The sequence below is a fragment of the Pleuronectes platessa genome, chromosome 6, assembly GCF_947347685.1.
Source record: "Pleuronectes platessa chromosome 6, fPlePla1.1, whole genome shotgun sequence".
Taxonomy (NCBI): Eukaryota; Metazoa; Chordata; class Actinopteri; order Pleuronectiformes; family Pleuronectidae; genus Pleuronectes; species Pleuronectes platessa.
Window position 1 is genome coordinate 18,316,521 of NC_070631.1, and position 144,179 is coordinate 18,460,699.

General features: G+C 41.1%; 1 protein-coding gene across 2 annotated transcripts; it reads right to left on the reverse strand.

The window, feature by feature from the left end:
• Window positions 1–5,398: 5,398 nt before the first annotated feature.
• sema3b (sema domain, immunoglobulin domain (Ig), short basic domain, secreted, (semaphorin) 3B) lies at window positions 5,399–82,134 on the reverse strand. 2 transcript variants are annotated; one of them, XM_053425355.1, is made up of 18 exons: window positions 81,580–82,134; window positions 30,815–31,341; window positions 27,001–27,158; window positions 25,794–25,856; window positions 17,572–17,691; window positions 16,796–16,889; window positions 16,502–16,621; window positions 16,213–16,355; window positions 15,856–15,970; window positions 14,785–14,854; window positions 14,507–14,651; window positions 12,175–12,394; window positions 11,991–12,082; window positions 11,803–11,844; window positions 11,458–11,615; window positions 11,277–11,332; window positions 9,568–9,707; window positions 5,399–9,125 (listed from the first exon to the last, which is right to left on the reverse strand). In XM_053425355.1, exons 2-18 carry the CDS (start codon window positions 30,999–31,001, stop codon window positions 8,625–8,627), a joined length of 2,424 nt encoding a protein of 807 aa, XP_053281330.1. In that variant the 5' UTR covers window positions 31,002–31,341; window positions 81,580–82,134; the 3' UTR covers window positions 5,399–8,624. The 2 variants fall into 2 exon arrangements, with proteins under 2 accessions (XP_053281330.1, XP_053281331.1); XM_053425356.1 differs by lacking the exon at window positions 81,580–82,134 and adding an exon at window positions 38,432–39,228.
• Between the last annotated feature and the right edge of the window lie 62,045 nt (window positions 82,135–144,179).

The window sequence follows — 144,179 nt, forward strand, 5'->3', positions numbered from 1 at the left end:
TCACGATACGTGCCAACACCTGACATAAGAGAGACATGGAGGCGCTGGCATTAGACCAGTCATTTCATTACATTCTACTTCACAGGTACAACTCTACTTAAAATAGTTTAGCCCTTTTCAGACCTGAACTCCGGAGAATGTTTGCAAATTTGGGAGACCTTCTCCCGAGACTCACAACAACACAGAACCATCCATAGCTTTCAGGTGAGAGGTGTGCAAGAGGCAGGAAGTCACTTTTCAAATCCAGTGTGCAGATCACTTGTTTTTGTTTACAGCACACACTCTCTGTTGACATCTTTCTCAGTGTCTTCTGGATGTATTGCACCTTTTTATCATTTTTATTCGGTCTGGTTTTTTCAGTTTAGCTTCCGTCGCATTTTAGAAACGTCATCAACCCACCCACTCGCTCGCAGTGAATCCCCAGGAGAGTCTCCTGCTGTTTTCTCACATGGCCTAACTCTGACAATATCTGGAGATTGGAAGCTGGCAGAAGAAATGCTGGAGAATGTCACTTAGTGGTGGATTCAAGGGAGGGACCAGGGGGCGCTGGCCTCTGCTAAAATCTGATTGCCCCCTGTCCTCTAAGTAATATATATTTTTTCAGTTGGTCCCTTACTAGCAATAATAACAATAATAAAGAATACATGTTTATTTTCTAAGCTTTTGTAAAGTGGACAAAGACCGTGAACAAGAAGCAATTATCAGAATATATTCAATGAAGTGTGGCTTTGCTCAATTCTGTAGAACTAAATCCATATGTGCACCTGAATCACATTTGGATGTTAGACATAAAAATTGGCCACTCTGTGTAAATGATGGCTCCTTTACAGCCCCTGATTTAGAAACATCGTAAAGATCCACCGCATAATTTTCTTCTTTTTTTCCTTTTGATTATTCTTTTTCATGTCTAAAACTCTTGTTTTCATAAGAAACACGTTTCTGTGGGAGAGTGGTAGGCTTCCATCACTGAGGTGCGTGTGTGTGTGTGTGTGTGTGTGTGTGTGTGTGTGTGTGTGTGTGTGTATGTGTGTGTGTGTGTGTGTGTGTGAGAGTGACTAAGGTTAGTTAGTGGGAGCCTTGTCTCCATTGAGTCAACAGACTTTCTAACTCACTCAGGCTAATCACTGAGGTAATTACTGTTAATTTGGATCATTAATCATTAGACCTGTCACACTGTTTAACTTCCTGGTAGTGTGTGTGTGTGTGTGTGTGTAAGTTGCTGAAAGGCAGACGTTGGGGATACTTTTCTTTCAAACAGTTTTTTCAAAAGAAATTACATTAAAAAAAAAATTTGAAGTTTTGTTTTCAGGGGTTAAGTTTCATATATTATTTCACCAGCTCACTTTGATTGAGTCAGAAAAATTAAACCTTGTATCCAACTTTTTCAGTCACTGTCACATTCAGAAAACTCCTAATGGGCCCATAAACAAAACTGTAACAGATGGTGTCATGCGTTTTTTCCAACCATCTAAAAATGTCAAATCATCTGTTGAATAGGGCAGTTTATTTATTCTATAAACCTGTATTTGTTTTATATATATATCTGTGTATTTTAGGTTCAGATTCAGTCCCTTCTGAAGAAACGCCCCAAGAGTGTTGTTCAAAATCGATTCATCAAGTGGCTATGAGAGTGAGTCAAACAGTTGTGTAACTGTAAATGAGTGGTTCACAATTTGTTTTGAAAAATGGCAGCTTCAATGTGACTTCACTTCCCTGACAAGTAACACAAGGGGCCGACCGGAGGAATAAAATATTTCTGTTTATTCAGAAAGGATTTATATACACTATAGAGCTAAATGAGTCGAATCACTGTCGTAGCTGTAAAATCAGTGTGTTAGCAGTTATATATTCTAATGGTCCATTGAAACTGCTTCACTGTGTTTAATGTACAAGGCAGTGATGAAGTCACAGGGATACACATTCTCCTTTTTCTCATTTAACGGTCCAGTGTAGAAAGAATGGTGTTTATTCATCCAGCAAATCCAGTTGAAGTTTATATCTGCAGCTCAGACTCTACAAATTATTACATCAACAGGTGAGTTACAGTCACGGTGCTAAAGAGACTAATAATACATTTAGAAACTTTATCTGTCAACCCTTCCTCATTACATATTGCCTTCTAATGCTGCCATGCCATAACAATCTAATGTTGACGTAAATATTTGAATGCAAACCAAATATTTTGGTTTGGCTACATAGTCAGAATTAGGGGCATTTGGCAGACCACCCCCCATAAGAAAAATGGAACCTTTTTAGTAACTCTGGACTTTTCTATTGTTTTGCTCTCCTCCAAGAAAAAATGAGGAGAAAAGGTTTCTAAAAGTTTCATAAATCCATCCATCCATCATCCACACTGCTTATCCTTTGAGGGTCAGGGAAATGAGGTGGGCAATGAAATTCTTTTCACTTTCTTTTATAACTATATACTATAAAGGGATTCATTCTTGAATCTTGATGAAAGAAATCAGACGTATAAAGTGGACTGATATTCATGACTATGTCCACTTTGGTGCAGCCTGATTGAATTTAGGGGGGCTGTTGGGCCGTGTTGGAGGAATGGGCTCATTGTAGCTGTTGTTTTTAACACTGTATGAAGTTCTGCTGATGACCACAAAATGATCTGAGGTCTGGTTGCACTATAGTACACCACTTGAAGAAACATTTCAAAATGTCTCTGTTTGCATTTGACCAAAACATATTATAAGTTTAATTTAGTGGAATTGTTTTAAGGTCAAAATGTCATCTTTGTAATCTGACTTCTTTTATGAGGTCACTGTGACGCACTGAGTTTGACTGGCTCCTTATAAGTCTACGTCTAACATTGTATTGAATGGCATGGGAATGACTTAAAAATGCCCTCTCTTTTTTTTCATTTACTGGTGCGACAAATTCTATATAAACATACCGGTGTATATATAAAGGGCATTAGAGGGAGAGTGTGTGTATATGTGTGTGTGTGTGTGTGTGTGTGTTAGTGTGTGCGCAGGCAGTGGTCTCAGTGATATCATGTTTCATACAGGGGCCACTTCGCGCCAAAGTTACATTCACCCTGTTCTGATACATCTAACTATATATGGAAATATCTTTGCTTTAACTCAGCAAGGCACAGAGGCACCTGCTTGACATAAAAAGTGATCAAACACACACAAACACACACAGATGAGAACACACAAAAGGAAAGACAGATCCAGGCTGATTTAGTTTCCAGAATAGTCCTGTACAATAACAGCGAGAATCACTAAACTGCTCACGTTAATATACGGAAATCCTGAAGAACAAAATCTGCTCTGTGGAGGGGTGGGGTTACAAGCAGAGGAAGAACCCAGGATGCAGGATTATTTATCTTTAACGTTGTGTAACATTTTTGGAAATTTCTCAAAAAACAATGCAGAGGTCTTTGAAATGAGGGTTTAACAATTTGGTGCGGCTGTTTGAAAAACGATTCTCAGAATCATGGACAGCTTTTCATGAGTGCAGGATTTACCCTGACACTTCTCAAAGTCACTGACTCATCTTGGTGGACATGAACCAGCAGGGGGTTTTTTTTGTCTTCCATCTCAAAAATGTTCCTGGGACACACAAACAAAATGTATAACGTCAACTCAAGGACCCCTAATTACTTAACCATCAATTTTCCCTTTGAGGAGGCAAGAACAACTGTCTTAACTCTCAAGATCTAAGACTCAGTCTTCAGAAAGACAGAAGTACACGAACACATAAACACACAAAGAGAATGGCAAGTGGTACCCAGTTAAACCAGCATACGGAAATGAGCCCTCACTTTACCCCCCACGGACCACTGCAGACCCACTTAAACACACATGCAGAATACTGAGGGCCATTGAAAACACGGGCGAACTAATGGGTTGCCAGTTTGAGTAATATGGACCCAATTTCATTTCCTATGTGTTTATGGCTGGTGACCACATACTGCATTCACATGTGTGTCTGAGTGAGTGAATGTGTATGCGTCATTGAATGCTTACACATATGTGAATGTTTTTCATGTATAAAGGGACACAAGTGGTCTCAAGTTTGTGCATGTGTGTGTTTGTGTGTGTGTGCGTATCTGTGTTCCCAGTGCTGACAGGCAGGTCATGATGATAGGAGTATGAAGAATGTTGGTCTCGATGTCAAAGATGGAGTCACTGATATACAGATGGAACAAGGGGACTGGTCAAGGGAGGTAAGAGCCACAGTGGGGGCGGGGGCCTAAGATCTAAATCAGGTTTCTGTAAGAAACTTGCATTTCTTCTCTCTCTGTTCCTTATTACACGTATTAGCCGCTTCATGCCGAGAAGTTATTTGTTCTCCAACAATCAAACCCTGTCTTTGTTCACTTCAGGAGGAGACTAGGGAAACGCTCGTGTTCTTTTGCTCAAGCTTCAGTCATCCGTCAAATGATGCTTTGGGAACTGTTGACCAAACCAAATGTTTGAGTGTTTAACGTGACTGTGTGAATAGAGAATCTACCTCTGACATTTTGAAATGAAACCAAATTAAGTAAGATAATGTTGCTTTATTTCCTTTTCTCTGACCCTCTAGCATTCCTAGCATTTTTATATAAAAATCATTCATTTTATTCTCAGATTTTTTAATTCATTAATGGTGCCGTAATGGAAACAACAAAACACTAGTTTATTGATGGCGATGGTGAAAAACAAGTGCTCAGCCCCCTTCTAATATAAGTGGAGGGTGTGTGTGTATGTCTGTTAACATGGCTGGCTTCTGTAGGAGGATTAGCATTAGCATTGACCTTTGACATCTGTGTTTCTTATTCTTATTTTCTTATTTCATTTTTAAAGTTGGATGTATACCCATCTGTTCTACCTCTTACTTTACTTTCCAAACCTTAATTTGTCAAATCCTACCTTTAACTGTGAAAACCGAAATTATCATGTATGGTGCATGCAGAAGAGGTGTCGCCCAGCCAGCAGCACACTGTCAGGGGAAGAAAATGGAGAACAGCTTTAGATGACCTGATGCATCACAGTGACAACACTGTAAAGCCTATCACGGGTCTTCACAGCATTACTGCCATCATGTGGTCAAAATGCAAACGATGTAATTTAGAATCTAGACCTACAGCTAGATATAGATATAAATATAGATATAAAACCTTTAATTAAACGATATGATTTTAATAAATCAGCTGTACTATGTTTCCAGCCTTCCTCCATGAAATATGGTATTAACAAATATTAAATATAGAAATGCGGAATATTCCCGAACAGTGTTGACCATCGTTCTCTTTAATAAAACCAAAACTGTCATGACTCAGAAGATGTGACTTATTATAATAATATAACAGTAATATAGTAATGAATAACATGCTGGATTGATTATTCTTTTAACAATTTCCCTCCCTAATTTTATTAGTGAAGCGATCAGACATATAGATTTTTAAGTAACTGCATATTTTTATTGTGTTAATCAAAAACATGACATTTCACAAAGACCTCTGGGAGAATTACAGTGCACCATGTTAACTTTGGCCTTGACCTTTGAACCTTCAGACCGCTCTACAGATGCACACTGCTGTTCCTTTGCCATTATATACAGAGCTCTGCTTTCCCCCATAATGCTCGCTCACACACACAAAACACACACACACACACATACACACAAACACACTTCTCTCTCGCTCACATACATTCACACATACACATACACAAGCCTCTCCTTGTGCTGTCAGACAGGGGTGCGTCACATGGCATGGGATATACAACAGGAGTGTTGATTGGAGGGCCGTGTGAACAACGAAGACTCTAATTGGACACTGTTCAGGAAGAGGTTCCCCATTGGCCATCATGTACAAAAAATGTTGAGGATGAGTCCTATTTCAGCAGAACATGAACGATACAGATGTAAATCTACATTTATAAGAAAAATAAAAATCCACCACAACACATCAGCTTATCTTTGCACATAAATACATAGGAATAATAATAATATTCAACATTGTGCTTTCTTTCTTTCTTTTGCTCTTTCTTGCCACCACACCATTGTCAAACGCGATTAGCCACTAACATTGGTCATGCAATTTTAAAAGAGGACAAAACATCAGCTGGTTTAAAAGGGAGATAGCGTCAAGTCTGACATGACGACTGGTGTAAATAATGTTTTGTTATAAAACAAAACAAATATGTGACTAATTATATTTAATCTCTCGAACGTAATAGGGATGAAACGCAGATGGACCAACAAAATCTGCCTTCGATTAAACACAGTTTTGTTTTTTTGTCTCCTTTTTGCATTTAATCCTTTTCCTGAATGTAGTGTCAAAATGCAGAGTGTCCCTTTCACAGGTGTCAGTCAGTCAGTTCAGATCAGTTTAATGAGTTAGTTACATCTCTCTAAAGAAGATATTTAATTAACGACGACTCAGGTGCATCTCAAATCCACTCTTAGGCCCAGATTGTGCTGCCACCTTTGATCCAAAGGACATTATCATGTGAATTCATGGACAAAGCCTAATGTGGAAATAAGGACACTATTACAAAATACATTTAGCCTGCGCATACTGGAAATTATTTTAAGCCATTACTCTTGTGAGAAATGACAGCAGCAGCACAAATAAGACCATTTATCCGTCTTTAAAATCATAGTGAGATTTCAAGAGTGAAAAGCTTATATGAATGTTCTATCTTACAAGGCCAGTTGCTTTCTCTCATTTCGATAGACTATGATATAATAAAGACTTGTACCACAGGTAAGCTCTTCATCTGAGCCTGTACACACAATGGACACTAGGGGGCAGGCTACAACACACCATGTTAGCACAGACAACTAACAAACAAGGTTTCTTTACAGATCATACACAGAGAGATCAGACTACAGACAGAGAGAAGGAAGACCTTATTGTACTAATTGTCCATTAAGACGAGATGATATTTTTAAGCAGCAAAAGTCAATAATCATGACTGTACACTAGTGACCACAACAGTGAATGAAGTCAAATGGGAGGTGAAGGTGAAATGCATTGTGGGCAGCACAGAAACAGCTTCCTGTGCCGAGTGAGGAGTTTACAAATCTGTCATTTTCATAATATTTGCATAAATGTCTTTATCACAAACAAACATATGCAAGAACAGTGAAAAGGAGCTAGGAGTAGAAGTACCACTTAGTATACAAAGAAAAGAACAAATCATATTTTCACTCATAAATATCATGCAAATATATATATACTGTACTGAAGCCCAGAAAATAGGTTGTCAAACCTGGAGTCCACTATGACCTTTCCTCCTCCGCCTCACTTTTAATGGTGTCCATCCAAACCACTGTGCTCGTCAGTCTCAATATCAACACACTAAATGTTGAACACAGTTTAATAAAAGCAATAAATATTGAAGTTTATCGTGAAGATTTGGATCCTGGCAAAACTCTTTATTTATATGGACTTTCATCGCTAATTGTAATATCTATGTATGTTAGAGATGCTACATTAAACACGATTCATTTTTTGTTTTAGATGTAATCCAGTTTGTGTAAGGATTTTTGGGCCTTTGAAGACTGACTTCTGTACTGAACTGTAAACATCTCATTTTTCGCTCACATCATGGAATGCCAGTAGTTTTTCCACCCCTCAATTTCTAGTGGTTTGGACCGGTGAAGTAATATAATCCTATCTGGCCACTTGCGTCTGCTCTCGAACCGTAACTGCTTTGTGTTGCGAGATTTATTCTCCTGCAACAAAGCCTCAGTGTGCCTAAGGAAAACCGCTAAGAAAGAAAGTAACGAAACAGTCTACACCACGCTGCTCCATTCCACAGGCTGCCCCACGCATCTCTCCCCCATCGGTGACCCGCAATTGTACACCGTGCACACAATTTGCACACAAAACCATGTGAAGGCTGAGTTTAGTGGAAATATGTGCACCGGGAGGACCACAGGAAGTCGATCGATTCAGTGATCTACGTAGAAATAATATTTTATAGTGTTTTATCTGCATGCAAGCGTCATTGTGTGTTTCCAGTTAGATGCTTCACTCTGTCGTGTATTCCAGTTGACACGTTTCTCCATTCTATTCCATTAGTCACAACACTCAAAAGTCCACCATTTTTCTGCATTGGTATTAAATGTTCGAGTAAGAAAGGGAGATTGGTTTCATGTGAAACGTTGGGGCTGGTGGTTTTTCCAAGTGGTGTCGTCCAGAGAGGAAGTGTTCATGCTTTCACTATTGATGTGTCGAGACAGACTTCTGAGCTGGGTCATCCTCCTGCGCTCCATGTACAGTCAGTGGTAGAGGAGATGACAGGCGGGTGTCAGTTCATTGCCCACAGATACAGACGTGTCGACTTCCTGCTTCAACACTCAGCTATGCTTGTGAACAGTGTAAAGGGATCGTGCAGAATCGATTTGGGCAGTTAAGGCAGCAACATGCAGGGGCTGGCCAGAGGGACGAGGACTCAGGGATGGGTGTACAATATAGTGGGGGCATCCATGGATAAATATACACAATACAGGAGGTGCTGTGTGTGTGTGTGTGTCTGTGAGAGTGTGTGTGTGTGTGTGTTTGTCTGTATGTGTGACCCCTCCAGAAGTTCTTGGTCTCTCAGTCTCTATCGTCTACTCCTCCTTTCTCAGTCATTCTTTTCTCCCTCCGTCTTTTCCTCTCTACTCTGTTACTCCCCTGCGCTGCGGGGTACACGAGGGTTTGGTTTCCCATCGTGGGTCCGGCGGTTCCTCCCCTTCCGGATCTCCTGAAGGTGCTTCCACTTCTTGTTGGCCGGACGCACGGCGGGGCCCGCGGACAGGACCTCCTTGACGGCCGCGGGAAAGACCTTGTCCACCTGGTCACCGCCGGCGTTCTTGCGCGCCCAAACCTGCTCGCAAATCTGGTCGACGGTGCTCAGGTTCGGGTGGTCCACCAGCTGCATGAAGTCCCGGTACCAGAGCTTCTGATTGGTCACGGCCGCCCCACCTCCGCTGCGCACAGGGGCGTCGGAAGGACGACTGGAGGCCGGGGAGGATATGGAGGGAACGACCTCCAAGGTGATGCCCAGTAAAGTTTGGGTGAAGCCGTACTCCATGGCGTGGCACTGGTAGACGCCGACGTCTCTCTTCAGGACGCGGCGAATCAGGAGGCCCCTGTCTGTCTGGAGGATGCGGTCATCGAGACGCACCTGGAAAAGAGACAGACGATTTAACAAGATGAAGGAGCTGATGAATAAATATGGATAGGATTAAAAGTTTTATTAAAAATAATTAGTAAGAACCTAAATGTTTATCAGCATCATAATACAAGTTTATATTAAATGCACAAAAAAAGAGAATTGGTTTCCAATTTGATGATATACACTGGGCCACGAGGGATCTTAAGCGGGGGAAGCACCCCCAAGCTTACAGATGTTTTCAAAATCAACATTTTTGGAGGGCTGTAGATAAATTGGACAGTAATCTCTGATTAAGTAGTATATGTTTATTGTTTCAGTTATTTTTTAAGATTGTCAGTATCAGTTAGGAGCGTTTCTACTCTCAGTCGTCCCCTCAGTCACTCCCCCTGGCGTCAGGCCTCGTATACACACTGCTGTAAAGCCTTAGAACAGAACTGTGACCCCCCCTCACCTCTTCTCTGGGGTTCTGCAGATGTTTCTGGAAGGTCCAGGTCACTTTGGCCTGAAGGGACTTGGGGATGCACTCCAAGAAAGTGCTGCTTCCCTCTACGCCATACAACTTCTTCTCTGCCACGCGGTGCTTGTGGTGGTCTGCAGGGGGCAGCAGAGACAAAGACATTATGGGTCTGCTGCTACTCGGGACATGTGCTCACAGGACAGTGAGCTCAAAAATTTAAAAAAAAGGAAAAGTGAAGGATATGGAAGACAGGACAGGACAATCAGGATGGACAAAAAATAAAGACAGAATGGTGCATAAACAAACTGAGGTGATAATGTGGGATATCAAAGGAAGCCCTAATTAGTAAGTCCTAAAGGCAAATCTATGATGCCAATTATGATCTTGAATCAAGACAAAACACATATTGTTTGTCAGTTTGGAGTGTTAGTCAGCACTGATGATAATGACGGGCTCTGTGAGGTTACTGACAGCAAAGTTCAGCTCACTCACACATAACGACAGCATCCTGCACCGATGGGGGTTCATTTGTATCAAATGCCTGATGTGTGATATCAAACAAGGACTTTTATTGTGCTGACCTCGGTTTGTCACTAAAACCCGCAACAGTCAAATTGACAGCAGCCACTGTATTCAAAATCTGATTAGTATTCATTAAAGTAGGAGCGCGTGCGTTCTCACATTTCAGGACCAGAAGTGGATCAGAGAGAATAAAGCAAAGTGTCTGTGAAAAGTGCCAAACCGAGTCCTGACCGGCGCTTTGGGGCAATGCCACACTCATCAGAGGCATTACTCCGACCTTCATTAGCTTTACACAACGTGGCCTCGCATGCCACATGATGTAATCTTATTACCCAGGAGCTCCGTCGGTTTGAGCGATTAGCCTGATTCAGTTATGTGGCAGAAAGACAGATAGCTGCAGAATGCCGCTATTGTGGTCTGGGAGGACAGGGGGTCAGCGGAGGTGGAGGGACGAGGGATTTTTTGGGGGATTTATTGGCACAGGGACAGTGAAACGTCAGACACCAAGAGTCTCAGTGAGTCAGAGCAGGAGCTGAGTGAGGCTTTTTCATATTTATTGAACAAACCTCTGCTGCAATTCAACACTGGTCAAATGAGGGAGGAATCAAACCTTCCACAGCTTTTCATTTGAATAAGTAATAATAGACTAATAGTAAAAGCATATACAAATTACAAAAACGGGATGATGGCATGTGTTTGATCTTCTAAGAGATAAGATAAAACTTTACTGATCACATCTTGGGGAAATTCAGTCATTACAACATTTTCAGAATGAGGTAGACAAGAGAACAAAAAAGGCAATAAAATAAAGAAAATGCTATCTATATCTCTAAATATATATGTGTGTGTGTGTGTGGGGGGGGGGGGGGAGTGTGTTTGTCTGTATATGTGTGTGTGTGTGTTTGCAGGCCAGATTTATTTGTCTGTTCAGCTATTACTATTTATTACATTAATACAGTCCATCATCTCTTTATTCCAAACGATACTGTGGATGCTGAGGGAAACGTAGAATTACTAGTGTTCTCTTAAAATGTTACCCCGAACAAGCACTTTATATAAATTTAATAGATTTAAAGTTTCATTTTAAAGATATTTCACATCTTGAATATTTGAACATATTAACCTTGACAACATCGGAGCTGTTAATCAGCACATTAGTAATAATGAGCTGTAAACCTCACCTCCAGAGCAGAGAGTGTTGGGGTCTCCATTCCTCACGTCCTGGCGGCGGAAACGTCTGTAAATTGTTGTAAGAAAAGAGTTTCACAATCTACTTCAGGATCAGGAGTAGAAAAAGGGTTTTCACAGTTTTTGTTCTCAAAGTAACAAATGGTGTGTCATCAGTGTATGCATGTCACCGACCTCTTGGTGTTTGGCAGATAGCGAGTACAGGAAGTCCCATCCCAGGCGCAGTAAGGGTCTCTGGCCAGGCAGCACTCAGCGCAGGCCTTCCCGTACACGCTGCAGCGGTGAAGGGGGACCTGGGCGATGCCTGTGTCCGAGCCCACATACAGCTGTTGCTGTGAAGGGACAGAGGAGGGACACTTTTTAAAATTCTGTTTGAATCCAACAATCCAGCTCTCGGTGCATCGGACATTAGTTTGCTAAATGGTGACTGTATGTGCAGGAAAAGAAATACCATATACACCATTTCCCTTCAGTAAGATCACAATGAGTTGCTGTTGAATTTATATCTAACAAACTTACCCGTTTTGAGGAGATCTGCATGTTGATGATAGATGAAGCATCCTGAAGAGCGGAGGAGACAAATGAATTACCGCTATACGTTGTATATGTATTATTTGTTATTACTTAAGGCAAATTATTTTTAACTTGCACATCATCATGTGACAATAAACTGCCAGCGAAAAAAAAGATTATTCTCCTTTTCTTACCTTGAATACCTCCAGCTCTTCCAGCAGAAGCTCCTCCATATTGTTCCAGCTTTCCTTGGGGACATTGATGACCTTTAGGACGGTCCCTTTGTCTGGAATCACACATGCAGAGGGTTTTACTGTGTTGTCTCATTATTTACATGTTGGAATGTTCAAATCAAGACCCCGAAAACAAGTCACTCACCTGTGCCAATAAACATGACATCATACTGTCCGTCGGCGGCGCTGACTCTGTCCACAGCAATCTGCGTGAAGCTGTAGTCCACGTTGGTCCTGACGAAGACGGGCCGGCGGCTCATAGGGTAGACGGGGTTGTACATCAGCGGGTGGTGACGGGCAAACTGGATCACATCATCCGGGAAACCCTTGGTGGATTCAAAGCTTCCGAAGGTCTTGCTAGGACACTAAAGAGGAGATAAAGTAGAACTTAATTTGTAAGGTGAATGGATAAATGATCTGATTAAATCATCTCTTCTCATCTCATCTCATTATTATATACCAACCCACTGTCCATCCCTTTACTGGCTATACTAGCCCCATGCACAGACTTTATCACTACATATTCCTATATATTTATATATATTTTTTTTTTTTTTTCTGCTGTTTTTATAGATATATATTTTATTATACTATCCACTCCAGCAGCACAAGAACACTTTCCTACTGGACACTGACACAATCACATCATTGCATTCCATTCCTGTATCTGTAAGTATGTTCTCTGTATGTGATTTATGTATGTATGTCAGTGATGTGTTCAGTGTACAAGCTACTGGATGATCTAAATTTCCCACGGGATTAATAAAGTATCCATCTATCTATCTATCTAAATGTGAAATTACAGTCGTTTGCATTTATTTTGCTGTTGCATTTTCGGCTCCACTGTGGTACATATGGAGCTGATTTGCAATGGGGACTTTGGCCTGGCACTCTGTGAATGTGTGAACGTTCATTTATATTTATAGAAGGATTTAGCTGCTGTACAGATTTTTAATAGCTCTAAAGGAATTGTTTTGGCTCTGCAGAACAGGACCGACTGTGGGAGTCAAATATTCCATAATGACACTTATCTGAGGAAATTTGTTTCATGCAACAAAATGCCAGTTGGCCCGGAGAACACAAAGCCGCGGTTCAGCAGGCCACAGAGAGGTGATTATGGCGTGATGGGTCACAGGGACGTGAGAGAGATTTTCTCCAGGTCAGAGTCCAACTTCACCCTCTAATTAAAATTCCTGTCCTGCACTTTCATTCCAGGGAACCAGGATTTGACTGCAATATTCTGCAGCAAGTTTAATTGTGATATTTCCCTTTTTTCATTTTAACATAATTATGTTAAATGATGTGGGTTTTTGTCCTGCAGTTATCATGAATTATTTAATTTTGGGGGTTTATGCATTTTAAACACCGACTCTGCTTAAAGGCAGTTTGGGATAATTCCCCTGTAAGCAGGATGGTTTTTCTTTTAATTTCGTTTGTTCTGCTGATTTTACAACCCGATGAGGTGATGGTGGCGTGAGCGAGGGTTTACTGTAGGCCAAGTACAATTACTATTCTGCAGTCATACAATGGGGATTGTTCTGCTGTGGCAGTAACAGCTGAAGCGCTGCATAACAAATCCTGCTGACGCTATGCTTGTGTGCTTAACAGAATGTAAGGGCCCTAATAAGCACTTATTGATCGGGAAGATTGCGGAGGGCTTGTGGAGGACTAATGCAGAGAATAGCAACTGTATGAAGCGTCACAATTATACATCACAAAGACATAGGGATTCATGAATTCATAATATAACTTTGTATTTTCAATCAGGACAGAGTGTGCTCCCCACTGAGATGTGAATATAAAGTGGTTCAGCGTCCCAGAGGGAAATATTAGAAAAATGAGGTGCAGAAGTATTCACATCCGTTCTGTAAGACTCACAGAAAAGTATCATTACCATAAAATGACTTAAAATGATTAAATGTGAAGACTTTACATTATTAATTTGAATTAGAACATCATGCATACAAGACTTGACTCTCTCTGTAAAAGCACAGAAAACAAACAAAACAATTATCATAGTTGTGTTTGTAGATTTAAACAAGTCGTCATTATGCAGAGGAATAATAAATGGTCTGTATTTATATAAAGCTTTTCTGGTCTTGATGACCACTCAAAAGGCTTGACAGTACATTTCTGTCATCCACATCTTTCATTCAACGTCGGCACAGCCATTATCCGCAATTTGGGGTTCAGTAACTTGTCCAAGGACACTTCGGCATGCGCAGTGGGGGGGGACAGCGGTCAAACCGCAAAACTTCTGGTCAGAGGACGAGGACAAGGGTAACGAGTTAACTATAGCTGTCCAATGTAATCTAAAAGGGTAATAAGGACAATGTTTCCCCCTTCATCTGGTATCATGAAAGTGAAATATCCATGAAAGCACAGCTACTAAAAGTACTAAAACCTCTGTCCATGTACTTTCATCATGAATAAAAAACTCCTGGCTTTTATCTATTGATGGGTCGTTATTGACATACCATTCCTGGGCGGGGATAGGGGACTTTTCCCTGGAAGGGGACCCACTGGTAGTTAGGCCCCTCTTTGTGAGCAAAGGGCCCCAGGAAGGCCCTCCGGATGTCATTCATGGAGTAGACGCACACTGCTGAGCCTTTAAATACACTGCTGCTGGGGGACAGGGGGAGCTGGGTTAGATACATCAAAACACACACACACACACACACACAGTATGACTTTTCCTCCGTTCTCCTTCTCTTTTGTACCCGCACACAAATGCACAATATGAAAGGACTCTGACCTGGAAGTAGAGAAGACAGTGTACACCAGAGGATTCTTTCTGTCCCTCGTCTGCAACAGGAACACATCGCCTGTGGACGGACACACACACACACAAACACACACACACAGGTCAGGTTGTGGGAGTCCAGAGGTCAAAGGTTGAGAGAAAGAAAAACAAAGCCCTGTGGCCATGTCTAACTATTTAAAAAAGACAATTCACTGATAACACAGGGAACAAACTCCACGAGCGCTTTGTGCAGTGGTATGAAAAACAAATTCTAACGAGATTTAGACCCATTGAAATATGTTTTTTCTTTCTGGGCTCTGCCACAAAGACGACATATTTTCTGAGTCTGAGACCTAAAATGAACAAAACACTGCAGTTTGGAATCATTACACAGTAACATGATTGAGTGTTTCTGTAATGGTTCAGGTCAACACACATATTTTCACAGGGAAAATGGATCTGGCCTCAGGTGTGGTCAGAAACCTCCTGGTCAAGATAATAGACTCATTGTTCATGTGAGGGGCTGTGATGGACACATGTAGCCTGAGGTAGGGGGAGAGTCAGGACTACTTTTCCCACTTAGTTCACCTTTCACTGCGTCATGAGATAATGCACCAAGAATCACAGATCAATCAAAAACATGTTAAAGCTATGTATTTCAAATTTGGTCATCAATTCTTTTCTTTTTTAAATTCATACAAAATCCACAAATAAATTGGCACCAGATATTTGTAGAACAATCACTGTGAGTTAAGAGTAAAAAGGTAAGTTTTTTGTTTATCATAACCTAAAATCCAGACTTAAGAATTATGAAGAAAGAAAATAAGAAACACGTTATTTATCTTTGTCATATGACGACTCAGCAGAGACGAACCTGCACCTTACTTTGAATCCAGAGCAGAAATGAACGAGAACAGAATCTATTACCAACTGCTGAGGCCTGAGTGAGCCCAAAATCAGGCAGCGTTCAAGATCAAAAATACACCAGCTTTTACTTGATGTCCCAACATACTTACAGCCTGACATCATTACAGTCATGAATAAGTCTATACTTGCAATTATCTTTGTTCACAGTAAACTTACGCAGCTCGTCAAAGTACGTGTCGCTGCCATCGGCTCCTGGCACCGAGCAGATCAGACGGGTCTTGAGGAATGTCGTCCACTTGTTCACCAGACTCCGCTGACCGCCCATGTCGTTCTGAAACCGTCAAGACAATTCAAAATATTACATTTAATTTAGTTGTAGTGTGAAGTATGATGGTAAAGGCTTTTGCAGCAGTCATTAATCAGGCACCAGCTACTTCTACTAGTATAAGTTTAAGGCCAAAGAGCATTAGTATCATTTTGTTAGGGCATCTGTAAAAGAGCCAGGTTTAATGGACCTGGAGAACTTTGCTGCCATTTGTCTTTTCCATGCCCAGATCATTCATAACCTCTCACCCTGCAGAGTTGTCCGATGCGGGAGTAGGTGGATTTTCCAAGTCCCTGGGCCTCAACCGCCGTCTCACGGAAGAAGAAGAACACCTTGTCATCATCAGGGTTTTCACTCTCCGGGACCCAAAAGGAACCGATAAACTTTGGTTCTGTTACAAAGAAAAAGAGAGGAACAATGTCATCCACTGTTATACAGGTATTTTCTCTGAAAAGCAATCACCACATCCAGTGGAAACAAGTGAACTGAAGTGTGACACTGGATGGCTTTTTTCACCCAAAGCACACAAACACATACCGTTGAGCCAGCGTGAGTCATGCTGCTCTGTGCGGATGGAGGGGCGTCTCCCCAGGCTTCTGAAGATGGTGAAGTCGCGCCCCATTAAGTCTGTGGCCACGCCAGCATATAGCTCATCGCCTATAGGAGACAATCAATAACTCATTGATTGGTCATCAGAGCTTTGATGGTGACTGGAGTTGCTTAAGCCCATTTTTGGAATGGGCTGGCAAGGAACCAGCTATGATACATTTGAATTAAAAACCTGTAATTAAATGGAAATTAGCTCATATGGATGCACATGGGTTTAGTTACCAATGAGCACAGAGGCAGCGTTGTGGCGAGGATCATACGGACTCTTCCCTTTCCCGTCCTCCACCTTAGAGGGGTCGATCCTGAACACATGGTCCTGATGGAGAGAGAGGAGAAAAGGTTTGAGTTAAGATGTCAGGCCCTTGATCTACGTAAGTGTGATTTGTGTCCCCTCTTTGTCATGACTTTGCCAAAGACTCCAGCTTTAATCAGTTTTGTTATGTAAACGTTTCCGAGCATGAGTAATGTCAACATTCATCACTTTATACACACAAACAATGTGTGTGGAGATGGTTCAGATTATGTTCTCATTTATAAAAAACTGAAAGTTTGGACAGTTGGACTTGAGCATCACATTTTCCTGCATCTGAATGCACTGTGTGTGTGTGTGTGTGGGTGTGTTATTGTTGAGTGTAATAAAGGAAGTAGTCATATACATATATGTATTGACATTTCACCTTGACCTTCAATCAAATCTACCCTTCATGTAGGTTTCAATATTCCGTTTTTTAATCTGTGATAAAGAGGGCTGCTGTATTCTATCACATTATTTTGAATTTTATCCATGTCCCTAATAAACTGGTGGATCATAGCTCTGTGTAAATATAACCACATTATGAATAACAAAGGCTAGTTGAGATATTTAAGGCGTCTCTAATTGTCTCTGTATTTTGACAAAGAATAAGAATGGAAGACCGCAGTCAGGAGTATATGTGTGTGTGTGTGTGTGTGTGTGTGTGTGTGTGTGTGTGTTTTAGCTTGTAGAGTGTATTCCTCACCTCCATCCTGTTTCCCACCTCTACATAGGCACAGGTAGGGTGGAAGGCTCCAGTCCCACAAGCGTACAGATGGGTGCGGTTATAGTGGTGCACGATTTTCACGTAGTTCACACAGTCAGACTGAAAGAAACACACACACAGAATGTCAGTTTACCGATGAAAAACAATAAAAAAATGTATCTTAGCTTTTTTTCCCCCACATGCATGAAACAAAGACAGCTGCAGAGATTTGTATTCACTCCAGGCTTGCAAGGGGAAATCATTAATGTTATTTTTCATATTGCTAATTCTAAAATAAAAACTGATGGGGTTTATTCTGAAAGAAAACACCACACGCAGAATTCACTTATCCATTGTCATCTATAGGACAATACGAGTGAAGTAAATTAACCAGAGAGCTCAAAAAGAAAAGATTTCTCTAACAAAACTCAACATTCCTCGCATAGCTGCTCTCCCTCTGTCTGCCTGTGACAACACTCAGCTCCACCTCCAACAAACTGATGTGACAGCCTTTGTGTCGTGCAATGCCTGCTATGTGTGTGTGTGTGTCTTCCAAGGGTAAGAGCACATAAAAAGTATAGTAAGTGCCTGTGAGCTTAGAGGAAAACAAATTAAATGGGGGGAGGCTTACTGCTTTGTTATCTTGTGTGTAGCGACGTTTTTGAAGTGAGGTTTTTATTTGATGTGGCGAGCTGTTAAACCGTCATTAATATCTCTAGTTCTCAACGGATGTATGTTGACTGATTCATGATTCAATTCTTTGTCAAACATCTTTAGCAGGAAGGTTGCTAAAAGATTTTCTTGTTTCTCTAATGGTTTCTATTCTCTCTTCACTATAATTTGTCATTTTAAAGTCTTGTCTGTATCATTATGAAAGATTGGACGTCACGTGTAAACTGGTTTTATTTAATTATTATGCTGCGTTCACACCAAACACTGGTGAATTTTCGCGTCGTGTTACTTGTGCAAGCTTGGCATCAGGATAATTTTGTTACATACAGAACTCTCACGAGAAACGCAAGTAAACGCAACTTGCAAATATCCACCCATGCTCCTCTAGGACAGAGAAGAGGGGGACCACTATCTGATTACTAGCTGTTGTTTGTGCATGAGTCTACAAGCTCATCCTGAGAAGTAAACAGCTCCGGGCATTTCACCGTCGGTTTTTGTGTACAGCGCTATCAGAGGCTGCTTAGTGACCATGTTGATGACCTGCTAGCTCAGGACCTGTCTGCGGTGAGATTCATTCTCAGCACTGATCGGCTTCTGTGACATCACATAGAGCAAATTTTCTGCTCAATTTCCTCTTTGTTAACGTGAATCAAGCGAATGACCCGAAATGTATTTTTGTTGATGTCCTATTTGATCGCATTCGTGCGAAAAACCAGTACCACGCAACATATTCTTTTTGTAAATCTCATCCTGCCTTTTTCCCCAGAATCACTACCCCTCTCTCTCCTTTCCCTCGTGCTCTAATGAAGGCAGCAGGTTATTGACCCAGAGGAACATCTGTCCATCTTGGAGTCTGGTTACAGTGAGCTGGCTCTCAGGAGATTTAATGTACACTACCAGACTGGATGGTACTCCCTATCTTTCTAACCAGAGGCGCGATGGCAACATCTGGCCTCGGGGAAGATGGCCCCCTTGTCCTACTATCTTATAAGTGATAAGGACCTGGACATCATGGTTATCACTGTGATCATCAACAAGATTATCACTACGACATCAGCATTCTTTGGCTCTTGGCTTTGTGTTATCATTACGATGAAACACGATCTTGCTGTCATTACGAACCACTGAAAACACTTTGCTCTCACATCTAATATAACCATCCTTTCTTTTGCCTGTTCTCTTTTCCCCAGACGGAATGCAGTAACATCTGTCTGTCGATCAAGTTACAAATACATCTGGAGCACTGGGTGTCACTGGAGCTTTAAAAATGAATCTGTCCATCAGGTAGAGATGATGGGACAATAACAACCACCCATGAGAACCTTTATTATGTGGACAGGTAGATTCTGATGATAATTCCGAATACTTTGATCCAAAATAGAGCTGATTTGGGTTAATCAAAGGAAAAAGGAAATTTCTTCTGTATTTATTGTATTTTTTACTTATCTATTGCTCCGGATTATGGATTGTCTTGTTCAGGTTCCTTTGAATTTGTTTTTAATTTGTGTGTTTCTTTATTTGTTTTGTTATCTACACACTTACCCTCAGAAATGTCTTTCTTTATCTGCTGCTGTGTTTTCAGAGGGTGACCGACAGAAAGACCAGGTTGTGAAAGCAGTGACACAGGCGGAATTGTGGCTCATTAGGCTGGACACACACACACACACACAAACACACACACCTAAAACAACCTAAACTCTTAACTCCTTGGTGTGTTTCAAAGGCTGGAACGCAGGCCTTTGTTCTAAACCACGTTGTGTGTGTGCGTGTGTGTACTTGTACGGATATCTTTGTGAGGACCCTATTGACCCTACAACCTACAGAGTGAGGACGTTTTGGCCAGTCCTCTCACTGACCCACTTTTAATGAGCTGTTTCAGGGTTAAGACTTGGTTTAAGGTTAAGGGTTAAAAATAGGTTTAGGCAAGTGTTGGGATAGGCATTTGAGTGCGATGGTTAAGGTTAGGGTAAGGGATTAAGGGATGCATTATGCCAATGTGCGTCCTCACTAAGATAGATGTAAAACATTTTTGTGTGTGTGTATGTTTCTGTGCATGCAAGTATGTAAAGCTGTTCAACGAATCAATGGGCTGATTAAGCCTTAGACAAAAACAGGAGCCCTCTGTTTCTCATGAAAGAAGAGGTATACACACTCCATCTTTCACTTCACCTGATTCTGACACACACATTTACACCATGAGTGAAGACACACACCACACACACCCACACACACCCACCCCCACACACACACACACACATACACACACACACACACACACACACAACCTCAACTCCACAGTTTCAAGCACCAACATGTTCCTCTGATAAACATAACCGTGCCAGTTTTTTCTTCAATACTTTTATTAGGTTCCCCGCTGTGGCTCCCTCCCCCCCAATCTAACTACCCTTAGTTTAGTTAGTTTCAGTCCTAAGTGTGTGTGTGTGTCTGTGTGTGTGTGTGTGTGCGTAAGAGGGCAGAGGAAGGTGAGGGAGTCAGCAGAGCAAAGTCAATTCTTTGATGTGACAAAAGAGAAAGACAGCAGGAGGAAAAGAAAAGGTAGGAAGAGAAAATATGCTTGAGAGACCTTGAAAAGATCAGAGAGGAAGGAGGAGAGCGTTGGAGGTGAATTACGCCAGCAACCAAATTTCCTCATTGTGTGTGTGTGTGTGTGTGTGTGTGTGTGTGTGTGTGTGTGTGTGGTATGTGTGTGTGTAGCTGCCAAAGGGTTCACCGGTCAACCTTTGACCTACCACTGACTCATTAGAAGAAACAGCGAGTGAAACGCAGGCTGTGACCTCACAGCAGCCTGCAGTCTCAGGTCGGGCCCTTGTGTCTTGTAAAGTTGTATTGTTCCTCTGTGGATTTCTTTTTTCCCCATTTCTTTCTTGATCCTTCCATTCTGGAGATGATTAACAGGATCTGCTAATTTATTATTTCAGGCATTATCTGTCCACCTGCTCCTATCGCTGTTCATCTTTGTCTGTCTGCCTCACATAAACAATAGGTTGTCACTAAAGCATTTTGGAATGAGATTTTATGTAACAGGAAATACAAAATCAATAAAAAAATATGATAGGAAGTATTTTCCCACAATCAATATGTATTTACTCTTTCTTTAACATATCAGCATCCAATCAGGGGTCATCACTGGTAAGTTGTAACACTGTAGGTTATTTTATTCCCTGTCGTAAAAGTTTGGATAGAGACAGAGCTTCGGTTTATCTTCCTCTCTCAGCTTTGACTATGTCTGTGGAGTTCAAGCAAACCAGGAATCTTTAATAAAGTTAATGGCTGAGAGCCATTGACTGAACACAGAGCCATGAACAGTAGACGACCATTAGATACACAACAGAGCCCAGTGTAATAGCAAAGGAATGCCTTTGGTCACTGTTGGATCAAACAGAACAATGTATCAGCATTGACGTTTTGTCTGACCGATTTCTGGATTCAGACCTTCTACAAGCTGTCCAGACACATTCATGTCACTGTGGAACCTAGGCAGAGGGGCCGTTCCTTTTTAGATTAATGGAACAGAAATGTTGTATCTGCTGTGTGGGTATTGTTTGTGAGTGAGTACAAAACGCTAATGACTCAAATAACAATAAAATAATAACACAAAAGACTATAATTAGAAGAAAAAGGTCAATAAAAGGACATGAAACATAAAATAACGATTCTAGTAAGACAGAAAGGTAAAATTTAAATAAGATTTAAAACAAAGATGAAATAAAATATTTTTTAACAACCACACTTTATCAAAAGCCAGGTAAAGAGATTGTTTTTAAGCTTGTGTTTAAAGATTAAAAAAATCCTGATTGTTGCTGGTCTGTTGGACCATGGTGGATGTATGAGTCCCATTGAGCTTCAAAGTCAAATTATGCATTTTGCTGCACATTCATATATTTGAATATACACTTGATTGTGAGAGCTACAGTTTGTAATATTTTTTATGGTTTATCCAAAATATGTGAAATCTATCACAGGTATATGTTAGGTAGAGGAGTATTTTCAAAGCCTCTGTGCCCAAGACTCATTAAATAGCCTGATAGTTCCTGGGTGAGCCTCGCCCCTCTGACCAATCAGAGACAAGCAGGAGACCAGAGTCGGGAGCTCACGGTTGTCAAGCGATACACGCCTCAGGTTAGTGTGAGCTGCTGGAAAACCTGTTAATGTTACTGGACTCAGAGACAAATGAGCCTGTGAGTCATTCATTAGCTGAGAATAATGTACCTTTTGACGATGATTTGATGATTATCAATACTCCTCTTCTTTTAAATACTGGTTGATTGTTAATGGAGAGAGTATGAAAAGTGGCTGCTCCCATGACAACATAAACGCACAATCTATCATCTCTGTAGGTTTAAACAGGGCTCTGGCTGTACAGGGCTCTGCAACAGTGTCGGACTAATTGTCAGGGAGAACTTTCAACTGTTTACTGTTAACTGTTTGTGTGTGTTTGTGAGTGAATAATGATGTGTTCATTACACTTCTTTATGAGGGCAACCATTAGGCATATCACACACCTCAAACCTATATCTACGCTGCTTTCAGACATGCCCCTGATGAAGGCCGATGCTGGTGGTGATGTGGAGTGAACAAAACAAGTGATCTCCACACTGGAATTTATACGTGATACTACGCTGCCCTTATCACCTGAACCTGCTGAAAATGTGTGTTGTTGTGAAGGCATCTGACCGCAGAATGTCCTGCTATATTGTAATTTTGAAAAAAGGCAAACTCCAAAGAAAGTCAAGCCACGATTGTTCTGAAAAGGCTCCACTTAGTATCTTGCCCACCTCTTTCCTTGTGTATATGTACAACATGGAAAAGGGTTAATATGATGGGATACAAAAAGGTGTTCCACTGTATTTAGATTAAAAAAGACAATATTGTTTCACGGAGAGGAATAAACAAATGCATACAGTGGGTAAAGTTCTGAGAAAACATATGTTTCCCGGTGACCAAATAAATAGGAAATACTGAGAGAGCATGGGAAGAGCGGAGGACTGAGAGAAAGTTAGGAGAGAGGGAGAGGAGAGATCCAGTGGGGGAGAGAGATGTTGGCCTCTTCCTCTAGAGAAACACGCTTCTCTGTAATTAGGGTCAACAGTGTGAGGTCGGCTCAGTTCTCAGTGTATGTGGGTTAGTGTTAAGAACAAGAGGGGAGCGAATGTTTAACAAGGGATAAGAATAATATTTCACCGGCCAGAGAGGCAGGCACAAAGACTGACCAGAGGAAAACTGCTTTCAATGCAACATCTGACTTCAAAGTTTCAACAAACTTTTATTTTACTTTCTTATCATGTTCTCTCTTCATCCCTACATCCCTTCTTCCTCTGGAGAAACGTCTCTAATTCTCTCACCACTCACCGTCTCTTGCTGTTACTCTCGCTTTCAAGCACACACAAACGGGACACACACACAAACGGGACACACACAAACGGGACATAGACACACACACACACACACACACACACACACACACACACACACACATACACCCAGACAGACTCCTGGTCAGGTGAAACTGGAGCCTGCAGTATTGTATGAATGGAGCTCGTTGTCTGTCTGCTACAGCTGTGTAATCAGACGGAGGGGTTGTTGTACAGACACACACACCCACACACACCCACCCACCCACACACACACACACACAAACTGGATACATAGCTACATAAAGCAATGTAGATAAACATGGTCAAAGGAAAGACCGGAAACACAGTAAACAGTATAGAGACAAATTTGTGACAAATTTGTGCATACTGATGACACACACACACACACACACACACACACACACACACACACACACACACACACACACACACACACACACACACACACACACACACACACACACACACACACACACACACATCCACACACACACACAGACTTAGCATTGACTTAGCTAATTGTGTGTGTGATATAATGCTGGGTGGTCTATAGGCTCTTTGTGGCCTCTGGACATTGGTCATTCAAGCCACGCCTGCTCGGCGCAGACTCCATCCACATATGGAGTCTGAATGGAGTCATCACATTTAGAAACATAATCAGCACATGCAGCATTTACTCTACATATTCTTAGTAACTTAAAAAGTTTCTCATCTGTAGATCAAAATAGAAAGTCTGTTTCTGGCAGCTGATACAAAGAACACAAGAGCAGAAGCATATGGCCCGTGTTGATACGTTGGCACTGTGTCCCAGTGTTACAGTAGGTCAAGAGACCAGCACAACCAGTAAAGAAAACTTTTTCAATTCTACTTTCGTGCCATGTCTTGTATTATTTCTTTATGATGCTCCTGAGCATCATGCAACAACAGTCTCGAAAAGAAGATATAACCTCAGCAATGGCCTCCTTGTGAAATTAAGTTTAATTTCCTGATAATGATGTCACAATGTCTGAGAAGACACGATGTTACTAGAATAATTTTGAGATTTCCTCGAAGTTTGTATGGTTCTTCCATGCAAAATCTTTTCAAAGTCCTGATATTTGTTATAACGTGGTGCTGATGACAAAAAGATAAAGTAATGGCTGTTTGTGAAACTTATAATAAATTATAACTTTACAAGATGCACTGCATTTTGACTTTATGTTCCTTTTTTTTCTGGAAATTATTGACAAAATCATTTTCCTGGATAAAGCCACTGAACAATGAGCGATTGCAAAATGCTCTGGAAAAACCCTGTTGCCTCTGGCCAAGCATCAAACTGAGCAGATCTCAGTCAGATATGACTTAAAGCAAACAGATGAAGAGGAGGTGATCTCACCACAGGGCAGGTCCAGCTGTAGGAGTGTTGCACCTATAATTACATGTTTAAACGTGGTACTTGTGTCCTGTGATGACTCCCATGACTCCAGTGGATTAAAAGGTACCATTGTGTTGGGCTGGGTAGGAGTGGACAGTTCACTTCCTCCACGAGGAACTCCTCAGTCCTCTTATTAACAGCGACACAGAAATATGATATTCACTTCCTACTTCCTATCTCCTGACATCCACAGGGCACGCTGTCTTCTGCCACATCTACAGTAATGTTGATTATTTTACCAGAGATCATGTATTTATCTTCAGTTGTGTAGGACATGTCATTTTTCTATGTACCAATCAGATATTGACAAAAGGTGAATCCAAGTCAGAATCTGATGACAGTTGCAATTTGTTCAGTTTTACTCAAAGAAAACAACAAATGTGATAGAATGAATCCAAAAGCGTCCAAACGAAAACTATTTCCTAATACTGTCTTTAATAATTGCTCATTTGTCTCAATATATTCAAAACTACAGAGAAAACATTTATTTATAAATATACTGATACTATGTAATGTTTAAAATAATATAAAGCTTTTTATATTTCATCTTTGGTTACAAATGTTTGTAGTCTGCAGATTTTCCTTTGGTGTGGTTTCTCTTTTATTTTCAATCCAACACTACCATCACAAGCATTTCCAGAACATTTATACCTGCTGACTTCAGTTAGGAAGAATAACACAGAGTGTGAACTGGATTAGGGTGTAGATGAAGTTAGTAGGAGTAGAGTACAGAGACTTACAGTGATATCCTTTCCAGCCCAGTTACACTCCTCCCTCCAGTCGACAGGGGCAGGCCAGTAGATCTGGAACACAGCAGGTAAGGGTCATATGATTCTGTTGCTCAAATCTGATTATCTGGATTCAATTTACAAATTTAAAGTTTGCTTCATGTATATTTGGAGAGGAACATTTATGACCCAACACAAGTGCTAGTCACTTCTAAATTGATAGTGTGGCCTTCAGCAGGGTACAACTAGAAAGATAAAGTTGGGGTCTCTTCATACTTTCATTGAAACTGCTCTTTCTCTCCCTTAACCTGTCTCTGTCCTCCCCTCTCATCCACCTCACTGAACTACAGCTTCGGCTGTGGTGACTATGCACACAAGGTCATGAAGCCAACTCAACCATATACGTAAAAAAAACAGAGGTTTTACTTCTAACGCAGGGAACATGTAATTTACTCCCAACAGCTGCACTGTATTCTGCTTCTATAGCTGTGGGTTCTCTCTGTCTCTATACAGTGAAGTGCACTTGGTGATTTTGTCAGCGTGGATCTTTCTATAAACGTCTGTTCTGTACCACAGTGTACAGACGTCCTCCTGTAACTTGAAACAACTTCCACCTAGTACAAAGGCAATTTAGTTATCAATCACAGATCTTTTTGGATAAACGTTCTCTTTTCATCTCTGTTCCCCTCTTTGATTTTCTTCCCTTCTCTATTAATGCCACATTTCCCTTTCTGCCCCTCTTCCACGTGAAGCCACTCGCTTGAGTGATCTCATATGTGCGAGCATGTTCATGTTCAAAGGGGAATGTTCATAAAAAGTGCATCTATACCTTTGAATATTACTCTTTCTGCACCAGTTCACATGAAAACAAACCTGTGGGGCATGTGGTGCCTGACCTTGATAACAACAGTATCAAATGATTCATAGGAAACAGGAAATAAGGCACTGATTATGAATGAGAGCCTCTTCCTGATTTCCACCTCTTACGGTGTAATGTCCATCTTCTGGTTTGAAATTTGTACAAATTAAAGTAATAAGATAATTCAATAATAGAGACACATAAGGTCACTAATAAGAGTACAGTTGAAATATAATGTAATTCAGCGAATTGCGAAGAAAGATAAAGTCTGTTCATTATGCTTTGTTTTAAGGCACTTCAATAACGGCTGAGTCACAGGCAACACGCATAATCTATTCAGTAGAGGTGTTTGTGGTCCACCTTGTGCTCCTGCTTGGCGATGTTGTCCAGCGAGAGGGACAGCAGGAAGTTCTTGGCCCCGACGAAGAGACGGCCTCTCTCTTCATCCAGCAGCAGAGCACTGAAGCAGCAGGAGCGCTCCAGCTCGTACCGGCGCACACCATGGAACTGCTGCAACTCTGAAATCAGAACAGATATACGGAATTATAAAAGGTGGGGGTTTTCAGTCCTGTTAAATGTGATACACGGACCGCTCCCAGTTTATGATTGACTTCGGAAATTTCATTTTTTTAATGGTTCCCTGCGACGTCCACACAGCAGACAATATTCTAAGTATTGGATGTCAATGTGAGTGTGAGTATGCTACGGCTCACTTATGCTAAATGTTCGATATATACAGAACAGGACAGAGCTTTACGTCCTTTCCCTGTCTTCAATTCGTCCATATTTGTGCACGTCCTCTGAAGCTTATGGCAGCAAATGAAACAGATGAACTGGACAATTACCACCACACTTTGTGGGGGGCAGTACAGCCTGTAGTTCAAATGAGACGACCATAAGACACAAGAATGGCATTTTAACAATGTCAGAACCTACAAACTCCCAAGAGTTTGGAAACTGGTAAGAGATTACAGGCATCTATACCTTCCTGAGCATTTTTATGTCTTTCTTACGAGGAACCGTGTCACAACCACTGTCAGTCTGATCACTGCAGATTCATTTCAAACCTACCATTAACCTCTTATAATCAGAAGTCAAGAGCACAATCTCTGATATTGTTTTGTCTTTTCTGAAGAGACAAGTAACAGTAAACCATGACCTGAGAAATATAGAATCAGAGCTAAAACAAACTCAAGTAATCAGAGTGATCAGATCTGAATTGGCCACTGGGCTACAACGTGTCATATGGTTGACAAAAGAAGAACACCATTTAATTTGAGAGTTTAAAGACCATTTCTGAAGTGTTTCCCAAGGCCAGTGGATTTTTTAACAGTAAGGACAAAATCCTCTGTCAGCAATGGCTATATTGGTTCCAATGGGGGAAAGAAAATGTGTCATTGCTGTTTCCAAACTGGCAAGAACAAGTCCAAGGGAACAGTGCCCAGGAAAATTCAGCTTGTATGTGTAAACTTATGCTCTAATAGTTACACCAGTGGAAAAAAAAAACTGTGCTCTTGGCCTGAGAGGCTGAAAAAATAAAGTGTCTGCATCCTCCCCTGCTGGCCCGGCTTTAACCAAGTGCTCAAGAAAGAAATGACACAGGCCTTTGCTTTGACGTTTAAATGGCTTTATTAGTCTTCCATTGTTCTAATGTTGAATTTATAACTTTAATTAAGTCCCAGACACCACCCAAAAGCCGCCTGCATGACATCAGGGACTTTAGGTCTACTGCTCTTGTTTTGTATAAACGCTCCATTTTCGGCAAATGTGTTATTATTCAGCACTGTACTGTTGTGCCCATAAAATCTGAGGCCCAAAAAGGAAACATGATTAAAAATGACATGTAGTTTAGGTGCCATGAGCTAAGTAAATTTAAAAAAAAATGCAGATAACAACAAATTAAAATGGCTTTGTGTTTGTTAAGTTTGCTGTGAGGTAAGTTTTTATAACAAAGAGAAATTAGTAGGTTTAGAGATTATTTGTGGCATAATGATATAATGTTGCATAATACAATCAGCAAGGTAAATTGAACTTGTTTTCTCCTAAGCTGAATTATGCTTAGTTATCATGTTCATAACTTCCCAATTTTGTAATGTTGATTTTGATAATGAGCAATCTAGGATGTTAGTATAGAAAAATTCAAAGTTCTGCCATCATATCTGGGCTAGCCTCTGCTCCATCACTTTCTTTAACTTAATGCAATGTCAAATTCTGCATTTCATTCATCAACCTTTCAAAAACTATGAAGTGTGCTCCTGGGGTTTATTGGCCATATTACAAAACAAACCAACAGCCCTTACAACTGTTAAAGCCTTAATTAATTTTTTTTAATTAAGTTTAATGGTTCTGTAAGCCAGTCTCTCCAAAGATAAAACTACCGACATGGCAGCACAGGTACCTCAGTTTTGTTCATATAAAACTCACCAACACATATTTTTTAGCTTTCGACTTTCTAATTGTAGTCTTCTGCTATCTAATGATCGCTCTGGTCTGTTCTGCTATTTTTACAGACATGTCACAACCTCTCAACTGATCTAAAGGTTAATCAACAACAATGGATAATAATTACAATGGTTGAGAAAAAATGCTTTCCAGGGTGGGTGTTTTTAGTTTTTGGTTAAAAATGTCAAAGGAAGTTGCATCTGGAACAGTTACAGTGTCAATACTATGTTATCAGTATAATACATGCTAATGTTTAGAATATATTTAGGCAATATTTTAGCAAGATAGTGTTCTATGTATCATGTTTTTTTCAAATAACAATATTGGCATGATTTAATGCTAATATACAGTCAGGCAGGCGGACTGTGGCTGGCACAATTGTTATCCCTTGACCTGCACTGCTAAATGAGCCATAAACTACTCCCCTGGGACCTGAATGTCAATGTAAGCAGTTAGATTAATGACATCCCAACTTGCCCATTGTTGTGTCATTACTTAGCCTATTACTGAAGGTCTTATTCAATTAAAATAGTAAATGATCCTGGAGTGAAGTTGTTCATTAACCAGGCACATCTGATGCTCGGCAGTACTGGGTAACAGACGGCTGCACTTTGCTGAGTTCTGCTTTACTTCATAAAACCAGTGTTATTTCAGTGATGTATGATGGATCTCTTTTAATCCTTCATGTGTCAACCAGAACTAAAATATAGGGCTGTCTTCCAAACCTGACTGCTACATGTTCAGATGAAATTAAAGGGCGCACATCTCTCAGCTGGATAGATGGCCTCCAGCCTCATGTCCTCGGTGAGTTAGTTCAGCCAGTAACTGCCGGCATTCAGTGATGGAACACATCCCTGGTTTATGTGGTTATGCTGTGCACCGAGCTACATTCTGCAAACTCACAAAACTTTAGATGAAACACTATACCATTCCTCTGTGTGAACGCTGTTTGTGTGTGTGTGTGTGTGTGTGTGTGTGTGTGTTTGTGTGTGTGTGTGTGTGTGTGTGTGTGTGTGTGTGTGTGTTTGTGTGTGTGTGTGTGTGTGTGGCCGCCACAAACTACGCTTGGCTACTGTTCAGAGCTGTTTACTTTGAAAAGCGATATGGTTGAACATCTCATGAAGCTATGTGTTTGTGTATGTGTATGTGTGTAGGCTTGGTTTTATATCCTGGGGACCTGAACCTAAGTACACTTTGATTCACAGGGACTTGTGTCATTGTGGGGACAAACATTTAAGTTTTCTGCAAAAACTTAGGTAGAGGCCACTTTTTGGTGGTTGGGACATGGCTTTAGAGTTAGAAATATTGTATTGCGATTGTTAAGGTTGTAGTAAGGAGTTTAGGAATGTGGAAAACCAACGAGTTTACTGCACTACAAGTACCTTGTAGTACAGTACCTTGTAGTACCTTGTAGTACTTGTAGCTTTTTTGGGCAGTGGAGGCATAAACCTCTTTTAGAACAAAATTAGCAGGTATATGAAAGTATTTTATGTATTGGCCAGGTGTTTTCCGCTCAGTTTTTTTTTCCCCTGGAGCGTCGTGTTTAACATCAAGAATGCACCGAAAGCTGAGTCTACTGCAGAGTCATTTGACCCGGGAGTGAATGCCAAATGAATCTATTCCCATTGCAGACATAAGCCAGATGTTAGTGGGTATTTTGACCAGTGAAAAAGGGGTTATGGACTTTGTGAGCAAACAAAATGTTCCTCCTTCAGAAAGCTTTGGCTCTTACCTTTGTATGAGAGCTTCATGCGTGGTGAGGAGGATGAGGAGGTGGTGGAAGAAGAGGAGGATGAAGATGAAGGGGAAGTGCGGGTCATGGGGCTGGAGGACGCGTGGGCGGCTGCGGCCAGACCCAGCAGGAAGAGAGAGCTGCAGGTGACCATCATGGCCGCCATCATCATCATCATGGTCATCATCTTGACACGTTGAGAGCAAGCGCTTTTCTTTCAGCGGCTGAAATGGCTGTTAGCCTGTAAAGTATTTTTTTTATAGTTTGTAGTATTTGTCCTTGATTTCACTGAGTATTTGTCCTTGATTCCACTTGTTTTCGGCTAGTTTGGTTTTAGGTTTTTGTGTTCGACCTTTTGGAGTTTCAGTCTCTGGTCCTCCTTCTTAACATTCAGTGTAATCTTCACAATGGCCTCCTTGCTTCTTAAGAGTTTGTTCTTGTATATCCAGTGCTCCTCCGTGAAAGACGACAGAGTTCACCTCTCACATTCAAATTGGGACCAAGACGTCACACATGGAAATCGTAACCTAAAAATAGAGACAGAAAGGGAGAGGATTTAGAAATGGACATCACAAGCATTTGTTTGGTTGTGCCAAGGATGCCACTACACACACACACACACACACACACACACACACACACACACACACACAAGCACTCACACACACACACACTCACACACTCACAAAAACACAGGCGTCTGAAGTTTATTTAGTCAGAGGCAGATTGATGCCTATGCCAGGCTGAGTAAATGCCAACCTCCATTGTGGCAACACCACTATAATCCTTTCACATTACGGCAAGACATAAGGGGTGTATCCAAAACACACACACACACAAACACACACACACACACACACACAGACCATGGTGATGAAGACTGTGTATGTGTGATAGAGATATGCCAAGCCATGCACAGTATCTGTGTCTGTGGCACTGCCAACTCAGAGTGGCTTCCCCCTCTCTCTCTCTCTCTCTCTCCCTCTCTCTCCTGCTCGCTCACACTCCCTCGTTCCCTCCGCCCTGGCAGAAGGTGTCACCAGATTAGATCTCTTCATCGCCGAGGACTGATGAGACGACAGTGATGTGGATGGATGATTGCTTCGGCTCTGAACAGAAAGTCACTTGTGAGTGAGTCTGGCAGCACACAGCCGAAGACTGCTGGCTTTTGTGATGAGATTCGGTGTCAATATTGAATTACAAAGTAATAAATAAACAACATTACAAGTTATTCAAAGCTTCACAATGTTTTGTTTTTTTATAAATGTGGTTTACACGTGGCTTCCACTGCAGTCTCTGTTTGTGAGTGTGAGGGGACTTTCAGCATGTGCACAGAGGACAAAAAAAGAATCTCTATAAAGTTAACTGAGAGTCAGATTTAAAGGGACAGATTTCTTATTGTCTCGGAAAAATCCCCAATAACCGGGTGTCTCTGTTGTGAGTGTGTCGCTGTGAGCCACAGCTCGGCCACAGGAGCAGTAATGAGGTAACTGCCTCATAAGCCTAAATGTACATAAACATAGTGTCATAAAAAGCTTGCACGGGGACACACACCTCTCTTTCAGTACTTCGGACTCTGCGATCAGCAGGAACAATAAAGCCTTTGAGTAGAAACAGTCTCCTTTATTCTATTACACCTCACAGTTGGCACCGAGTCAGGAACAAGCAGACTGTCTGTTTTTCTCCCTTTCCACTTTCAGTCTGTTTCTTTCAGCCCATCTAACAATTTCCTCAACCACTCTCATACATGCGTCCCCCTCCGAAAAATCAACTGCCCTGTCAGATTCAGGATTAACTCTACTCTTTTTCTTTCTTTAAATGGAAATTTCAACCATGAGGCTTGAGAATACTGACAATGGACCAACAGCAACCTAAATGTGCAACACTTTCACGGTCAAGGAGCTAAAACACCAGGAACAGGAGCCGATGTCAAATGATCTCTCTAATCGGCGCAAGTATGCAACCGTTTTCCACAACCTGAAACCATATGGGCTGGATGCAGTGTGCACTTGGACCTCTGGTGACAGGAATGCACTGACACCCTGCTGCCATAGTCTCAACTGAGCTGATACTGTGTTAAACCAGAAGTTAATGTAACATCTGCAATAATACATAGCCCAAAAGATGCTCCACAAATAAAGTTATTATTATAAATAAGATTTTGGTCCTTAAGCAACATACTGAAACAAGCTGATACCATAAATTCTCCCTGATTTCTACGTATATAAGCGCTGTATGAACATGTGATTGGCTGATAAGACTGGAAAACAGATATATGCATAGTCCATTTATTCAGAATAAAAATGATTACTGTGCATATTCTAACAATGGAGAAACTCTAGATGTCCTGACTTGGACTAGTGATTGGTGATCGAGCACTGACAGAAGTGTAGTTTTCATGTGGTCTTTAAAAAAAGTTTTCAGTTAAATCCCCATTCATTTCAAGTTGGCACATTTTTACACCAGTGTCAGTATTTCGAAAACCACAGAAAGCTGCAGTGTTCACTTTTAGGCACATGCGAAACTGAAACACACAAAGATGAGAGTATATGCACACAAACTCTGCACTCACAGACCAGGCTGTTGGCACAGAGTTTTATAAATAATGGAGCTATTGAGGCGTGGAGACAGGAGAGCTCTCATAAGCTCACGGCTCCCAGGCCACAACACAACAGGACAGTGCTGAACAGGAGCATCAACTCCCACATATACCCCTGAAGTATGTTAACACACACACACACACACTTAGGAATGGACAAAAGCCCAAATGCAAGCCTTGATGGGCACAGAACCTGCCATCCTCTGCCACAACTCACTGTTTCAGCAGCGCACAAACATATGTTGTAGAGTTTGAATGGCAAGGGCTACTTTTACAGCTCTGGACAACTAAAAAACTATCAACTCTCAACGGGACAAAAGTTGTTATATCTGGAAAAATGTATATTAAAGTGTGTTTGTTTGTGTGAGGTCAGAAAAAGAAGGCGAGGCTGTGTGTGTTTTCATGGTTCTGCACTGAGGTGCAAAGATGATGCAGTAATTTAAAGGAAAGGACGCCAGTATTCTTGTCAGCTGCAGCGCGGTGACACACAAAACAGAAACACTCACGCACAATGTACGTCACAGTCCCCGGGAGTGACAAGGGCAGCAGTGAAGCCCTACACTCCTGTCTGCTGCTATAAAAGGAACGAGCGTCCCATTGTTCCTTGGAGTCTCCCCGAGCTCTGTCTGTATCGGTGTTTGTGTCTGTGTGTGTGTGTATGTGTGTGTGTGTGTGTGTGTGTCTGTGTGTGTCTGTATGTGTGTGTGTGTGTCCTCTAAATCATCATGAGTTTAAGAGGCCATTGATGTTCCTCGCCTCATCCCAGAGTCTAAGCAGGGCACTCGCACACAGACACACACAGGTTTGTGCAGTTTAGGATTGTGCATTGACTTTAATTTATTGTGGACAGCTTAGATAAAAACCTTATTCTTAACCCTAACCATTACCAATTTGTACCTAACCACGATCCACATCTTACCCCTAAACTAAACCAGGAGCTCTAGTGAGTTTATCCTCATCAGGACTGAACTAGTGGTCCTGACAAGGTCAGTGTTTAAGGCCGTTAAGAGGTAACACAAATTAGTGCACACACATTTACAATATATTCATGAGTGCAATAATCCTCACATTAACTGCTGTACCTCAACACATAGATCAGCAAGCAAGCGCGCACACACACACACACACACACACACACACACACACACACCAAGAATACACAAACTCCATAATGCATCTTAATAAAAAGCCATTGGACCCGCTGACACTTGCATTCAGTTCAGCATCAATAGACACAGAGCGGGGCATGCCAAGAGGGAGTGGATTAAAAATACAGAGAAAGACAGAGAGAGACAGATTCCTGTGGGGAGGGGGGCATACAAAGCGTTCCGCCTGCAGGGTGAGTCGGTCTTTTCAGAGTGAGGTTAGAGTGCAACACTGCAGTACAGCCTGCAATAATGAGGGAATGTGTATCAGTAGTTTAACCTGTAGCCCTCCACAACCACAGGTTAGAGAGAAGAAGGGAGATAAAAAGACGCTGAGGACCTGATGGGAATGACCTGTCAGAGAGAGAGATACAGGAGGAGGGGAGGGGAGAGAGGGAGGGGTGGAAAAAGCCATAAAGAACAGTGCTTTGAGGAATCATTGGAGGGTGATGAGGGCACTTTGGATTTAAAAAGAGGGAAGCAAGGAGAGTTAAATAAGATAGCGAGAGAGAGATGGAGACAAGGGCATTAAGAGAGTGGGAGAAGAGTAGGGGAAACCAAACAAATAGTAGAAAGAAAAGTGGGAAAGCATGAGACAATGAGATGGAGAAAGAAACTGTGGAGTAGTAGAGAAAAGGTGCATGAAGCATCCCTCCATCCTTAACCTTCTGATAAAACAGCTAAAACAGAAAGTAAGACAGGGAGACATCGGAGGGGAAGGAAAGAGAGGATGGAGAAGAAGAGAAAGCTAAAGGTTACGGCAGGAAAGAAAAGCGGGAGGGAGGACAAAGAATCAGAGCAGGAGGGAGGGAGGACATTGTACAGTACCACTTCAGCTCTGCAGCTTGCCTGCATGTATACAGTCCCACGGAAGGAGAGAATGTAAAGGAGGGAGGGATGGAGAAGAAAATGAGCCCAGGCGAGAGGTGATGGAGAGAAAGGAGCCAATTGTTTTGCCTGCAGGAAGAAAAGAGTTTCCCTGGCCTGCGACCAACAAGTCTGAGCCTCCCTGCGATGGAGAAATGAAAGTAAGGGAGGGAGCGATGGATTGAGGGATGAAGAGGAAGAAAGAAGGGAGGGAGGGCTTGCAGCAAGAAGAATTTTTTTTTTTAAACCGAGGGTTGCTGGCACCAGATTGTCAGGTGGGGGGGGGGGGGGGGGGGAGAGGAGGGAGCTGGCAGGATGAAGAAGTTAATTCCATGAGAATTTGAGGTGAAGAACAATTAAACTTCATCATCCAGCACCTAAGGCAAAGTCCTAACATGTTTCTGCCCTGCTGGTTTGATTAAGGGGAGTTTTTGATGCATCTCAATATAAAATTGCAGAGCATTTCTGACTCTGAGACTATTTGTGAGACTAACTGCTAATTGGCTAATTGGCTATGGCGATGTGTTTTCCTCTGCCTTACGTCATTTGCCCCGGAAGTAATAGCAGAAACGGGCAAACCCACAGCTAAAGCGGATATGACACAATTTAAGGTTGAGCAAAATGACGTTGAATAAAATTGTGGATTTGAACATTGTTTGAGACGCCTTTTAGATGTCTTACTGAACAATTGTTACATATTTTGTCTCTAAATACTTGATTTGCAATCAGCTGTTAATTCAAATCAGGGTGAGCCAGGTTACAACAAGCAGAGACAGAGAAACAGAAGGGAGCGTGAGATGGGTAATTGAATCACCTTTTGATTCCTTTTACATCCTTTTTGGATCCATTTACACTTTTATCAAATTGTGTCATTTAAATACCCTAACCCTAACCCTTAAATACCAATTATGTGAATTCACTGGAACTGCAAACATGAGTTTCACGCCAAAAAACATTTTAAATTCTTGTAATTCATAGCTATTTGGGTATACATCTATAAGTTTCTAAATCTGATGAGTATAATAAAACATGATTGTATAATATACTGTGTATCAAAATGTAAAGGGCCTAATGTGAGCTATGAATAGTATTCATCACAATGTCAAGACTGAACAGACGAACAAGCACATCTTTTTAAAACATTTGTGACACATTCATCTCAGTTTTAAGAATTTTTTACGGTCAAGGTTGGGACTAACAACTAGTTTACTATTGAGGAAAGTGCTGGTGTTCAGCATGTAATTGTGATGGGTAAGACTGGATGGAAAAAAGCGTCCAGGGAATAAATGTGAGGCTGTTCTCCACCTTAACTTTTAAAGTATCGTGGAATTTGGATTCGTCTGTGATTTCCTGATTTCCCCCTTTAACTTGAAAACAGAAACTTTTGATGTCCAGAGAAGAGCAAGAGAGAAAAGTAGGTGATACTGGGAAGTGTGGCTGCACGTCAACACACTGCAGAGGGTTACTGACAAATCCGAGATAGGAACAGCAATAAAAAAAGTAAGTAGAGCTGAGGCGCATCAAGCAAAGTCTGACTTCTGAAGCAAATGCAGCTGTGACAGTATTATCTGTTCGAAGCATGAGAGGGTTTTGCTTTTACCCAGAAGAATTAGCTGATAGAAGAAGAAGCAAATGCTGATCGGGACAGACCACCAACCGAGAGAGAAGTGAAAGTAAGTACAGGGTCATATTCTATATCATGAATGTTAATATAGAACTCATAACTGTTATCATGTGAGGCAGAGCACAAGACTGAAGGTGAAAGTTGGAAACAAGCCTTTAAAGTGGTTTACATAGGAGAACATGAAGGTAAAAGCTTAGTCATATGAAGGTTCAGAAAAGAGCTAAAAAATAATCTCAATATCCACTGTAATGCAGCTTATAGATGTATGGACTTTTTTCAGTGGAGGGTCTTATGACAAAGCTATGGAGTAAATGAAAGTCACACACAGACACACACGTGCACACAGACACACACGTGCACACACACACACACACACACACACACACACACACACACACAGACACACACACACACACGCACATTCAAAGGAAAGTGACACAGCTAGAAGTGACTACAAGCCTTAATGGGATTTAAGGTAGAAAAAAGCAAAGTGAGAAAGGGAAAGCAGAGACTCGGCTCGGAAGGAACTGGAGAGGCTACAGCTCTCTGCTGGTTACTGGTATCCAGCCATCTGGCCCAGCATCATGAATGGAAAGTTTCCCAGCCTGCAAACCCATGGCTATAGCATTTGTTCTGTTTGGCTGAAATAATTTCAGTGGTCAAAGTCTGAATGGGGAAAAATGGAAGACGTGGAGTCAACCAGAACAGATACTGCGCTGATGTCCACAGTGCAAACGTTTCATCTGGATATCTCCTTGTCTGAACTTTATGTCAGTTCTGCCTGCACCGAGTGGAGAGTGGTGATTGAACTAATATTACTGTGGACATCGTGATATAATACAAAGAAGAAACATAATAAAATCCTATAGGAGACCTGCCTCACAGTGGTCATGGAGCCTAAACCTCTTGTCTGCTGTAGTAGCCATGGGAAGAGACAATGAAGGAGCCACTAAGGCGATGTCAGCCTGCTGGTATCTGGTAGACGGCCATTTGGCCGCGTTAAGTCAGGACCTTACAGAGCTGCCTATGGTCTCCTGACTGGAGCTGCTCCAAACAGCTCTATGAGAGGAGACAACTCACTCTGCAGTACGGAAGCAACAGAGGCAATTCAAACCGGTTCTCTGAGGAAGGAGCCCACATGTCATCGGCATGATTTGTAAAACGATACGTGGGTTTGTAATGGAACTGCTCCGCAATGTGAGCTCAACAGAATCAACTTTACGGCTGAGCAGAAGTTATTATTTCATAGTTGTGTGATTCTGATTTTTCAGGAACATCAGAATCATCTTTTGTATGCACACTCATGCAAGCAAGTAATTTAAGTGTGTACCACAGCAAAAAGTTTTTAGCACAGTTTTTAGCACAAGTCAGGATGAACTCACCTCTCCATCCGTTTCCAGGGGAACAGAATCCCTAAAGAGTTTAGAACATTCCAGGTCGGGATCAGCATCCACCTGAGCCCAAAGTGCCTCCAACAGCACTGACCGTTCCCATAGTTACAGTCCTGCTTATTGCTCTTCAAACTCTCAGTTTTTCCATTGCAATGAAAAAGAAAACAAAACGTCCATACGAGGCAATTCCTCTTGATTTCTCACTCACATTAGAGAGTGCTTCACACACACCTACACACACTCACCGAGCTCTGTCTATGTGCTTGCAAAAGAGCCATTCTCAAGCTTGAGCATGTCTGAATACAATGTGAATGAACCAAGAAGTTCATCTGGCATCAGGTGGAAATAACTCATTGTGAAGCTTCAACTCCATAAAAAAGTAAGGAAGAAAGAAACAAAGTTGGAGGCAGGTGGAAGTCACTGCAAAACTGGTAAAAAAGTGGTAATTCCGGTGGTGGCGATGCTGCCTGGAGGGCAGAAAAAGAGCAGCAGCGGAGTCACAGTTGGGTGCAAAAGAGTCCAGTGAGACTTTTAAAGAAAGAGAAAGTCCAAAAGGCAGCCGGAGTGTAAGTTAAACGGCAGCGCAGTGAGATCTCAGTATTCCCCTGACTGCAGTCAACCCCACTGATGAACAGCTCCACTCCAGCTCCACTTAGAAAAACACACAACCCTGTGCACACACATAAAAACTCCTCTCAACACGCACACGCGAAGAGTTCGCACACACACAGTTTTCACTGGAGCCGAGCAGAGAAGTGCTCAGAGGGCGAGCAGGCAGGAATAATGGACTTAATTCAAGAGGGGAGAGAGAAAGAGAGCGAGAGAGGGAGGGGTCGAAGGGAGGAGGGAAAGGTGGGAGGTAAGAGGAGGGGAGTGGAAATGGGCAGGGACATGTACTGGGCTGTTCTCAGTGTGTTTATGTGCTACTGTGTTGGTACCTGTGTACATTCTTTGTTTTTATAATCCATGATTGTGATCAGTGACTTTATTTAACCTCTGTTAAGACAATGAACGCCTGAGACTTGTGATGTAGCCTCGAGTCAGTTTTATCAGACTGTGGGTTATCATGAGAGAAATGTTGTGAAATTCAAAACCTTCCGTCCTGGGTCACACTATCATTTACTGTACACACAATGCATCTGATGAAGGGTTTTGGAGACTAAATACAGTCTTCATCACAATTCATGACCTTCTTTCAATGTGATTCCTGCCATGACCCATGTGATGCAGAACAAACTGGCCAATGTGAATTTTAATAAAAAGAAACAGCGTCTTTACATTCTGCATTTACATTTTTGCTATTGGAAATCAAAACACCATCTACTGCGAATAAGCCTCCTCCATGTTAGTGGATGGGACATGGACCAAACTATTATCTGATGCTATAAAAACTGGGTGCAACATCATGATTGACAGCTGCTTGGGCATATATATATCGTTAGGACCTCGCTACCGAGGCTGAATGCCCAGACTACTTTGTTATGTGGACCCATCTCAGACAGTGCAACATGTGATGAAGCAGGACACTGTTGTTCGCACAATGTGTAGATGCCTCAAGTTACAAAAAAAGGCTTAAGATTTGACTTTTTTCCTCGCAGACTCATGACTCGCCTCAAACAAACAGAAAAATATTGTTGTCATAGAAAATCCTGATGCATGAAGATAACAGAGTAGTTTGGATAAAATCACTACAAACACAAACAGAGAGGAATACAAGTGCAAAGAGAGAGGTTTTCAGATACAGGAGATGAGCTGTATGCTGGTGTGGATGACATAAAGCCTGATGAGCTACTGTACATCCAGTAACAGGGTAATTGGAATTCAATTATACTATATGAGGGTTTACATCATCCTCTGCTCTTATCAAAGTTGAAGTATGGGTCAGCTTTTCATGACGAGATGCACAGGTTTAGGAAAACCACCAGGAGAAAAGTTTCTAATGAAAGTAACATGAAGAAGAGATCTTGTTGGTTGGACCAAAGACTGTGGGTTTCACACCCTCGCCCCAGTAGACTAGCTGGTAATAAAAGTTTGATTTTCTCTTATTTGCTTTGGTTTGCATCAGTACAGTCTCAGTGCAGCTGAGTTTTCCTTTGATGACCAGTTTTCACGAGGGTAAAAGTATCAAAGAGTCCATTCAACTTGTAAAACAGCTCCCGCAGCATTAAACGCTCCTATCGCTCTCCACTGATACAGCATGCTCAAGTTCCAGACACTGGCTTCACAGAACAATAAAATATCCTCAAGGAGCTCTAGAGCTGTGAGGAGGATGTGGTTTCTCTCACTACGGCGTCGAAGCTGCACGCTGTCAACATGGTCCATACACTGCACTGACCGTGTGGATGTGGCAGGCAGATGTAAACCTGGTCCATCTCACACTTGGGCCTTAATAAACTAAACTCAAAAATGTGTTTTTAATAAGTCACATAGTGCAACACTTATTATTCTGCGTGTGTGTCTCTGCCCATCTTTTTTTTCCAGTTGCATGGTTCCTTTAATCCTCATTCCAATGGCAGGTGCGGCACTGCGCCTGGCAACTGACACACACACACACACACACACACACACACCTAGAAGCTCACTCTTACTGGGTATGGAGAGGTCATGGGTCTCACATAAGGGGTTGTCTGTGAATGTATTTTTGTGAGCGTGTGTGTTGTGTCCAAGTAAGCCTGCATTTTTAAACACAATGCACACTTGCCTTCAATCACTTAAACACGTTCATGCACATGAGCATGAACACAATGAATCTCGTCGGTGAGTGAGGGTGTGTGGGTGTTTGTGCTGTATGTTTTCATCCCGTTGGCCGCCCTCCTGCTGACCTGTCTGTCATAAAGCAGTCTGATGTCTCTACAGGCTGCAGTGTGAGCACTGTGATCCCGACAAAGGCTTTTGTCTTAGCTGAAGCCTCGGTGCTATTGAAGCAGATGAGGGCTTGGCCTTCTAATAGCATCTTTGTGAATCTTTGTTTTATTGGAAGTCGATGAACCAAAATGATCTTTAGATTGTGCTGAGACCTCATTCAGACCAGCGTCTCCCACGAAGGGATCTCCCACTGTGGTCTTTTTTGTCTATTAATGAATGAATTTAGATTCATGAATATATATTTTTTAACAAAACTCGCTCGAGTTACTTTGTAGCCGACAAAACAGGTCGGCATTAACATGAGTCAAGTAATTCAACAATATTTAACAAACAAATCAAGAATTTCTACTGTGCTTTGTATGGTGTTCTGCATTGTTCTGTATGATGTGAAGGAGGCAGAGTCAGCCTGAACCGATATTTGTTGCAGAAGGGTTTGAACATTAGGAATTGATCCTGCACATTAGGAGAGTAGGCGAGTGGGGGGTTGTAGGGGGATATGGCAGGTGCCATCCATTTAAACCAAAATACCAAAAATGTATCCCCCTTGCTAACCTGTTAATTCTGCCATCCCCTATGAACCACCCTCCCGTCCCCTATGAGAAAGAGTGCTGCGTGTGCAGAATTTGTGTGTGCAGATAAGCATAATATAATTAATGCTTCTAAAAAAAATTGCAGTGTCCACATCTTATTTTTTAAAGTTGACATTAACTGCTCCTGTGACGCGGAACAGGAGGTCAGAGCACAAACATGGTCAGAAGCACACAGTGCATGCTGGCTAGAAAGAACAGAAAGACATCTCTCTCTCTCTCTCTCTCTCTCTCTCTCTCTCTACCAGATTGACCATCAGCAGCACTTGGAGACATCCAACACCATTGGTGACCGTTAAAACATCCATAAAGCTGTTAAGGTCTGTGGGAGGTGGGCCGGATTCAGTATAAACTAAATAGATAAAACTTTGTGACCTCCCCCACACTCACCATTACGGATCAGCTCCAAGAATTGATCATCTGGAGATAATGTCTAAAGATATATTCACCCCAAGCTTGGTAAATATGCATCCATCCTTCCTGGTAAAAACAAAAAACATATATAGCTAATACCTAAACAGAAACAATCAATAACAGGCGACTCTGCACAGTGTGTCGACTGGATATGGTTGATTCCTGTGTTCAGTGATCACTGATTTCACAAAATGATACTATTGTTTTTCGTCATGTGTTTTATGTTGTGCAACCAGATGAGCAGTATTGCCCACATGACTGCACTACTTATATAGCAATGCTAACTGTTTCCTTCCAGAATGTTCCATTCTACCTGTCATAAGTTTATTCTATAAATTTGTATGATGTTTTTTTACACGAAAGAGCATTGGTGGTTGATAAGATGATTAAGTTATACACTGAATGTGTTATTGTATAATGCTAAGTATGTATGTATATTACACAACGTCATACACCTTGACCACACGATTTCAACTGCTAACCAAAACTGTTTATTTAATTCCAATAATGTGTCTCTATAGCACTTACAAATTCCAGGGGACATACTGTCCTGCTTTGTTATTATCTAATCATCAGCAACAGTAACACTAACGTGAGGGTGAATCCACAGTGGCAGCTGACAAGAAACCTGTCTACGTTCATCTTATGTCACTGAACAGAAATATTTATTCAACAGAAAGCCGGCATCTTACGCTAGGAGCCAGATCTTTCTTAGGTATTTGCAATGAGGAATTCCAACTTCCAAAACATATTGCACTCATATTTACATTTTGAAGGTAACCTAAAAAGAAACACCCACAATACAAGAAAAATACAAGTGCTTCAGTGTTGTCGGCCATGCGTCATTGAAATCAATGGGAGTTTGTTAACTTTTAACACTGAGCCTAAGAACACAACTGCTGAGGAAGCAAAGTATTATGGTTGGAAGAGAATCACTCAGCGAAATATTTAACTCACATTGTAATATTAACAACTGAAGATGTGTTTTGGATTGTGGCCATGATGCTCACCAGCCTCAGGCTTGAGTTCCTACTCTCTGGTGTAGAAGAGCATAGTGGAGCTGTGTCTGGTTTTGGGAGCGACTTCTTTGAAAGGACCTGGCCAGTGAATGTGTTTGTAACTAGGTGAGGGAAAATTTCCTATGAAGATGGACTACAGATAATTCAACATAATCCGATCCTGGGTACTGCTCCTAACGTCGGAGTCAAGATTCAACATGACATAACGTTTGGGTTTGGCTTATGAAGACTTTGAATGTGTTTAATGTACCGTGGCAAACCTGGGCGTTCGTTTCTCGCAGATGACGTCATGAGTGAATGACCCATTCAGGGAACATCACACATTTTGGTATTCGCTGCTGTTGCCCTTCATTCTCCACCAAATTGTCTGAGTTACTCTTTAAATCCAGCAGCACAGCTGAGAAGACTGCATGGGTCTATATTACATAAACTATATTCCACTAAGTAGTGTTACATACTGACCCAACATAAAACTAATCAATCATGCAAATTTCTGCTTCTAACCGGTCTGTAGTTGGACATAGCCCACTGAACATGGCACAAGGACAGTGACCACATGGCAGCGCCTGGGGAGCAGATGTAAGAGGGGAGCAAGATGCCTTGCTCAGGGGCACTTTCACAGGGAGAGGAGTGTCCATTTGTCCGTCCTTTTGGATTTGAACAGTTCCATTGTCTGGTCCATCCTCCGGTCCAGCTATAATGTTTACCAGTCCGTGGCCCTGAACCAGTGACCTTCGAGTCCGATAGTCCCTCTTCTCTAACCACTAGTCCACAGCCGCTCCCTTTGTTGCTCATAATGATAATAAATCCTCCCGGACGAATGCAGTCAGGCAGATTCTTCAAAAGCTCAGTAAGGGCAATGAATAAAGTTTGTGTGTCTTTGCAGCTGTACAACCGGTGCAGTAAAGTGAGTGTGATACTGAGGTGGGGAGACACCTGCCAACATAACATGTGTTGCATTGTGAACATTTGCTTAGCAGATGCAGAAGTCTCTGGGCCTGGATGCCAGGGCAGTTAAATTAGCAGCATGAATAACACAGAGAACGCTGAACCTTTATTTCTTTCCCTGTGTGTTGTGGGGGGTGTTACATACTGACCCAACATAAAACAAATACCAGTACTAAGTGGATCATTAGCATCCTTGCAACTATGGAGCAATTTATACCAGCATTAACACTATACTTATCTTCAGTGTGCGTGTGTGTGTTTGTAAGTGCGTGCAGGGAATTTTAATAGAAACCACAGCAATGCAGCAGGAACTGAAAACAAACTATTATGTTTGGCTGAGGTTAAACAGAAAATCCATTCGGGTGGTTTTGTTGGGCTTTCTGCATGAAGTGACAACAGTAATGTGATGCTGCATCTGTGCAGCTGGGAATTAAAGAAAAACACTGAAAGTGGGAAATGAGGGATGAAGGGTAGAACTGAAAGAAATAATTTAATGAAGGAATGAAGGAGAACAGATGAGAGAAAAGAAAAAAGGAGAGGAAACTAAAGACACCACATGGAAACATTAACTGCTCTTTGTATTCAGGCTGGCTATCCATATCCAGTTGTGCTTTATGTGTCCTGACAGGTCGTCCATGACACGGTCCCCTGACCTCCTGACACCACAGGGATTATGGGGCCTCAGTGGAGAGTGACAGGAGTGGAAAAGAGAGAGAGTTACAGTTAGAGGGGGGAAGCGAGAGAGAAGGGTTTTGCTTGGGAATCCTTGGGGCTCAGAAACCTGTAATCCTCCCTGTTTCACTTTGATGTGATCACACCCAACTGAAAGGATGGAGGATGCAGGGGCTGTTGGGTTAGCGTGTCAGGAGGGCAGGGTGGGTGGGGGGGACCGACTGTATAGTGCCAGGAGGCTCAGAGGTGGGACACACAATCCCACACACTCCCACAGGCATGCAGTCACACACCATCTGGCTCCGAGGGTCGGCCGGTGGATAAGACCACCTTCAAATATAAGCACGGCTTTAGTGACACATTTCCACACACACACACACACACACCTTAGACCAGGTTCTGAAGGTCACTCAGTGGATTACTGCACCTTGCATGACCGCGGCTTTCTCTTTCACGCACACACACACACACTCACACACACACCAACTTCCAATAAGAAGTATTTCCCAGAGGAATGCACATTGCTCCACCAGTTCCCACCACTATTAACTCTAGATGGCTGCTCACCAGTTGATGAAAGCAAGTTTCTACTAGCTGTGGATAAGAAAGCAATATATCGGCAATGTCAGAATTTTCCTTATTTTCGTGATTTGTACGCACAGTGTTTTACTTTGACGGCTGCGTGTCTCAATTCTTACCTACACTGTGTGTTGGTTGGTTTGTCTGTTTGTTTGTGTCAAAGTAAGTATACACCAAATAAGATCAGGGGGCGGATCCAGGAATTTCTATACACTTTCTCTATCGTTTTTAAAATATTTTTTTATCAGGTATATTTATGGTAGGGGAGAGCGGGGTAATGTGGGACATCGGGTGATGTGAAACACCCCCTGTATCTAGGCAACGGAACACATTTGTGGTCATGTGACTATTATGTTTAAAAGCCCCTCCCATCCCCCCCTTGCCATGAAGGAGAAGTTGGTGCTGGTGCTGTGGAAAGTATGTTTTTTCAGAAAAATTGTTTTTTTGCATGTAAAAGTAAATTTTCCTGCTTTGAACTTAATCAACTGTTGTGTCAAAACAAATTGATTTAGGTTGAAAAAATTATATCATACATGTTGGTGAACTTCCAACATATAAAACCATGTGATTGATGCTAGCTGAAGATTAGCCTGAATTGATAAAAGATGTTGTTTTTCTAAAATGGCACAAAGTGGTCTTGTGTCCCACTTTACCCCGTAGCTGGGGTAAAGTGGGACACAAGACCACTTTTTTTAAAACAATCATATTTTTACTGCCCTTTGTCCTGAAGACATTCTGATCATTTCCATTGCTAGAAAACATCCTGAATTAATGGGAAATGTGTAAATTTTACTAATATATCAGTTTAGCTCGTCTAGAGGGGAGCAAATGTAAAAAATGTCCCACATTACCCCGCTCTCCCCTACTGATACCAATGAGTAGGGCTATCAATATCACGGTTATTTCAAACTTTTGTTAAGTGAGTATAGCGGACACCCAAGAGTTTGTTAATGCACATATTGGGGAAAGTTAGCAAGATTGAATTGGTTAATGTTTACACATGTCTGTTTCGGTATGTGAAATTTAATGCAGCTTGATTGAATTTAAGGAGACTATTGGGCCTGGGCGGAGGTACATGCTACGCCCAGGAGTGCCATATATTGACAAAGTTGTTGGTTTGTCTTAAGCAATGATAGAGTACACAATAAATCTTTACATGGAGGAAATCAGACTAAAGAATCCAATTTACAGGCATGAACTGGTTTCAAGCCAAAAGGGCTGCACCTAACCCTGTAATTCTGAGCTTCACTTTAATCAGAGCTGTGCTGTTGGTTCTGTGCTGCCACTCCGAGACACTTTCAGCACAGATCACAGTGAGGACGATGAAAGACAGAAACCAGGGAAAACACCTACTAAAAGATAGAAGCTCTAAACAACAGCCTGCACAGACAGTTAACTCAGATTTACAGTTTTTAGAAGCCCACACGTGACGTTTTCACACCTGCACTTTTTTAAGTCCAGTTTGAATAGATACTGCCTCATTTACTGACTTTATTTTCTGATTTGTTTGGGCAGGTAATCGCACTGTTATTAAGACAGACAATTAATATATATTAAATTTGAATATATTAAGACTGTTTAAAGAGAGGGTATTGTTGCACTTCAAGAAAACTAATTTCATTTGTGGCCTTTATGGAACTATAATTGAGAAATCCCTCAGTTATAGTTCCATAAAGGATTAATAATTATAATAATTATATCATAATTAATTATTATTGTGAATGATACTTCTTTGTGAGCCCTTTGTGCAACCACAGTGCAAGTGCAAATAACAATGTGCCAGTATGGGGGTTAAAGTCACTGAATTCTTACTTCATGGGGAAATTTGTAAGTTAAGTATTATAATAAGGTTTCAAACAACTCAGTGTTAACTAGGTGATGAAGAATATCAGTCAGCAGCTCCTCGACCTGTATTAGTATCTTTTTTGACTCCTCATCTTTAGTTACACTGTGCTGGTTAGAACATAAAATGGATTCAATTATATAAAATGTGAAAACCAAATCGACAAATCCAAACTGTCGTTGAAACCTTTGGATATGCAAACATTTGGATTACAAATACTTGGATTGGAAGACATTTTTGCTGAAAAGCACACAGATACAGCAAATAGAGATGCACGTGCACACACACACACACACACACACACACACACACACACACACACACACACACGCACACAGACACACACACACAGTGAAGTGCTGCTGTGCTCCCTCATTAAGGCCTGAGATGTGATAGCAGACCCAACGAAATGATTTCTGATCCTGATGGGCACTGATCCAACCAGACAGGCTGCTCTCAGCACCAGCATGGATTAATAATACACACACACACGCACATGCACACATACACACACTATATACACAAGTACATTCCTCTCAAGGGGTTGTTGTGCAGCTAGTGTGTGAGTGTGCACAGAAACTCTCAGGGGAAATCTGGAGCGAGCTCAGAATGAGCAGATTTCTCGGGAACATCCTGACACACACACAGGTGACTCGTCTTGTCACAACATGCAACATACATGAACACACACACACACATGTGCACTGTCTGACACTAATTTTGCAGTCTGAGCAAAGAAGTCTTATAAATCACAAAATATGAAAACCTCTCATTTCATTTTACGCCGACTTTTGACAAAATGTAATTTTCTTAAATTTATCTTTCCTTCTCTTTATCTTTTTTGATAAATCTTAAACCTTCAGAGTAAAACCTGTCAAGTGTCATATAAAAGTCGCATTCCTCTCATACTAAGGGGCTGTGGACGGAAAAAATGACTCTGTTATTAAAATACTTAAATGCTGAATGAAGCTCACGTTCATTGTGGGAGAAACAGAATGAGCTGAAAAACTATAAATCTTAATGAGCTGAAAAACTTTAAATCTGTCTGTGTCTGACCAAACTGGATTCTGATAGAAATATGTTTGTGAACTGATATATATCAGAATGAAAAAATGTTAGAGCTTAAATCTAAGAGAGTCTCACAGGTGAAATTGAGAACTGCTCTGCCTTTATAAAACACTTCTATAGCTTTATCATTAATAGAACATTTTTGTTTGGAAATGGCGTTTTTATCATTGTAAAATGCAGAATTTAACTCCACAAAGACAACAGGCTCATTAACGCATGTGACGCTCTACACTGGCAGTGGAGGCTAATGCTGGTTGTTTTCTTTCGGAAGCTTGTTTTGTGATCATGAATCAGTGAAGGCTACTTCTTGACAAAAAGGACCAAATCACAAAGCGGGTGTGTTTTCGTCCTTTTTACCAATAATATCTGTGTCTGCTCATCCAGACTAAAACGCAGCCCTGGAATTTTCTAATTAAAACGGGATCAGCAGCGTTTCCAATCTTCTCGGTTTCTGTTTAGAGTGGACACCACTGATCCGTAGCGGAGTTGCTGCTTTTTCATATGAAAATGTAGCAGTATTGATGTAGCACTTGCAACCTAATCAAGTCATCTATCTGGTCTATTCTGCACTCTCCTTAAATGTTTAATTAAGACATAAACAAAGGATTTTGATAAGGTAAAGACTTCAGGTTTCACGATTGAAGTTTTCCCTTTTAAGTGTCAAACAAAGATTTATCACATTAATGGGAAAAGATTACAACACGCTCTGGATTCTTTGTTCACAAAACATTTATGTAGCAGAGCATGCACACCTTCACCCAGCAGCTCGCTGTGCTCTGACAGACATGTAGAGCAGCAACAACACAAACAGACAAACACACACACACTTAAACAGACTGTCTGTGATCATAACTCCTGCAGCAGATGACATGGTTAAAGTACTTTCAGCTTTGCCATAATTTAGATTTCACTTTTAGACATAGGCTGTCAAAACAGCTGCTCAGACACAAACACTTAACTCCCACCAACACACACACACTCACACATGGCCATGTTTCTCAGGTGTATGAGCGATGTCTGTGTCTGGCGGGCCAGAAATCCCCCCCATCAACCAGTAATTGAAGACAGTCAGTGATGGTGGGGAAAAAAAGGGGATGAATGAATAAACAGCTATGAGAGGAGAAGGATTGATGAGTGAGATGTGAGATGATATGCAGAAGATTTTGTACCATCAAATTTGGATGCTCATCGCCCTAAGTGCATCGCTGGCTACACTGAGTTACAGATAGTAGCTGAGGCCACCCATAGTGCACCTGGAAAGTTATTCCTTCACAACCAAAGTACAGGCAGCGAACAGGGAGGGTGATAAAGGAGTGGAACAGGAACTCCAACTAAAGAAAATGATTAGATGAAGAGAAAAGAGCAGGATATAGAGAAAACCACAGAGCCCACACACACTCCTACTCTTTCCTTTTTCCTTTTCTATTAAATTGTTGCAGATGTCTGTCCCTCGTTTGTTCAATCCAAATGTCCCCTTCTCTCTGGACGACAGCTCTTGTCACTGCTGGACCTGTCCTTCCGTCCATGACACTTGTCCAAGATCCACCCACCACTGGGCAGGTGAGTCGTTTTATCGTTCCGTTGACCCACAGAGAAGGAAAGACCGACTTTTCCACTGGAACAATGGGACGTTTATCGCTAAGCATAATGCGAATTTGGCTCCGAAAGAGGAAAATTGGACATGTTTGGACTTTTAATGCCGCTTAGACCTTGTGCAAAATCCTGACTGGAGAACAAAGGATTTTTCACAACAGCACTCAGTGCAAGTGGCAAAGCTATCGGAGAACACTTGAGTTCACATTTATTCCAGACAAAAAGGAGTCTGTCGGCCAGTCGGACACACACACGCACACACACACACACACACACACACACACACACACACACACACACACACACACACACACAAGCGACCCAGGGTGTGATTTCAGGTTGCCGCGGAAACATGGGAAATCACCTCGTTATCACAGAGGCAACAGCTGTCATTAACATAGCCCCCAAATCACAGAGACCGAACACACGCACACTAAAAAAAGGTCTAAAAGCACTGAAATGAAAACTGGATTCTATGCATTTTTTAATAAGTGCGCAATGGGTTTCATTTTCATCTGGAGCCAACTTCAGCCGAAGACGGAAAAAGCCTGTTCTGCTTTAGACAAGCACATCGAGCTCAAGATGTCCAGTCACAGCAGCTGGCAGTCAGGAGGAATATTCATGGTCTCACACAACAATCTGGAGCTTTTCTGTTAAACGTTAGATTTGTATCAGTGTGACTGCATCAGGAGGTAATCTGTGTTCCCCAGGTTTAAAAAAACAAACCTGTTTTTGCATCTGTGAATGCGGCCTCACTGGCGGCTGTGTGTCAACCTATTTCAAGGCTAAAAATTATGGAAATAATGTGCTGTCACTATTTCAAGCAGAACCTGGTAGTTTAGGCTATTTCTGGTGCTAAATTTGGTCAAATATACAACTTGGTCCACAAATATCATGAGGTCATTTCCACACCGCAGCCTCTTTCTCCAGGCTCCCCCAGGTAGTCGGCCAAGAGGAGGAAGATTAGAGCGCTCTAAGTAATGGGCTGTCCTGACCAAACAAACTGTCATTTCCCTCTGTTTTGGCTCAGCCCCTCTTTCCTTCCCTCCCTCCCTCTCTCCCTCCCTCTTTCCCTCCCTCTTTTTGTAGCCAACGTGTCAAAGGGAAAAAACAAAGCTGTTTAAACTGTTTAGCTGTGAGCGGCGTGAAGACAGAAGACAGATGGAGGTTGGAGAAGGAAGAATGAAAGACATGCTCAGACCAAACGTTAGAGGAGTAACTATAATGACAGATCTTTACATTTCAGCTGATATAGCCACACGTTATTTACATGGCAGATATGCGGTCCTCAAGTCAGTTTGAAAAGTTACAGGGCATATTTATGTTAATCCAAAAATCATAAACTGGGACTACAGTCTACATGCAACATCTTGATATAGAGATTTATAAATCTCTGTGGATAACTTACTATATGTATGTTTGATATGTTCGATACTAATAAACTGCTACTTTTATATTTTCATAAAAAAAAAGCTGCCACCAGTATCACCACAGACCAGACAACCAGCCCATTGGATTTACACTGGGCACTACATTACTGATCAATCTCTGGAGTTGTCTTGATTTCATGAGATCCATGAATTCAGCCAAAAGTTAAAACTTCCTTACTTCATGTAAAACTGTTTGCAGAGATATCATAATCACCATAAAGACCATCACAGACTCTGACATAATCAAACGTATGTCCGTGACATTAAATTAAAATCTCAATTAATAGCTCAACTTAGGTTTAAAGTGATGCTTCAATAATGCCCCGCAGTAAAATTGTGACTCCACAGGAAATGCTTCGGAACATAATGACAGGGACATTCTATATGGTTCAAAAGTGAAAAAGGACTTTGACCTGAAACTTTCATCCGGACTTTGACAGTAATAAACCTTTGACCCCATCATCATTATCTACATCTCATCTATTAAAGAAAACAGGAAGAGAGGATGAGATATACGAGAACCTTTTTGAACTTCATGACTTTCCATAAAGCAAAAGGACAGCAACAGTAAATCCTAATCTACTGCAAGATCTTACTGTGGATGTTCGCACTTAACTCTCCAGTGCATGTGAATATGCAGAATCCATATCCGAGGAAAATATTATCTAGTTTCTTTGTCTAGTTTGACCAACCACATTTGAGCAGGTTTTATTTGCTAACAGTCCATGTGGAGAGTAAAATGATCAGAACGCGTTGACAAATCCAATGGCTATCGACATTCATATGCAGAGAGCTGTAAGAGATCAGCCAAAATGTCAGATGGAACTAAAACACCTGCAAAAGGATAACTGTTTGTGTTTTGACCGAAGAAACTAGTTGGACTGTAAACAGTGTATGGGAAATGGAAGAAAGAGTTTTGACCCAGATATTCACTGTCTACACTGGAAGGAATACCGGCCCTTGCTCCCGAGGCTAACTAGTCGTCACTCCGGGATTTTTAAGTAGGGGACTTATGTCCGTTACACATAATATGCACCACATGAAAACTTCTTCTATGTTGCATCATACAATATGGCTATTATAAAGCGTCATCCTGGACCTGAACCTGAAGGAAACATTAGTGGGGATGAAAAACACTGAAGGAGACGAACAGAAACTGAAACAGCAGTCAACAGAACTGATCAACAAGTACGGTACATCCCCACCAGGGCGTGACACATTCAGCCCGACAGACCGAGCAGACAGAATGGTTTGTGTTAACGCTCAGCCAAGTAACAAAGACACTGTTTTTTGCTTTGCTCTGAGGTCTTTAAAATGATTAATTACTCAGTTCTCATGACTTGAACTTTAAGCCTCAGTGTTCTCCCCGCACTCCCCGAAGACGTAGCTCTTCATGTGTCTCTGAACTTACAGAGGAGCTTTTCTTCAGCTGCATTAAACCTATAAACTCTATATTTGATTTAGTTGTATCCTTTGAGGAGGTGGTGTCAGAAGACAAAAGCCAAGTAAATCAATTATTAGTGATTTGCTTGTGTTGTGACACTAAAAAAACTAAACATCAACATCCCCACAGGGTCCCTGCTACACTGGATCGACCACAGATCACATGTCAACAGTTTTTAAAGGAATTATTTAATTTGTGGAAAGAATCTTCCATTGAAATGAATGTTTCCATTTAAACGCCATACTCCTTTGGTCCCAAATCTTCCTAAGTAAAAAGGATACTTTAGCGGTTGCTCCCTCTGATCGACGCCTGGTTTCAAAAACACATTGAGATTGATCAAGAGGCCTGAGTGCTGATACGCCTCATGCAGTAACCTTGTGCCCTGATACACAGTCCCTCTTTCTGTAAACGAAACCACAAAGACATTAACGCCAAGACGCCACAGCCAGCTTGGCCAGCGTGACTACTCCCAAACGCAATAAGTACACAGCCTGCAGCCTCCTCGCTCTGACCGCAGCAGACCCGCTCCAATAAAAAAGACAACTGTGTAGTGCTTCTCCTCATGTGTTATTACTTTGACGTGATTCCCCAAGCTGGCTGAATCGCACCATATATCTCCTCCAAAACGGGCCAAACAGTTTGAGTGAAACACATGAGAGATAGAGACGATGACGTGGAAAAGAAGGTTTGTGAGATGTGGGCGGGGGCAGTCTACCTTTATCTAGACTTCTGAGGACATTCTTGGAAAGTGGTGTTATGGGTTATGGTTAGCTCAAATTAAATTTAGGTTAAAACTCAAGTTATGGACTAGATGGACCCCACAAGTTTATACAAAATAAATATGTTTGTGTACTTGATTAATCACAGTGTAAGGGTTCATATCTTAATGGAAGGAAAAAACGTTGTCTCCTCAAAGTTAATCCTCATTTTAGGTCAAAACAAAAGTGTGTGTTAATGTGTGCGTGTGTATACACTTGTGTTTGTTGCCTCTTTAGGAACTTTTTGAATATCAACACTGACCTTGTTATTAGGACCAGTAGACCACATGGGGACCAGAGCCCGGTTCTAATGAGGTACAACTTAATTTCAGATTTCCTGGTTAGGGTTAGGGATAAGATGTGAATTGGGGTCAGGTTAATGTTATGGTTAGGCATGAATTCGTTATGGTTAAGGTTTTGGTCACAATGTCTGGAACGAGAAAGGCTCTCTGTGTGTTGGCCATTTGAGTTTAATGCAAAGTCCCTATAGGGATAGTAACACAAACATCTGGGTTCATATTTGTGAATGGATGATGGATGTGATGTTAAACCTGTCACTCGAGGGCAACAGAAACACAACATTGAAATAGAATCACTTTTTAAGTAGATATGGTAACCTTTTTATCAAAATGTTATTTGTAATATATACCCAGAAGATTCTGACCTACATTAGCAGTGATTTAGTCATGTAAAACTGAAACTATTCACTGTCTTTTTTGCTTTGTTTTTCTTCTTCACAAACTCCTGAGGGAACTCTCTGGTCTTTTAGCTGCTAAACCTTCACCATGTAGTCACTGATGTCTGTTTGCTATTTGGTTCTGCACGAGAGTAGTGTGCATTGGGTTTTTAGCACAGTCAGTTTTTTAGTTGAAAACAGCTGCCTGCTGCACCCAAAACCAATGCTGATGGAAGCAGTGACAGCGAACAAAAACAGCCGAGTTGTGGCCCAGAAAACCAGAGCAATGAACTGAGAGGGGATGAAACCCATAGAGCTGAGGCTAACAGCAGAGTCAGGGGGCCAATATCTGAGTTTGTCACCGTAAGTGACCTGTTCCACATACGAGTGGTCCACTGTTGTTAACATAATAAACTGACGGCCCTCGGTCTGAAGCTGAAGCGAGGCCTGTGTGATTTGTTCATCTGTTGATCATTAGTCCGATTCTGTCCGTGAATCTCTCTCTGTCCTGCTTTCTGTCTCATCGCTCGTTCCTCGCTTTGTTTATAAGTTCTTATCCTAACTCTCCACTTTGGCATCCATTCTTTACCGTTTATCTCATTTAAATCACTTAATGTATTATTAAAGTGTTACAATGTTCTCTTTTCTTTGTGTTTCTTTTCTTTCTATTTTTTTCTGGCTTCTACATTTGTCCTCTGTCATTATGCTCTGCCCAAAACCTCTGTTGTGATACATTTACGAAAGAAAGTGGACTACAATAATCAGGACCAGTGTTCATAAAAAGACATTATTCAATACAGGTTTCTTATAAATGTTTGGTTACAATAAGAGGGAAACCATCTTACAGCTGCCTGGTATAGGTAAACGCGCGAATAATGAAATGTAATGTACAACGTGATTTCTCAGTTAAAGCTTTTTCACTTGATAAAGTATTGGCAGAAGCGGAGACATGGTATTTTTAGATTTTCCACTGAGGCTTTCAGAGAATATTATGATATAAAAGACACAGCTCTGCTCTCATAAAATCTATTCTACCATAAAACAAGTGTGTGTGTGTGTGTGCTGTGTTTGCACTCCAGGTATTACTGATATTGTGGGGACCTTCTCGTAACTCAGTCACATTATGGAGACTTATTTTCCTTATGACGACAAAAGTCAATTAATAAGTTAAGGTTTTGGTTAATTTTAGGTTCAGGGTTAGGCAGGTAGTATCTATGGTCAAGGTTCGAGTAGGTCTCCAGGAAATGAATGTTAGTCAGTGTAACGTCCTCTGAAGCCATGGAAACACAATTCTGCATTTGTGTGCGTGTACGTGTGCGTGTGTGTCAGCAGCTCTCATAACACAACCGATCCAGAGTTTCCAGTGACTAGCAGTGTGTGTGCAAACTGTTCGTTTGTTCTGTCGTGAAAGTGTGTTGCATGTAACCTCATATAACCCGAGAATGGATATTAGGGTATTGAAAGAACATTGCCTGTGGTTTACCAAAGCTTGGCCAAGCTCTCGAAAGAAAGATTCTGAATTTTGAATAGAGAAGTAACGAGCCAACATGTTGTAAATGTTCCTTCCACCACAAACTTGTCATGTTATGCAAAATTGTAACGCTGCTCATTTTCACTTGGTAACGTCTTTGTTTTTCTTGGGCATATGTTTGAGGGTTTGCATTTGGCCTGCCACCATTCACAAGTGGTGCAGCTCGTTGATTAATTAATAAACCGTTTAAAAATGATGCTAACCTGATCAGGCGTTAATGTTTTTTCAGATTCTTTCTTGCATCTCAGAAGTGTTGCTGTAGCAAAAAAAACACAATGGGCTGATAATGTAAGACAGATGCATGGAGGGAGACGTCTATCAAGGCCACCACAGTGAACCCTGCAGCACGTCGGTCCCTGCAGCGAGCCGCCTCTCTTCCCATGTGTTTGAGGAGGAATTGTAAAATAGGTGGTGCCGTTCAGCATTGTAAATACATGGTCGGGACTTCACTGAGTGCTGGTTAGGGGAAAAAATGAGGGAGTAAAGCTGTGAAAGAGTCATCCACTGGTGAGGGAAACCATACACACAAACACACACGCACAGTCTGGCAGCAGCTCATGACCACAAAAGCATGATGCCATTTGGAGGCACTCAGAAAGGGATTCTCTCTTCTCTTCTTTTTCTTCCTGCTCCTTGTTGTTCTGTTTTTCCCTTACCGCCTCATTCAATGAGATTTTTATCTTTATTTGCCTAATCTCGATCAATTGTTCCATTTCTTTCCTCCTTTGCCTCCTTCTTTTTTCTTCTTCCTCCCTTCGTGTTCTAAACCTTCCAACCCACATGATTTTTATCTCCTTCTATTTCTTTTCCACTAAAAACATTATTGTAAAATCAGATAAAATAAAACTAACTGTGAAGGCAGCCCATACCCATTGTGGTTCATTATTTTTGTCTTTCTCATTTCAACTGAATTTTCCAAATGCCGCCTCCGTCCAGCAAATCCACTCCATCCCTCAGATGGGAAACCCATCAGGCCCAATAGGATCTGCTCTCACTGACTACCAGTCGTATCTGTACTCTGTCCAAAGCCGGATAAACATGCTGCACCTGCAACAGAGATCAACAGGAGATGGAAATTCTCACTGGTTTTTAATAGGCTGCTTCATCTCTAATAAGTCTCTAATTTTGGGATTTCCTCACTTGTTTTACTTTTGGCCGCAAATAAATCAGATCATATTATGAGAATAAACCATACGGCAATAGGAAAGAGTGCTGATCTGCTTATGTTCTATATATGAAGGCCAGACTAAACACATATGGTAGAATAGTCATGGGGAGTCCGCAGGCAGTAGCTTTCACTTAACTCTTTCCCTTATCAACTCTCTGACACAGAGCCGAGCTAAGGATAACGATATATACACTGAAAACTAGGACAGTTGTGTATTCTGTCATGATGCAATGCATTGACTCATGCTCAAGTGCAAATGGCCACTGTTAGTGTGGAGAATAATGCAGGTGGCCCTTCTAATACGGTGGTGTATGTGCAGGGGTATTGTCCCACTCCAGCAGCAGCTTATTACACCTCCTGAAACTCTTCTTTGTTCCTCCAAATAACATATTCAAAATGTTTGTCGTGAAGAAATTCCCCTGTGAGTGGGATATATGAATATGCCAATATTGCCGCGCCCCCATTCCCCATCTCGCTACCGTCACAGCTCACCTGCAGCTAAGGAGCTCCAACCACAATTTGAGGATGGTTCCTTAGGTTTGTGACATCTCAAACCTAGGTTGATTAAATCAGTTTTTGTCAGACTGGAATTTGTTTTTGAAGTAGAAATACTCCATGTCAAAATTTGTCTCTTATGTGTTTTTTCTTTTTAGTCTGAAAGCAGACGTGTCATGTGCCTTCCAAAGCAGCGTGAGCTGAAGCACAGGAAACACGTTACCATGTTTGAAAACCAGATTTTCACCAGCGGGAGACAAAGAGTTGAGAGACTGATCTCCTAGTATACTTCTGTCAACTCCAATATCTAGTGTCTGCAATTCATCCACATCCATCCTCAGAGTACAAAGATTTTCAAATTTGTATGTGTTTCAAGAAAAAGCTCAAACTTTGCTAAACTGTATTATTCCGTATGTGGGATGTTGTGATTTTGAATTGATGGATTCCAGAAGAACTTCTTTCTCCCATGATGCATCTTACCAAGCACAGCTTTCCTCTGTAATCTGATTACTGGGGCCTGTTTGGTAATGGCCGTTGGGTGATATAAAGGAACCTTGGTGACTCTTCCATGAGAGTGTGTTTAGACAAAAATCTGAGCTGTAGGGCCAGACCCACTTAATTAGGTTAGTCAAACAACATGTGCACTATAGACAGAGAGCGGCAGCAACAAAAACACGGAGCTGGAAGATGAGACGGAGCGAAGACAGATGGATGATAAAACCACGAGAGGAAGAACAAAAAAAGAGAGAGAGCACAAAGGGAGGCCGGACACAGAGGAAGGAATAATACTGCAAACTCATAAACCATCTTATTTCTTTTTTTCATTCTCTCTTCATGACACTTCTCACTCCTCTGCCATCCTGCTGATCTCATCCTGCCAAATACCAGAGTCCCACTTGGAAGCGTCACAGAATTACATCAGTCAGGGTAACGATCTGTGACATTTTACTGTATATTGTAAATGTCTGGATTCCTGCTCACTCTAACCACCAGCACATATGGTGCAACAGCAGCTGGATGTACACCCGTCTATGGCCGCTTCTGTTTGTCTAATGTTCGTTGTGAGACTCACAGCTTATTAGTCTTGCTGGCAAGTGAAAATCTCACACATTTTTAGAATATTAAAGAAAACACGATTTGTAATTGAAGTAAAACAACACGCTGTAAGTGCTGAAGTCGCCAAGTGTCTTCTACTGGTTAATCAAAGGGGGGGGGGGGGAGTACTGAAAAAACAGTAGGTAAGAAGTTGTACCACTGAGTTCACCCGTGTAGAAACACCTTTGATCAGTCGACTTCTATGTTCCAGTTTCTTTTCTTTTGTCCCGAGACAACACCAACACCAGTGGAGTGTTTATCCCAAACACTCGGTGCCAGGTACAGGGCGGAGAAACCCCAAGATGACCTGGTGGCTGAACTGTTGAGGTGACAACCCCTTCTTGAAACTAATTAAATGTAGTTCACACACACAGAAGAGAGCAGAGTCACACATCGTTCTCTCAGATCTCCACATGAGTAGTTCACAAAGGATCCACAGACCAGAAACATGGATTTGAGTGTCAAATCACTCAAATCACTCAGGGCTATTAATTTGTTTTAAATGCAGTTGTATCATATCAGTTGGAATAAGCAACGTCCAGGCATTATAATCTGGATTGGAAAGGAAAAAATGGCATAAGAACATCTCTAATTTCAACTGAAATTGAGAAAAAATAAAAGAGAAAAGATAGAGATGAATAAATAACCATGTCAAATATATTTCCTCTGAATACAAAGTAAATAAAGGCTCCATTACTGCCACTGTTAAGGACCAACTTTCAGCTCATTCTACAGAGGATGAAATTAGTTACTGTTTTCTCTAACAATGATACAATCTTGGAGCAGACACATCAGCTTATGACCAAATGCCCAAAGAAAGACTTTATACTGTACAGAGCATGTACACAGACACAGAGGCCTCAGTACAGTGTCTGGTTCTCAGGCAGACAGAGCAGTGGGAGTGGTACACCATCCACACTGCTCCCCTCATTCACCCCGCCTAATTAATTAACACACTTAACGAGTTCCTACTTAACGAGTTCGGCCTCAACACTGCCACTAATTGGCCATGTCAGAATGCATGTGTCCCGTGCTAATTGGCTCTTTGATTGGGGCTTCATGGAATTAATTAGCCAATTAACCACTTCGAGCTGCCAGTTCAGCCTCACTGTGGCTTATGCTCCCGATTTGCGGTGGATTAGTCAGTGGTGCAGCACAGATTAGAAACTACACCACTGTCTGTCTGCAAGGCTCAAGCTGTAAAAAACACAGTGGGGAAATGTAATGTCGTCATGATGCTGCATTTGATTCTGAGAACATCCTGAGTCTGGTCAGATATAGTTTGGGTTGTACAATGATAAGAACGGCTGTTTTTGAGGCAAATTGGTTGTTAAAATTTGACATATAAATTGTGTTTACAGTATACTCCCTGGTCCAGGAGCAGCAGCTGCCAGGTTCCGAGGCTGTCGGCTCCCGACTTTCAGTTATTGTTAGGACATTTGCCGCATGCCCCAGTGTTGTGATTCTTTTATGTTTAATGTAGCCACACTTTAGACCATTTAGCTTTGGAATTTTGTTGTTGTGTTCTATCGAGTTTGAGCTATCCACTGGCTAACTGCTAATATTACACACTGCCATGGCAATGTAGAGAGTGAGTTACAATGAGAGTTAAGTGTAATGCTAACTAGACTCGTGTGGATTTTTACGTTGCCTGTCAGCAGGACAACTGTTTTCAGTACAGAGCTCGGCCCCCGAAGTGAGACACCGAGATCTGTGTTGTAATTCGGTCCAGTGGGTACCGACCATGTAGAAAACTTTCAGCACCAACCCTTAACCTGAAACATCAGGAACAGAGACACGGCTAACTTTGACTGAGCATGGGACGGTAAAGAGAATAGAGCAATGTAAAGGTGGGTCAGATGGTTAGACAAGCTGTCCTGGTTCCATGAGGTTTGTGGTTTGAATTCTCACAGCAGCCCAAAACTTCTGAGAGGCAACAGTAAGAATGTGTCCAGTTGCTATCATGCCTCCCTTAAACATTATCAAGATTCCTTATTGAAAACAAATGGGACCGCTACATAGAAACAGCTGTCTCTGCGGTCCCCATGAAGAATGCTATCAATGAGCTCAAGCCTTTGTAGGCAAGCAGAAGGTCAACTGTAGATATGTGTGGCTGTTAGTGGCACAATGTAGAAACACAATGAGAAATGTGTCTGATCTCTTTCACACCCAACATACCCCTGCAGGGAATTCTTTTGATTCTGCTGTCAGGGAGATATTTCCCAAAATCAGCTCTTGGAAAAAGGACGTCCAATCAATTTTATTGCCATGTGATACTACAAATGTTGAAGCGTCAACTATAGAACCAGGTTCCTAACTTCACTAAAGCATACAAGTGTAACTGCTTCAGATAATGATTCAGATATTTGAATCTGAAGATAATTGAGAAGATGACAGATGGGATTGGTTAGAAATCCAACAGCAGCTTTGTCTCATTTAATTTACTAAACAAACAACAAGTTTTAGATATTTTCGTATTGAATTATGAATAAACAACTGTGCTTCAAGTTAATAAACCTTTCAAGGCTTTAAAGAAAAACTGCTACTGAATTTACCTGGACACTATCGCTGATGTAATAAAGTACATACACGTTTTTGTCTGTGTTTGTTAGTTAACAGGATTATGCATAAAAACTGCTCAACTGATTTCAAATGAAATTTTGTGGAGGGGTGGGGCCTGACCCAAGGATGAACCCATCTCTTTTTGGTGGGGGTCCAGATCAGAGGGCGGATCCATTTTTTTTTTAACTCTTTTTAACAGTACGAGGTCGAGCGTTCCTCTGGATTTTTGTTGATTTCTCAGATCTGGTTGAAAAAATAGGAAATATTTAGGGGACTGGTGCAATCCAACTAAATTTGTGTATGGAGCATGATAAAAGGATCCAGAAAAAAGGGCATATCTTGAAACTTTTTTCATTCTCTTTAACATGGTGAGATAAAGCGTTGTAGGTATACATATTTGTTCTCCGAGTCACTTTCTACTCAACAGATGCCCTACAGCTGAATAGCTGATGTGCTATAAAACCACTTTTAAACAATCCCTTGTAACAACTGCTTAGGTGACGAGAAATGACTTTGGTTTAGGTTACTAGAGCATTGAATGGCTGTCAATGTCTTCAGTCCTAGAGAAGCTCATCATCCTCTCAGAAGAACTAGTGAATAATCCAACGGTGCAAACTGGGATTTGAGACCACTTAGGAAGATGACAGATGGGATTGGTAACTAATCCCCTTATCCCCAGCTCACTTCATTTCCATAAGTGTCAACATGCCTGAAGTTGTGTAGAGAGCAGAAAGAGATGAGTTTTTTTTGAATTTGCAATAAAACATGCAACTCTCATTGCCTCATCGGGCTAAGTTGCATGCTGGGAAATGCATCCCACAGTGCAACGTTGCTGAGACTCAGCAACGAGACAGGGTGTTTGCTGTCAGCAGTTTGGGAATATGCAGGGTGCAGATGAGTATGTGTTAAAAGATAAAGTCTCTTTAGTCTGAGAGTGTGAAGGGATTTAAAATCCCCTGCTAATAACACTAATACATTCATACATGAAACACACACACACACACACACACACACACACACACACACACACACACACACACACACACACACACACACACCAAGGCCAAATACATGAGCAACACAAGACACCAAAAGAGGTAAGCAGCAAGAAGGTAATAAGCTTCACTGTGTGAAGTGTAGTCATAGTGAGAGGTTTCACACACGCACACACACACACACACACACACACACACACATACACACAAACACATACACAGCAATGGATTAGAGGATTTGGGAGTCACATCTACTTTCTCTCTCTCTGTCAAAGAGAGTAGATGTGATACGGTTGCTCACTAAAAGAAGCAAAGCAGAGAGTGTGAGACAATGATGGAGATCATGAAACAATGTGACAGCATAATTGGTCGAGGCAAGAGAAAAGTGTGAAGGTGTGAATGAAAGAGTGAGAGAAGAAGGCAAGAAAGGGGAGGAGAGCTCCACCATCAGTGTTGTGTATGGGAAGTTTTCATAGGAGAAGGAATGCAGTCAGGGATTCTTTTAATTCTCCAAACTCCGCCTCAGTGCCCAGCCTACTCACCCGTCCTCACACACACACACACACCGACACACACACCGACACCGACACACACACACACACACACACACACACATTGTAGTTACATCCACATACCAGTCATTCTCTCTGCACAATGCTCCATTGCCAACCACCAGAAGATCCCTTGCTGCTTTTCCTTGCCAACCTGCAAGCTCAGCTCAGGCCTCTATTAACAGAAATTACCTCATGAAATATTTTTCCGAACCCACGTCCAAGTCCAGTCAATCTGATTTATGTAACCCTCCTGCAGCACGCTCATCATAAAACTCAGGAAAGGACACAGAAATGTGTCTTTATTTGTTGGGTTCATGCCGACTGCTCATCTTACCTCCTTCTTGTGGAAGGAGACCTCCTTACCTCCTGTTGTGTCAGATAAGGTCAGATATGTTACAGCCTGCTGCATGTTTCAAAACAATATCCACTCATTAAATTAACTGAGCTTTTGTCCGGTTGATTATTATTTTGACAAGGACGTTCATTTTGCTGGTTTACAATGTCAAACTAGAAACGGTGCAACAAAGACATGAACCTTGGATTTTACTTTTCAATGTAAAAGACCCCCTCAGTTTCTTAAGTTTTTGCATTTCAGAATTTTAATCCTGTTCATTTTATACAAATTGGAGTAATTCACATAATCACAACTCAATATTTTGGTAATTTACTTTACTTTAGATTAACTGGAATCGTTAGAATTTTCTGTTTCCTTTATTTTATTAATCTCTCTTTCTCTTTATCCCACATGACAGCCTCCTCCATACTGCTGGTAGCCACAGGGAGCCCAAGGACATTGTTCTGTATTATCAACCATATGACTCAAGTGCGTCCGAAGGACACGTACCTTCATAATGGTTTGCATTGTTTTTACTATGGGCTACGCATTCGAGCATCTGACTCCTCAGTGACACATTTAAAGCACATTCTCGTACCTTATATCAATATGGTAGCGTTGGCAAGGATATGTTGGTTTAAAGCAGTTGCCACTAGAGTCTTTTTGATGGTAATATATCAGTGTTGGAGTGAAATAGATTCACTGAACTGTATTTACCATCTGTGATCAACTGGAATCAGTAGCAGTCATCTGGCTCTGATTAGCCGCCACACAGTAGCGCTGCAGTACTTTAGTTTCTAGTTCATCTCAGCCTCCTGGCCTGCTCACAGCTGTGCTCTTTTAAAGCTGCCCTCAGGGTAGGATTCACTGTGCCCAGGTGTGTCCCTCTGTGGAAGCATGTTTGTGTGTGTGTGTGTGTGTGTGTGTGTGTGTTATGTATAGGGTTACTGTGGGGCCCCTGAGTACAGCTGTCTCAGATCGGGACTGAATCAATGAAACGCAACACTGGCAGATAGCTGACACTTTCTGTTGACACACTGTCATTATACACTCAGCGCGATGTACAGCAAAGCTTATACATTTCATACTGATGTATGATAACATTGACTTTGTTCAGTACGAGCATGAATCAAAAATATGTAGTAGAAATCAAGTAAAAACATAGAGATTCACGCAGCTATGATTCATAGACACACACACACACACACACACAGAGCCATCCTTATTACGACTTTGCCTGTCAACTAAATGCCTAAACATAAACCTACAACTAAGTCGATACCCTTAAATAGACTTTGACGTTTGTGAGGACCAGCTGAAATGTCCCAACAATGTAAAAAAGTCCTCACATAATGGCTTTGAACCAAAATTGGCTCTCAAAATATTAGAAAGACACACACACACACACACACACACACACACACACACACACACACACAGACACACCCACTGTTAGAATACAGACACAGAGGCGGCAGTCACAGAAACCTGACATCAGATGTCACCTTGTGATGTCTTTCTGTCCTTTGTGTCTGTCTCCATTCCTTTTTTCTGCTATATAACCCCCCCCCCCCCCCCCCCCCCCCGCTTTCCTCTATCGCTCTCGATTTGCGCAGTTTTCAAAAGGGGAAATTAACTTATTCATACACAAGACACACAATGCCAACAAACCACCAGTTATGCCCTACAGCACTACTTTTCCCTCCCCATCCCCGAACCTCCTCTTGCTTCCATAATGAGGAGAGCTCTGCTGATGCTGCTGCAGCTTGGCACTGATCACTGACAGCAGCTGAGAGGAGGAGTGAAGATTTGTATTTAGGAGTAGAGGAGAGATAACTCAAACCCGGCAAGGAGACTCAGAGGAGAAAGTGATGTCTAGAGTTTTAAAGTTGGACAGGCTGCACTTTTTTCCTCATCAGCTCTGTCCTCGTCTTTCCTGTCTACTTCTACCGCTGTGTTCTCTTCGCTCTCCTCTGCACAACTCTTTCTTCTATTCTTGCCTTCCCTCGTCTTCTCTTCGTGTACTTCGGTCTTGTCCTTTCCTCTCCTCTTACTTGTTCTTGGTGCTTTTATTATTTAGCCCCTGTCGACCGGAGAACAGGAAACCTTGTCATGCGAAACCGTCTGACGTAGAAGCACGCACACGCAAAAGGGCACACACATACACACAAGACAAACACAGTCACAAGGAGCAGTCCTGCCAGAGCTACACACACATCCTAATGCTGACACACACCGACCTGCGTAGCAAGGTTCCAAATACTGTATACATGAACACGGCACACACACATGCATGCACACTCCTGACGTTTCAGATGCACATTAGCTAATGTGGAAAGACGGCTGGGCTGAATTACCACTACATCTAATGACTATTTCATGTCAGGATGAGAGAAAGAGCAGAGACGGAGGACGAGAGGCCAGAGACTGAATACAGGGCTGGGTTCAGCAGATTTGCTTCTGTCTTACCTTCTTTCTTTTTCATCCTTCGTTCTCTGTCCCTCCTCATATATCACAGAGTATAGATGAAGGTTGTTTCTCTTCTGGGACACTGACCAACTGACAGGCTCAGTGGTGAAGCTGCTCATTGACTTTGTCAAATGAGACACAATCTAAACTAAATCATTTTTTTCTTTTCATGGTTATAACTGGTCTCAGTTTATGTATATATATTTCACAGTTCAAACTTCTGTTTACATTCTACTGGATTATTAATTAGAGATTAATCCCTTTAATTTGGCATGAAGTGTCAACAAAGATTCACACGTATGGCTCCTACATACAAAATGTTGCCTCGCCTTGAAGGATGGCCTGGTGGGAGAGCAAGAAGGTTCCTGGTTCGATTCCTTGTTTGGCCTAGGTGAACTCTGTGTGTTTGCATGTTGTCTCTGTGTCTGCATGGGTTTCTTCCAAGTAATCTGGCTTCCTCCCAGTCCAAACACATGAATTCTGGTGCTAGGTTAAGTGGAGACTTTATATTGTCTGTAGGTGTGAATGTGAGTGTGAATGGTTGTTTGTCTCTGTATGTTGGCCCCAAACAAGCGCTGGCAACCTGTCCAGGGCTGTAGCCTACCTCTCAGCGGTCAGCAGGGATTGGCTCCTGCCCCCAGTAACCCTTCCAGGATAAGTGCTATGGAAAATGGATGGGTGGATGGACTGAGTTTCACCTTTAAGCTATCTCTGAAATACAGAGTTGTTTTCACATGCTGTCAAACATGGAAACTTGCTGCTCTTTTACACTGCCCCTTATACCAGTACCCCAAAGTACAAGGTTTTTGAACCCCCTATTTGGAGGTGGATGGCTGAAATGGAACAATGGTAGAAGGACATTGATAAAAGAGACATGGGCTGTAGTGAAAATGCACTGGGTGCTACCACACTGGGAGTGTGCTGCGTCGCTAATCTGCTGCAACAAATCATCTGAGGAAGTCTTGAGGAGACATCTGCAAAACCATCATATCTACATGGACAAGACTGAGCAGTCCTCAATAGTAACCATTACCAATGGAGTGAACTGGACTGGGCAGTGGTGACAGCCTCTGTGACCCTCATCTGCCTTTTCACTGGGCTTCTGGGAGGGCAGGTTGAGGAAGGAGGTTGTGGGGGCAGCCAGAAACCCTGCAGGACTTCTGGAAAGACCTCACTCACCACCTCCCATGGGCTGGAGATCACCTGCAGCTGCTCCGTCAGTCTCCTGCCGTACTCCTGAGCCAAGTTAATAATCTTGGGATTTTAAAACAACGAGGGATGACCTTGGGGGGTCTGAGCAGCCATCCGGCTTCAAACTCTATGTGTCTCATATTCGTGCTGTTGTTCCGCTCCTCGGTCTCGAGCAGCTTTGAGCTCAGGGTCATCAACAGAAAGATCAACTGTTACCTGACGAAAGTAATGCAAATCCAACAAGTTCATTTGATTGCATTCCCACAGCAGTTATCACAAAGACTCTGCAGTAGCACCACTTTTGGAGAACTACTATTTCCATGCACACCCACGCTTTGTTCCTTTCCTCAAGCCATGAGATTTCCTATTCCATTCCCCCCTTGTTTTAAATTCATGTTTGATAACTTTTGTATAGTTTTTCTTTAGTTTGATGGCATGCATTAAAACAATGTGCAGATAATGACTTTTAGAGATACCAAATTGTGGAGCCCTGGAACCGTTGTTTGTACTTGGATGAAAAACTTCAACAGTTCTCTACATTATATTCATAACACCACAGAAACACACAGTTCCTTAGGCTGATTGTAATCAGTAAGTAAAAGGCCGTCACCTCAGTCACTATACGCAATTATTCAAACTACATTTGGCTTAAGGTTTGTCATCACTGGGTTTTGTAACTAATTTTAAATATACCAATATGAAATGTAATGTAGAATGTACCCTTGGTAATAGTGTTACCGAGATGATCTGACAACTTCACTGAGTCTTTACAGACCCTCAGAGTTCACATGCAGATGGATGACAGGACCTCACATAAAGCTCACTGAGAGATCATAACACACAGCATGGGATGGAAGTGCTTTCACTTTTACGCCCCACGGTTCGTTAGCTTTCAGAGAGGTCGCGCTCACTCGGCTAATAACTGAGCTTGACAATTTGATTTAGCAGGAAGTGAGCGTCAGTGTGCCGCTGTACCCCGTTGTTAAACCTCCTCTGCCGCACAGCAGCTCCGCAAGACTGACAGCTGGGTTTTACGACATAGTGTGCATGTGTGCTTGCTTGGTATATATCACATGAAGGGGGGAAGAAGAATTTAAGAGAATGCATTTAAAAAAATATATGTATGTTCCAGTAGTCGGGGAGAAAAGTATCCTCCTAGTGATGAATAATACGATTTGGGGATCGCACCAGAAATACAGAGTGTGTACAATTTGTGATGGCAGAAAACTATCACACATTTCTTTCCATTCTTTTCCTATTTCAAATGCGTATGTATGACACTTTTAGCTTTTGCTCCTCCATTTAGTACTACTTTCAAACATTTAAATATTAATGGAAAGTTTCAAAACAAGATTTCAACATCAGTCGTCTAGAAAATCTAATTAACAATGAAGACCTCAAAATCTGATTTCCTTGTCCTGTATTTTAAAATAAACTCCACTGATAAATAATTAAAAGTGCAAAACTCTACTTTTTTTCACCTTCTATGCCTTTTACTTATTTTTAACTTTCTACAAATTATATGCTTTAAATCTGCTATATGAATAAATCTGACTTGGTTTAAATGGCAAGTTATACAAGGGTGTAAATGGTAAAGATGGTTTGAGTAGAGATGCCATCAAGCTAAAAAAGCACACATACTGAATTTGAATGTTCAGTATGACACTTTCATGTAATTTCAAATGTTTAACTTACATATACACATACCGATCCCTGCTTTAGGGATACACGTTGCATCATATGTGTGTAAAGTGAAGATGTGTCCAGGTATGTGGGTAAAATCAGCTGCAGCTTCAGCAAGTCACAGCCTGCTCTTTTCTTTCCTTTTCTTATAAGAGCAGCTCTAAACTAAACTAAAGACTAAACTACCAGCAAAATGCTGGCCATTCATTATTTCCCTGACTTTCATCTATCACAATTACTGTCAACACAGACAAAGACACACCCACACACACACAGTGAATACCTCATAACACCAAAAACAGATGCTTTTCAGGAAATAATCCCCGGTTATTTTTCGTGCATTCTTAACTTTAAACTTCAGTGTGTCGGCCAGCTGTTTAATGACAACAGTTATTTTCAGGAGATTACCATGACAAATCTTTGCTAGTGGGGATACTACATCTTAATCTCCATCATATGTGCAGTGTCTGCACAGAAAACAGATACAACTGCATAATAGACTCAATAGAAGGCAACCTGGATGCGGATTTAAAATAAATGTCAAACTCCAGAATAAAGCAGTGAATGATCATTGCATGCCCCGCTCAAGTTAAAGCAAAAAACTAAAAATATGGGTGATTAACAATGTGTCCACTGCAATGTCTGAACAGCACTGAGACGGCTGAAAGCTTTTTCTTGAAGTGCCACATGCACGCAAGACTCCTGAGGAGATTGAGAACTGATGTTGTACTGCAGAAGCTGCAAGACATAGAGGTAGCTTATGATCCCTATGTATCTAATGTGTATATACATTAATATTACAGATAAGATTTTACTCTTATGTTACACATCTGTACTAGTCCCACCTGAATAGGCCTAACATTTTCTACATAATTGTGAGCAGAAGACATTCCCCCGGTTGTCTCCTATATTCTGTAGAGACTATTGGATATTTATCTTTAAGCAAATCGATCAGTTTGGATTTCATTCAGACAACCTCTCCAGCATGGACACAAGTAGGTCTCGTGTAGGTCTCAAAAGCAACAGTAGATCAAATTGACGTCACAAGAAAATCCCATTGAATCATAAAATATTGTGAACCTCAAAGGATATCAGAAATTTCTCTCACTTTGAAAATCAATTACCGTTACAATTAGAATGTAATCTATTACCTATTAATGATCTAGATGATGAAAAGGACCAGAAGTTAAACATATAGAAGTTTTCTCTTTATAAGGTGCTGAAAGGAAGTGAGGTGGGTGTGTTTATGTTCCCCTCAGGTATGGGTGGTCATCACTTACTGACCTTTGACATCGACCTTATTAGCAAATGGGTTAATAAAGCTTTGACCTGGGTGTACCTGCTCATTACCTCCCTATTACAATATGCTTCTGCTGCCATCCATTCTCCTGAGTCCTTCTGTCATTCAGGGGAAAAGGTTGCGTATGGAATGCTGAGTGAAGGACAAGAGGTTTGGGATTTGAGGAACAGACAGAGAAAGAAAACCTAAACAAGAAAGATAAAGGGACAATTGTCTTCTCTTTTCTGAGATAAATAGATCTAATTACACAAACCTATATTTCCATCATTCAAACAGCTAGAAATGCAGAACCAGAGGAGACCTGCTGCAACACATTTCACATTCATTCATCAAAGTCTTCAAAAACTATCCCTTTCTCTTTTTGTTCTCTTTCCTTGGAACTCCTCTTCCAACATCTCAACCAGCAGTCCCATATGGCACACAAGTAATCAATCAAACATATTGTTCCAAAACTACAAACAAAGGCATTCAAATGCATATATGCAGGAGGAGATTCCTCTTTTTCAATCTACATAAAAATTCACAATTTAGTCAGTCATTAAAAGACGAGCGAACACACACACACACATACATGCACACACACACAAATCCAAGCCTAATGAGGGATGCACGGAGCGGTATATAAACATAGGGTATGAGGCATGAAAGACTCTGCTGTTTGAAGCCCCCTCACCCACACATAAATCACCAGTCAGTTCTCTTTTCCAGATCCATAGACAGTGGTCACATTAAAGACGGTCAGCTCTGTATTTGAGGATGGCAACTTGTCATGGTAGCCAGTAAAAACAGGTATATGGTATTTCTGTCTAATGTGTGTTTATGTCATCACCACTCAGTCCAGATATTTAATGTTATTTCCAGGTCATTACAGCCGAGGCGGAGAAAAGGATAGTGACAAATGTGAACAGTGGATCAAGGAGCAGACACATCCTCAATAGACCTGACCAACTGAAAGTATTTAACGGGACTTGTCGCTTTATGTTGCTTTTCATACATGGTTCTGTGATCAGTAAGGGTTTTACAGAAGGTGTAAATCTCTTGTGTTAATCAAAAAACTATTTAAATAATGGTTGGTTTTAGTTTTTCTTATGATTTATGATATGTTATCTTAAGTTCATGCTCAACTAGTAGCAGGTTTCATCTCTTAAACTTCCTCTTTCATCTTTAACGTGGATAAAGGAGGAGACGCATCTGGGGCCCATTATGTTTCTGTTATGGAACATGTGTGATACATTTAACACAAAGTAAAAAGGTATGTAAAGTCGACAAAGCCAGAACTCTCTGTCCAAGCAGCTCTCACCTATTATCTGGTCAAGTCAAGTTGAGCTCATTTATATATCTATGATAACCATATACTGTCTTAAGATAACTTCTGGATAAGCTGGAGTTATTGGGAGTTTATTTATTACCTGCTTTGTCAATCCAGCAAAGTGCATTACAGTCATCCAGTCTACTGAACTGAAAAAGCTTGAATCAGTTTTTCAGAGTCAGGGAGAGACAGGAAGCATCTACCCTTTTATTCAGGATCGGAATTGTATTTTCCACCTTCCTCCAAAAACAAAGAGCAGTTGTGAAGTATTTCCACATACTGTACAGAAAGTAACAGCTCTCTACGTGTCCTGCAGCCTCAAGCAAAAATACCTTATCTCTCCATCTGAAAATGCCATTTCACAAATGGCCACAGCTACTGCCACATACCAAACATGCTTCCTGCACCGAACCTGTCAGGATTCTAGACGGCTGTGCTGCTGTGGACATCCAGCGTGCATGAGTGTATTTCTTTAATTAATAAAAAATCTCCACAGGTCAATGCTCCTGATGATTTTTTCCACCTCACTGTTATGAGATATAACACACAGCTCCGTAAATTTATATTTCTACTACACACAAAAAGCACAAACACACATACAGAGAGAGAGAGAGAGGGTCTGTATGCAAGAACGTCCAAGCCAGTGGCTCCAGACATTATGTGTGGGTGTGTTGATGGCGTTTACAACAAAAAAAACCTTGGATGACAAAAATATGAATCTCTGGACATTTTCTTCTTGCTATGAAAGTGTCTGATCTGGAAAATCTCTAGCTGCGATCTTCCAATGTGAACGGAGACTCTGGAAAGTGTCCAAAACATTGGATCCGGTTATTTTTTCACAAAAGTTCATCTCTGACAGTGGCTATATTGATGTATTCTAACAATAAAAACACTTTAGTACCACAGCAGTGCAGGATAAACACTAAATGTCTCTAAACGTCCACAAATAAATATATATATTCTCTTTCTGGATGTGCACAAGAGCAGCATTCCTAACCTGGAAACAGGGGAGACTTTTTTGATTATTTCTTCTGATTCTAAAGTGTGATACAATCAATAACAAAAATGTCTTTGTTCTCCATCTGCCTGCTCGTTATTTGGGTGAAGCTCGGTTTATACTCACACCCACACACATACAGACACACGGAGACACACCCACTGTAGTCCCCAGGTGCGGTTTGTGGAGATGGAGGCTCTCTGAAGGTGAACCCCATGGTGAGCTGAGGGGGGTGCTGTGCTCTGTGAGTGTTGTGCGTATCTGTCCTTTCATGTGTTCAGTTGCCTGTAATGTCTGTATTTGGGGTTGGCAGTCGTGGTATCACCGGGCTGAACAAAGAAAAGAAAGGAAGATGTCGAGGGAAGATACAGAGAAGCAGACGAACAAAAGTAATAAAAAAATTGAATGCACTTGAAACTGCTGCTCGGTGTAAACGAAATAAGAAATTTGACCAAAAATAAAAATTCGGGAGGGTAGATTGATGGAGACCGAGGGGATGAAGAAGGGGGGATGGGGGGGGGGGGGGGGGGGTTGTAGCTTTTATCTGGAGGAGGGGAAGCCAAATTAGAAATGTGGCATGATCCCCCACCTCCTGGGACTGAGTCAATTAGCCTGCCTGGAGGAGCTGCCAAGAGGCTGGGGGATGGTGACGGTAAAGAGGGTGGTGGTGGTGGTGGTGTTGGTGGTGGTGGGGGTAACTGGGGGAGACAGGAGAGGCCAAGGGCGTCGGCACAAGGGTTTTCACTGGGAGGGTGGAAGGATGATGGGGGACAACTGGTAATATAGACAAGAATGAACACATTGTCCTAATTTGGAAACGGAAAAAAATTGAATATATGAAGGTTCTATAGGTGGTTAGGATAGGGCAGAGGGAAATATGTAAGAGTCGTTAGAGTGAGCATCATCTGACCATCCACAGCTGTAGCCCAATGATTTGTATCTTTATGTAACTGAACATCAGTAAAAGAAGATGTCAATGCAGGAATGTTGACAAATGTGCCAATGCCAATCAAAAGAAGTTTACATGGATAAATGGGACAATACTAAAGTCTTATTGGCTAACACGTGTCATTTCTTGAATTGATGGGGACACTATGCCATACACACAAAACATGTTTACTGGTTACGTTTTGAATAACTGATCACTGATCACTGATAGCGGTTCACATTTTTCCCAATAGTCAGGCCAGCCTATATAAGCATTTTATACAGCATTTACTATTTGCTCCATATGTTTAAATTACTATCCCGACATGTAGGACATTTCTTTAATTCTCAATGCTAAATGTGAAGCACAGCAAAAATAACGATACAAATATTCACCCTCTTTGTCACCTGCCATTACATTTGTCTTGGAAAATCATAACCCCATGGAAACTGGGTTTGAGTCTGGGACTTACTGGAAGACTTAAGAAAGAAGCAGTGAAAAACAAAGAGAAAGAAGAGCTGTTGGCTGACAGCAGCTGTACCGCAGAATTAAGCAGGAGTGGATGTACAGGGGATGGTGAGAGGCTGGAGGTGCTGGCAAGACGCCATTTTCAAACCAGGCAGCTCGTCCATGGTAGAGATCCATCATTACTGCACCAAATCTCTACTGGCAACACCGAGTCACCTCTGGTCAAATCAATGAGAGTGGTGGGGATGAAAATAATACTGAAAATCTGCAGCACTGGTGAAAAACAGACCCTCGCAAAATAATTTCCCTCTCCCTCTCGCTCTCTTTCACTTTTTTCCATCTGTGATCGTGAGCAGCTGCAGAACAGCGGTAAGCAGATTACAGGTGGTGAGAGGAGAGGAAAAAGGGGGAGGGATAGAGGGAAAAGAGTAAAGGAGAAGAGGCGATAAGAAGAGAAGGAGGGAGAAGGAAAGGAGGAGGGCTAGGTCGAGGAAATGAGTGGGGAAAGGGAGGGGAGATGCAGAGGAGTTGGGAGTTGTTAAGGTAACAGAAAAAAAGCAAGAGAGTAAAAGAAAAGGTACAAGCAGTCCAAAGTGTTCTACCTCAAACTACCAATCATTCACCCACGTTTTAAATCAAATATTGACATCAGGACTGTTTCGGATGTTAACGCAGGATTCAGGTGGATACTCTCCAGTGGCTTTCTCATAACAGCCGGTCAGTCCCAGCCAAAACAGCCTGACACATAAAGAGGGCTGAGGGAACTCAAAAGAAACTCAGCGGAAAAAATCTCTGTGTGTGTTTGACTGTTTGTGTATGGTTAAGAGTTTACCAAATGAGATACCTGACCCTCCCAGTGTGTGTGTGTGTGTGTGAGTCTGTGTGTGCATGTGAGTGTGTCTGTGTGTGTCATCACCAGTGGCAGCGAAGGATGGCAGGTGGTTAAGTGACAGGTTAAATAGGGAAGGGGAAGCAGAGGAAGCTCAGTAGCGTGTCACCAGGCAGGCCTGTGTCTCCTTTCTTATCTGACAGGCACACTGCAGAACAGCAAAATCCCCTGCGTAAGCCCCTCGAGCACTCCCCTGGGATGTCAGTGTGTGTGTGTGTGGCTGTGTATGTGTGTGTGTGTGGGTGTGTGTGTGTGTGTATGTGAGGCGAAGACAGTTTCTTAAACTATTAAAGCTTGTTGTATAAGTGCAATTATTTATGTGTGTGTGTGTGTGTGTGTGTGGTTGTGTGTGTGTGTGTGTGTGTGCGTCTGTCAGAGATGGTGAGAATCTCGTTATCTTCCTGTGTAAAGCCTCCTAATTTCACATCACCTTGAACACTGCATGACTTCTCAAGGTGATAGGACGAGACAGTCCAAACTCACACACTCTCGCACACACTCACACACACCTACACAAATCCAGAGTGCAATTACAGGTCACTCTGGCAAAGGAGAAGCTGTTCTGCAACAGCGATAGATAGACCGGGGCATTCAAGGAAGAAAGCAGAAATTAGGAAGGACAGGGAGTGCGTGTGCAAAGTGTGTGTGGATGTGTGCAGGAGGGGGGAAGTGAAGGCCAAGGAGCTGGAAGGAGGGGAGGGTAAAATGGCTGCACAAAGAATGTTGGAGAAAGCTTTAGCACCTTGTTGGCCAAAATGACTCCCTGTAATACATTGGTTAATGGAAAACGACATAAGGGAAAACGACATAATACTCATATTATGCCGCATTACAAAAATGTAATGAGTAATGAGCAGTTATTGAAACTGAACTGTGTTAGGGTCCAGTTTCTTTCTGATGTTGGTTTGACATTGGTTAAGGTCTGAATAGAATGTGGCTCTACTTCCTCACATTATCCCCAAATAAAGCTAAAATATCCTGGATACAAATGCTACTATGCTGCGCATTTGAAGTGTGGTCCATGTCCAACCTACAAACATGGAGGAGGCAGGATTTATCCCCACATGGTGGCAATCAAGACACTCTGGCTTTTAGGAAGTAATGTTGTTGTCCATCTTTTATAAACAGTCTATCTTATATACGCAGGTTAAATATTGAATATCTATTATATAATACTATTATTTCTTTCTTTTCAAAGACCAATGTAAAAAAACAAAGTCAACAGTTTCTTACTACTTCATATGCATTCACACATACACATCAGTTAGAGAAACTGCAGTTCATTCTCTGAAAGCAGCTGGTAAATTTAGCTACTTATAAAATGTGTACGTGTATGTGTTTGTGTGTGTGTGTGTGTGTGTGTGTGTGTGTGTGTGTGTGTGTGTGTGTGTGTGTGTGTGTGTGTGTGTGTGTGTGTGTGCGTGTGTGTGTGTGTGTGTGTGTGTGTGTGCTTGTCGTGACGGCACAACACAAGCTATGAAGAGGAGTGTGACTCTGGTCCAAGTCAGGCAGCGGGTAGGTTTCGTCACGTGCCAAAACAAATCACAACACAAACTACATCCAACAAATCGTCTTGTTTCTCTTTGCACTGCACAGTTGTTCCTTTTTTGTATTACAAGACGAAAGGAGGGAGGAAAGCTGGAAGGTGAGAAATATGTTCATCTGATAAGAGCTTTTTAGAATACAGATGATCATTATCATTTTCTCAGGCTTATCTGACACATTACACCATTATAAACTGGCCCCTGGGGGTTATGATTGACTTACAGAACAATTATGGATTCACAGCAGAGAGAGCAGGCAGTAGTTTGATGGTGACTGTGCACAGTAGCAAGGAAGGGGAGTCCAGAAAGTTAAAAGGGAGGATACCTTCAAATCTTGCAACACTGATTCTGCTCCTATTCATGGCCAATGTACAATAAATACTTTTCAAAACATTTGTTGAGTATATTTTCTATCTCAACATAATCATTAGCTAGCTTAGTATATTGTATATAGCATACGAGTATATAGTATATAACTAATTTAATGTAACAACATTTTTAAATGATGGGTTGTGTTTGTGCTGTTGTAGCATAAACTACTAAAACAGTTTTATATTGACTCTTGACTGTGGCCAGTTTGTGAGATTTTCTGCTCGTTTTGTCTTTTTTTTTGTTATTTAAAAAAAAAACTTACTCAAAAACCATTGAACCCAGAGGTCTTCCATCCATCCTCACCATCCAGCCATTCCCTCTCACAGTCCACTGATGTTGACCTGAGATTAACCACCCTGTCCTCAGCCTAACCTTTACTGCAGGTCGTCAGCCATGTTTTAGTGATCTTTTTATCTGATGGTGTGGAGCCATGCTACAATTAGCCATTCTACAATCTACAACTTCTGTGTAGACACTAAATCCTAATTAACCTCATTACCTTGTTTTGGGTCACTGATAGCTAATGATCCATCAGTTATGCTAAATATAGTTTTTGTTGGTTGGTTCGGTTGTTTGTAAGAAAAATTACTCAGAATCTACTGGACTGGTTACCGGAAATCTTAGTGGAAGGATGCGGTATAAGTGAGGAAAGAACCAATGACATTTTGGCGCAGATCTGGATCAGGCAGCAGATCCAGAGTTTTACATTTTTACTTTTTTCTAGAGAATAATTCATAGATCTTGAGGGGGGGGGGGGACAAGCATGTTTAGGGGTAATATCTGAATGTGTGCAATTGGGTACAGGTTGATTTGAGCAGAGGTATACACTCGAATTTGAATGGATAGAAATGTGTATTTATTTGTATTGCAAGCTCTCCCATCCCCGGACTTTTTTTTCTTTCTTTCCCTCCTAAGAATAATCCACTGAATATCCTTTTCTCCTTCATTAGCACGACTACTTTCTGTCTATACTCATGACACCTACAGCTGTTTAACAGTTGACATCTGGATTCAATATAAATATCTTTTCATCTGCTGTTGATTATTTCACGACCACAGAAAATTTGTCTTTTCCTTTATCCTGCACATCAGGTGAGAAAAACATATTCCTCTTAGTGTCTCTTCCTCTGCCTTTATGTTAAGAACCATTTATTACTTTGGCTGAGTCAATATCTTAACCAAAGAAACCTGCCATCCTGATGCATATGCGTCCCCTCTCCCATTTTCTTTGTTGTTGTGTTAAGAAAGTCCCCCTCAAAGGGTGAGCTTGAACATCACTTACCTACACATTTATCTACATGACAATACCTGACATCCTTCGTCTACCCTTTTAAACACACTGATGAATTAGGTTAATGATCTTCACTGACCTCAGGTTAAGCCCTTTTGTTATCCAACCATCCATGTGTTCAGCTTATCTACACATATCAAATGGCACCTTAAAACCGTGAGATCTATTATCTGCTGCATTATCCCATGTCTTCTAAATGGCCCAAATTACTGCCTGTTGGTTAACATGCACATGATTTACTGAATGATTAGAATAATGAAGTGTAATTATGGGAGAACTGTTAACTGCAGTGTCTCAAACACACTCACACACACACACACACACACACACACACACACACACATACTCTTAACACACCCTTCCAAATCAAGGGCAAGTGTCAATTTTTGCTTTGGTTTGCTTTTTTGTCTTTTAATCAAAAGATTGAAGAGAAAAAAAAAAAAAAAGGCATAAATAAAATGAAATGATGAAAATTTGATGTTAACAGCCTTTTGCTTTTTATTTGAACGAGAGAACAACCTACGCTCCTCACTGTCCCCGCTGGCTATATGGGGAAAAAGTCAATATTTCGAGAGAGCACAGACACTCATTAAATATTTCAAACAAAGGAAAACTGACATTGCTGCCCAGTCTCTCTTTCGTTTTCTTTTTCTGTCCATCTCTCGCTCTACACCTGGACTCATCAGCTCTCTGTAGCGTTTCTTTTTTACGGTCTTCCCCCCATCTTTCTACAAAGAAACCATTACAGATCTAATAGACGAGCACTGATAGTCTGAGAAAAAGATGAATTTATCCTGTGGTCTGTATAGATGCACACTTTAAGTGATGAATATTAAATCTTTGTGTTCCTGCTTTACACCCCTGTTCACTATTTTCTGCTGATGTTGTAGGTATATTTCAGGCGGCAGAAAGGGTTAAAAGCAAGGTTAATGGGTTTTCCCACTGAAGAAGGGTTGAAATAAGGGTTAATGGGTTTTCTAGGCGTGGCAGTGGATCAGTGTGTAGTCACCTTAACCATAAAGTTACCTCAGTGGGCGATTCATCACCAGGTAATCAACGGACCCCACCTTGAGCCCACAGGAGCTGTTGTGTTAAATAAACGTCTACTTTGCTGATCTCCACTGTAAAATGATGGAGCACAGAAGAGAGTACAAGCTGCAGGTGGTGAAAGCTGCTTTATCTGTGCAGTTCTTCTGACTCACAGGAAGTGATGTGTTTTAAAAGGCAGGTGTTTTGCTTGAGTGGCAATAACCACAATGACTGAATAAACAAAGCAAAGAATGACACAGACAGATACTCAAGAACATCAAAAAAAGAAGACATAGTATTGCCTCTTCACTATATCTTGAAAAATGAACATGCGAATGGACAAATTTCATCAAAACTACAATCTTACTACGGCTCATAATAAAAAATGTACCTTTCATTAGAACGTTTTTAGAGCTTTTTCATTTATTTCGGAGTCATTTCTCTTCCTAAGTTGTTTTTTTCTGATTTGCTGATTTTGATTCACTTTTTGGATACCTCTACCTGATTTGACAACCTGTATACCAAAGCTGTAGTCAAAGTAAAAACGTTTTCAGTCATAAAGTCGAAATCTCTCCAAAGTTCTTCGCTGGGTTTACACCATAAACTGCGTATAAAGATGAATGTCCAAAGAGTGAAGCCAAAATGTCTCAAACACCACCTAGAGGCTGGCTGCAGCATAGGTCATAAAGCCTGCCTCCTCCATGTTAGTGGACGGAAAATGGACCGAAATTAGTGCTTTTCACACTGATGCATGTTCAAGTGTACACTTTTCTGGTAAGTTTACTTTATATTAGTTATTTGATGCTGTAAAATCAGATTGAAATGTCATGATTGACTACTAAGATTGACGATTGGTCAAGCACATATATCGACCCCATCCATCTTCATGTACAGTCTCTCGTTGATACCAGCCTCACTGTCTGCTAATGATGTGTGAGGAAAATACAGCAGATTTAATGTTTTGTTTACATAATAGGGCCTTCACTAAACGGTCCCACTGGGTTTTTTGTTATGTAGACTTGCATCAAATTAAAGCTAACTAAAGGGGTGGAGGTAAGAGAAAGCAGAACATATTATATAACTATACTAACAACTGAAAACCTTACATCATTGTCAGCTAAGCAAATCTTACAATATCAATTTGTACATTTCTCAAAATTTGGGACAGTTTTTCTTGTCTTCTATTTCTTTCAATTCCAAAAAGGATAAGCAGTATAGTGGATGATTCACTTACAGTCAGCAGCACACACACACACACACACACACACACACACACATATACACACACACAGTCAGCTGAATGGCTCCATTAAAACCATCAGGCACCATGTCCTCAAGCCGAAACCAACCCCTATGCCTCACGCCTAAGATATTACCAAGATGACAGACCAAGTTGTTTGTTTAAAACTACAACACAACACACAATTACTAACAAGTAACACCTTGTACAAGCGTCCACTGCATCCTCCCAGCAAAGTTAAATCAAGGGTTAACGTGTGGGTTCAACGGTATGGTAATGGCAGGGTTAGTGCGCAGGTTAAGGTGGGTTCTGGGTGGAGGTCTTATAAAGACCTGTGAGACCTGGGATTACACGACTGAAAAGGTGAGATGACAGACAAAACGCACACCTGTGAGTTTGACAACACATTCACACACCCACGTCCACACGCACTGGTCATAATGAGGCTACTGAAACTCTGCGTGATAGTGAGAAAGAGTGAGGGGAAAAAATAAAAAAAAGAAGAGAGCCTTAAAGCTTCATAAAGGCAGACAGATGAATAGTCAGAAAAAGGATGAGGAGGACAAAAAAAAGAAGGGAGGGAGAGAGGATGACACTGAGGCAGAGTGGCATGGGATAAGCCTCTGTCATTAGTGGAAAAACCCTTCAGTATAGGCAGAAGTAAATGAGATTAGAGAACAAAAGTGGCAGAGTGTGGCAGGATGGAGGAGTGGAGGGATGAGACAATAACCACAGGTGTAAAAGGACCAGAGACTTCTAATCTCCTGGTTTTCCAGTGTACTCTTTATTCACAACGCATTTTAAAGTCAAGTTTAAGTTTACATCCACATTTATTGTTGCAGATCAAGGATCCATTCCTTGATCATGAGCTTCAGAGCCCGAACGATAAGTGCCGATAAAATCCGCCAATATGAGCCTTTCACAGACATCATCATCTATGTTTGCCGATTTGGAAATTATCTTTCTGAAGAAACAATGCATACAAATGTGAATATATTCATTTTCTTCATTCAAGTTCTGCATATTTGATTTTATTTGTATTTATAGTACTTCATTACAATGTTTATGGTTAAACTGTAAAATCTTAATTCCATTTCCTTGTCAGAAAGGTTTGATAATGACAACTTAGAGTCTTTTCCAAATATCGGTCCCATAAGATCCCCCAACTGAAAATATAAATTCATCTTTACTTCTCATTACCAATTGAAAAAGACAGATTCTCTGCAAAAGCAATAATAATTCATAACTTCCACTGGTGGACCATCAGGAAATAAAACATCCAAGACACACACACACACTCTCCCACATGCCTGCCAATTCGTTTTCCTCTCCTGTTTTATACTTTGATGAATCACCCACTGATCAAATCCACTTAAATATACCAAACCCAGAAAATGTTCTCACTTATAGTTCCTCTAAGAATAAAAAAGTCCGCTCATACTCTGTTCAGCCTTGTTGCTCAGGGAAGTCACCCTAATGATCAACACAGATATGAAACCACAGTTACAGCCGCGTTGACATGCACACTCAACTGCATAATCCATTCCAACACAAACACCTACACAAGGTAATTCCCCAGCATTCAAACTGAAATCATTCCACAGTTACAAACGCAGCATACACATTTCACTCCCTTGACCCACAGACAAAACACACAACTTCCTACATCAGTTACTCATTAAATTCAAACCTCTTCAGGTAGAAGTGGTAATATGGACAATGATCCTGGACAAAAAAGACAAAAGAAGAGATGCTGGAGCTTCAGGTACTATATGTCAATTAATCAAAATTAAACTCACCTCCATCAGCAGCGTCCTCCGCCTGTTTTAGTCCTCAGTCCCTCAGAGTCCCTTTTCCCTTGGCAGGTGCCATCATGGTCAAATAGTCCACAGGACAAGGGCTGGAAAGGGCTATTCTCAAGTGTTCTCTCTGTCTCTCTTTCTTATACTCCCTCTCTGAGTCCCGGTGAGATTTGTATCACCACAAGAAAACCAGCATGTGTGTGAGTGTGTGTATGTGTGCGCACACAACTCCAAAGGTCCTGGAATTCCTGAGTCCTGCGCTAAAAGAGCAAGCGTGGTGGAGCTCCCTCTCTGTCTTTCTCTCTGCACTCCTTTTCTTTTTTTCTCTCCCTCTCGGCCGGGCAGAGAGGAGGGGAAGACAGTCAGTGGGTGGGACGGGAGACAGAAGCTGCTTTCAGCCAACTCTTCCCCAGTCTCTTCTTTATCCCTCTCTTTCTCGTTCTCTTTCTTGTCTCCCTGTGCCTCTTTCTTTGAGGACAACTTTTCTTCTCTGTCTTTTGACTTGTTTGCTTTGACACAGTCTTTCACTGCTCAGCATTAAAGCAGAGCACCCTCTGTCACACACACACACACACACACACACACTCACACCCTCCTCTTTCTTTCTCCGCCACTCCCTCTGCCACAATCCAGAGGTAAAGTCACTCCCTCAGTCTGTCACCCAGCCACAGTGTCTTTCTCCCATTATGATTCAGTGTGCTTTATCCTCAAAGGTTCAGTGATGTGTCTGTGTATGTGTGTGTCTCCAAGTGACCCAGCACTTTTTTGGGTTGATCTAGCCGTGATAAGGATCAGGGTAAGACTGGGATAAGGGTGCACTTAACACTCCAGTTTGAAGTTCCTTCACAAATGCCTTAAATGTCAACATGAGTTCATTGATCAACAGCTAAGGTGTTGATCCTTCTATTTCATTTCCTTTCGGGAAAAATTGAAGTTGATAATACATAAAAATAACTACTTCCAGATTTGTTACCTGCAGTATTGACGAGATATTGTAGAGATATAGTCAGCAGTACTGACCACAGTTGTGTGTTTATTTATATAAAAATATATTACTGAATTGCCATTCATCCAGGCATTGGATTTTAATTGATGATTTTGTGTAACATTACATTATTCATTGCAGCATGAAATATACTAGTTGAACTGCTTGTTTATCAATTTCTTAAACATTTTTTTTCTTTTTTTCTGGAAAGCTCAGGTCTTTGTCATGACTTAACAACTGATAAACAACAAAAAACGAAATAAACATTAGGGAATACTTGTTGTCATCATTAGTGAAAAGGCCATTGTTCTTTTTACATCGTCGATAGTTTGTTTACTGTTCCACACAATTTCACTCATTAACACAAATACTAAAGGAAGAAAATAAAACTCGCCCTGATAAAGGGATTGCCTCAGATCAGTTAGCAAGCGTGTTAGCTTGTTAGCTTCAGTGGCGGACTGCACATCAGGAGAACCAGGAGTCCTGAAGGTTGTTCTGGTCTGCTTTGAACAGTCAATTTCATTATCGATAATACAGCTCTGCAGGAATGAGTTGACGGACCTTATCTGTCAACTGACGTATCACCTCATGTATCAGATATTACATGTCTAAATCTTCGGAGCAGCTATGCAGCCGCTTCTGATAACATTGCTCCTAAGCTTATGTATATTTTAATTTGGATGAATGTCCTCCATGCTGAACATAGTGGAATAATTCATAACTGTACCCATTTGTAACTGTTATATATGAACAAATAAGGTTAGCTTAAAGAAGTTTGGTGCTTAGCGTTAAAAGTGTGGCCTGGAATGTAAGTCAAATTCTCAGCCTAAATAATTGTCCCAGTCCACCGCTAGTTAGCTTCGTCACTTATATTACAAGGTGCATTCAGTTAAGTTAGAAGAGAGACGGTACTGATAGGCTACAATCGCTCGATATATTGCAAATCAGTCTCAGTTGTCAATCATGATGTTTCCACCTGCTGTATTTTATAGCTTCCAATGATGAATTAAAACGAAAGTTACTGAAAAAAAATTCTCTAAAATTGTTACTTGCCTCTTCGCCAATCAAAGGAACAGTTCACATCGCCTTATCCTATTAGGTGAATCACAAATAAACAAATGCTCTACTCTCTCACAATTTGTCAGTGATGTTTCCATTAGCACTGCATTTAACACACAACTTGACTAAGAAGCTTCCCTAAAGCAAAATTCAAATTTCAAAGTTGTTGAACAGCAGCATACCCTGAATATACAGCTGATTCCACAGTTACCCTGCATCAGAGTGATGTTTTTTGCCCATGTCTGAGTCTACATTGTACAGTACTTACACGTCTGCTAATGATTTACTTACACTGCAAAGCAATGATATAATATTCCTAAACTGGTAAATGAATGAGAGGGACAGATAGACTGATAAGGTGCAGATAGCCAGTACAGAGCACAAGGTTAAAAAAAACACACACTTCATGAGACTAATGTATTGTATTTATTATCGGGTCCCAGACAGCAGGGCGGGGCATGGTATCAGTGACACACACACAGGCACACGCACGTGCACACACACACACACCTGCTGAAGGTACATTCGTACAAACAAGCATGAAAATGGTGTTGCTTACAGAATACACACACATACACACACATGAACACACCATGCATGTGCTGTCTGTCTGGCGTCTCACTGGCACCATGCAGTCAGCCGTCTCTAGAGGCTTCAGAGGTAGCCAATCACAAATGCCAGTCAGCAGCTTTCATTATCACACACATATATATACACACACACACGGTAGGTCCTTGGAGACTCCAGACTGGGAAAATAAGTATCTGTGAGTGTGTGTGTCTGTGTGTGTGTGTGTGTGTGTGTATGTGTGTGTGAGAAGACAACAGAGAATCTGCTGCTGTGTGTTTCTCCCTGTTAACAGAGTGTACAATAAAACTAAAATGAGCAAACGAGAGCAGAATAAGGTGAGATCACAGGAAAGAAATGAAAATTAAACATTACAACGATGTAGCATCAACAGATGTTCTCTCTGTTAGATGCTGATGATCATCTCTTTCTGCTGTAATCACTTTTCATCCAGCTGTGAAGATGCATCATCATCATCATTTGACAACGACAGTTGAAGCTTTTACACTTTGTGCACTGGCGGTAACCTCAGGTGTGTAATTCTCAGTCCAGCATCAAACTCAAGCCTTCCCTTTCCAGTTCTTATCTATCTCATCACTTCCTTTGAGGTGGGCAGCATTTCTGATTCCTTAGAGCTCTATTTTATATTTTTTCAAGTGTTTATGCTGAAATTGGATGTAAAATAAGAATGACCATTGTTGAAAATTTGATTTAATAAACCTTTAATAATAGCATGCATATTATTCACTTGACATCACTAAAGATGATTATCTGGCTTTTCTTCATTCTGCAGAACTTGTATACATTTGCATTACATTTGTATCATATATGCAACGACATCCTGTCTAAGCATACTTGACAGTGTGAGATGGTTTCCACATTGTGCTGATATGACTTAAAGACAATTGCTCCATAGGAGAAAGGAAACCCTAACCCTATGTTCAGAGAATAGGGCTGTGTGGCTAAAAATGTTATCAAGATAAAATGTTTGTCTTAGTCGATATTAATGACTGTCGCAAAATACGTTAAATTGTTATTCATTCCAAATTTGTGGAGGTTGTGTTTTTAAACTCTTCTTTATGGACAGAGAATGACAAACAGTAAAAATGTATAAAGTGAGAATTATTGCTATCAGTTTATGGCCCAGCCCCACAAGAAAGTCAGCACTAGTATAAAATGTATCATTGGTGGTTGATGGGATAAAAACATAATAAAATACAATCTATTGTTGTCAGGGTAACATGATATTTCTATACATTTATCAAAACTATTTCTGGCAAATTCAGTGTAAGTCAACGATAAAGTCCCATTTCCCATTTCACTGACATTTGTTTTCTCCTCCTCCTCACTGTAATTTTCCCTCCTCATTAGTTCGACCAAAAGTTAGCATCTGTTTGCACTGGAAAAACCTCCCCATCCCATTTTATTGCCATTAAATAATTAAGCAGATTTATGGAATGACACAAAACAGGAAATAGATGATAAAACAGATCTTACTAATTAATAGCATCTTTCAAGAATCTCTCCACCTCTTCTTCAGCTCTCCAACAACATGATTTCCATCATTTGTGGGGTCTGCTGAGTTTTCACCTTCCTTACTTCCATCTCTCTCTTTCTTGAGTATAGATTATGCTCAGTACAAGAGGTCTGACAAGCCTGAACCAAAACCTGATGTCATAAAGCGTGAAAAATGTCATGCTCCACAACTGAGCCGCCACATATTTTCCGTAGCAACAACTGAAACACACACACAAATCCAACCCACAACAAACGTTGACACTGCAGCGTTTCCCTCATGCAGCCCAAATCATATTTTTTTGCTGGTCCCTTTTGAAATTTTTGTGGCTCATCATTTATTTATCAGTTATTGATTTATTACTCCTGCTACACCCTCATACACACAACAGCCACACCCCCGTTCACTCACAGGTTTTCATTCACACAGAAACAGGGAGGCGAGTCTGGGGCAAAGCAAAATCTCTCTCTCTCTCTTTGTGTTTCTGTCACACACACACACACACACACACACACACACACACACACACACACACACACACACACACACACACACACACACACACACACACTCTTGACCCTGTTGCCTCCATCTTCCGTCACAGTTAACCTTTATTCAGAGGAGCCTGTGGTTTTCCTTTCTATTTCTTCTTCTTTCATCTAAAATAACATCCTCCCTTTTAAATCCCTCCATTATCGATCCAACCGGCCAGTCCAGGTCTTCTCTCATCCAACTTTTTCACTCTCTTCACTCCAACCTTCTTTTGTCTCCCCCCTCTCTGCTCCATCCTCCCCTCCATCTTTAATCATTTAGTCTATTCTGAGTTTATTTCACCCCTTCATGCCTCTCCTCCCTCCCTCCTTCACTGCCTCTCTAATCCCTTTCTCTTCCTCTTTGCCTCCAATTAGTCTTTGCCTCATTTATCCTCTCTTTCATCAACCTCTAGTTCCCTCTATTTTTACATCCATACACCCCAACATGAGAGGCCTGTTTTATTCCTTTAATCCCCATGACTCCATACATCCATATTTCTTTCATTCGCACATTTTCCCTAAATTTCCCTCATTTCTTTCTCCCTCCCATTCTCTCACACCCCACCAACCACTCCCCCCTGCCTCCATCCTTCCTTCCCTCCTTTCCCTCCTCTATCCTTCCGTCTCTATTCTCTGTTTGTTCAAGGCCTCTTTTAACGAAGCCAGTCTCCTCCCAGGTCTCAACAGGCTATTGTCAATGTAAATGTCTGGCCTAAGACACACACACACACACACACACACACACACACACACACACACACACACAAACTTGCAGGCATGAATCCAAAAGTACACATGGCTCTCTATGAAGGTCTCAGCCTCTCCTGTCCTTTGTCCTGTCGAGTAAATTGCACAGTTTACCCTTTAACACTCCGACACACACACACACAGATGCATTGCCAGGTTCACCAAGTCTACTCGACCGAGCAGTTCACAGGTCTGTATTCATTGATGTAATTAATGACCAGAGAACCAGGAACAATATGAGGTCACATGCCAGTGGCAGCGTGTTCCATGAGCTCTGATGGAAACTTGGCTCTACATGTCCAGACTAAAAAGAAGCGTTTGACAGGGAGGGTCTGCGTCTGTGATGCTCCTGTAAAATCTGAGGAAACTTGTGGTAGACTGTCTCTGAATTTACAACCCCCGGGCAGAGCCTAAGCTATACAACCATACCATCCACTTAAGCTTATTGTGTGTATTTTGTATCATTTAAAACACATCTTAAAGCCAGCTTGTTATTCGTAACCCTTATTTGCTAGCTAGAGGACCTGCCCAAATCTTTTCAGGGCGATTGAATAATGGATTGTCTCATAAAGACACTTTAGATCTTTGCTTATTTGTTGTTTAAACAAGAGTTAATCCATCTTTCCTCATCTCATCCTCCCAAAGCAGCACTCCTGATCATATAAATATTTCACATCCACAACTTAAAAAGGCCTGTTACTTTACACTTCAAAGACCCCAGTGTATGCATCACTCATTCACACACGCAAACACACGCACACACACACACACACACACACACACACACGTACACACACACATGCGTGCACACGTGCACCAAACAGAAGCAAAAAGACGAAAGATAATGCTCACATTCATGGTACATTTACAGTAACATTACACCAAACTCATACCCAGACATATGACACTTTTTCACACATGCACGCACAAAATGGGGATTTGCCCACAAACCCACACAAACCCACACAGACACACTGCTCTGAACTGCAGGCCGGGGCCGGACCAGGGAGAGGTGCAGGCAGTAGCACACACCTCATCAATGATTTATGCCATGAGGATGAGAAGAGCTGATAGATTCTGCTTTTCAAAATGCTCCTGTAGCCTTCTGCTTGACCAAAACACAAAAACGCTGCAGAGGGTTTCATGTATATTCATGTTAATATTAAATGAGGCCAATGTATCAAAAATATTCAAGTATCCTGTAACAATATTCTACAGGGTTTTTTATATTTCATTATTGGACGAAGAACATAAAAGGATTTGACCAAATGAAAGCACAAAATACATTTTGGATGGCTGTTATGGTTGTTGAGCCAAAAAGGTCCAAAATGACCAGTGTTATTTGGCATACCAGTTTCATATTTGAAGCCTCCATTAGTAAGAAAACCAAGTAAACAGGTTATATTTAGAGAAATGAGCCTGACTTTGGAGAGGAGGCCAAACAGTCCGGAAAGAATTCATTTTCTTCCATGACTATCCTATAATTATACAAAATGATTCAACACATCAGCACTGGTTGAGGAACACTCCCTGACTGAGCGTCCAACAGGGTTTCAGTTACATTAGAGGCTTTTTTTGGTTGTTGGCATACTGGTGAAAATGGTGTCTTTCTTTTATTGTTTGCAACCACACTAGGTACAGGTCAGTCTTACAGGACTATTGCCAATGACAGTGTTTCCCCTATACGTGCATTTTACAGCACTGGAAAAATTATTGCTGCCGCTGCTTCAGGATCAGGGCAGACACACATTATGAATCCTTGCATCCTAATAACCCTGCCGCATGTCCTCCCTCCTCACTCCCCCCTGACCTGCACTCACTTTAGAGGTTTACAACAAACACCAACACTAAACAGAAGTTATTAGGATCTGAACAGTACTGAGGTTTACTTTGTGTTTGTTTGATTTGCTTGAGAGTTTATGAGAAATGTATTTAAACCCATTGAAACAAAAGTCCAACATTTTGCATGCCTGCCGCTCACCTGCCACACACATCACTAGATTTGACGATAGCCATGGAATAAGGATTAAAGTGACCAGAACAATCTGGATTCGTGATCCGACCACATTGATTAATAACTGAATAAATGTGTTCTTTTTTGTGAGCAACAGAGGTAACTGCCATTGAGAAAATGCTAGTGGAAACAAAGAGAGCTTTGAAATTTGCCTTAATAATGATTTTTGCTGAAGAAATTAAGCAATCATCCGCATTAGTACAGTTTATCCTCTCTCAAAAACACACACACACACACACACACACACACAACTCTAGCAACTCTCTGGAGCAGCTTTGACTCTGGCGTAAAATGCAGCAAATCAAACCTGTTCCGAAAACAAACGTTTCAGAGTGGGTGTGAAGCTGTGATTGCTATAACATCAGGTTGAATTTATTTTCAATCTTATGAAATTTCAAACAAAAAACACTGACTTGGCGTGCACAGACCTTAAGAGTGATTTTTGAATTCCTGGATTCTTTGGGAATCTTCCTCAGGGTACTATGAATATGTCTGCAAAGAATGCCATGGCAATCCATCAAGTTGTTTGAATGTTACAGTCTGAGACCAACCAAGCAACAATAAGAATGCCATTGCCATCCCTAACAAGTTTACTGCTATCGTGGATTAAAATGCACTTGTATTACACTATTGAAAGCAAGATTTTCAAATACAGTGTCATCTTAATTTTACCTGAGAGACTTGAAACTGATTTACAGTTTCATTGTGTAGAGCTGTGACTTTCTTTCCAGCTATCGTTGATTTTCAAAAAACGTTCAAGGCCTTATTTTGCTTCCTCTGTGGCCAAGGAAGGACATTTTCAATGCCAGTGGGAGCCCAGTCCATTCCTCTTTGTACTCTTATCTACTACGGCTTGTAGATCTATAAAGAAAATGTGTGTGAATCAGGGTGCGTGTGTGTGTGTGTGTGTGTACTAACACACATCAAGCAGGTGCAGTTGCAGTGCCTATTAACAGTCAAGCTGCTGTCGGTCAGAGCCTTTGTAGGCAGACAGAATGCACCAGGACTCAGTGGTGTGTTAGACTCATCAAAGCCTGCCAACACTGGACCTGAAATCATTTTACAGGTCTGGAGAGCACACAGCTGTGTTGATTGAAAAAACACCTGTGTGTGTGTGTGTGTGTGTGTGTGTGTGTGTGTGTGTGTGTGTGTGTGTGTGTGTGTGTGTGTGTGTACAGGCATCCTTGAGTGACAGGTGGCCACCAAAAAGTGTGCGTGTGCATATGCATGTGGAAATTGTGACTCTTTCAAAGCATGAGTTTTCCTGCAATCTGTGTAATTGCCGGACTTGACTTTCTGATATTTGAGCCATGTAGTGTCTCTCTCTCTCTCTCTCTCTCTCTCTCTCTCTCTCTCTCTCTCTCTCTCTCTCTCTTTGTGATAGGAAACAGAGATCCTGGGGAAAAAAAGACAAAGAACGTGCATTTGTTTAAAAAAAACGAGGGAGAAAAATGAAAATGAGGGGAAGGAAAGAGGACAATCTGTTCCCTGTGCTCCGTTAGGAATCCCAGAGCTCAGTGCGATTCACCCAGGATTGGAAGGTCAACCAAGAATGGGAGAGCCGAGAGCCAGTGATCCACAGCACAGGACTGAACATCATTGAAACCTATGGTAAAATACACATTACCAGGAATAATGTCGGTCAAAAAAGCCAGAGCGGAGAGATTGTATAGAGGTGAATGGTTTTTAGTATTTTTTTTTACCATACAGGATTCCTGGTGAAGTCTGCAGATGAAATAGATTATTTAGTGTGGGGAATTATTTAAGCACATTACAAAATAACTTTCTGCGGAACAGATGCCTGTGGTATTTTATTTCACATTTTCCAATATCTCTATGTCCTCCCATGACTTCCATCCTCCCTTTCACAGGAGGAGGGGAATCATGGGAACTCGACAAGGATCCATAGGTAAACATACTAGGCTTCACTCCCTCCATCACTCACGTCATAAAGCCCTTCTAATTAGATGAACTGCCTGTCCAAACTGTGTAATCAGCAGCTACTGTATCTTCACCCTTCCTCCGTCCTTAGCTCCTCTCCCCTTAATCACTGATCTGTCTCCATATATACTCTTAAACTGTCTCCTCAGATCCTCCTCTAACCCCTCATCTTCCTTAGGTTGCCCTTTTCATCATACGTCTTCTCATTTGTTGAGGGACTCCCTCTCATGAGTAGTTGATTCCATATCATCCCAAGACCAATAAAGACAATACATTGTATTCAAACGATTTGGATTCCCCAAATCGTTTCCCCAACTCAGGAGCCGCACCCTTCAGAGAACTCAGTCTTCGAAGGCCATACAGCGAGGAGTCCACGCAGGCAGAGCTGAAATGAGATGGTCTGTTCTCAGAGGAGTTACTATTTGCGTCAACAGCGAGTCCCGATCTGACCATTGCATCTTGAGTTACTTTGAGGGGCTGCACCTACTGCAGCTCAGCCACACGCACAGCTAGCTCATTACATTACATTACACTTCATTTGGCGTACGCTTTTATCCAAAGCGACTCACAATAGGTGCATTCAACCCCGAGGGTACAGACCCAGGACGACAAGAATCAAGAAAGTACAATTTCTTCAAAATAAAGCAAAACTACAAAGAGCTATAAGTAAGTGCCATTTAAGTCCTACTAAAGAGTTAGTTTCAAAAAGTTGTTAGTATATATATTTTTTTTTTTATTCAAGGTATAGAGGTGTGTTTTTAGTTTTCACCAGAAGGCACTGAATCCTGGGGTAGATTGGACCTAGTAGGATCTGCCTGCTGGATACTTCGTTGCTCAGGAATAGAAAGAGGTATTAGTCAAATGGGAACCTGTAGAATGAAAGCCTACATATATAGATCCTTTTAAAAACAGCACTGCTGCAACATCGTTTATTACCATTAACTAAGCAGCTAGTATTAAGAGTTTTCATAACTTTATTTGCCATGATCCCTTATTTTACCAGACATATCGTAAACTTTTACAAGTTTTAAGGCCTGACTGAAACTGATTTTGATACATTTCAGATTCTCCTCAGTCCCTTCCGTCCTCTCAATTGGTGATCTAAATTCCCTCTGTGTTTTGCAGGAATGCTGACCGGGTATCACTGCCAAGTAGGACCTGACAGTGCAACATGATCCTGTGGTTTTTCACCGCCATCACTCCTTCCTATGAGCTTCATTTTACACCTGCACCGGTTTCCAAGGTCATTTAAACACACGCAACCACTTCCCCTCTCTCTCTTCCTGTCACCATGAACTGTTCTTCACCCATTCATCTTAAACTGAATCCTTACCCCAGAAAACAAGGAGCTGAGTGCAGTGTGAAAGTTAAAGAGAGAAGGTGCAAAGGAGACAGAAAGTCATCCGTCACTTCAGCGTAGCTCACATCCTGACTGCTCTCCCATCAGTTGGCAATGGCTGCTGCCTTCACCTTGAGCTAGAAAGGATAATTCATTCTATTGTTTTAGTATTGTAACCATGTGATGAAAACGACTCAAACAGAGATTTCACTTTAAAAAATAAGTGGGTATTACTAAGTATTCTTTTAGTGCAGCGCCGTCCAGAGACATTAAGTCTACCACTGTGACCTTGTAGATAACACAGCTATGACCACGGTGACCGCTTTAAATGGAAAGTGACCTTGTCCTCTCAGTGTAATGAAGAGTGGATAAAGGATTGTGTTACATTGCTGACACAGAAACCCTCTGAAACACACACAAGGCATTTACAGGGGAAAAAACATCCTGCAGTAACAAAAAAGTTAAAACTTTACTCACGAATTTCAACTACAACAATAATCAGTCTTGACATATCACAAGCAGGCATTATCCTAGTCATGAAAATTCAGTGTATTCAATTTTGGTAAAGTTTTTGGAAGTGTTTTCAGAACTAAATTTCATGTGGTGTCTTTCGCTTAAATTTGATTGCTGGATCATTAGTCTGTAATGAAAAAAAAGTCAACTCTACAACTGGTGTTAGCTGTGACGTACACAGCAACTGTGTGTATTTGCCCGTGTGTGTGTGAGTGGGACCAGGCTCATCTCTGCTGCCTCTACATACAAAAAGAGATATGTCCATTTAAACTGATGTAACCGTTACTGCCCACTTACTTCCGTGCGTCACTTACATTGACATGCTGCTACATCTACTAGGGGCAGCAAAGAGTCACTGGTTTCTAACAACAACAAACATGGCACCAGTGGAGGAGGTTGTGATAATGTAACTCCTAACAAAGAGGCAAAAGCATCTTACGTCCCATTTCTTGTGTGAAATAATTTAACATTGGGAAGGAAGTCAAAGCGTGTGTGTGTGTGTGTGTGTGTGTGTGTGTGTTTGTGAGTGTTTGATCATCAAAAGGTCAAGATGTGTTGCTACGAGGTGTTGCATCTCTATCTGCTGCTGTAAAGTTACTTCCTGTGTGAGGCCATTTTGACCTTTTGTATAGGGGCCAAGTGCCCAAGCTTTTCGGTGTGTGCAAGTGTGGGTGTGTGTGTGCGTGTGTCCGTGCATGTATGTACCTCGCCCCATGCATACCACACACAAACAGAGCTGTTATGACAGGACAGACAGATAAGCCTGGCGCTCACAGACCAAATACACTCGCACTGCACCGTGGGAAACACACACAAGTGAAACGAGAGAGAGAGAGAGAGAGAGAGAGAGAGAGAGAGAGAGAGAGAGAGAGAGAGAGAGAGAGAGAGATTTCTGTGCGTGTGTGTGTGTGTGTGTGTGTTGGTGCACTTGAAGTGTGTTCAACTACCTCCATATGTATGCATCTTCATTTTACAATATTCAACCAAAATGTCTTTGCGTATATGTATATATCCTAATACACTGCCAATCTTCTTATTTCTTCATGGTTCACCTGTTTTTATTACTGAAAAATGCATGTGTCAAATCACAACAATAAATTGACACAAACATGTTGAAGTTGTGTGTGTGTGTGTGTGTTTATGTGTGTGTTTGTGTGTGTGTCTGTGTTATCCAAGGACGCTTAAATGCTGATAAGTGGCACGACACAACAACCTCATCTTCAAACCTTGAGAGCACTCAGCCAAAGTGTCCCACACTGACGTATAAACACTCACACACATACACTATGGTTGCTATTGGAAATTGGGAACACACGGGATTGGACAGATGTGACACATCATGACACAAATCATATAATGGTTGATGAATAAGAGTCATAATGAACACAACAAATTTCCCAAACAGTAATATTGTGGGATTTCTCTCATTACTGCCCTCTCGTTCCCATCTCTGTTCTCTTTCTGTCTCCTTCTTCTCCGTCCTGTCCTTGGGTTTTATCTGTCCCACTGTCTTTTCTTATATCACGTTTCCCTCTTTCTATCTCTCCCTCTCTCCTGTCCTTGGCTCTTATCCCTTGTTCTGTGTTCTGTCTGCTCCCATTATCGTCTATGGTTTGTTTTTTTATATCTGTGTGCCCTCCCAGCTTTATCTTAGAGTACATTTGCGATGCACACTGACAACGCAGTGTGTGCTGATTTATTATCGCTACAAAACAATGGTATGTGAATGTTTGTTTGTGCACAATAAGATTCCAATACTTAAGTAAAACAAATTGTAAAGAGAGGAGAGGGGCAAAGGTATGTACGAGAGGAGAGAATAGAATTGAATTACGAAAAAGGAAACAGCTTTTTGTCAAACGTACAATATGTAAATTTAGTCATTAAGGGACTCTCATTTAATACAATAACAAAATACATAGTTTGATGACTTCAGGAGAGATGTGGGATTATGAAAGTTAACTTCACCAACATTGTTGTTGACATGACTCAGACACAAATCATGTTAATGGTTGATATAATAAAATAAAGTTCTATTTACATTACGCATCAAATGGAAATGAATAATTTGTATCCGTTGTTTGTCCCAGTAGAGACGGACAAAGCCACGAGTAAAACAGATGTGAAGCCATAAGAAGGCGAGTTTCCTTAAGTTTTATCATTTTGGATATTGAATGTGCACAAGTCAACAAAAAATAAACATAGGTCTAGTTGCTTTTATTTCCATAACGAAGTTTTGTTGCATATTATATATTTAAGAGTGCCTGGTCTTAGATTGTAACACTGAGACAAAGTCGACTATGAACCTACACAACTAAATAGATTCATTAGATCATGAGAACCTGCAGGAATATGTGTAACTCAAAATTAACAGCTGCAGCTGTCTTGTCAACTGATTTAACAGATCAGTTATTTTATTTATCAAATCAGTCAACTGTTTACAGCATGAGATAACACTTTGTGAAAACAGGCAGGCATACAGTTGGCATAGATTTTGCTTGTTACTGTTCCTGTTATGTCTGCACTTGTCAGTGTGGAGCTCCATAAACTTCATCATGTTTTCTCTGATGTACTGTACTTGTAACAGCAACAACTTATCTCCAGCAACTGGTTTGGTTTACTGTTGACATAACAATGGGATAAACTTTAATAAGATCCTTGTAACATTGTTTCTATGCCTTGTACTTTTTTTTTTTTGCTTAACTAGATTCAAGTGTCCAAACAAAAGTAAATTCAGTATATTTGAAAAGGTGGGGCGCATGATGAGGAAGTGACAGAAGGAATTTATTTATCATTGATCTTTAGTTAACCAATGAAAAATGTATCTGCAACTTAACGACAATCAAGAACTTGTAATCATTATTCAAAAACATGTCCGATGTTTACTCAAATGTGAGAATTTACATCTTTACTGTATAGGAAGGAAATCACCATTGGCATAAAAGTGTAAACATTTTAAACGATTCAGATTAAACGTTGAATTAATTTAGTTAGAAGGTTATCAGTTATCAGTAATCAATAACGAAGTAAATAATACAGTAGCAGCATTGGAAAGAATTAAGACATTTATGGAACAGGAGGGAATAATGGATCATGGTGGAGAAGGTAAAGTGATAAGAACATTTTGTTTTGTTGGAAAGTAGGTACAAAATATTGAGGACACATGGAGAGATGGGGAACAAAATATGGAAAAGGAGGCGTGAGTAGGGATTCACACGATCCCAAAGAAGGGAGGAAAAAAGGGAGGAGATAAGGGAGCAGCTGGATGGAGGGATTGAATGGGGGCTACCCCAGGGAGAGGAGGGGTTGGAGGGATTGAGTGTAAGTGCTGGAGGGAGAGGAGGAAGGTGAATGCTGGGTGCTGGGTGAGAGGATAGAAGCAAAGGTGGGATGAATGGGGTTTATGGAGGATGGGAGGACTTGAATGTGTGCAGACGGGATAAGATAAGTGACCCCATGGGGAAAAGAACGGGTGCCAGGCGGATCGGATGAAAGATTGAGATAGGAGAAGAGATGTGGAGCAGAGAGACAGATAGAGAGAGGTCCTGGGGATAGACGTCCCAATTGTTCCGAATTGTGAACTTGTGCCAGACGTGATTACAGACTTAGCCCAAAAAAATCCTTAAGCATGGGTAAAACCCTTTGCTGAAGTGTGTGTACTAAAGGGATGAGTGGGCGGGTTGGTAGGATAAAGCGAGAATGAGGGGAGAAAAGAGGAGGAGGGAGGAAAAGATGGAGATGAAGAGGAAGGTGAGGATCCTCTTAGGAGGCTAAATGGGCTTATGTAAGGCCCCTGGAGAAACAGTTGAGAGTCAAGGCGGGTTCCTTCTGTTTAAATGCACTCAAACTCACATACTGTACACACATGTGACGTGCTGGCCTGTGTCCCAGACCTCTCGCCTGAGTATATGTACACAATAACACACTCAGACAAAGACAAAGACTTGGATCTGCACACATATTTTCTGTCAACACAAACTGAAACGTTGATACAGGGGGAGAGTGGAGAGATGTAGGTTAAGGATAAGATAATGGCACATCAACATGATATATTGGAGGAGATTTCAATGTATGGATTAACCCCATACCCCAACGTTTACATTAATGAAGTCTTAGTTTAGATAAGGATTTTTTAAGATAATAATGTAACCGAGGGTCAGAGAAGAGGTGAAGAATACCAAGAACACAAACAGAATCGTATTCACTACAATTATTTACACTGACTAGAGAGTTGAGTCAACATTTGTAAGGTTAACAACTCAGCTGTGTAGAAGAAGCTTTCTAAGTAAAATGGATGTTAAGGTTTGACACAATATGATGTTTTTTTATTTTCCGTTTATTAATTTAAAGACATTTCTGCCACACTTTAAAGGTTATCAGCCAAACTGACAACCAAAAACACAAAGCAATACATTTGATGCTTTTCTGTACCTTATGTTTGAATGGTTAATAAAAAAGGTAGAAGTTGATTTATATTATGTTTCTTCCCCAATGTTGAGTTTTTGAAAGTATTTGGAACTTTCTGTTCGATTTCTTTGTGAAATTTTTTTGTTGGAGTTAAACCTTATCGTCTCCCTTCGTTGGTTTTTGGATGTGTGTCCCTGTTGCTTGCACTTTGAGTTATAAGTTACTTCCTTATATATTTATCATTTACCTTTGAATCTCTTTTCTGTGCACTTCCTGTCTTTGTCCGTCTTCCCGTCCTTTATTGATTACCTGTGCCACCTTAGATTACTTTTGTCAGTGACAAAGTAAGTCCTATACCAACATTTTGCGCTGACTTTTTGAGGGGACTTTCCTAGTTAGGGATTCAGTTTTTGCATTATTCCGACATCACACAAACACACAACTAGTGTCTGTGTTTACCTTTATTTAGTGCCACTTCCTTTTTCAGTTTCTCCCTCACTGTTCCAGTGTTTTGCCAGTGTTTATTCCTGAGTTAAAGATGGTTCATTGGATCTATCCTTGTGTAGCAACTGCAATTTGGCTCCTCACCAGAAGTGACATTTCCTCAATACCAGGAAATTGTTCCCATCATATGTTTTAAAAAGCTTCCTTTGTCAGCTCCCTTTACTTACTCTCCTACCTCATTTTCTCTCCAGCACACCGGACATGAGGGTTGAGACAGAACCGCAGTTAAATAGTTTTTCCTGTCATAAACTCACAACACCTGCAGCGGCTTTACAGAAGAAAAAGAAAAAGAGAACAGTGCAGGTGCATCTAGTAAGAGTGGGCTTTACTGACGGTCTTGTACTGGAAGTTTCACACTATCACTAACTGCCGCCACTGAATTCACATCAGTGATTCCATAAAAGTTTTATCCATGTAAAGGAGAACAAACAGTTCAACAGACAAGGTGTCTGAATAGTTAAATTTGCTAAATATACTCAGTTGTACTTTCCATGATTTAGAAGAGACGATCAATACCAGTCTCATATCCGTAGAGTTAATATGAAGCTAGTTATCTTAGCTTAGCTCAATGACTGGAAACAGTGGTGAAGAGCTAGCCAACACACAATTCACCTATTTGCAGCTCAAAACCTACTGGATACAAATGTAAGAATGTCACAATTTGATTTTACCGAGGTTCATGTGTCTTGGCAGGATGGTCAAAACAGGACAGGCAAAGCAGGCATTAGCCTGTGGCCTGAGAGGGGGGCCCCCCCTAGAATAGCTGATGTTTGTCCACATCAATGAGGATTTGGTGAGAACCACCTTCAATTCTATGTACAGGTGACTACAATGACATTATGGTAGAAAGTGAGTCACCATGGCAAAAGTTGCATAATTTCATAAGGTTGGTTGAAGACTAAAATGTTTAAATAAGTAATGTGCTTGGAATCCTGGTGGGACTTTAACTTTTTACTTTACTACTAATAATTTGTGTTTATGCCCAGGATGCACTATGTTTATAATATAGGGAAAAAAACTAAATTATTGAAGATCGGAGTGGGGGGTTGATTAGGTTCAACGTTGGCCACATCAGGTTCCCTTCGTGTGGGGCCCCCCCAAGTTCTTTGCAACTCTCCACACCCTTGGCAGGGAGTAGTCATTTTATAGACTGTCCAGGGTCAGCTGGGGACCTGACAGTGAAAACAAGACTCCAGAAAGACACTTTCCTCAGACCCATCTTTGTAGCTTTAGCTCGGCTAGAGGAACAAATAACAACAGCAAATTAGTCTCTGCTTTCTTGAGTGGACAGCAGGATGGAAAAAATCTGATGATTCAATATGATTTAATTAAAAACTGTTTATTTAGTTAAGATGCAGCTGTGCAGCAAAATATTCAATCCACTTACCACTTAAAAATGCAGAGAAGAGAAAGTTTCCATCACAAAGACAACACCAACGTATTTTCCACATCAAATGTTCCCTTTATACACACACACACACACACACACACACACACACACACACACACACACACACACACATAACTACATGAATGGCAGGTCTCCAGCAGAGCTAGAAAAGGAGTGAATGATGCCATTATAGATGTGTATCAGAGAATGATATTCATTAGCCACTAAGATCTTAAGATGGTCCATGTGGATTATATGAAAGACAAAGGCAGTAACATCATCATCATCAGCGGCCATCACACTCAGATGTGTAGATACAACAGATGGAAAGACCAAGAAGAGAAAGTAATGATCCCAACAAACAAACTTTAACTAAAGAACTTCTGTTGTCATGGTCATGTGCAGCACTGAGCTCATCCTGAAGCTCATCTTTGCTGAACTATGGACAGACACTGATGATGTCATCTGGTATTACACAATGGGACCATAGACTGTTTATGAAAATGGACAAATCTTCTTTACTTCTTCCCACAATGCAGAAATGAGACCCAAATATCCCAGATACAAACGCTGCCATCTTGCACATTTAGAGCCAGCATTGTGCATTGTAGGAATCTGGAATCGCAGCCATGGCCAGGTCCCGCTAATTCATGCACTGACCAACCGCATGTCAGTTTCCGCTGCTAATCACAAAGTTTCAGCTCATTTTTATTCCACTAACATGGAGGAGGCAGGGTTTATGACCTACACTGCAGTCAACCACCTGGTGGTGAAAGTGTTTAAACTTCACTTTCGGCGAGCAATTATGTCATCTATCTTTATAAACAATATATGATTAGAATAACTGGCTATAATAGGAATTATTTAAATGATGAATGAATCTGCTAACAAACAGAGTAGAATGGCTCTCAATAGGGAGCATTACTTAACAATCCACTAAAATTCAATCAAGCTCATCATTTCTAACTTATATTTTTGGACAGTAGCCAGTTCCTGTGAATTGCCAAAGAGAATCTCTTCATGTCATAAGGACACAAACTATCAATCTGACCTCTTTTCACTTCATTATCAGAGAAGATCAAGTATTACAAAATCCTACAAATATCATTACAGGAAGCACATGTCACTGAGGTCAAAACCAGTTATTAGTCACAGACACCCACCTCATTCCTGACCAATGAGCCCTCACCACTTCTACCACATCTTCATCAAATGAAGGGAACAATGTTGCTTTGATAGAACGTTGCTCTCTGTTTTTGCTCCTGCTGCAATTCATTTTACGCTTCCTTTATATTACCGTATACTTCCCTTCATCTCTATAATTCGATCAAGGCTGCTCTTTCCCTTCCTGCAGCCTGACATGCACATGTGTCATATTAACCTCACCACATAAAGTTAAAAGCAGATTTTAATTCTAAAATGCAGCAGCAGATGACAGATTTGTAACTGCTTAACAAGACCCTATAATAATAATTTCCTTTTGGGAGTTTGACAGGCCTGAACATTTTATCCGGAACACCGACACCTCTTGTATGAGTTTGTGTGGCAGCCTTCGGTTTTTAATGAGCCCCAACCAACGAACAAAGATCCACAAAAGGTCATTTTATTGCATTTCTTTTGACATTTTCAAACGTGGTATGTTCATCAAGTTTCCCACCTGCAGAGTACATTAGCACAGGAACTGTATGGAAAACTGCAGGAAGTAAGGGATAGTCACACAGTTCTTAACCAGCAAAGTACTGCAGCAGCCCGACTGTCGAATGCACTAACTCAGAAGTCCTCGAGGATGTCAAAGGGAAACTTTTAAAAGCTTAAACTATAAACTGTGTCTTAAGTAATACTGTTTTTTCCTATCATTTATGATCATGTTTTTCTCACCAAGGTTGTGGCCGAGATCTAAAATTGGGTGACACTACCACAGCCGTGTAAAAGGATGTGAGTATTTGTTATGTCTACTGATTGTTATCCTTCCCTCTGTAGCCTACTCTCCATCCTCTGCATTTTTGACCCCCCCCCCCCCTGCTTCCCTCAGTGCTCTGTTCATTTCATCTGCTCCTGTAGTTTTCTTTAAAGCCCACCAGTTGTCCACCTCTTCTTGCAGGTAAAAAGGTCTTTGGCCCTGTAACTTAATAAACCTATGCTGTGACCTTCAGATCATTCCTCACACGAAAGTCTTCTCCCTCCTTCATCCTACCTAACCATGATTCTTTCTATCCTCTCCCCCGTTGTTCTTTTTCTACTTGGATTCCTTTCCTCTGTCAAACTACCGCCCTGTTGCTGCACCTTTTTCTAAGCACTCGCCCTTCGTTTTTATCGCTTCTTTTGGTATCTCAAGATTTTTCTTCCCATTTTCTTCTTTTATTTTCTTTGACCTGTTTTCTCTAATGTCTTCCACAGAGGATTTGCTGGCTGGTTTTACACAGTTTGAGATCTGTAAATGGCATCCTAACCCTTACACCATTTGTATCCTTATTTCTTACAGCATGGTTCAAATTGTATTTATTGAATTTAGACATTTAAAAAATAAACTGCATCAATTTTATCCAGGACTTTTTAATGACTACTCAACATTTTAGAAACAACATCAGTGGTTCCCTGCTGTGTTACCTCTTTTTTTTTGCTTTTCAATAATCTAACATTTATATTCTCCAGTTGTGTCAACCTGTAAAGACTCTCTGCAGACTAATGTCTATTAGTACTTTATCCCTTTTAAATAAATTCACATCATGTTCATCAGCAACAGGATATAACCACAGCAATACGGAGGGGGACTTGCGTGTGGGCAAGCACAACTTTTACCTAATGATGAATAATTTGTTTAAATGGAAAACAGATCAGACTTTACACGATCTGTCTCCAGTCAACAACGCAGCAGAACGTAACCAAACACAGGAAGTGATGAGGTCCCCGGAGCCGTCTGTCTCAGGTGTTTCAGGTCCGGTGTATAATTGGTTAGTTCCCCCCTCATGACGGAGGAACTGATTTCACCTAAGGGAGGCGTTAAGTGCCAATCCTGCTTCCACACTCACTTTCTCTCCCTGAAGTCTTATGCCCAGGCCACACTGCCTGCATGAGCGGCGCGTGACAGCTGCGCCGCACAGATGATGCATGTCGCTGGTGTCTGTTGTTCACATGGGCACTGGTCCTGCTGGGTGTCTGCAGTGGAGATGCAGTGTGCGGTTTCCGATATGACAATTGTATTTCCTAAAATAAAAGTACAGTTATAAACGCAACTAAATGCCATAACTATACGTTTGAAGCCGTGTATCTTTCCCTCCTACAATAACAATAAAAACCTTGTTAAAACAAATGAATGGAGTCAGTCACCAGAACAGTAGAGTGCTTTTGTTGCAAATATTACTTTGTGACATATTCAACAGATTGATATTGAAGCTGTGGTGAAAGGTAATTGTCACAGTCGATTTTGCCGTGAACTGCGAGCAGTATGTGGAGAAAATATGCGAGACGTCGCAACGCTAGAAGAGTGCCTGACCCACGCTGTTCAGTATTTCCTCCTCAGTTTTTACGAAAAATTTCCGGTCACACACATCCTTTATTTTTCAAAATACCTTCATCCAGACGAGAAAACCTAAACGACAACAAAGGCTCAGACAAGCATGCCAGGCCAGCAGGTGGCGATAGAGTCTCTATCAACAATACGTCAAATACTAGGAAAGTACAATGTCAGCATTCTCAATGAGCTCCTTCTCCTGCCAACTGATGTATAGATGCCATTGTTTTTGTAGTTACTGGTGCATGTTCAGTACACAAAGCAACAGTGGGCATGAGGAAACTAAGCTGTGATGTCATTGTTTCCAAAACACTTTGTAGGACATTAACAAAAAATGTACTCTGCACTTTGGAAGACATTTGCAAAAAATCCCTGTTTTAGTGGCTCTTGGTTTGCGTGGACAAGAGGACAAAACAGAGGGACAAGTTTATTTTGGTTGTGTTTACATTTGAGCTTAATCTCGTCCTTTTATTTACAAATAAACACTGCCGTCAACAGGGGAAATTAATACTTAGTGATTTGTGGATACATACATGGCTGAGAGAGAGAGAGCGTTTGCTCAACTATATGCAGCCTTTATAGTCTCCAACAGCCACAGCTCCATGTGATCAGCTGGATTATCTTTCCTTGGTAGACTGTCTTGAGTAAACTGTCTCAGAATAGCTGATTCCAGCCTTCATCGTTGTTGATTCCTGTGGGTGGTTTGTTGTGGCTGCGTTGAAGCTGGTCATAATACTGCCATAATTTGAAAAACTGCTCTGACAGGAGCATCTGTTGTACAGCAAATGTCTTTCAGAATGGCCACATGCATTATGTCCCCTGAAATCCCAATTCCTCCCTCGGTGCAGTGCAATCAGGCCACACTTAGCTGGATGCACTCGTCCCTGACTTCTTGTCCACCTTGTTTCACACTGCTAGTGATGCTGCTACATTTAGCCTGTCCTTTTCTGGAGAGACCTCAGCGTCAGCAACCTTTTGCTATAACCTTACTCTTTCCATTTCCACCCCACCGGATCATTGCCTGGGCTCTTCCCATCAGGCTTTTTGTCTTTGCAAGTATTTTCCATGATGTGTGTGAGTGGTGTTGCTGTCCTCTGGAAACTACTCGCTCAGCACCCGCTGCCTCACCCTTGTTTCACCCCCATCTCACCCAGCAGTGGAAAGGAAATAATTATAGCTGATCTAGTTGCATGGATTATTTTGGGTCTTTTGAGTTAAATTTTTTCACTAATTGTGTCTGGAATTGTCTCTTCTTTGACTACTTTTGAAATGTTTTGTTAAAGAGACTACTTTATTACAATTAGTCATTCTTTTAGTGATTTTGAGAGACCATGTGAGTTCCAGTTTTCATAAACAAACCAAATTCTCCTGTGATTCACTTCTCTGGTCCACATTGTTATTGCCACGACACAATGATGACTAATAATAAACTCATAATAAAAAAATGACTTGTTTATCCTCAATAACACAGTTGTGCTTGCAATCCTCAACTTTAACTATTCAGAAAGTACAACTTAGAAACAGCATATCATAGTATTAAATACAGCACTGTAATGCTCAACAGAGGCTATCAATTTGAGCAGGAAATCATCCTGCTGAAACTTCCTTTCTGACACTGACAAATGCACAGTAAATATGTGCGGATTGGTTCAGTTGGCCTTGTAGAGCACCTGACACTGTGAGATGACCTCAACACTCACCCTAATCTGTTGCAGTGTGGTGCTGTTACACGCTCCAGCAGCTTCCTGGTGGAGAACCAGGATTTATCCACAGTCAGCAACTAATACACAAACCTCCTATTTTTCATTCACATTGTCCTTTTACGGAAGCTCTCCAAAAACACACTCACTTGAACACACCATTATCATTGTTACGGAAAAACACCTGTGTTAAGGTAACACCTGTGCTTCCTTCTACAGTCCAGAGACATGCAGATGGGACCGTAGCTCGATCTGGAGTCTCTTGAATGGTTGTTTGTATTTTATACTGTCCTCTATCCTGTCTCATGCCCAATGTCAGTTGGGATTGGCTCAAGCTACCCAAGGACCCTTTAAAGAATAAGCAGTATAGGTAATGATTAGCAGAAGAAGGTCAGATGTTTCTTCAAGAATCAAAGTCAGAAGTAACAAAAAGACCTGAAGCATTAAAAAACGAAACCTTACTAATCTTGATCGTGTTGTGTTTTGAAATAAACTACCTAAATTACACTTGAAGGAAAGTCAGTGAAATGTCGTTATTTAGGATTTCTCTATTTTGTGAGGATGTTTAAACCCTCATGGCCTCTCTGTAGATGCATGTGCAACGACACGCACGCCTATAAAAACTGCTCCTGTTGTTTCCTGGCATCGTTGCATCTCCATTTCCCAACAACCTCTTATTTATTAGTACACCACCTGCACCACCATTGGCTACTGTGACACTCACAGATGAGGAGAGCCCTCAGATGAGGAGAGCCCTCTCCCTGTCTGAGTACAACCCTAACATGTTCCTAATTACCTGTTCTAATCTGTGTTCTGCACATTTAGGGCTAGAGTTCACTTTTGAGACAAAGTGGTATATTCCAATTTTTATGCTTTTCTTAGATCTATTATTTCCAACATGTGAAGCTCATTGTTCATGTTTACTCTCCTTCTGTCCCTTGCTTCATGTCACTTGTTCCACATGTTTCCAAATGAATCCAAATGTTGGTTGTTGCTGGCTTCAATATGTGTTGCTGTTTAGGCTCAATAATGGAGGCAGCGTCTGAAGAGAAGTTTTTCTATTAAATCCATGACAGTTGACAGGTGTGATTGACCAGACCCTCATGGCTCTCGCATTTCTTTGACCTGTGATCACTGTCTGTTCATTCATTCAGGTAAACATTCAGCATTCCTGTCCCTGGTCTATGCTTCTGAATGTTAGCACAGTAAAGCTGCTTTCAGACATACCCTGAAGTCTGGACATTTTTCCTGCCGGTCCCCTGGTAGAAAATGTCAGAGTGAGGGAGCGGGCGTGTTCATGGCATTTCTAAAACCGCCGATGTGAAATTGGAAGAATACAAATATCTCAGGATGAAAAATAGGTACCATACACAAAGTTGACGCAGACAAAGATGTCCTCTTGGAAAGACATGAGATTCTAAAGCTTTTAGCGGTAAGGCCCAACGCAGGTGTGAAAGTGCTGTAAATAAAAACACTGTCCTGTTCACTTTGGAATTCAAATCCCCCACCTAATTGTTCTGGACCTTTTCCTGCTACTGTGATCGCATTGGACCCGGACAATATACTGCTGCGTTCTTCATATGTGAAAGTCCATGAAATGTCCGGTCCCAAGACAATTTCCACAGTTCATGTCCGAAAGAATCTTAAATAACCTCAGTCCAGAGTTTAGTTTGGTCATAGCAGAACGGATGTTGAATAGTGGATGAGATTTTTGCCTTTTGGAGAACTGCACGCAGCATATTAAACTAAGTTCCATGGTAGTGGAAGTGAAACTGAAATTAACTTCCCCCAGACATAGGACACTGGCCATCATTCCTAACTCCTCCTGGAATATGAATCAGCTTTCTGCTTTTACTTTCCTTATTTCTCTTCTCATATATCTCTTCTCTTCAGCTCTATTGCTCCATGCATTTTTGTCATTCACCTCCTTTTTTTCTCATTTGTCTTTACTCTGCTCCTCTTCTCCATGTGTTCATCCTCTTTTGATTGTCTCTTTTCTTTTTCTAACCATTGTTTGTTGCAGGTCAGATTCCCAACTGTGGAAGTTACTGTGGAATAGAGTTGAGTTCTTTTAAAATCATGTAGAGGTGCACTTGTCTAATCGTCTTTTATGATCTATGTGAAATTGGCATATAATCAATGCATCTCTAAAACAAATGTTGGCTTTTATGCTGTGACAGCCTTTAATTGCCACTTCTCTTTACCCGTAACACTTCACAATCTTTATAATGTCACACAATCACTGACAGACCTCAATCATATTTTAAAATGTCTGGATGTGAACTTTAAACAGATTTTGTTTCCATCTCCCATGAATATAACTCAAGGCTTTAGAGGGTTAACGTGTTAACCATTTCCTCACATTCATATATTTTTCCTTTTTCCGGCTTTTTATGCATTCTTTACTCTCTCCATATGGCAGCACTGGTGTGTTTTAACTGTCCCCTAATTTTCACACTCCCTCTCATTCTCCGGTCCCGTCCATATGGCAGCATCTCTGTGTTTTAATAGTTAACCTGCTCTGTGACCAACCTCCCCCCCCATGGCTAAAGCAGATGTCTGCCTGCTCCATCCATTAACAGTAATGTCCCACTCATTTCCCCAGTCCTCTTTCTTTCTTTGAATTTCCCAAATTTCTTCTTCCTCTCCGCTCTCAGACTTTCCTTCCATCCCCTCAGACTCATGTTTCTGTTTGACCAGTGACCATGTGTTGACTCCAGCAGTGACTCATTTGTATTTGGGGCCGTATCCACAAAACTAACTAGAAGTCTAAAAGTAGCTCTTTAACAGGCTCAAGTCAGGAGATGACTGGAGCATGTGTCAGTTCAAACAATAGCAGGGGCATGTCTTTGGTCCAAGAGTCATTCACTGTAGCTCTTAAAGCAGATTCTAGATCTGAAAAAGTAGTTCAGCTAAGAGGACACTAAGTCACCAAGACCTCTTCACCGAGAATGTATGCAGATAATCTGCATACATTCACAATTTAAGAAGTGTATTTGTTGATTGTGTGACAAGTCATACATTTACAAGAAGTAGAAGCAGCTGGTTTCATAGCCATTGATGGATTATTTCATTGTAGAATTAGAAGTGTGAACACCTTTACCCCTTAATTTCACATATAAGCATGAAACTAATATGGAGCTTCTAAATGTTTAAGACTGGTCAAGAAAACAAGTTAGAGACTAGAGATGTTCTGATACCGATACAAGCATCGGTAATTCCTCAGTACTCCTCAGGTCGAGCATAGTACGCAAAAACTATGTACCAAACTGATACCAAGTAATTAAACTATAACATTTTCACCCAGAAAAAACTGCAAACTTTCTTTTGCCAAAAATCTTCTTTTCTTAAGAGCTCCAGCAGTTAATCTGTAAAGGCCGGCGCATGCTTCTGCGTTTTCACGGGCCCGCAAACGTGCATATGTATCTCTTCTTACGTGCTTACGTGCATCGCCCAATTTTTCTAACTATACCACAAAGCGACGCGAGCCTCACGCAGCCCGCAAGGCTTGTGATTGGTCTGCTTACTACATCCCGTCCGGAGTCTAGTTTCCGGTTTCATGCCCCATAATACCGGCAGAAACAACGGAAGATTTAGAAGACCGAATATGGACCAAATAGAAGAGCACTTCGCAGAAGAGATCCGATAGTATGATCACTTGTATAACCCGTCACTGACTGGCCGATTTGTCCGCCAGAAAAAGGCTACGAGGAGCCGCAGTGGCTATGTAAATAAACAATCGACGAAGAAGAAAGACGGCGTCTCTAAGGTCGTCTTCGACAAAAAACATTACTCCGCCTTGTGTTCTGGCGGGGAATTGCTTTGTAAGAGGCGCAACGCTTGGGGAAGCTTGGGGAAGCATGAATGACAAAGAGTCCTGCGACACAGCTGCGTGAAAAGCCGCCGACGCAGTTGCAGAAGCATGCGCCGGCCTTGAGTCTACTGGCAAGTACTGTGATAGAGCCGCAAAGAAGTGGTTTCCAGTGGTGTAGTGTTGGCCAGATCTGGCTAAAATGTTAGTAATTCTGTAATATTTCACCTGGAAAGTAACACAGTGACATATACGGAATGCAGGGTTTCGGTTTTAACTGGAAGCACCAGAATTGCCAATAAAAACACAAAAGATGTCCAACAGCAGCAGCAGCAAACTTGATGCAATAAATTAAACAAAGACAGTCTCCAAGAAAGATATCAGACAAACTGGTCCAGCTCATTGTGTATTCCTAGATATGTTTATTTGGGAAATTTAAATAAACAGATGTTTTACAGCATTCATTTTGTGTATGTTTCTGATTTTCAGGGTTTAAACTGAGCCAAACCGGGATAATTAGCCTATTAAACAGCTATTAACGCACATGATCTAAATTTATATATTTTTTAAAAGCACTGGTATCACATTGGCAATCAGTATTGGCATATACACTCCTGATCAAAATCTTAAGACCAGTTAAAAAATTGCATGAATTTGCATTTTGCACTGTTGAATCTTAGGAAGGTTCTAAGTAGAGTTTCAAAATACAAAAAGAAGAAATGGGAACAAGAGCCCAAAAGTTGTGAGCAGGCAATTTATTGAAAACAACAATTTAACTGAAGTAGGCTGTTCATCAGCTGATCAAAAGTTTAAGACCACAGCTAAAAAAAAAACCAAAACCTCCTAAAACAGAAATTAAAGTGTCAAAAACTGACTCAGTAATGAGTAGCTCCACCATTATTGTTGATCACTTCAAAAATTCGTTTTGGCATGCTTGATGCAAGTGTTTCCAAAAGGCTAGTGTGAATGTTGCGCCAAGTGGTGAAGATGGCTTCACGAAGGGCATCCACTGTCTGGAACTGAAGTCCATTTTTGTAAACTTTCCTTGCCATCCATCCCAAAATGTTCTCAATTGGATTAAGATCAGGGGAACATGCAGGATGGTCCAAAAGAGTGATGTTATTCTCCTGGAAAAAAGTCTTGGTCAGACGGGCATTGTGAATTGGAGCGTTGTCCTGCTGAAAAACCCAGTCGTTACCACACCGACGAGGGCCCTCAGTCATGAGGGATGCCCGCTGCAACATCTCCACATAGCCAGCTGCTGTTTGACGCCCCTGCACAACCTGGAGCTCCATTGTTCCATTGAAGGAAAAAGCACCCCAGATCATGATGGCGCCCCCTCCACTGTGCCGCGTAGAAAAAATCTCAGGTGGCATCTCCTTGTCATGCCAGTAACGTTGGAAGCCATCAGGACCATCAAGGTTACATTTTTTCTCATCAGAGAATAAAACTTTCTTCCACCTTTGAATGTCCCATGTTTGGTGCTCCCTTGCAAAGTCTAAACGGGCAATTTTGTGGCGTTGAAGGAGACGTGGCCTTTGAAGACGTTTCTTGTTTTTGAAGCCCTTCCTTCGCAGATGCCGTCTGATGGTTATTGGGCTGCAGTCAGCAACAGTAATGGCCTTAATTTGGGACGAGGATCGTCCCGTGTCTTGACGGACAGCCATTCGGATCCTCCGGCTCAGCGCCGGTGAGATTTTTTTGGGTCTACCACTTGATTTTTTTGTTCCTTAACCCTGAGTATCTTTTAAGAAATGCAAAATGAGTGTCTTACTGCGTCCAACCTCAGCAGCGATGGCACGTTGTGAGAGGCCTTGTTTATGCAGTTCAACAATCCTACCACGTTCAAAGACGGTGAGCTTTTTTGCCTTTGCCATCAAGAGATCTTCACAGTGTGATTACTTGACAGGAAATGACATGGAATACAAATTTTTGCACAGATTTTGACTTTTAAAGGCTGTGGTCTTAAACTTTTGATCAGCTGATGAACAGCCTATTTGAGTTAAATTGTTGTTTTCAATAAATTGCCTGCTCACAACTTTTGGTCTCTTGTTCCCATTTCTTCTTTTTGCATTTTGAAGCTCTACTTAGAACCTTCCTAAGATCCAGCAGTGCAAAATGCAAATTCATGCAATTTTTTAACTGGTCTTAAGATTTTGATCAGGAGTGTATATATATATGCTCTGAATATTTAATATACAGAATATACTCCCCCAAATATAATCAGAACTTATTAGGACAATTGCTGCATGTGTGTGTGTGTGTGTGTGTGTGTGTGTGTGTGTGTGTGTGTGTGTGTGTGTGCGTGTGTGTAGTCCCTCTCATCTGCCATGAGGGAGACTTCTTCACTTTTATCACCCTCAGACCATTTTCTCAATTTACTTTTTCTCGTCTTTCTTCTCCTCGCTCCAAGATCAATTGTTCATTACACCTCTAACCTCACTTTTACTTCTTCAACCCTCACACCAGTCTATCCTGCAGGTGCACAGATTATTGTCCTTGAAAAACTCATTTTCATTTCATTTCTACATTCAGTTCTATCTATCATTCAAACTGTAACCCGCTGCCCTTTGAATGATGTACATCATGTCTACGCCTGTCTGCCTCTTCCACATCCAAGGCCACAGCTATATTTGTGCTGCATGTAGAGCAAACATAAATTAATGATTGCATTACATTAGTACACTGGGGAGGCTAATACATGTTTGACGACTACCCTTATTTTTAACCTTTTAATGAATTTGTTTTCACTGGGGCTTCACCTATTTTTCACTAGAGTTGTATTTTAGCCATGATTTTAAATATTTTACATTGAAGACAAGCTCCATCTCCCTCTCACACTATTCACCTTGAACAAAGACCAATCACTGCAGCAAGAACACCAATACGGAGACATTTAAGAGCAGGTGTGTGTGCAGTGTGCACACAAGTCCATTCAGTGATGTTCATTCAGTGTCAACTGCCGATTACAGTGAGAAAGAGACCTGCAGGTGTAGAAATCCAGACCCTCCGACCACACATGCACATTGTTGTGTCTGCAGCAGAGTGCGTGTCTCAAGGTAGAAAGGCAAGAATCTACTAATGCATAGTTAACGTCCGTGATGAGGTGATGGATGCTCCTCTCTCTTCAACTGATTCGGTCTTTTCACGGACGAAGAAAAGAGGTGATGAAGCCTCCAAACCTTAATATACTCACTGCCCCAAATCTAGTGTTATGTACTTATTCATTACATTAAAGGTTCTAAAAGTGTTTCCACTGTCCCCTGTTAAAGAACTCACTCAAGACAGCATGTGCTTTTGTTTTGGAAGAACCATGAAGTCAGTTTAGGAAACACACCAAGAAAACCCTGGAGCTCTATTCGGATCGTTCTCACTGTAATGATATAACATGAAACAAGGACTGCATCAGTTTTCATCCTCTTCTCAGACCAATGTCTCTCTGTGCTCCAAATGCAAACAGAGAGTGATTCCTGGGCGCACCTACCAAAGCACAACAAGAGGGGGATCAAAGATCAAAATACTGAACATTATCATAAAGATACATAAAATATGGACCCATTTGTCAGTGGAACAAATATTCTAACAATATTACAAATATTGTGCATCTATGCGCACTTTCTCTATCATACATCAAACACATAGCAATGGGCCCTGTTCAAAACGAGGCTGCAGGAGGGTTCAGGAGGGTTCAGGAGGACTCACACTACCAGTGTGAGTTACAAGACACCCTGGTTGAACTAAATGGTTGAACTAAATCCTGCCTTGTTTTTGCCTCTGTATCTTTAAATTTACTGTTGTCAAATTTTACGAGTTTTTCAATGAATACCTGGGTTATGACCAGGTATGGTCAAAGGACAGTAGCGTTTCCAATTAGGATACATTCTTTTTAGGCTTGTGCCTAAAAGTGGGGGTGTCTGCCTTCAACCTGTACACTGGTTTCTTGCTAAAAGTCTTGTTTTTCTATTTCCACATGAACAGCACTAAAGACTAAAGAAATAGACAATCTCTTATTTACATTTAACATTATTAACATACAAAAGAGTTACTGCAGTGACCTCCTCAGACGTATCTAACCTCATCTGTCTTCCAGATGTGGACAACATAGAGGACAATCCAGAGCCAGACAGATTCCTGCGAAATTCATTATTTTTTTGAGAGACAGGAGAAAAAAAAAAGAGCCAGTTTATCACTGATGGTTCTTAGTTAGACCAAAGCGTTGAAGGATATTATGACCTCATGTCCCCTCTACTGTCAGCTAAATGATTCTTCACACTCAGATGGCCTCTGAAGTGAAAACATCACATACCAACACGTCCACAAAAGCTAACCATCTCATCCTTTCTTTAAATCGGTAGCAATTTAAAACATGAGACCTGTCATGATCTGGGTCTGTGTGGTCTGTGACTGCCTGTCTTCCTCCAGCTCCTGTTGTGGAGCTACTTGGGGGAGTCTGACCCTGAGTTCCTGCTCTCACCCCTAAAACACACACCTCCTGCCACTCCTTTATCCCTCACTGTTTTCCTCCCCTGCCGCTGCTTTCACCTCTTCACTCTCTCTTTTCAGTCGCTCGTTCTGCTCTGCTTCGTTTCCTTTCCAAACAAAAAGCGCTCGATCCCTTTCCTTTTTTTTGTTTCTCAGAGGAAACTTTTCCTGTTTTAGATGCTGGCTGTGTGTGTGTGTGTGTGTGTGTGTGTGTGTGTGTGTGTGTGTGTGTGTGTGTGTGTGTGTGTGTGTGTGTGCAGTGAACCACAATGTCTCACAATATGTCAAATTGGTGAAAGCTAATCGCTGCTCAGAAGTCACTACACCTGCTTGCTTTCATGCGTTTTCAAAAACAAATGAAACCAGATAAGGAATCAGCTTCATTACAATGTGTTATTTTATCCACTGTGCTTTGATATAGGAAACCAAATGAATCAAAATCCCACCCTCCAGACTGAAACCCATGATGTGTTCACAGTCATCACTTGGACAAGTCTGCGGTGTGATTCACTGACATCAATTATAAGCAGGTAGACAAATTCCTGCCTATATATTTGTCATTACAAGGCTTTTATAGGCTTCAATCACCAGAGGACTAAAATAATAAAAAATATTTTTAGATTTTACCTATAGGCTGTGGATGTACAGTATACCTGTACAATCTTGTCCTCTGTGTCGCACATGATGTTATGACCCCTGGCAGCATAACTACAGCAGGCAAACGTTCTTCTTTTATCAAATATATATAATCATCAATATAAACATGGACAAAATGACAGCTCCCCGACAGTAAAGCCAAAGAGTCATGATTGCTTAGATGTCGGTACTCATATAATTTGTGGATAGTGGGAGGAAGAGGAGATGCATCGTCCATCTTTAAAGACAGTTTATGGTTGACAACAAAGACGTGGTTATGGTTGTGGAACAGTCATTGTTTAAAGAAACAATGATAAGTGTTGGTTAAACACAATCAATCAAACTGCAGTGTCCTCCCTGTTGTTGATGCAACCGTTCTCTTAACCCACACCTTGTCCTTCTATATAATGCATCACCGGACTTCCTCCTTTGTTTTCCTTTATAACTACTACATAACAATAAACCATAACTTTAAGTTGTAAAAAGGTGTCTGCACAGATCAACAGTGTCAACTTCATAAGTTAGTGCAATGTTAATTTATTTATTTAGCTGTATGAGGAAGGAGAGACAACATTGGCCCTGCATCAAATGCAAACTTAATTTTCATAAATGGGAACACTGCATTGACATATAGCATGGGTCGACTATTTTTTACAGGGAAATAAAGAATAATGTGTTTGGAAAAAAGCTATCAATTTGAATGTCATCGTTTTGAATGATATCCTGAGCCAACTCACCCACACTCACTGTGGCAAGTTCAGCTGGTAAAAATGCATCACTCCTTATGAGTTTAAATATAGGTCATGCTGTTCCAGCAGAGTCAGCACTTAGCTCTCTCTCTCTCCCTCTCTCAATACACACACATCGCAGTACTTAATGGGGATGAAGTGGACAGGCCCTCCAGTGTAAACGAGTGTCACGAAGCACTTTACATCAAGATTCATGTCAAGTTTGTTTTTCCTCTTATATTTCTGTGCCTCTGACAACAGACAATATGCACGGATCTGCTGGCCTGGCGAGATGCAGCAAGGACGAATTTGATTTAAAGTTTTCTACAATACTTTTCACACAAAAACTGTTCAGACAGTGTGCTTTAAAACAAGCGCCTGTGCCCATCAGTTAACCCTTGATGAAAAATGTACATAAACCACAAATGAACCACGAAAGCACTTCATATCTCACCAAAAAGCAAATGCCTTCTCCCAGAAGACTAGTCTGTCACTCAAAGTACAAACATCTAGAACACATCAAAAACATGGATCATTTGAAGATTCATACATTATGTTTGAATATCCTCCATTTAGATTTTCCAGCCACGCAATTCAAGAATCTTTTCCCTCTTACCAAAGGCATGACTGACTGTAGTAACATTACACTTTTGTGTAAATTAAATTAATGATTATTTTACTGTATTAGAAACCAAGAATAAAATTTGTTCTCCAAAAAATACAACACAAAACTAAATGAACACCTGACAGCAATATTTTCACTCTGCACAGTAATTTGCTGATATAATGTTGGCCTATCAGTAACATAAGTCTATATATCCTGTCTTTATTAACCTATATACATACACAGTTCATTGCAAGTAGGACTACTTTAGTACAGATGGTAACAAAGCTAATAACAAAATTGACGGAATAAACTTTCTGCAATAATCTGAACAATCTGTCGTTATTTCCTCCACAGTAATCGAAGGTTCAATCTAAATGGCTGTAATATGGCTTGAAAATGATTGAATGTCATCACACAGACCGACACACACGTTTCCACTGCAGTATCATTTGTTATGGAGACCAGCACCAGCTGTACAATCCACTTGATTCTGGTAATGACCCATTTATAAAAAATGACATATTTTGTCTTTTCGAGAAAAGTAACCACATATTTTTTTCATTTGCCTCATCTGGAAAACACCAAAGAGAAATCCCATAATATTACAGAAATAGCCACTGCTTGCCCTGCTTGAAGGGTATGGTGAGTTGTAAGGGTGATGACGTATTTCCATGAGACTGACGGGAAGCATCAGTTCAGGCTATTTATTTGGCTTGATCAATAAAGGTGAGGGAAACGTTGAGTTGCTTGAATGTATGTCAAGAGTGGCTGGTCTGGTGAGTTCAATATAATATTTAGAGTGTGGAGCCACCCATTGTGGTAGATAGAACTGCTAAAATCATTTTTATGAATTAAGACATTTGGAACAAACATTGGGAAAAGTGACTTAAATCAGGTGCCTTTCCACAACCGTGGTTCTTCTTTCTGTGTGTATTCACCCAAACTGGTTAGCACCTCTGATGCAGATGCAGTTTGTCTAGTCAAGGCTTTACAGAATATTGATTCAATTCCTAGATGCTGTTTATTATTAAAACCCTTAATTCATCAAAACTTTATTCAAGCATCACAATAAACCGCATGATGGCTCACTTCCACCCATGAACACAGCATGGCAATGACTTTGCCATGATTTCAATTGTTTGAAATAATTTTAAGGGGATTTTGTCATCTTGGCCTTTATCATTTGTCAGATAATCCCAACAAATTATTAATAATTCTATGAGCTCTGAAAGTTAAAGTAATGTTATTCTCCTGTTTGCTCCTCCCTACCTCTCTCCCTATGCTCCCACTTCTTCTCCTCTGCTTTTCTCTGCTTTATACCCCGAGGCTGTTCAGCCCAGCATAGCCTCATTGCAAATGGTGCAAGTGTGTGTGTGTGTGTGTTAGCGTGTGCATTTGCGTTTGTGTGTGTGTGTGCGCAAGCATTAAGTATAATGAAAAAAACAAAAAATAAAAGAATTACAGTGGGGGGTGGAAACAGAGAAGGTCGGACAGATACAGGGAGACAGGAGGTGAAGAAGTAAAGTTTGAGGTGGAACCTGGAATAGATGAGTATGAAGAGGATGGATGCAGTAAATAATCGAGGAGGTAGCACCCAAAAACGAAACTATAGACAATATCAAGTATAAAGAATCTTGAGGAGACGATGTGTTGCAATTCATCAGCTCCCACATTCCAGAGCTGCACAATAAACCTGCAGGCTTCAGTTAGGCTGGACATGCTCTTACTTGTATGCATTCGTCTCTATATTTGTGTTAGGATTTGTATAGTATGGGAACATGTGTGTATGTGTTCCTGCTGAGTTTATGTGAATGCTTGAGCAAATCTGAATCTGTACATACATGTGTAGGGAGTGCGTCCCTCCCCTGTTTCCCAATGACCCTCTTTAGGTACATCCTCCCACTCTGCCAAGTTATTTCATCATGGAATGAGCCGGGCTCTATAAACCTTTCACCACTGACAGGAATATTAAACCTGACCGTGCTGGAGAGGGGTGAGCATGATTAATAACAGGGGAGGAGCACTTGAATACGTACATTCTACTTAGAACCTTTGTCTTAGGTCATCTGTTTAGAACATTGAGCAGACTCTCACACTGACTATGGCACGAGGAACACTTTGGTGTTGTTACAGTTTACGGCTAAAATAAAATGTGAGAAAACCTGTGAACGCATCAGAACTGAACACCTGACACTGGGAGTAAGGATTTACACATTGTGAACTTGTTGCATCAAGGGGAAGTACTTAATCACTTTAAAGGGATAGCTAGCAGCTTTATGGTTAAGGATGGTTTAGAATATCTAATGAATTCTTCTAGCCAAATAGCCACTGTTTTATGTCTTAATTTTGTCCGGTTTCAGCGGAGAAATGAATCATCGTCCCCAGTAGCAAACATGACTCAGGACAGAAAGAGTTTCTTTAAGATGAGCATTCATGGTGTGACTTCAGAAATGTTGTTGTTAAATCCCCCCTCACGCTGTGAGTGAATGCTCTGACATGTGAAGCTCACAATTTATGTGTTCACTGTCCAATCGTGTGACATGACCTGACTGCTCACACTGTACCTTACCATCAGCTCCTCCAGATCAGCTCCAGACCGTTTGTTTCCAAACAATGCTCTCAAGGGGAAACACGCTCCATTGATCCTATGTGTCATTCTGTGTCGAAACATCCAAAAGATAAGAGGCGTCAGAATATGCAGGCGGCTTGGAAGACATGGGACTTCTGATTTATCTATTTTGCAAAAGTGAGGCAAAGAGGTGCTGAGTTTGGGAAATCTATTTGTGACCCATTGTGCGAGAGTATGAAGACAGCCAACCAAACTATTCTGTCATGTCAAAAATCGATCCACCTGTCTGACGATGGGTCGATTGCATGTGATCCTCGCAACCCCCCCCAAACTGTACAATTAACGAAGTGCGACCAAGCTGACATTCGGCCCTTCCTTTAATGAGACTCGCAACTCCGAAATCATGTCAAAATCGAGTTCAAATTACTGTGAATGTTACTGATATACCTGATATGTATGAGATCTTACCACATGAGAAAGAGAACCAAAGAGAAGCACCTGTGAGGGCAACATCACACGTTTCTGTTTCTGACACTTACTTGTCAGAGACACTTAACAGTAAAGGTTGTTTAGGTAGAGTGGAGAACCACTTATGCTTTATCTAGGCCACGTGCCAATCATCAAATGAATCCTCAACGTCACATCTGTGGTGAAACGAAAGGAGCTGGAAACAAGATCTGGGAAAATACCTCAATTATGATAAATCAGTTTCCAGCGGCACGGCTGATAAAAGAAAACAGATCCTTTTACACTGTTTTTGGGCCAGATGCCATGGAATTAGGAAACCTGTAGTGTGGAAAAACTTAAGGAAAGGTTGCAAATTTGAGCAGCGGGCAGCTCCTCTGGTTTCAAAAGCAGATGTGAATGAATTGGCCTCTGGTTGTGAAATGTTATGACTTTATGGAATCAATGTATGATTACAAAGAGTGTATAAACACAGTATGACCGATGATAACATTTAATAAAGGTGTGGTGAAATCAATTTGTTCATTGTTGGAGTTCACGTTTTCCCAACAGTCAGTGACTTGTTTTTTGATCGTCTGTGTTGGAAGCGATTTGCCCTAAGTTGTATATAATATAAGATGTTACATTTAATTGATTGTAATTTTCTGTTTTGTCTCTTACTATATCAAAGACAAGAAACTGTGATAAGGTGGGTATTCTAAAGTTGGCTATTTGCAACAAATAAACCAACCTACAGTGATATGCAAATGAAGTATTGGCTTTGTATAGAAAATAGTTCATGTTTTTTATGTTAAATAGTTTCCATTAAAGTTAGAGAATCTTCATCTTCTGTAATATACCATTTTCAGGAGAGCCATTTTGACATGAAATAGATAAACACAGGTATTACTAACCACATAAATTAGTTTGTGCTGTGTCTGAAATCACTCACCAATCACTATGGTGACCCTATATAGTGCAATCTATGTTTCCCATAATGCATCATGAAAAATTGTGTTTGGTCACTAACCGAGAAACATCTACCATCATGCATTGCCCTCGCGGTACAGAGGGACGAGAGGAGCGAAATGTAATTAAAAGTAAATACAAGCAGAGCATCACAGCACAAACTGAGACAAACAAGTTTATTTCTACAATTAAATGTTGTTATTCAACATGTTTATTTACATTACGACGTCATAACCCGCACAGACATTTTTAGCTGATCAGTATCAGAAAGCTTTTTTTTCTTCTTTTCCGGTGAGTTCACGATGAAATGCTCTAGTTAGAAGTTCCTATGTAGTAGGGAATAGTGAGTGAGTGGGTGATTTGAGACACAGCCTTAAAAAGGTTTCACACCCTCCTGAGGAGGATGAGGAGAGAGAAACAGTATTAAGTTGTAAAAGTGATGGGGCCATCGGCTCACCTGGACAGGTAGGGACGTGTTCGGTCGTCAGGGGGGAAGAGGGAGGAGGAAGGACGGGGCTGAGGTTATCTAGCCCCTGGCAGTTCAGTCGAAACTCACTAACCGGGACCAAAGGCATGGGGGAGGAAGCAGATGTCAGGCTAAAGAGGAAAGAGAGGTGATGGAGGGTGTAAAAACATTTGTGGGACAAGTTGATATTTGCCGAAGATGCCTCTTGTAACGTATAATAAACTCTGAATAAACTCTCTAGCAGCATATTCATTTTATGAATATACACAATAAATTGGCCATTTCTTAAATATATACATACATATAAGTGCCAAAACTAGGGAGAAACAATTTCTCCTGTTTATCAAGGGGCTGAAAACAATCAGCCGTGTCGTTACCCAACCTGTAGTCCCCGAGGTTAACTTGTTGTTTGGCTGTCGGTGTATATGGGGAAAGGTCAAAGGTTAAGGGTTAGGGGTCAGAGAGATGAGCAGGGCAGTAAAGAAAGATCTGCACAAGCCTGCCTCTACGCCCTCAGGGCCTGATATCATGTTTTATTCTGAAAACACTGATGCACACACACACACACACACACACACACACACACACTATACAAATAATCACAAACATGATGAAAAGAAAGCAAAAATATTAGCCTTGCATTCAATTATTTACATGACCTCTAACATTACACTCACATGCAGCGTGGGTTGGAGATTTTGTTATACTTTACAGCACAACACTTACTCCCTTCATACAATATCCGTTTATTGTCTCTGACTCTACAGGTGGACTTTTGTGTGTGACCTGGTTCAATCTTCCCTCATGTTGGACATAGAGGTTGGGACACTTCTAGGCAAATATCATAGTGGCAAAATGCCTAGAAATGTCCCGGCCGATTAGAATGAGCCGGACACTTCTAGGCACTTATCATTGAGGCAAAATGCCTAGAAATGTTCCACTCTTGTGGTTAGGGATCTGCAATATTTGGGACACTTGTAGGAACTTATCATTATAGCAAAATGCCTTGACTTGTCCCACACTTTTGGTTAGGGATGTCCAATATGTGGGACACTTGTAGGCACTTAACATTATAGCAAAAATGGCTAGAAATGTCCTGACCAATCAGATTGAGCTGGACAGTTCTAGGAACTTATCATTGAGGCAAAATGCCTTGAAATGTCCCACTCTTGTGGTTAGGGATCTGCAATACTTGGGACACTTGTATAAACTCATCATTAAAACAAAATTCCTTGAATTGTCCCACGCTTAGGGATGTTCAAACAAAGAGTGATTAAAAATGAAATTATAATCAATCTACAACAAATACATATTTAATGACGATGAGAGACAAGAAGATTCAATACAGATAACACAAGAGATGATTTCACTCAAATTTCACATATGTAGATATAATTCAGCACAAATTCCAAATAATAACATTAATAAAATAAGACCTATTATGTTGATGACGACATCTACATGGATTAGCACAAAGTTTGGTACATTACTAGTTCCCATGTGATGTTATATTGGTGATCCCCTGACTTTCCTTCAGTGCCACCATAAGGTTCACATAAGTGGTTTGGGGACATTAGTTTCACAACTGATGTATGGTTCTATTGCTTTTAAATATAACACAGAATTCTCCCTCATCAAATCAAAATCTAAATGTTCTTTGTTTTATGACCAAACAGCTGCTAAACATTCCCATTGGCCTCAGCTAATTTGTCTTGTTTTGGAGTCATTTGATTTGTGTGTGTTTCTGTCTGTGTGCTTGCTCTGTGAACTGAGCTTCTCTCTTGCCGTCCGTCTCTGCTCCGGGGGCAACGGCCAAAGCTTAAGACTGTTGCCATGGAAACACCAATGAGCGTGAACCACACAGGCCGAAGTTAACATTGGGTGGGGGGGCACTTTCAGATGTGCCCCACGAAATCTGCCTAGCAACTCGACTCAAATAATGCGAAACACGACTCCAGCTCCGAGCCTGTTGCCTGCTCGGGTTCACCTGAGCTAACAGGCTAACAGGCTAACACGACCTGAGTCTGTGGACAGGTTTCACTCACATATCAGATGAATAATACGGTTTGATCTTCGGTTTGTTCTCCTGACAGAGAAGCTGAAGACGTCTGTGCTCCCGTTTCTGTGGTAAGTCAAGTGTAGCATTGTATTTATGTGTTAGTGGTTAGGAGCAGGTACCTGTACATGGCTTGCTAGATTAGCTCAGCTAGCCTGCAGGCGATGCTAACGGGACCGTACAGAGTTATTGACCCGACATGAACCGACATGATGCGGTCCAGCCAGCGGGAAAAAGAGATAGAGTTGATGAGGATGAGTGTGTTTGGAGAATAAGCTCCACCACGTAAGATATCTAATGGTACGTAAAGTTGTTTCACTCACCAACCCATTTGACTTGACTACGTTACACAGATTAGTATTCTGCAGAAACAGATTTACTGTGATCAACTGAAACTTGAGTATTTAAAGTCACATCTGCATTTTAAGAGCAGCTGTTTAAAGTAGCATTACGTCTCCTAAAGCTCTTTATTCAGAGTATTGATGATGACCTTGTGACGACCCCTTCCACCCTCACATGGACACTAGGTGTCCCTGTTCTCCCTTTTTCTGAGTTACAGGTGGAGTGGGTGTCAGCAACAATCAGAGCACATCTCGGCCAGGTGTGCTCTGCCCCTTAAAAAGCTGGCCAGATTGGTCACGCTCTCTCTCTCTTGCGCTACCTACGGGACGAGGTTGGCTCTCCCGGACGCCAGTACCTTGTCTCTGTTTTGCTTTTGAAGAGTTGGCTGTTGTTTGTAGTTGGTTCCATTAATAAATGTTCTAAAAGAGCCACAGTTTTCCCGTGTCGTCTCCCTCCTTGCCGCAGTCTTGAGCCGGGCTGTGACAACCTTGATGTGAAGCTATGTGTCTCTCTAATCGTTTTACTTTGTTGCAATCATTTTACTTTAATTTTGTATAATAGGCAACATCTTTGTGTCGCGCTGAATGCTAAAGCATGTGAATTGTATTTGAAATAGGATTTCTGCCCCCTCCTGGCACTCAAAATGCAGCCCATAGTAGTTATAGGCCTACTACTTATAATAATCAGCTACCTCTATTGTCTCCTCTATTCACTGGAGACAACTAACACCGTACTTTTGTGTTGAGCTAAAATGTTGAGGGCAACTAACTTCACACCAAAACCTGCTCTTATTGTCAGACAGACAGAGGGAGACACGTCCGGAAAGTAACCCCTGCAGGATGACGCTGTTAGGGCCTGTCTGTTTGCTAACACTCATCATGGACCAACTATGTCCTTGAACACAAACCCACATAACACTGAGAGACACGTACTGTACATATGTTATGAAAAGATACACTCACCTATACAATCTACATTAACAATCTTGCTCATAAATCTGACAGATCCACGTGGAACATTAATCACAAGCGGGTCATGTTGTTACACACACATGAATAGAAAAGTTGGCTGCCAGCAAGAATAGAAACTTCTCCAGTTTCATTTGAAGCAGGCGTGAAGACATGTCAAACATGAAGAGCAATGTCTTCCTAGGAAATATGAATTGTTTTCACTGCTAAAATGAGTCAACTTCAAGTGTAGTGACCCAAAATGAGTAATTGAATAAATATCATTTTAGGGGGGGGGGGGGGGGAATTTACGAGAGGCACTGTAATGCTCCCAGCTGCCCGGAAACCGAGCGGCCTGGCAAAAGGAGGAGGAAAACACAGGTAAAGAGACAGAAAGAAAAAAACAGAGACACCGACTTCCTTTATACATCTTGGGCGCACAAGGTCAAAGGTCGTGGTCCCGTGATGACCTCGGGGGGCCTGTGAACACTTAGTCTGATCCCCATGACTAAGCAAACAGCAGTGACTGACAGGACAGCAGCAGCCTTACCAAGGCGATTGACACGTCGCTGTGGTGACTGGCAGGCGTTGACACTGTCACCACAGTAACTGACAGGCGGTGATAGAGAGGCAATAAGGAAACAACGCACGAGGGAGCTGATCCGCGCTGAGACGCAGAGAGGATGTAGAACGTGCACAATGGGGCTGGGATTAGTAATGATACTACCAACCATGATATCCTTGAGTTCTACTGAGACTTGTTTTTGTTTTTGTCACTGTGTTTACTTCAACTTTCTTCTAATGAATCAATCTAAGCTCTGACATGAAGGAGGGACATGCACAGGGTTAAGTGTTGCAGGTTTTAATAACAGTTCAAAGCCATGAAGAGCTGCACGCACGCTTTTCACAAACTGCCATCCTAGTGTCGGCGACCAATCAGATTTCCTTTCTTTTTCGTCGAAAAATGAATACTGATTTTAACAAATTTAACAAGAAATTAAATATAACCTATTTACCCTAATTATTTTTAATTCATATTATAAAATAGAAATCATATGCGTGCTACAGATATATATTCTTCTAAATGAGCTTTTGTGAAATCACTTATTTTCATTATCACTTATTACTTGTTTGTTGGATGGTTCTTGAATAAAGGCTATTGGCACTTGTTAGGTTGCCATTTTAACTCATCAAAACAATGTAATGTTTTGAATTAAGGTCCATAATGAACCTGTAAAAACTTCATTTCTGTCAAACCTTTTAAGCACATAATTACATTTAATGTTCAGGAAGATGATGGGTTTCGGCAGGTACAGGTGAGGAATAAACATTAAAGTTAGTGCATTTACATGTGTCATTGACAATGTGTGTGATGAAAAGTCAGTTCAGAGTTTGCCAGATTGTGTGTGTGTGTGTGTGTGTGTGTGTGTTGGTAATAAGGTGCGGCACACTGCATGATGCTACTTCGCCCTTAGAGAACATAAACCACAAGCTGGCTCACCTCCACATGGTAGATATTACTGCCAACACTTCCCTGATACTGCAAACACAGCTGTAACCGCACACACACACACACACACACACACACAAACACACCACTACACAGACACTCACAGACAAACACACACACTCTCACACGCACACACATACACAGACACACATACACACACACACACACACACACACACACACACACACAGAGTAATCTGACAGAGCAAACACACCTGACAATGATGATACAAACACAACTAACCTAGAAATAGAATTTACTGTAAACCCTATAGGACAGAAAATACAGTGTAATAATGATGTCAATGAAGTTAGGGTCCAATATGATTGGACTGATCAGCAATTTTATGTAAATCTTTATATCCAATATAATTTGATCCACCCAATCAAAGGCTACATTTAGAGATTGACGACATGTGTCAACTTCCCCCCCCCCCCCCCCCCCCCCCACGATCCAGATTCGAAGCCAAACTATTTGCATTTTGAGTCTAAGCAGTACTGATCGGAGGATGGAGCCGCAGTATTGAGGTAGTTTCCATAAATAAACCAAAATTATACAGAAAAGTAAACATTTGAACGTACATCATTGTGTTGGAACTAAAAAACAGAAAAATGTATCTTTGAGAAAGTGTTTTGTAACGTCTATTTAGACGTTTGGTCCATGTCCTACCTACAAACATGGAGGGGTTGGGACTTATTACATCCGCTGCAGTCAGCCAGTAGGAGGCATTTGAGACACTTTGGCTTCACTTTTGGGGACCAGTCATGTTCTCCAAAACGTGAATACACTATGAATAGCTATTTACCCAGTGATACAGCAAGGAATCATATGAATAATTAATCAGTTGGATTAAAAAAAAAATATCCTAAATTAATGCTTTTACTACTTCTTTTTTTGCTTCTCTCTATCCTTCAGTGTCCTTCTCCTCTCTCTCTTGGTAAATGGGAAACAAGAGAGAGAGTGATTGTGCCACACAGAAAAGAAAAGGATTATTTGTTGGTTAAAAATCCTCACGTCTCAAGTGTTTAAGTTCTACTAAGCTCTCTGAAAGACTGTGGGAATGACAGGCATCGGTGTGTGTGTGTGTGTGTGTGTGTGTGTGTGTGTGAGTATCAGGCTACTTGCGACTTCCATCTAAGTCCTAATGAAGCTCTGCTGGTGGTTTCATACCTTGCGTCCTAAAACTGACCAATGGCACACAAGGTCAACGTCCAGCCACCGTGTGGGCTGATCCAATCAGAGGGGAGTACAACAGGGGGGCTATGAGGTGACCAGAGGACACAAGGAGGGGGAGGAGGAGGTGAATTTTCCCCCCAAATCCGCCGCAAACTCTTGTGATGGAATATAATCAGATTCTGAGAAGCTTAGTGGGAATTTCCCCAGAGAAATTGTTTTATTATTATGACTTCTTTGTTTAGCAGAAGCCGTTATCTCTGGGCTGAATTAGGAGGATTATTCCTTTATTCCAAACTCCCATAACCTATAATAGTGGGAAACTGTTTCCTTGGTAAATAGCTGAGTGCCCTTGTGTAGTCTGCCACAGTGTTTCAATGCTGTTAGCAGCCACAGCATGAAATGTTACCATGAATTGGTGCCTCACGCTAGTTTATAGTTGAGGGGGTTTTCAACTTTAACCTTTTACTCTGTGGGAAGGGTCTCTGCATTGTTTCCATTCAATGCTTCGCCATTCATTAGAGAAACCACCAGGCACAGTCTGAATGTAAATCTTTTAACAAGGGAGATGTAAAGTGACCGTAAAGAACACAAGTGGCAAGGGTTTGTCTTTAGCTTGAAACAGAAGCAAAGTTGCCTGTGGCCAAGTACAGAGGGATGTGACTGCTTTGCCTCTTTTAAACACTTAAAGTCTATTGTCTTGTCAAGCTGTGCATCTCTGTTCACCTTAACATGCAGTTGAATGACTGCAGAAATTTGTCTGGGCCTTTGTTTAGTCCTGAATGTGTTTCAGTAAATTAGCAGGTGGATTATTTTGCCATGGCGCCAGAGACCATAAGACAAAGTTTGGCAGCTGGTAACTTTGATGGTCTGTCTTTTGTGAAAGATATTAGCTTGGTGTTCAAGACATGGCCTGACCTGTTAGGTGTATCTGAAAGTTGTGTTGTGGGTTTTGTTCTATACTTTCTTCTCAGTGTAGTCATCCACCAATACACCATTTAGCCCTAACACCATGATACCATCGAATCAGTCTAAGTAAATAGACCCTGCTTGAAGAGGCATTAGTGTGGCATTAGGTTGGTAAACTGTCTGGCAGGTGGCAGAGAGGAATGAATTAGGAATGATCTAACTGTGCTCAGAAGTGTCCTGTCAAATAATTGCTGCTTTATGAAAGCAGGGGGAAAAAATGGAAATTATGTGGATGAAACACAGTTTATCATGATTGATTCAGGCAGACTACAAGGTTAAAAAATTGCCTGAGATCTTGTGTGTGATTAAATTTGGCAGCAGAGGTACCCAATGTTACATCGTATTGGGAAATCATTCAGATCGAGAGACATCTCACTTCCATGGGAGAACATCAGTCCCACAAAAGCAGGGAAGTGAGAAAGAGTCACAATGAGCAAAATAGGAGCTTTAGGCTTGAAGGGATGAACTAGCAGACTCACACCCGCAGACTGAACTTGGCATTTTCTCCAGATGTTTAGTAGAAGAATTAAAGTCAGTGCACATCCTCTTCTGTCAGGGTTACGTTTTAGAAGTAACAAAACAAGCACTTCCTTCTGTTTTCCCTTTTCTTGTCCAATGACTATATATGGCATTCTCAAAATTGGACATCTAAGGTTTAAGATGGGTGACATAAGACATAAGATGGATGACATGACATTCAAGCTGCTTTCAGACGTGCTCTGCACTGGTCAAACATTTTCCTGTAATTCTCCGGAGGTGCTGTATGTGAGAACGCAAATGTCTAAGTCAGTTACTCAAAACATTTTTTACTTTGACTGCCAGCCCCCCTTGTTAAATCTTCTGGAAATGAGTGAATCTAATACAGCAGAATGATGTCAGGAAAGTTTACTGTGAGCTAGTGGACATTTCTGACACACAACATCAGCAAATTTGAAAAAGGAATAAAACAAAAAGAATACAAAAGTATTGCAAAGTCCCTTGCCACGGGGGATTTCCCAATTCAACCACACAACAGCCATTCATCACTTATCATCTTTATTAATGTTACTCTATAAAAGAAACGTAAATTGTCTGACACAAAGCCTTTCCAGGTGGTAGCTCAGCTCTCTGGTTCCTCCTTGTTACGACTACTCTTGATATGCATCGAGTTGGAAACTTGTAAAGACAAAGAGATTCTAGATCTTTTGGTGTCAATGTGAAGAACACAAAAACACATGGTCTCTGTAGCTGTCTCCTCTGCGCACACAGGGTTTCCCTTTCGTTCAGCGACAGACACACATTGTGAAACCAGTATCCCTGTACTGTGCTGTATTACCCCGCCGCATGTCCTTGCTCCTCACTCCCCCGCTGACCTGCGATCACTTTACATGTTAACAATAAACAGCGCCTGACGGAATGTTTGACCGTCCCGCCCCCGCTGCTTAAGAAAAATCCTCGGGGAATTACTCAAACACTACCCTTCACCTGAATGCTCCGGACATTTTCCTGTTGTTGTGAGCGTGTCTGACCCCCAGAGTCTCCTGCTTTCTTGTTCATGTTTACACCCAATTTTCTGGACAAAGGTCAAGTAGTGCATTTGAATGATGTCCATGTGGTGGTGTGTGTATGTCCTCCATACTATCGAGAAAAAAGCTGAGGGAAGAGAAAAGAGAAGGTTGGGAGAAATTGGTTTTCCTGGGTTAATAAAAGCTGTCTAAGTGCTTTATGTCTTGTCTCATTGTCTCCGAGTCCCAAGGACAAACTGTGGCAGGCAAACCCCGGCTGGTCACAGTCTGTCAGCTAAAGCGTTGTTCCTCCTCTAATGACCTCAGAATCGACATTCATCTCAAACCACAGCAAGTGGGAACACACAAATACCTCTGATAGGCTGTGCCTCTCCAGCCGTAACAACATGCATCCTAATACCTGTGCACACAAACACGTCCAAACCCCTCCACCTGTCTAAATGGGACCATCGGGCTCCAGGTGGTTTCCAGTGTAAAGACGCACTTCAACAGCTGTTCTGCCTTTCGATCCCAGTCCTCCTCCTCTCTTGCTCTCATTATCTCGCCCCGCTGCTTTTCCGATGAACAGTCTGTCTTATAATAGAAGGTTTCACATTTGGCCTCTACTTTAAAACCTAACTTTATCCTTTCACACTGACTGTGTGTTGCTCTGGGTACTAATGCAAAAAAACAAAATCAAATCAGTTCTCTCTAAATCCCTCTCTTTCCTTCGTCTTTTCTTCTTTCCCCTTCTGCCAATGTTTTCTACATCTTCCCTGAGGTTTGACCCTCTGCGGGTTTATCTCCTATTTGTTCATTGCTATAGGAAATACTTGGCCTCAGCTGACACACGCAGGCAGATGCACCGCCAAATACACACACAACACACAAGGTCCACTCCAGCAAGGACTCCTAACCTTTAACAGCACTGCTCCAGGCAGAGTAATGCTGGTCGGCTGGTTCCTCTGTCAGCTGGAGTCAAATATCTCAAACTACTGGATAAAATAGGAAAAGTTATAATTTTGTGTCTTTAAAATGTTTCTGAATTTTTGTATTATCTATGGAAGGTTCATATTATTAATCGCAAGCTTTATAAAGTTCAGTACAACCGGCTAATGTTGACACACACCTCCCACGCACTTCCAGTGTCTACACATGAAGCCAACCGCAACACAAACAAGGTGTGCGTTATGCTACAAATGGAGAAGATAAAGTGAAGCTGAGTGATGGCGGAAAACCTCTTTTCCTGACTTGGCAGGTGCAACGAGTCAGTACAAAGAGCATATCTCACTCACACAGAAAATAACTGGGGAAACTCTATGGATAATTACTGCACACACTGTAATGCTGACAACTGAGCTCACTAGGTGGATTCACACACAAGCACACACATCAAGATACAGCTTTCACATGGTGGCAAACAAAACCTCACAGACACACACACACACGCATGCATGCATACCGCACAACACAGAGAGAACCATGTCTTTAATCATCAGGCCTGGAGCATTTGTCAACAACCCTGTGAACACAGGACTTCACCACAGCACAGATGCCCCTGTACGTGGAGGTGTATGTGTGAGAGGACATGACCCGAAAACACAACCCTCCTTCCATCGCGTCTACACCACAAACAAATTAGAACTGCTCTTTGAGTAAAGGGGACACGTGCACTGTAGTCGGTTTGTTAGAAGAAGACGTTACAGCAGTGCGTGGAATGCAGCATCTGTTACCTCTGCTTGATATTGAATAAAAGCGTGTGGTTAATATTGAGTTTATGAATCATTCATGCACAGATGCCCACAAAGCCCTTAACTACAGGCATGAATAGCTATATGCAGGAAACACACACACACCAACAGGTTTCTCTTGGCAGACATTCAGATGCAGGCGGAGTTGATGCAGACAGACTTTGATGTGGAAATCAAAGTGTGCTGAGAAGCTACGATCTGATAAAATGCATTAAACTGTCATGTTAGTGTATGTTTAGAATGATCTATTAAAGAGTGGAAATACAGATGGTTTGCCAAATGCACAGAGAACAGTTTAGAGAATTAGATGTAGAGTCAGAGATCAACATGAAATTAAGATGCTTTCAACTGCAGCAGGCTGATGGCCCATTTTGGATTGTAAACTCCTGGGCTCTGTTTTAGAAGTGCAGAAATGGAGATGTTTGGAAGTGATGCTCACAACTTGATAATTGGATCTTTGTGTTCACGTCGAGCCTTCACTGATTCATCAGGCCCTTTTCCCATGACCCAATTCTGGAAGAAAACAGCTGGCATTAGCCGTGACTACCAGTGTAGAACACAACATGGATAATAAATTACAAGTGTTACTGACTCTGTTGTCTTTGCTAGCGACTGTTGTGCAGTTAAATTCCACATTTTACTTTTGGCAATTGCTGCTTCTTGTTTTTTAGCTTAGCTCTCACTTCAACTAAAAACCAAAGGCTTCCTGTTTAAACTGGCACACGAATGCCCATTATATGTGAGTGGTCTTGAGATGTGCATTTCTAGGTGTGTTAGCATGAACAGGGATTAAAACTGATACTGATCCAAAAGGCTTGTGTGGACGAAACTCATTTAATTTAACGTTGATGTAGCCTGGGGCTTTACCTGTTTACCTTGGTTCAAATAATGAATGCAGTCAAAACCTAAAACACTAGGACACTATAAAAACAAAGACGAAAGCAAATGATGTCAGAGATTTTATGTTGTGGTTTGACGTCAGTGTTGTCATCAGTATGTGGTTCAGTATCATGATTAAAGTCCAGCACCGCATTCCACTTGTGTTACAGTCAGCTGTGATTAGAAGGTGGGTGAGTCTGTAGGGTGTGTCTGTTTACACCTGCCTATCAGAGGCTGAGTGAAAAAGTCTGTACATTGCTGACCTAATATGATTGTGACAAAAACACATATCTGCAATGAAGTACACACGGATGCAAAAAAAATAAAAGCACAGCTGTGTCTGCATAGGCTGGATCTGACAGCTCAAGGGAAGCAACATTTCAAAGCAGCAAAATTCAATCTTGATGTTTGACTTTTACATTTCTATCAATTTGTTGGTGCAATTTCATGTTTCAAGTCAGGCGGGACCATAAAAGTGTGTTTATACTAAATCAATTTCAACCTAACTCAAGTCCAACATAATTCAATATTTAGCTGATACATTCCGTAAGCACCGTGGACATAATGAAGTGCTTCTTTCTTTGGAATAGACATTGTGTCTTACTATATCTATTCAAAGTCCTGATACTTATGATAATGTGGTGCAGCTGAGACATAAGATGAAGTATTTTGTTATTTCAGAAACCTTTACTAAAGTATAACTTAACAAGAAGCTCCATAATTCCCATGTTAATGCACGAGCCAATCCCAGGGCAAGAGAGCAAGAGGTGGGTTGCCTCCTGGACAGACAGCCAGGATATCACATGGCCAACACACAGAGACAAACATACATTCACCGTCACATTCACGCCTACGGTCAATTTAGATCCTCCAATTGACCTAACACCAATCTGCACGTCTTTGGACTGTGGGGAGAAAGTGGAGAACCAGGAAAACAACAACACAGACAACATGTACATTACAAGATTGTGCTGCTGGAAAAGAAAATATGTGTCACAATGTCAGTCAACATTGTCAATTGACCCCGGTGGAAAACATGAAAATGAATTTAAAAAAAAAAAAATCTTCCTAAAAACAGTTTAGGAGACTCTGAAAGTGGTGTGTGAGATGAAAGTGAAGCACAACTTTAAGTTTTCATTTTGGTAGTGATAAGACAATATGGGGTGAAATTGCAGTTACAGCTATCGGACTCTATAGGCTTGATGCTTATCTCCTCCAGAGAAAGGTTGTGGGGAGTGAGAGGGGAGTGAGACAGGAGGAAAGTGTGAGAGGGAGGCAGGCAGAACAAGATGAATGAATGTGTGACATCCACTATATTAAAGTGAGCAAGAGAGGGTGACATGAGGCGCAAGACAGGGGGGGGAAGAACACAGAAACTGTCACATACTAAATCTTCAGCTTTTTAGATAATAAGCTGAGTGGCTAATGGAGAAAATGAAGAGTGAACACGTTTCACTTAAAGGGATAGTTCGCAGAAAAATGGAAGATCGACTCAATATCTACTCACCATGCCGCCAAAAGGAAGGGTGATTTATATGAGTCAACAAAACATTTGAGGAGTTTCAGGGGTAAACTGTGTTTAGCCCAGGCGATCTATTCTTCAGACGTAATGAAACAACAGAAAAAACATAACATGTCTCCATACTGCTCGTGTGGTGTCAGCAAACCCTGACCTTCATATTTGAGTAGAAACAAGGTCATTTACACAGTGGTTTAAGCCTTGAAGTCCACAGGAAAAGCTAATCTAGCGGACTTAGCTGCAGGATGGTGTGTCTGAGGGTCAGGGAATGCACCTCATAGGAAGATATCAACAGTTGCAGCTGAAACCATGATGGCTGGCTGTCTGTGTGGATGGTAACACCTTTATGGATGAAAGTGTAAGTGCACGAGTGAGCATGCAGCAAATAGCCCAGCACAGAGCTGTACAATGCAGCAACGGAGCACATCAACTTAGAGATCTCTTATGTCACTATGAGCTGTTCAAAAAAAAATTTGGATTCATAATGAAACTGGGGCAGAACAAATTGGTCTGGATTTTAATATAGCCGGGGGTCGCCTCAGCCAAGATCACAAATGGGAAACACTGACAAAAGATTAGAGGCTGAGGGTTGTTTGCCAGCAATTATCTACCAATATTCATTTCAGAAACTTTGTTACACATGACTTGTGAACCATAAAATACTGCACGGAACCAAAGTGCTCCAGGTAAGTTGATCCAACCACGACAACAGACCCCAAAACACTCAAATTCAAAACATGGTGGATTTAACCTAATCATGAGGCAGAGATTGGTTCAAATTGATTTTCAACTAGATTTTCTGTCCTCACAAATCCAAAACAAGCCTCCATCCACACACACCCGAGCACAACACATTGGGTAACTCACACGCTCAGAGAAAACAGTGCAACAGTCACACAGCCCTGTTATTCACCTTTGCCCCACAGCTCCTCAAAAAGCACCTCTGTGGAGGCTGTGTTTGTCCGGACCTCAGGGCTGTGATGCAACAACAGACACTGCTGTAACGTCTGTGGCTACATAGTAACCTGGTACACACAGTGTCATTACGTTTTCATAGAGGAATTAATGTCAGACCATAGTGCAGAGGAGTTCTCCTTTTTTCTTTTCTGAAACATAATTTTTTTCTACACAGAGTCAGTAAAATCTTGCTGTTACGCAATACGTCAGTCAGTGTCTGTTTCCACATACCAGGCAAGTCATAAATCATCATTTCTACTGAAGGATATTTCTTAAAACATGTCACAACTCACACAAATATATCATCAAAGAGAACGAGAGAAAGCTGTGTCAAAGATCACAGCTCCAACTTTGACCTTTCTGCAATAAAATATAAATAATAGCAAATGTATGTGTTTTTTAGATCCCCAAGTATCAGTTTATCAAAAATATGAATATAACATATAATAAAATGAAATAAAGCACAATTCAAATAAAAAAGAATCAGGTAAATGATCTGTATTTCATATATAGCTTTTCTAGTCAATCCCCATTCCAAGTGCTTCAGGATATAATGTTGCCAAACATTTATACAGTGAATCTATTTGCATCACTATCTCTCACATGTCAATCACACACTGCCGGCACAGCCATCAGGTGCATTTTTGGGTTCAGTATCTTTCCCAAGGACACTTCAGATGCAGGAGACTGGGATCGAACCACTGACCCTCTTCTGAACCACAGCGGTAAAATCTGAGCAAGTTCTCTAATAGAAGGTTTTAATCAGGGATTTAAACGATATCACTTGTCAATAGTTACTAAAATGTACCAATGGGATCAAATCCTTCATGATCAATTTCAACTTCGATGTTTTTCTACTGACCTTCTTACATAATTTCAACGTCCATAAAATCTGCCAGCTTCAATAAAAACTCATCACTTCTTTGGCCAAATTGTATTTCTTCCACTCAGGCCCCTCTATGTATATGGCTTGTGAAGGCAAATCCAGCTATTCTCTATCGTTCCTCATGTCCTGATAGAAAATACAGGGAAATGGCGAGGCAGGTACCGACATGGATGGAGGTGGATATGAATGTGCTGTACACCCTGCTCATGTTTGTTAAGCAGTGAATCCCTTCACAGCTCGCTGAACTGACAGAGGGAGCAGAGGCGTGATGGATGGAGCGAGGAATGACAGAAAAGAAGAGAGGGGCAAAGGCGAATGGGAGAGAAGGTCATGTGTCCCACAAACAAGAGTTGTGGAAAGAAGCCGCTGTCTCGAGGGCAAAAAGCTTCTTTTTTTTCTAAGAACGGGAATGCAGTTTGTAAATGTCCGATGTGTTGATTGGAAATGTTATGTCACTGAAAGTTCTTGTGGAAAAAATGGCGGTTATACCATTTTTGATGTTTGGAAAGGTGAATAGTTCAAGGTCTTGACGTTGTTATTGTTCTGCCATATTTGCCCCAGTTTAAAATCAATTTACGAAAATATTTACCTTACAATATATTTGTAAATAGTAAATAAAGGAATAAAGAAAACAGAGATGATTCACAATAAGAAGAATCTGCCGTTACATAGATAGCAGTAATTTGTTTGTATTTATTTATTATGAAAAAAAGGGAGCTTGAATATTGCATAAAACACGTATCACATCCAATTGTCTTGATTGGAAATATTAAGTATTTGAAAACATTGCAAAGTCTTTTGTTATTTTCTAAACTAAACCAGCATTTAAAACAGGCAAACTTGCAAAATGGAACTCTAAATCCTGGAGATCTACAGAAGCATAATGAAAATCAGCAGGATGACATCATTTATCTGTGTAGGGAAACATATACACACTGTATATCCTTCTTCTTGGGGAGAGTCTTAAGAACATCCACTGTCTCAACCAGCTGAGCTATAGCTATCACAAAGATCTAAAGCCGTTCTCACAAAAGAGAATTGAATATGAAGTTCAGATGAGGCTTCATCGTCTGATCTTAATAATATAAAGTTTGCTATGTTCTTATCAAACAATCTGTAAGTATAACTTTTAAGTTGACTCTTAACCGCAAACTTAAATACGGACGCTGTGTCTTCACTTACTCACACTATCCAGAAATTAAGCTAAAATATGAAATTCACACTTAACCAAGCTCAGGTCAGTCTCAGCTGTCAATCATGACATTTCCCCCCGTTATTATAAAGGGTATAAATAAATCGATTCTTTGGACAACGGTGCAGATATCATAAAACTGCGCAGTAGGTTTTGGCTGATGGAAGATGGCAACATACATCTGCGATGGCTGACGGCCATCAAGATGTTGAGCCAATATGTGTGTCTGCGAGTAGAATAAGAAGATATGTTAAAATGAGTCATCAAATACCAATAAAGTTGACATTGCTGAACCCTACTGTACAGAGGGCACAGCCCTTAAGGGCTATTGCAAGACAGCAATAGTCACGGTAACACACACACACACACACACACACACACACACACAGATTAGAAAACAAAGGCGCCTCAACGATACAGAAGTATGAATTGATGTTTATTGATGTTTTCACTTATGCGTCAATACATTATATAGTTGTTAATTTAATTATTACATTGATCTAGATCGTTGAATCATTACATCCCTTTTTTATATATAATCAACTCACCGGAAAAAATCAGTTTGATAAGAACTAGCTAAAATTACTGAAACCATCTTTGAGAAAAATGCATTATAGTTTGGCCGATGCTACCTTCGCTAATATGTAGGAGGCAGGGTTATTTAACTTATATTGTAGCCAGCCACCAGGGGGCGATTGGAAAGCTTTGGGCGCAGTCATGTTGTCCATCTTTTATTACAGTCTATGCTATAAACACATACACTGGCTTTTCAATCACTACAAAGACTGAACAGCTGACTTAAACACAACTTGTGTTATTTCATGTGAATGACTTTAAACAAGCTGGAGCAGGGGCTGCTTCAGGGGCTATTATCTCTTTTATGTGGGACTATTTGGCTCCTTTTCTTTCTCTCCTTGAAATAAACAGCACACAGTGACACGTCAATAAACACAAACAGGAGAATCCCTTTTGCAGGACAGCGTCTGTGCTGCGGCAGAGGACAAATTTCGCTCTGGGCCTGACAATGGTTCGGAAGCATGGGCCAGTGCTCTAGAAGAATGTGCTCGCGATAGAAAAAAGTTGCGTCCGTAATAATATCTCCATCCTTAAATGGCCCTGAGTGCGCCAGACTTCTTTGTTCAACTTTAAAGTTATGGACTGTCAGAAGAAAAACACTCTGCGGATTTCGTTCCCATTCCATCTTTATTATGAAAATATTGCAGGGACGGAGGCACATTTTTCAGTGTATTACTTTAATATTTCATCTTTTCATTTTTTTTTTACTTCTCTTACATGATCCCTATTATTTTGACCTTTGTTCTTATTACTGGTGGCCACTTACTGTTATGTAAAGTACCACCATCTGAGAAATGCAAGTAATAAAATGCTGCACGATAGTTTCTAGCTTTTTATAGAAGGATGCAACAGAAAGCACATGTGAACAGATGTGTCACACATTTAAAAGCCCATATTAAACCGATAAAAGGGGGTGGAATAATAACTAAAATGGGATGAATGAGTGGAACAAAGACCTTGAGCAGATTGGCAAATCTCCATTATGCGTCCTTGTGTAATACTGCATTAATCTGTCCTGTATCAATATTAATTTCTCATTATGGCTGTCACCCTGAGCTGTGCTGCCAGGTGAAACCAGTGAGCGTCTTGCAGGAGAAATGAGAGAGCATCCATCCATTAGCAACACAAATGAGCATCAAACAAGACCATATGTTTACCATTTATAAGTCCGTGCCACAGCTGCTGTTTTCTAAGGTAGCAGTTTACCACCTTGTTCAGTCTCCATCTTTTCATACACCGATCACCAGACTCCTTGCATGAAAAAAACAGATATTCCCTGACCTTTGAGATCCTTGCTCACAGACAGACATGTGCAAATAAAGCGGTTTTCCAGACAAATTTCACAATCAATGGAGCACCTACTGCAAACAGTGTGTGTGAGTGTGCAAGTGGATTTGGAAAAAGCAGGGATGCACGTTTTACAGTGCTGACAATTGTGTTTGCCAAGCATGACGGGCACCTTCACTGAATCTCCACACAGATGAACACACTACAAATGCTGAGGACACAGGGCTTCCTGTGCCAGCTGCCAGGGGGCCCATCCAAAACTCTACACACAAAAACATCTCACATCCATAAAATGTCACAAGCCCGCGGCCCATTCATCTCAATAACAAGTTTCACGCAGCCCCTCACATAAACGTGGCGGACAGTGAAGTGTTCAACCAACTACAAATGCAAATAGAGCTTGTAAACAAAACAGAATAAATTCATACACCCACGCTGTAGACTGTATATAAAAATGGACGTACACTGTAAAGTGAAGTTAATGCACACAGTCCTCAAAGTGTAAAACTATTGAGTTAATACATGTTTACACAAGCTGTTATAGCATCAGTAGATAATGTTCTCTCCTTCTGATCAGTTAGCAGGTGTTTGCCCTTAAATTATTAGGACCAACAAAAAATCAAATGATAGCATAATGTACAAAATCCCAATGATTTAAATGCACAACATGTACCAAAATATATAACATACGTCCAGTCGTTTTATAAAAATGTTTATGAGAAATTTTTAGATATTATAACTTTTAGAGGCGAAGTGGTTCACCTGATTTTTGTGACATGCAGAAGAGACTGTTATAAATCTTTTTCACACTTTCAAACGCAAGTCAAAAGTGAAATATAGACCTTCTGCTATCAGGACGCTACAGGAAGCCCTGTCTCTCTCTGGCCTAGATGTGCCGTCCCTGGATCAAATTAATGTTTCATAAACGATAAGTTATTCAATAGCCTGGTATAATCTTTGCAAGTAGCAGTCATACTGGTGTAAATCATCAATTTTATAATATTACCCCTGAGCAAAGGTCTTGTGTGAAAGGAATTACAGGCCCATCACAAATAGAGACAGGTTGAGTTCAGTGATTGAAGTAAATAAAAGCCAAGGCTATTATTCACATTTTTATGGTAACTGATTTCTATATGCTAGAGCTGATGGGCATAGAGGATGAAAGAAATGTACCCATAAGGCTCAACATGATCAAACTGTGAAAATGATTCATACGGTTTATACATTAATAAACTATTTAAATTTCTGTTTCCCAAAGACCAGAAGGAGAAACCTTGCGTTTGCCTCAAATGGACTGTTGCTCTTGCTACATAAAAACATTCATTGCTGCAAGTGTGTAGGCCTTCATCAGAGTATCTGATACACAATGATCAGTTAATGACCTCATCAAGCCTCCACATGGCTAACAAGGCCAAACATCACTGCACAAAGCCGACAAACGCAGTGCACACCCAACTCTGAGGGAGTGACGCTCAATAAGAGTGGGTCATTTACCTTTAAAGAATGTATCCTCTTCATCCTGGCCTCCTCTGTTGAGCCATTACCCTAATCTCCAGCTCCTTCTGTCAGCTTCTTCTGTCAGCTTGTCCTGCAGCCTCATCCTGGGTGTTAGTGGGTTTGTAATGACAACAGTACCTGCACGTGTAATCTAAGTGTAAGTTCTAACATTTGCAGTATAAAATGTCTCTGGTTTCCCTTCAGAGTGGACTCGCCAATATTTTTTGCAAATCCAGAATTTGAAAGTAAGTCACGTTGTTGTCTTTATAACTTTTTCTTTACGATAATGACATTAAAAAAGATGAATGATTAACGGTGATTCAGCACTGCTAACATTGGTTCTTCTTCTTCTTCTCTAATGATTTGAGGGAGTTAGAAAGTCAAGTTAGGTCTAAGATTCTGTGACGCCACACTTCACGTCTGATATCAAGCCTGATGATATCTTTATTAAAGATGACATTCTTTACTTAACTAATATATACTTGCTAATGGCAGTATGATAATTAAACACTGCAAATATATTTCCTCAGTTAGTTGTATTGTACAGTTGAAACAAACTTCTGAAACTAATGAGGTGAACACAACAAAGTCTATTTGGTTGCAAACAAGAAAAAAAAGATTTTATATTAAATTATGCAATATTTCCCTTAGATATAATTAAAATGTTTCTCTTTCTTTATAACTTGTAGCTATATCTAAGCAACTATAACAAAAGTTACTGAATACAAATTAGACTAAATAAACCATGACAGGCCCCTTTTTAATAATATACTCCAAATATTACCTCAGACAAATATTCTGTTTGTATTTCATCGTAGAAAAAGATTACAACCAGTTTAACGGTGTATTTTACTGACAACGAACCTGAGCATCAGGGGGAAGTTCCCGCAGGTGTTCACGGTCTCCTGAGATGTGGGGGGAGACAAAAGCAACCGATCCCAGGTTAAGAGTTTAAGACTAATCTGCAGATCACAGATTAATGATAAAACATTTGTGTATCATTGTTTTATTATAACTTTTCACGTGCTGGTTAAGGTACAATCCAGGAAGTACAGTCAAAATAAAAGATGAATGTGCTTACATTATTTTACAACTCTGGAAAGTTATCACCATGGCAACTTCAATTCAATAATAATAATAGAATCTTGTATTGTGCTGATAGTGAGGCAAGTGATAGAGACATGGCATCCCTGTTGCAAAGTAATCTACCAGTGGTTATCTTTCTTTCGAGGGGAACATGAATGATGGTGAACATAAAGAAGAACAAGATAAACTTATTTTTCATACTTCCAGTTACTTTGAGATAAATATAAAGTTTGGAGTAGTTTGGCTTTATAGCAAGTCAGCAATTATTGCAATGTGTTTAGATGTGTTTGTGGTTGAGTTTGTTATGAATCAATAGTTGTGTATATGCCCTGATGTGCAGGTTTTAAATCGAGTGTGTTACATCGTTGTTAGTCTGTTTTGTGCCTTTTTGACATGGCTGTGTGTGTGTGTGAATTTTAAATGAAATTTGTCCGCAGTAAGTGCCTATGCAGAGTGTATATGTATCAGTATATTTGAACTAGTCGAGTGTGTCCGTGCTCAGTGTCTATTCAGCCGTGGGTTTGTGTTTGCGTCCTTAGTTTTTTCCATGACTCAGCGTTCTGAGTCATCCAGAGATCAAAGTGTTCAGAGCCAAATGAAAACTGCAGCAAAGTTTCAGCAGCCGATGAATAAACATGAGGCGGCACATTTATGCAACGTGCACATACACACAGCAGACAATACATACACACCAATGGTTCTGCACACATACACTACACTGACGCAGTGGGATGAACACACGTGTGCTTTATACACACACATACAAAGCACAAGGTGGACTTACATTTAGATGTTATATTCAATAAAGGTTGAATAAAGTAGGTGTGCATGTGTGTGTGTGTGTGTGTGTGTGTGTGTTTGTGTGTGTTTGTGTGTGTTTGTGTGTGTGTGTGTGTGTGTGTGTGTGTGTGTGTTTGTGTGTGTGTGTTTGTGTGTGCTTCATTAAGTGGACTCAAATCCTACATGTTTGTTTTGGTGCAGAGCGGGGGCAACAGGGTAATCCTGCATTTATGAAAGATACACAGACGCACACACATACACAACATGTTCACACACCCTCACTGTCTGAACCCACCCATGCACCAGCCAAACTAAGGAGGTACACACACACACATACCCCCAAATGCTGCACATGCACATATAAGTGCATGATAGAGCAAACACACATTCATGCACTCCTCTCTCTCCCTCTGATCCACCCCAGAAGGAGCAGAGGCCTTTGGCAAACACCCCCCACTAATGGATAAAGTGTTACGGACTTCAGCAGCAAATGGCAGGCTAATCTCCAGAAGGAGCAAACACAAGACGCAATACAGCACAGGGTGAAAAAGAGCAAGAAAAGAAAGTTAATTAAAACAGAAAGAAGGCAAAGAGACAGACGATAGAGAAAGGAAACGTATTCAAACCTAAAATCTGTAACTCTACTCTAAAGTTCATAAAACACGTCGTGAGTCAGACGCCTTTTGAAAAATTAACTTTTCAGGTACCTCAGTTACTAGAGAGCAGACTGGGACGCTGGAAGTCAGTCAGAGCTGAGCGTTCTGGGACAAAGTCTATATAATGATGTCATAATAAATACGCCACAGCAGCAAGACATTCATGGTTTTTGTATTCATTTGAATGAACATTTTATTACAGCTTTTATACCATTTTAAACTTTAACCGAAAGTAAACTTGGCTTTAGGGCAATTAAAAAAATATTCTGAGACAAAGCCAAACCACTTATACCGTCATTAAGTCATGTCTCACATTGTATCAGGCACCACATAAAATACACTGTGTTCTAAAATGTAACATCTTTGGGGGTAATATGATCTCAGCCCTGCCATACTCACGGTTCCAGTCTCTTGCCTGTAGGAGGTGGATTCACATGGATTCTGCTCTTTATTGAGCAGCACATGTCTCTGGATTTTTAACCCATGGTCCCAGATAAAATCTGAGCAAAGCACTTATCTATTATAAAATATGGATTTGATAGCCTTCTGACAGGCATCACTGTACAACACATGTAGGAAGAAGCTGTTAAAACAGCAGGCGACTGCTTTAACCTAATCATAGCCACAGACGTGGAAATGTATTTATGTGGTACTTTTAATACCCATTGCAGAGTTAAGGATATCTAAATGATATACATCAAGTTAACACAATGACACATCTAGAATACACACACACACACACACACACACACACACACACACACTGTATGAATCACTGAGCAGTGTAATGATAGGTGAGTCCGGGATGGCATCCCAATTGGTTTTACTAATGAAACAGCATCCCATCTCTTATCAATGAATAATGCATCATGCATTACAAAATGTTTCACAGCATGGATTATTAATACAGACCCACAATCTGCATGCATGTACAGACGCACACACATGCTGACACAAACACAAAAAAAATGCTGAAATGAACAAAACAACTTCACAAGATTAAATAAAACGTCAAAATTGAAGACCTTAGTGAAGGCTTTATTTATCAGTATGTGAATCCATCGTTGATCATGTTGCAGGTTGCTGATATGAGGAGGGTTCTCTTAGAAGCTGTGTGAATCAGTTTTAAGAGAATCAGTGATAAACTCAAGATGCAGTCTTTGTCACAGTCATAGAGGAGCAGTGTTTTCCTTCAGACGACACACTGTGAAAACTACAATCTGTCATAGACACACATTTTCCTTCTCAGACTCTGACCATGGTGGCATTATCAGGATTAACATAAAAAAAAAACTTAACTGATATCATGAAATGCTTAATTGACTCTCTGCAGTTAAACACCCCCGCAGTCCACACTGGGATCCTCAGCGACTTACTGGTTGGTCAATTAAAACTGGCCGATATGATCCTTTCACAGACACGTCAGTATCCACGTTTATGTTTACAGATATGCACCAATATGAAAAGCTTTATTTGACAGAATAAATGATGCAGAGGTGTGTATTTATGTTTATTTTCTTAATTCATGTTCTATGCATTCTTGCTTCCTTTTTATATGTATAGTTAAACTGTAAAATGTCACAAGGGCTACACTACAACATCTTATTAATTATTGTCAAGTTTATTATAAATATATATCAGCCAGTATATCTGGATCAGCCCATAAAAATCCATGACGGACTCCACTCCAAACCAGACATACTGTTTTAATGGGTATTTGCACTGGTCAGTGAAAAGTGAGTGCAACATCTGCTCTCAGATATGATACATACAATAATACACACCCACCTTATTAGGAGGTCTATAGGGCTCCGACGGGGGGGGGGGGGGGGGGCACAATTTGCTCATCACTAACATGTTCTACTGTTGCAATAAAAGTTTGAACGTGAGTTGTCTAACTGAAACCATGACATTAAAGAAAGTAATAACATTGTCACATCTAGAGCCTCACACACACTGTTGTATAATCATATAATACAAATTGAACTCAGGGCAAAATACCAAGGCTGACACTAAAGTGTGAGAACAGCGTTGGATTCCCGCTCCTCCGAGGTGGACGGCACCTGTGGTCATTTTGGCTTCTAAACATTTACAGCCACCCAGAACATCAGTCAAAGGGTTAATGGTGGAGCCATTACCTGCTGACAGATAGAGAGTTACAGCAGAACACTGGAACCAAATACCTGAAGTGATTTGTGATGAAAAGAGAGGAAGGATCTAAGTAATCTGTCATTTTTTACAACAGGAGCTCAAAACACTGTGAACATTTATATTGATGCTGTAAACCTGCAATGTATTTGACCACTTTGTAGATATATTAAGATAATTCATTCATTCACAGCAACTAAAGCGTTATTCATATTGTACAATACATTCCACGTGGAAGCACAACGTGCCGCACAAAGCATGTCCTACCATGGAAGTTAAACACAAAGCATGAGGAAAGTGTAAAGATAACTGTTAGACACAGATTCAAATCGAGACACAAATACAAAATTGGGGGAAATATGATACATAAATAGATACATAGGTTTTTATACATAAAACCAATATCAGGAATACAAATTTAATAACAGCCTACTTTAAGCACTTCAGCGCAAAAGGAACGTTTTAAGTTTAGTATTAAAAGATGAGCTAAGTTCAATTCTCTCACTCCTTTCTTTGGAGGCCAGCTTTTCATCCAATCTACAACTGTTCCAAACAAAGACTTACAATTTCTGGCATTAGACAAAGTATATTAATTATTCCACCAGTTATATTATCTAACATCTTGCAGAGTCATGTCAGGCTTGAATCTGTGGTGACCTGTTTTTCAAAGAGTACTTATTCGGTTTGACACATACTCTTTAAAACCCAGTTCACCCAGACTCAAGCCTGAGGTGGATGAGGTGGCTACTTCACTGTTGAAAAGGTTAACAAGTAAAAAGAAAGTTCATACACAAGCTTATGTGTTCCTTTCACTGCTGAGGGAGTCTCAATAACTTCAGGAGCTGCGATAAGCACTCATGGCTTTTATTCTGGATTCCTGTCATTCCTGAGTCCTGACACTGATCTGGAGTTGGAGAAGTAAAATGTTTTTCCCTGACAGATCATGGCTTCAGGGACTCGGAGCATAAACGAGCTGAAGTGAGTTTAAAGTGAATAAACTTAAGTCATAATAACTGTTTTCAGCTGACAAATGACTGACAGTCAATCTGATTGTCAGGTATATTTTTATGTAAGATTCCAACAAACCAATTAAATGAAAGATGCTTGTCGTTACCTTTTCAGACAGGACTGGTAAACTAAACCAGGCATATAAATTCAGAGGTGTGTATGTTTTCTGTTTTCTCTCTCTCTTTATTAAGGAGCATGGTCTTTCAGTTTGAGAGCAGGACTTTCACGTACAAATTATTTAACACTCTCTCTTCAAACCCTGCGCTTGCATTTAATTATGCCCTGCTTGTGCTTACATTTACTGCACATAATCCACAAGGAGGGTGGGGCTATTTCAATTGTTATCATGACACCTGGCCTTCTATTGTTTTTGGAATTTTGTCCGACTTATTGCACAACAGATCCGAGAGCAGAGGTCAAATCCAAGAGCAGACGTTTCAACATGACCACAGAAGCAGC

Excerpts from the sequence above, each read along its gene's own strand:
- sema3b (XM_053425355.1), bottom strand. The coding sequence starts at position 31,001 with ATGATGACCATGATGATGATGATGGCGGCCATGATGGTCACCTGCAGC. Across the intron at positions 16,356-16,501 it reads TGACTCACGCTGGCTCAACG|AACCAAAGTTTATCGGTTCC; the intron begins GTATGTGTTTGT and ends TCTTTGTAACAG. Across the intron at positions 12,083-12,174 it reads TGTCATGTTTATTGGCACAG|ACAAAGGGACCGTCCTAAAG; the intron begins GTGAGTGACTTG and ends GTGTGATTCCAG.